This window comes from Pristiophorus japonicus, chromosome 10, assembly GCF_044704955.1.
Source record: "Pristiophorus japonicus isolate sPriJap1 chromosome 10, sPriJap1.hap1, whole genome shotgun sequence".
Taxonomy (NCBI): Eukaryota; Metazoa; Chordata; class Chondrichthyes; family Pristiophoridae; genus Pristiophorus; species Pristiophorus japonicus.
Genome location: NC_091986.1, coordinates 148,470,868 through 148,615,046, shown reverse-complemented (window position 1 = coordinate 148,615,046; position 144,179 = coordinate 148,470,868). Strand labels below are relative to the sequence as shown.

General features: G+C 46.9%; 2 protein-coding genes across 2 annotated transcripts; both read right to left on the bottom strand.

Annotated features, from left to right (window-relative positions):
* Window positions 1-23,678: 23,678 nt before the first annotated feature.
* On the bottom strand, window positions 23,679-104,866 carry LOC139274825 (putative leucine-rich repeat-containing protein DDB_G0290503). The gene is made up of 2 exons (XM_070891519.1): window positions 100,149-104,866; window positions 23,679-23,966 (listed from the first exon to the last, which is right to left on the bottom strand). The coding sequence occupies exons 1-2, from the start codon at window positions 104,615-104,617 to the stop codon at window positions 23,954-23,956; spliced, it is 4,482 nt and encodes a 1,493-aa protein (XP_070747620.1). The 5' UTR covers window positions 104,618-104,866; the 3' UTR covers window positions 23,679-23,953.
* LOC139274633 (uncharacterized protein MCAP_0864-like) lies at window positions 104,718-142,525 on the bottom strand. Its single transcript, XM_070891310.1, has 3 exons — window positions 142,441-142,525; window positions 104,842-105,934; window positions 104,718-104,725 (listed from the first exon to the last, which is right to left on the bottom strand). The coding sequence occupies exons 2-3, from the start codon at window positions 105,902-105,904 to the stop codon at window positions 104,718-104,720; spliced, it is 1,071 nt and encodes a 356-aa protein (XP_070747411.1). The 5' UTR covers window positions 105,905-105,934; window positions 142,441-142,525.
* Between the last annotated feature and the right edge of the window lie 1,654 nt (window positions 142,526-144,179).

Below are 144,179 nucleotides of genomic sequence, written 5' to 3'. Positions count from 1 at the left end.
TGATTCACATAAACCCGGACGCCAGGCCAGTACACCACAAGGCCAGAGCGGTGCCGTACGTGATGCGGGAAAAGATAGACGGCGAATTGTACCGCCAGCTGAGGGAAGGCATCATCTCGCCAGTCGAATTCAGCAACTGGGCGAGCCCGATTGTGCCGGTGCTCAAGGTGGATGGGTCGGTTAGGATATGTGGCGATTACAAGGCCACCATCAATCGGGTGTCACTCCAAGACCAGTACCCGCTATCGAGAGCGGAGGACCTCTTTGCGACGCTATCCGATGGCAAACTTTTTTCAAAATTGGACTTGACCTGAGCTTACATGACCCAGGAGCTGGCGAGTGAGTTGAAGAAGCTGACCACCATCACGACACACAAGGGGTTGTTTGAGTACAACAGATGTCCGTTCGGGATTCGCTCGGCCGCCGCGATCTTCCAACGAAATATGGAAAGCCTCCTCAAGTCGATTGCAGGGACGGTGGTTTTTCAGGACGACATCCTCATTACGGGTTACGATACTGAAGAACACCTCCACAACCTGGAGGAGGTGCTATGCAGACTGGACTGGGTAGAGCTACGACTGAAAAAGGCAAAGTGCGTCTTCCTAGCTCCAGAGGTAGAATTCCTGGGGATGAGGGTAGCAGCAGACGGGATCAGCCCTACTGAGTCCAAGACGGAAGCGATCCAGAGAGCACCCAGACCCCGTAACACGACGGAGCTGCGTTCATTCCTGGGGCTCCTGAACTATTTTGGTAACTTTCTTCCCAAATTGAGCACACTGCTTGAGCTGCTACACGTGCTCCTATGCAAAGGTCACGAATGGGTCTGGGGGGACAGCCAGGAAAGGGCTTTTAATAGAGCACGCAAATTGTTATGTTCCAACAATCTGTTAACGCTATATGACCCATGTAAGAAACTTGTGTTAACGTGCGATGCGTCGTCCTATGGTGTCGGGTGTGTGTTGCAGCATGTCAATGCCAAGGGTCAGTTACAGCCGGTAGCTTATGCCTCCAGAAGTCTGTCCCAGGCAGAAAGGGGCTACGGGATGGTAGAAAAGGAGGCGCTCGCATGTGTATATGCGGTAAAGAAAATGCACCAGTACCTATTTGGCAGGAAATTTGAGCTGGAGACAGATCACAAACCCCTAACATCCCTTTTGGCTGACAACAAGGCCATAAATGCAAACGCATCGGCCCGCATACAGAGGTGGGCACTCACGTTAGCCGCCTATGACTACACAATTCGGCACAGACCGGGCACCGAAAACTGCGCCGATGCACTCAGCAGGCTCCCACTAGCCACCACTGAGGTGGCTACCGAGCATGCTGCTGAGATGGTCATGGCTGTTGAAGCTTTCGGAAGCGAAGGCTCACCCGTGACAGCCCGTCAGATTAAAGCCTGGACAAATAGAGACCCGCTATTGTCTCTAGTCAAGAAATGTGTCCTGAATGGAGACTGGGCAGCCACGTACAGGGCATGTCCTGAGAAATTTAAACCATTTCACAGGCGCAAGGATGAACTCTCGATTCAGGCCGATTGCCTACTGTGGGGAAACCGCGTAGTCATGCCCCAGATGGGCAGAGAGGTGTTCATCAGAGAACTCCACAATGGGCACCCGGGCATTGTCACGATGAAGGCAATTGCCAGGTCACACGTTTGGTGGCCAGGGATAGACGCAAATCTGGAACTTTGTGTTCGCAGGTGCAACACGTGTGCCCAGCTGGGTAATGCGCCCAGGGAAGACCCCCCTTAGCCCCTGGCCATGGCCCGCCAAGCCTTGGTCACGCATCCATGTGGACTACGCAGGTCCTTTCATGGGGAAAATGTTATTGGTTGTAGTAGACGCCTACTCCAAATGGATCGAGTGTGGCATTTTTAATTCAAGCACATCCTCTGCCACGGTGGAAAGCCTATGGGCAACGTTCGCCGCCCACGGTCTACCGGACATCTTGGTCAGCGACAATGGCCCCGTGCTTCACAAGGACTTCCAGGACTTCATGGCAGGCAATGGAATTAACCATGTTAGAACGGCACCGTTCAAGCCGGCCTGAAACGGCCAGGCAGAACGAGCAGTGCAGATAATCAAACAGGGGATGCTCAGAATCCAAGGGGGTTCCCTACAATGCTGCTTATCATGCCTCCTGTTGGCCTACAGATCCCGACCACACTCGCTCACAGGGGTTCCACCTGCAGAGCTGCTAATGAAAAGGACGCTCAAAACCCGGTTATCCCTTATACACCCCACCATGAAAGAAATTGTCGAGAGCAGGCACAAGTCACAATATGACTACCATGACAGGAATGCGAGGGCGCGATGTATTGATGTAAATGACCCTGTTTTTGTCCTCAACTACGCTGCAGGGCCCAAATGGCTCGCAGGCACTGTGATTGCCAAAGAGGGAAATAGGATTCTGGTAGTTAAACTTACCAATGGACAAATCTGCCGCAAACATGTGGATCAAACAAAAAGGAGGTTCAGCAACCCCATAGAAGAAGCAGAGGAAGAACACGATGTAGAGTTCACTCCATGATAGGTGACCGAACACAGGAACCAAAGGGAGGAGAGCCCAGTCACTGTGGGCAGTCCGGACAGGCCTGAGGCACCGCAAACAGCAGACACTCAGGCCAGCGCCCAACAACCGGAGCCCCAACTCAGGCGCTCTACAAGGGAGCGTAAACCACCAGAGAGACTCAACCTGTGATCCCAATAAGACTTTGGGGGGGGAGGTGATGTCATGTATTCAACCAGCATTGTAACCCATGTATAAGCTGACCTAAGTTGTACACTGAGAACAATGACCACTAGATGGTGAACTTGTGGGAGACACTCCTAACCTAGACCTTCAGATATAAAAGGGGAAGCTCCACCCACTTCCAGCACTTGAGTGCTATGAAATAAAGGACAGGTCACAGACTGACCTTCTCTCAACATGGGCCTCGTGTGCATTTATACTGTTATAGTAAGGACGTATCATTCAGCATCACCAGCACTGCAGGAGATTGACTGCACACAGGGGAATAAGAAAGAGTAGAAATGCAGTAGTCATAGGAGATTCGATAGTTAGGGGCATAGACAGGCGTTTCTGAAACCGCAAACGTGATTCCCGAATGGTATGTTTCTTCCCTGGTGCCAGGGTAAAGGATATCACCGAGCAGGTGCAGGATATTCCATGAGGAGAAGGGGCACAGCCAAAAGTCGTGGTCCACGTTGGAACCAATGACATAGGTAGAAAAATGTTGAGGTCCTTCAGGCAGAGTTTCAGGAGCTAGGATAAAGATTTAAAAACAGGACCTCAAAGGTAATAATCTCATGATTACTCCCAGAACCATGTGCTAGTGAGTATAGATACAGGAAGATAGTGCAGGTAAGTGCATGGCTGGAGAAGTGGTGCAGGAGGGAGGGTTTCAGAATCTTGGGGCATTGGGACTGGTCCTGGGGAAAGGGGTACCTGTACAAGATGGATGGATTGCACCTGAACAGAGCCAGGACCAATATTCTCGGTGAGAAGTTAAATAGTACTATTGGGGAAGGTTTAAACTAATTTGGCAGGGGGAGTGGAACCAGAAAATAGCGGAAAGGAACAGCAATGAGATCAGATGACAGAGAGAGATATAAACAGCAGTAAAATTACAAATATCTCAAACGTTGCAGGATCTAGATTGAGGAAAATATCAACATATCAAAAGTGACGAAGATATTAACTTGTATGTATGTCAATGTCAGTTGAGTAACTAATAAGATTGGTGGTGAGCTACAGGTATAGGTTGCCACAAGGGATTATAACGTGGTTGCATTAACAGGGACATGGCTCAAACAAGGCCAGGAATTATTCTTAATATTCCTTGTTACGAAGTATTCAGGACTGATAGAGAAGGAAAAAGAGGAAGGGTAAGGGCAGATTTGATTAAGGATGATGCTACAGTTCTAAATAGAAAGGATATACTAGACCAGGGGTTTTTAACTGGAATTCTGCGAGTTGGTTTGTCCCATCACTATAGCGATCCATCTACTTTCCACTATGAAATGGCGAAAAAAATAGCTGCTGCCGCTCTTTCACCAGCTGGTGCCGGGTCCTGCGGTAGCCGGCATTTTCCTCCTTCTATTTGTGCTGCCGGAAACTGGCAGTGCCCTGGCAAAAAAATAGTGGCATGTTGACGTCAATCGGCATGTAACATCACCACTCCGAACTTCGACCTTAGCGCTGAATCTGGCGTGCAAGCAGGCTGACAGTGACAATGTCAGCACCTCTTAAAGGGGCACACACACATATTTCAGTTAAGTTTGCATTTACGTTTTTGGACTGGGTTTTTTTGATTTTATTGAAGTAGTGGCTTGTTGCAATAGATGTTAAAAGTTTTTCAAGTGTGTAGGGAGTGCTGCTGCAAGGCCTTGTATGGTAAAGGAAGGCCTTTGAGAAAACAGAAAATAAAGCAAATACTCAGCGGGTCAGGCCACATCCGTGGAGAGAGAAACAACATTCACGTCTCAGGTCGAGATCCTGCCTGACCTGTTGAGTATTTCCAGCATTTTATGCTGTCATTTCAGATTGACAGCATCAACTTGAAGAGGGAAGAGGAAGAAGCAGAAGAGGAGGCAGCAGAAGGAAGGATGCAATTCAATCAGCCCATTCTGGCCGGGATATCTGGGATGTAATCCTCCGCCTGCAGTACCAGTGACCACAACCCCAATTCCCCTTTCCACATTTGTCCCACACCTTACCTTCAGTCTGTGACTGACCATCACAGTGTCCACTTGCCCACGATGCTGAAATAAAAGCCACCACACAGCAAACCTTCCAATCCAACTTTATACATCTATTCATCCAATATGACCAAGAAATTAACTCATCGCCCTTATGCATTCTCTTAGTGACTGTCTACTGTGTGCCTTTGCCTATCCTACTGATGTCATGCAGTGCTACCCCAGTGGCTACTGACTTTCAGTGTGGGACACTGCAAATGGCCTTGCAGGTCGAACTTGAGGACTTGGTGGCTGGGAGTGTCAAATCAAGTGAAGGTTTTTTTTTCATCTTCTTCTTCACCTCCTCCTCCTCCTCCTGGTCCTAGTCCTCGTCCTCCTCCTCTTCCTTGTCCTCCTCCTCCTCCCCCACTGGCTGGACAGACTGCATTTCTGGGGTGTGTGAAATGAGGAAGTCACAAGGGTCGCGCTGTGATGATGGGAGGTGTCATGTATGTACATGCTGTTTGTAGCCACCAGATGGTGTCATTGTTGGAGGCCACTGAGCAGCACGCACAGAGTGCTGCTCTGGTATAAAAGGCCAGCCATTTTGTGAGTCAGGCACTTTGGGCCTAAATAAAGCAGAGCCAAGGTTGTACCTTGCTTAGTTAAACAGTATTCAGTTTGAACCTTTATTGCATACATAACAGGAGGGCGAATACAAATTTTGAAGCCCCGATGTTTCTGGCAAAAACATCAGTTGTCTCCTCTGTATATTGAGATGTGGAATAGTCTTAGCTACACAAAGACTGTGCGTGTGCAATCAATTTAGGTTATTACTGTTGGACACCATTTGAATGTTTAGACAAGTCCCTTTGCATGCCACTGACTTTTAGAGCAGTATTTATTTTGGTAATTTTTAAACCAGCCCTAATCGCTTCCATGTTTGTAAACCACTCACCACTTTTAGCTATTAAATAAAATAGTGGAAGTTATAACTTCTCTTCCGGGATATTAAAACCTGAGTTGGAGACGGGGAAATCTGTGAGTTAGTCTGGTGTTATGTGGACCGAGGTATCGCAAGCTTTTGCTTTCAACACTTTTCTTTACCCTCAGGCAGAGCTGCCCTGTGTCGGCTGGAAGCTACTCACGCGTTTGAAAAGAGACCTTTTTTTTTTCCTGATTAAACTGGTGTTTGGGATGGGAAGGAGGTGCTGTCAATGAAGGGAGTGCGTGCGTCACATGGCCTTGGGTGGGGTGGGGGGGGTGCAGGGGGGCAGAGGGGCAGAAAGAAAGAGCCGTTATTGTCTATGGGCCTGCGGCAAGGCCGTAATAATCGGGATCCGGTGAGACTCTCTCCTTCAATGTCTTCAGTCTGAATTAATAAAATAGCTGAAGACGTTATCAGGATTATCTTCATACCTCAGACCCGGAGCTTTATATTCATGGCCATGTGCTTCTCTGGCATATGGATAGGCCTAGTTCTGGCCGTTCGTGTCCTTTGAGATTCCACCGGCTATTTGTGAAAGGGTTGGGGAGGAGGAAAGAGGGGGGCTGTCTTTGTCACTAAAGGATTTATGGCGATGAGGTCTGGTGAGTAAAGTCACTCAGGGCCTTGTTTATTTCTGCATTTCTCTCCTGTGCCATCGACCTCCACCATTACTGGTGCTGTTAATTTAAGTAGCTGGCTTTCACCGCCGTGTTGGGGTTTGGTATCGAAATAAGAGGGAAGTTCTGTTTCCGAAATGGAGGCTGTGGACCTGGAATTTTAGTCCATTCCGAGTGAGTGTGCACAAAACAAGCCTGTAGTGAGCACTGTACTTGTTGCTCCAGGTTCATTTCCTGTTAAGCAAATGATTGATGGGGTGGAGCAGACCTTGGCTGCAAATCAGCACATATAACTTTAGGATAAAAACAGAAAGTGCTGGAAATACTCAGCCGGTCAGACAGCATCTGTGGAGAGAGAAACAGAGTTAATGATTCAGGTTGATGACCTTTGTCAGTCCTGAAATGTTAACTATGTTTTTCTCTCTCCACAGATGATGCCTGACCTGCTGAGTATTTCCAGCATTTTCTCTTTTCCTTTCAGATTTCCAGCATCCATCGTATTTTGCTTATGTAAATTTAGGACTTAATAAATTCTTCTTTATGTAAGGTGCAATACAGCTGTATAATAACCGAATTTTATACAGGAAAAAATACTTATGTTGTGTTACAGGGGATCCATGGAATTTTTATAACACAGGAGGGGCGGGTCGAAAGCAGAAAGGTTGAGAATCCCTGTGCTAGACACCAGCGTTGATTGCCTTCGAGAAAAAGAACATTAAACAGCACGGAATAACAAAATGGTAAGTACTTTTTTATTCATTCCTGAGATATGGGCGTCGCTAGCAAGGCCAACATTTATTGCCCATCCCTAATTGCCCTGGAGAAGATGGTGGAGAGCCACCTTCTTGAACTGCTGCATTCCTTGTGGTGAAGGTACTCCCACAGTGCTGTTAGGGAGGGAGTTCTAGGACTTTAACTCAGTGACAATGAAGGAATGGTGATATATTTCCAAGTCAGGATGGTGTGTGACTTGAAGGGGAACTTGGAGGTGATGGTATTCCCATGCGCTTGCTGCCCTTGTCCTTCTAGGTGGTAGAGGTCGTGGGTTTGGGAGGAGCTGTCGAAGAAGCCTTGGCAAGTTGCTGCAGTGCATCTTGTAGATGGTACGGTACACTAGTGGTGGAGTGAGTGAATGTTTGAGGTGGTGAATATGGTTCCAATCAAGCAGGTTGCTCTGTCCTGGATGCTGTCTGTCATGTATGTAGACCATGTATACTAACTGTATAGTCACATAAGGTGTGCCACCAGAGGGCACTGCAGTGGGAGACCTGAGGGTCATCTGCATAGGTGTGCAGGGCCCAGTATAAAAGGCTGCCCACCATGCTTGTGCCTCACTCTGGAGTTACAATGGGCCCAAGTTTGCCCCCAGGGTTAGAATGGCGCATCTCCGTGTGGTGCGCTGACTTTTTAGAACAGAAACGGCATCTATTCTTTACCTTGGTATACTCCCCGCCGTCCGGTCGATCCAGGCCCTTGGTGCAGTGCAGCAGAACGCGTGCGGGGGGGCGGAGCCAGGTCCCGGTGCTGAAAACAGTGCTGGGATCTCTGCACATGTGTGCTAGAGTGTGCGTGCATGTGTAGTAGCTCCTCGCCCGTGAGGCTGCATGGGAGGGGCCCGAAGCACGCTGTCCCTAGCCCTGGCTGAATGGGCTCCCAGGGCGGCGAAGGTTGGACTCGGGCCCTCCTCCCTCCCTCCCGTTCAGCTCCTGCTCCCCACCTCCCGTTCAGCCATTTTCCCCGCCTCCCCCCTCCTCTCCATCCCTCCACGTCATTGTCGGCGGGGCCTGCCCGCCCGGCCTCTCGCTGGGCCCCGCCCGAAGTCCTCCGTGGGAGCCCGGCGGCGGCAGCAGCAGGGCCCGTTCAACCTCCCTCCCACCACCCCCTCCGCCCTCCCCCCTCCCGCCCCCTCCCCACATCCCTCCTTGCCCCTCCCCTCTCCTCTCCTCTCCCCTCCTCTCTCCCCCATCCCGCCCCCTCCCCTCATCCCTCCTCTCCTCTCCCCCTCCTCTCTCCCCCTCCCCTCTCCTCTCCTCCACCCCTCCTCTCTCCCCCCTCCCGCCCCCCGCCCTCCCTCCCCTCACCCTCCCCCCCCTCACCCCTCCTCTCCCTCCCCTCACCCCTCCTCACCCCTCCCCTCTTCTCTCCTCTCCCTTCCCCCCACTCCTCTCCCCTCCCTCTCCTCTCCCCTCCCTCCCCTCACCCCTCCCCTCTCCCTCCTCCTCTTCCCTCCCTCCTCTCTCCCCTCCCTCCTCTCTCCCCTCCCCACCCCTCCCTCCTCTCCCCCCACCAACCTCTCCTCCCCATCCCTCGCTGTCAGAAACAGAGAGAGACACTGACAGAGAGAGAGAGACACTGAGAGAGAGAGAGAGAGAGACACTGGGGCGGTGGGGGTGGGGGTGGGGACAGGGGGCCATTCCAGCACGCTGTTGGAGGGCTCTTGGTGTTGCAGTCGGTGAGTAGAAATTTAATTTTTTATTTATTGATTGATTTTTTTTTTTAATTTTTAATTTTTAATTTTTTTTGGATTGATTTATTGGTTGATTTGTTGATTTATTTATCATTTATTATTGATGATGGCTCTTGTAAAAGTGAAGTGTTTAATGTTTGTAAACCCCCCTTCCCCCCATCTCGTGTTCCCTACGCCTGATTTATAACTGTAGGCAAGGTTTTTCTGAGGGTACAAAAATCTACACTTACTCCATTCTAAGTTTTCGCTGCCTAAACTTGCAAAACAGGTGTAAGTGGCTGGAAACGCCCCCTTTTGAAAAAAAAATCTGTTCTAAAATGGAACTATTCTAACTCACTAGAACTGAAGCAAACTAAATGCCGAGAATTGCAATTTCTAAGATGCTCCATTCTAAACTAGTTGCTCCAAAAAAATAGGAGCAACTCAGGCCAAAACTTGAGCCCAATAAATGGGACTAAGGTCACAACAGCTCCAGTACAATACCAGACTTCGTGGAGTCATTCATAAGAGTATTAAGGACATAACAACTGGCAACGAGATTACAAACTTTCACACAAAAATGACTAACGTTGCTGCATTAGAAAAGTTCTCAGAGGATGAAGATTGGGAAGCCTTTACGGAGTGGCTCGACCAATATTTCGTAGCAAACGATCTGGTAGACGATGATCCGGCCACGCTGGCAGATAAGCGCAGAGCTATCCTGTTGACCAGTTGTGGGCCCGCGGTCTACGGCCTCGTCAGGGACTTGTTGCACCAGAGAAAACAACCACCAAGTCATACGAGGAGCTGAAAGTGCTAATTTGGGACCGACTCAAACCGAAGGAGAGCATCCTCATGGCCAGGCATCGATTTTATACACACCACCGCCCCGAGGGCCAGGAAATCGCGAAGTACGCTGCCGACCTCAGGAGGCTGGCAGGACAATGTGAATTCAGCGCATCCCTCGCCGATGTGTCGCGGGATGTCTTCGTAATTGGCATCGGTCATGGGGCCCTTCTTCACAGGCTACTGGCTGCCGAAACCACTGTCACTCTGCAGAAGGCCTCAGCATCAGCCAAGCGTTCATGACCTCAAGCTGCAGCTCCAAGCAGATGATGACTCACTCTCAGGACTCAAACCCGGCAAATAAAATGGTGTCTTTCACAGGCAGAACTGTTGAACGTGAATCTGCCCAGGGCAGAGTGTACAGGCCCCCGAGTCCTTTAACTCAGAGTCCGCCGAGGGGTGCAAACTTAAGTCGAGTCGCACCATGCTGGCGTTGCAGAGGTAATCACAGGGCCCATCAGTGTCAGTTCAGAGACTGTGTGCAAAGGCTGCAGCACAAAGGGCCACCTCCAGTGAATGTGCAAAAGAGCTGTGACTCATCACGTGGAAGAGGAGTCAGCAGATGGCTGTGAATCCAGCGCGGATTATGAGGAGATGGCTAGATAGGCAGCTCAATCCCAGGATGAAGTGCATGGAGTATATACCTGCACCACATGGCATTCCAGTCTTCATGGAAGTGGACACAGGGGCAAGTCAGTCAGTAACGAGCCAGGAAGCCTTTGAGAGGCTATGGAACGATCAAGCTGAACGACCCAAGCAGGTCCCAGTCCAGGCAAAGCTGTGCACCTACACCAAGGAACTGATATCAGTTGTTGGTAGTGCGGATGTAAGTGTATCCCATGATGGCGCGGTGCACAATTTACCATTGTGGATTGTTTCAGGTGATGGACCAACGCTACTTGGAAGAAGATGGATGGGGAAGATTCATTGGAACTGGGAAGACTTCATCCCTCCAGCGATCGACATCCCCCGTGCTCAGAGGCAGAGCAAGCCCCCACCGTCGGTTGGACCAGGAACCTGAGAGCAGATCCGCGCAGCCCCCGAGGCACAGACCTCTCATCACGGCTACGTGGCGATGATCCGGCCGAGACAACCCGAACGCACCTTCCCGGTTTCAGTGGCAGGACTCCTGGGGAGGAAGATTGGATCAGAGGGCGCCTTCCCAGCTTCAGTGGCAGAATCCCTGGGAAAGAATATCGCGGCAGTCGACATCATGGACAGGGAATAAATGGCATCCAAACCACGAGGTGCAGCGCTAATGGAGCAACGACATGTGGTTTCATGCAAGGAAGATGATTGAGGTAAAAGTCGTAAGGCCATTTTAAAGAAGACCAGCAACTTGCCATTTTTGAATGAACTGCTTGAAATTGGTAACCAATGTAAAAGTCCAGCTGTAACGAGCAAAATGTTGTTGAGCGATGTCGGGTGCAAATTGTAATCAACCAATGTAGCAGGCGAACACCTAACGGTCGTATACAGGTCCAGCGGGCTACCCAATGCTGTAGCCTGCGTCCCCCGGACCAGAACGACGTATCATAAAGTGTCCTCACAGCTGACAGAAGTAGACAAGCCGCAGAGTAAACGATCCCCGGAGAGCAGAGGCACCGGTAGCGATACCCTGCCTCAGATCGGTTTAACATTGCAGGCACCCGATGGCATGAACCGCCACGGGCCAGAAACAGTAAACTGCGCCTATACTCACAGTCGGCTACCGTCACCCACCACCCGGGTGGAAAAGGTGCAGCCCACAAACCCACTCGCCACCACGGCAATATCCAAGAGCGAAGGGTCACCTGCAACGGCTCCTCCAAACAGGACCTGGACCAACCAGAATGCCAAACAAGAGAGTGCTCACAACGGTGCCCTCAAGGAAAGTGAGTCAGCAGTCCCCTGCGAACTGCTAGACAACACGAGGCAGCCCCACCGTCGCTCAGATGAAACGCTCACTCGCTCAGACCGCTTCCCAGGGAGCAGCAGCAACACTGTGCAAACGGAAAGGACAGGGAAGTCACAGACACATCAGTTGTCTTTGGGCTTGTCCGACACGAGGAGTAACGGCAAGAGCCCTGAGCTCCGGCAACTCGAGCAAAATGAGCTCACCTCGCCCACAGACCCACTAGCATGGGGCACTGCACCGCCACCAGACAACCCGGATCTCAGCCGGCCGTGCTGGAACTAGACTGTCCTTGTGTACCTGTACTGAGATACCTGTACTGATCATGTAAATGTACTACACAAAAATAAACGCAACTGTAATCCACCCAACAAATGTACCAAGATGTAAATGTAAAACCCATGTGATGAACTTGAATGCAACTTGCGTGTAATGGGCCATTAGCATGATCTCTGTGTGGGGGGGAGAATGGAGTAGTCATGGACTCACAACCAGAAGCCATGAGGATCTCCACTGGCAACAAATCTCACTACCAACCCACCCAAGCTAGAAGCGACCCTCCAATGGTCAACCAGGAAGAGCAAAGCCCAGATCACTGTCAATGTACGAGTCAATTTGCATTAAAGACTTGGGGGGAAGTGATGTCATGTATGTAGACCATGTATACTTATTGTAGAGACACATATGGTGTGCCACCAGAGGGCACTGCGGTGGGAGACCTGAGGGTCACCTGCATAGGTGTGCAGGGCCCAGTATAAAAGGCTGCCCACCATGTTTGTGCCTCACTCTGGAGTTACAATAAATGGGACTAAGGTCACAACAGCTCAAGTACAATACTGGGGTCATTCATAAGAGTATTAAAGACATAACAGTGTCGAGCTTCTTGAGTGTTGTTGGAGCTGCACTCATCCAGGCAAGTGGAGAGTATTCCATCACATTCCTGACTTGTGCCTTATAGAGGGTGGAAAGGCTTTGGGGAGTTAAGAGGTGAGACACTCGTCACAGAATACCCAGCCTCTGACCTGCTCTTGTTGCCACAGTATTTATGTGGCTGATCCAATTAAGTTTCTGGTCAACAGCGACTCCAAGGATGTTGATGATGGGGGATTCAGTGAATGTAATGCCTTTGAATATCAAGGGGTGGTGGTTAGACATTCTCTTGTTGGAGATAGTCACTGCCTGGCACTTGTGTGACACGAATGTTACTTGCCACTTATCAGCCCAAGCCTGAATGTCGTTGAGGTGTTGTTGCATACGGGCACGGAGTTGTGAATGGAACTGAACACTGTGCAATCATCAGCGAACATCCCCACTTCCGACCTTATGATGGCGGGAAGGTCATTGATGAAGCAGCTGAAGATGGTTGGGCCTAGGACACTGCTCTGAGGCACTCTAGCAGCGATGTCCAGGGGCTGTGATGTTTGGCCTCCAACAACCACAACCATCTTCCTTTGTGCTAGGTATGACTGCAGCCAGTGGAGAGTTTTCCCCCTGATTCACATTGATTTTAATTTTACTAGGTCTCCTTGATGCTACACTCAGTCAAATAATGCTTTGATGTCAAGGGCAGTCACTCTCACCTCACCTCTGAAATTCAGCTCTTTTGTCCGTGTTTGGACCAAGACGAGGAGCCGAGTGGTCCTGGCTGAACCCAAACTGAGCATCAGTGAGCAGGTTATTGGTGAGTTAACACTGTCAACAAAAAACTTTCATCACTTTGCTGAGATTGAGAGTAGACTGATGGGGCAGTAATTGGTCAGATTGGATTTGTCCTGATTTTTGTTGACAGGACATACCTGGGCAGTTTTCCACATGGCCTGGTAGATGCTAGTGTTGTAGCTGTTCTGGAACAGCTTGGTAGAAGCACGGCTAATTCTGGAGCACAGGTCTTCAGTGTGACAGCCGGGATATTGTCAGGGCCCATAGCCTTTGCAGTATCCAGTGCACTCAGCCATTTTTCGATATCACGTGGAGTGAATCGAATTGGCTGAAGACTGGCTTCTGTGATGGTGGAAACCTCAGGAGGAGGACGAATTGGATCATCCACTCGACACTTCTGAGTTCTACTATTATCATTGGCGCTTCCGATCCTGAGATCTCTGGCCTCAGTCCCGACTCTGAACTCGAGGAACCTCTGATCACCCTCTGACCCAGCCATGACCTTCCAGCCCTCCCGACAAAACTGCAGGCCCCCCTAATCTTACTCCAATCCTGGCGCAGAACTGACTACCTAGCTCCCACGCCTGAGTGCAATGCTGACCCCCCCAACAATACTGCAGCCTCCCATCCCCCCAGCTTCTTCTGACCCTGGCCCTGACCTCTTAGCCCTCACTGACATCACTGATGAACCCCCAACAATACTGCAGCTCCCTCCCCCCCTCAACCCCCAGCTTCCTCCGATTCTGGCCCTGACCTCTTAGCTCTCATTGACATCACGCACGAACCCCTAACAATAGTGCAGGCCCCCTTGATCTTCTTCCAACCCTGCCTCTGACTTCCTAGCCCCCCCCGACATCACTGCTGACCCCTGAATATTGCAGCCACCCCCCCACCCCAATCTTCCTTCGACCCCAGCTCTGAAATCCTAGCCCCCCCCCCGATATCACTACTGACCCCCCAATAATATTGCAGACCCCCCCCAATAATACCCACTGACCTTCTTACCTGACCCCCAGCAGCCTTCCGATCACTGGACTCTGAGGCCCACCCGTTCCTCCTCCAGACCCATGCTATGCAACCCGATCACTTACCTGCAAATTGGACCTTTAACCTGCGCGGGCTCCTTCTGTAACGCCACCTACATGATAATGAGGTCCGAGGAGCAAAATTCAATGTTACTCTGCCCTCCACATTTGAGCACAGGCTGTTAGCACTCTGCAGGTAAGGTGCCCAAAAATGGATATTGAATTTCTCGGCCGTAAAGTGTAAGCAATTAGCTAGGAAAGAATGTAGGCTGTTATGTATGCATGACAATGATGTACTGTAACACTAGACCTGAATGTACCTTCACCCTGTAAATACGACACCTGTACACCAGAGGGTGCTATTGCTGGAGACCTAAGGGTCACCCTGTACACTGCAGGTAACCCAGTATAAAAGGGAGCTCACCTCTTGGTGTCCTCACTCTAGGAGCTGCAATAAAGGACTACAGTCAGTACAGTTCAAGTGCCATACCCCTGCCTCGTGGAGTCATTAACACAGTGCCTACATACATAATAACTGGCGATGATGTTATGAATTCCATGCACAACATGTCTAATCTCAGCAACTTCCAACAATTCACTGATGGGGAAGATTGGGACGCCTTCGTGGAAAGGTTGAACACTTCATCGCCAATGACCTGGATGGGGACACACCGGCCACACTGGTGAACAAGCGCAGGGCCATCCTGCTTAGTAGTTGTGGGCCCACTATCCACGGCCTCATCAGGGACCTGCCAGCTCCAGCGAAGACAACGACCAAGAGCTATGGGGAGCTCGTAACTTTAATACAAGAGCAACTGAAACGCAAAGAGAGCATCCTCACAGCCAGGCACCGGTTTTACACTCACCGGCGACCCGAAGGCCAAGAAATTGTAAAGTACGCTGCAGATTTAAGACGATTGGCTGCACCGTGTGGTTTTGGTGACCACCTCACCGAAGCACTAAGGAACATATTTGTTATTGGAATCGGCCACGAGGGCCTCCTCCACAAACTGCTCTCTGCGGACATCACAGTCACCCTGCAGAAGGCAATCAAAGTGAACCAGACCTTCATGATTTCGGTCTGCAACTCCAAACGAAGGATGACCCACACCCAGGACCCTAAACCGACAAACGCAGTGAACAGAACGGCGACTTTCAAAGGCAGAAATGCTGCCCCGAGTCCCGCAACCCTGAGTCCGCCACATGGAGCCAACCGGCTAGCCCCGTGCTGGTGCTGTGGAGGAAACCACAGGGCCCACCAGTGCCACTACAAAGACTATACCTGCAAAGGCTGCAACGCGAAAGGTCACCTTCAGAGAATGTGCAGAAAAAGCTTTCCTCACCGCGTCACTGAAGAGTTGGTTGATCATCTGGCTCTGACACTGATGAAGACGAAGCTGCTCAACCCTGGAAGAAGAGTACGGAATTTATACCTGCTCCACCGAGAGTTCCCCGTGGAAAATGGAAGTGGACATCAATAGAGTTCCAGTTTCGATGGAGATCAACACGGGGCGAGCCAGTCTTTGATGAGCCAGATGACCTTCGAAAAACTTTGGAACAATCCCGCTGAATGACCAAAACTGTCTCCTATCCAGGTAAAGCTGCTCACCTACACCAAAGGCACTGTCCCAGTCGTTAGCAGCATGGATGTGCAGGTCTCCCAGGGCGGCGCGATGAACAAGCTCCCCTTGTGGATTGTTGCCGGCGATGGTCCAACGCTGCTGGGAAGAAGTTGGATGAAGCAGGTCCAAATCGGTCGGAGCGACGACGGTTTCCGGGCCCCAGCGATCGACATCCTACGCAGCCCCGAACTTGGATCCATCACAGCACCGGGAAATCTGACTGCCCGGCGACGACTGCACAACACCGTGCCGAGATCACCCAACCTGAACATCCAGACCTCACCCTCCGGGCCGTGGCAGGACTCCGAGGGAAGAAGATCAGTGAAAAAGGTGGATTCCCGGCGTCTGTGGCCGAATCTGAGAAGAAAAAGATCACCACAGCCTACCTCGAGGAGAGCAAGAAGATGGCGGCCGCACCACGAGGCGAAGAACCTAGAATCAAAACGGGCGCAACCAGACCACGAGGGGCAGCTTTGGAGGAGCGACACGTGGCACCGAGCGGTGAACCGGATTGGAAGGCCCCCTTAAAATGAGACCGGTAACCCAAGGAAATTAAAGGGACAGTCAAGGACATTAAAGTTAAAAGTGCAGTAAGCGAATGCAGGTATGCAAATGTAACGTTAAATTGTGATGCCGGATTAACTAATGAAAAACATTTAATTAAGCTTGTGAAAGTGACGTTAACAACAAGTTTGTACTGTTAAATGATGATGCTAGAAATTTTCATATGATAAATGTAACCCTGTATAGAGACACCGATGTACAAGAAAGTGTTGTAAGTGCTAAATGTGATAATATGAAGAGAGATAACAGTGTAGAATCGAGTATTTGTGATCGGAGCCAATGTGTCATGTATGCAGAAAGTAGACTGTTGAAGGACACCGGGTTCTACAGGGACAATGTAAATGCCAGAGGAATCCCCTCGTGGGAGACCCCCAGGTCCAGTGGGCTACCTGACCATGTGGCCTGGGCTTTTGGGACAAATGTGATGCCCCAGGAAGGGCTCACACACACCCAGTGGGAGCAGACCCACTGCAGCGACAGCGTTCAATGGGCAGCACAGCCACCGGCACTGGCAACCTGCCCCAGATCGGCCCTACACCCCCTGGCCACCGAGGCCAGCACCGGGAGCGAGAGGCCAGTACCCCCCAGCTTTCCCGGCGGACCCTGGGATGACCAGACTTCCACCACCAATGGAGGACAAGGAGCCCACACAGCCCTGTAGCCCTGCCCACCACCAAACACCACCACTTATCCACTCTGCAGTGTATTGTGTACAGTTTTGGTCTCCTAACCTGAGGAAGGACATTCTTGCTATTGAGGGAGTGCAGCGAAGATTCACCAGACTGATTCCCGGGATGGTGGGACTGACCTATCAAGAAAGACTGGATCAACTGGGCTTGTATTCACTGGAGTTTAGAAGAATGAGAGGGGACCTCATAGAAACGTTTAAAATTCTGACGGGTTTAGACAGGTTAGATGCAGGAAGAATGTTCCCAATGTTGGGGAAGTCCAGAACCAGGGGTCACAGTCTAAGGATAAGTGGTAAGCCATTTAGGACCGAGATAAGGAGAAACTTCTTCACCCAGAGAGTGGTGAACCTGTGGAATTCTCTACCACAGAAAGTAGTTGAGGCCAATTCACTAAATATATTCAAGAGGGAGTTAGATGAAGTCCTTACTACTAGGGGGATCAAGGGGTATGGCGAGAAAGCAAGAATGGGGTACTGAAGTTGCATGTTCAGCCATGAACTCATTGAATGGTGGTGCAGGCTAGAAGGGCCGAATGGCCTACTCCTGCACCTATTTTCTATGTTTCTTTATTTCTATGTACCTTACCCATTGCACTGGCCCCACCACTGAGGAATCCTCCAACAGTGACACCCACATGGTCTGTGTGTGAGTGGGGGCGGGGGAGGGGGGGAAATGAATGAGGGCAGCCTCAAGCACAGGGATCACACCTGGCGCCCACACAACCCTCACCACAACCTCCCACAACCCACTAGTGATCACCTCCCCATGTCGTGGCAATAAGGACTTAGGAAAGGCTTGGGGGGAAGGTTGTTATGGATGCTCGCCAATGATGTACTGATTGGCATGCATACATAACAACACTAGACCTGAATGTACCTTCACCCTGTATATACCTTACCTGTACACCAGAGGGTGCTGCTGCTGGAGAACTAAGGGTCACCTGTACTCTGCAGGTAATCCAATATAAAAGGGAGCTCACCTCTTGGTGTCCTCACTCTAGGAGCTGCAATAAAGGACTACAGTCAGTACAGATCAAGTGCCATACCCCTGCCTCGTGGAGTCATTAACACAGTGCCTACATACACAATAGAGGCAAATTAAGGACCCAAGGGGAAATCTTCATGTAGAGGCAGAGGACATGGCTGAAGTATTAAATTAGTACTTTACATCTGTCTTCACAAAGGAAACAGATGTTGTGACGGTTACACTTAATGAGGAGAGGGAAACTATAGGCAGGATAGTAGTAGATAGAGAAGACATACTAAATGGATTAGCATTACTGAAAGTTGGTAAGTCACCTGGTCCGAATAGACTGCATCCTTGGTTGCTGAAAGAAGCAAAGGTAGAAACAGCAGAGGCATTGATCACAATCTTTTAAACCTCATTTAATACAGGTGTAGTGCCAGAGAACTAGAGGGCTGCTAATGTTATACCACTATTTAAGGAAGGGGATAGGGATAAACCAGGAAATTACAGGCCAGTCAGCCTAATATCAATGGTGGGGAAGTTACTGGAAACCATTATCAGGGACAAAATAAACTTTAATTTGAAAAGTCATGGGTTAATCAAAGAGAGCCAGCATAGATTTGTTAAAGGCAAATCGTGCCTGACTAACTTAATTGAATACTTTGATGGTGTAACAGAGAAGATTGATCAATGTGGTATAGTAGATGTATATATGGACTTTCGGTAGACATTTGACAAGGTGTCACTCAGGAGGCTTATTAAGAAGATGGAAGCCCATGGAATTAAGGGGGAAGTGGCGGATGGATACAGAATTGGCTCAGTGACAGGACTATGAAGGTGGCGGTGGTGGATGTATTTCAGACTGGGAGGTGGTTTGCAGTGGTGATCACAAGGGTCAGGTTTGGGTCCACTACTCTTTTCCATTTTTATAAACGACCAAGACTCGGGTGTAGGGTGCAGCATTATAAAGTTTGCAGATGATACGAGACTTGGCAACATTGTAGATAGAGATAAGGATAGTTGTAGATTTCAGGATGACTTAGACAGGGTGGTGAAATAGGGAGATGCATGGCAGATGGAGTTCAATGCAGAGAAGTGTGAAATGATGCACTTTAGGAGAACAAATATGGAAAGGCGGTATACTGTAAGTGGCACGATTTTGAAAAGTGTAGGTGAGCAGAGAGACCTTGGTGTCTATATACACAAATCCTTATAGTTGGCAGGGCTAGTTGATAAGGTTGTTAAAAAGCATATGGGTTACTTGGGTTTATAATTAGAGACACAGAATATAAAAGCAGAGATCATGCTAGTAATGTATAAATCACTGGTTAGGCCTCAGTTGGAGTATTGCGGACAATTCTCGGCACCGCACTTTGGTAAAGATGTAATGGCTTTAGCAAGGGTACAGAGGAGGTTTACCAGGATGTTACAAGGGTACAGAGGAGATTTACCTGGATGTTACAAGGGTACAGAGGAGGTTTACCAGGATGTTACAAGGGTACAGAGGAGATTTACCTGGATGTTACAAGGGTACAGAGGAGGTTTACCTGGATGTTACAAGGGTACAGAGGAGGTTTACCTGGATGTTACAAGGGTACAGAGGAGGTTTACCTGGATGTTACAAGGGTACAGAGGAGGTTTACCAGGATGTTACCAGGGATGAGGGACTTCAGTTATGAGAAGAGGTTGGAAAATTTAAGACTGTTCTCCTTGGAACAGAGAAGGTTAAGAGGTGACCTAATAGAGGTTTTCAAGATAATGATAGAGTAGATAGAGAAAAACTATTCCCTCTGGTGAGTGGGTGAATAACCAGAGATCATAGATCTAAAATCATTGGAAAAAGATCTAGAGGAGAGACAAGGAGATAATTTTTCACTCAGAGAGTTGTCTGGATCTGGGTCTGGATCTGGAACGCTCTACCTGAAAAGGTGGTGGAAGCTGATTCCATAAATAATTTTAAAAGGGAGTTGGACAGGTACTTGGCGATGAGGAACCTACAGGGTTACAGACAAACAGTGGGGGTATGGGACTAAGCACGACTGCTCTTTCAAAGAGCCAACACAGGCATGATGGGCTAAATGGCCTCCTTCTGTACTGTATGTTTCTTTGGTTCTATAATCACATCCAGGCTCAGTCAAAACATGCTGGAGTCCTCCCTTCTACCTGGGGCCTGTTAGTACCCTCACCCAGCTCTTTCAATTCAATCAAGCTGCTTTTGGTGCTAATTTCCACTACTGCGACAGTCTCTGCCCCTTTAAGGTGCACAGTGGCTCTTAAAATCTGCTCCTGCAACAGATATGCAACTCCCGTGGCCTTCATGGGCCCAGTGTATGGGCCAACCAATGCTAAGAATGTAGAATAATTAATTCAATAATCTCAGAAAACACCTCAAGATCTGCTCCTCACTCAGAAACATAGCATCTTACAGCACAGAAGGAGGCCATTTGGGCCATCAAGTCCGTGCCAGCTCTTTGAAAGAACTGCCCAATTTAGTCCCACTGCCCAGCTTTTTCCCCGTATCCCTGCAAATTAGTCCTCTTCAAGTACATGCCCAATTGCCTTTTGAAAGTTCCTATGGAATCTGATTCCACCACCTTTTCAGGTAGTACGTTCCAAATCTTAACAACCCTCCGTGTGAAAAAATGTCTCGTCATTTCCTCTCTAATTCTTTTGCCAATTACTTTAAATCTATGACTTCCAGTTACGGACTGACTTGTCAGAGGAAATAGTTTCTGTAGTATATGGAGAAAGAGTCAGACTGAACACTGTGAGCTCAAAGTAAAGTGTGACCTTAGTCTTTTATTGCAGGTCTCCAGAGTGCCTCTCCAGCCTGTGAAGCACTCTTAAATACCTGTGCTCCCAAGGGATTATGAGATCCCTTGGGACTCCGGGAATGAGCCCTCTGGTGGCTGTACAGAGTATATACAAGTCCAGATACATAACAGTTTCTTCCTACTTGCTGTATCAAAACCCCTCATAATTCTTAACACCTCTATTAGGTCTCCCCTTAATCCTCCCTGCTCTAAGGAGAACAATCCCAGCTTCTCCAATCACTCCACATAACTGAAATCCCTCATCCCTGGTATCATCCTGGCAAACTTCCTCTATAACCTCTCCAAGGCCTTGACATCCTTCCTAAACTGTAGTGCCCAGAATTGTACACAATACTCCAGCTGAGGCCAAACTAGTGATTTGAAAATGCTTAGTGTGACTTCCTAGTTTTTGGATTCAATTATCCTAATTACAAAGCCAATAACCAATACACTTTTTTCACCACCTTATCAACTTGCCCGCCATTTTCAAAGATTTGTGAATATGCACCCCTACGTCCCTTTGCTCTTGCATCCCCTCAAAATAGTACCAATTAGGTTATACAATACTGCCTCTGCACATTGTTACTCCAAAAGTGCATCACTTCACACTTATTTGCATTAAACTGTATCTGTCATGTCTCTGCCAATTTTACCAGTATATCTATTTCCTCCTTAAGTCCTACTGTCCTGCTCACTATTTACTTGTACTCCCTACATAGAAACATAGAAACAAAGACAATAGGGGAGCAGGGGTAGGCCATTCGGCCCTTCGAGCCTGCACCACCATTCAATAAGATCATGGCTGATCATTCACCTCAGTACCACTTTCCTGTTTCTCTCCATATCCCTTGATCCCTTTAGCCGTTAGGGCCATATCTAACTCCCTCTTGAATATATCCAATGAACTGGCATCAACAACTCTCTGCAGCAGGGAGTTCCACAGGTTAACAACTCTGTGAGTGAAGAAGTTTCTCCTCATCTCAGTCTTAAATGGCTTACCCCTTATCCTAAGACTGTGTCCCCTGGTTCTGGACTTCCTCAACATCGGGAACATTCTACCCGCATCTAACCCATGTCTAGTCCCTTCAGAATTTTATATGTTTCAATGAGATCCCCTCTCATCCTTCTAAACTCCAGTGAATACAGGTTCAGTCGATCCAGTCTCTTCTCATATGTCAGTCCTACCATCCCGGGAATCAGTCTGGTGACCCTTCGCTGCACTCCCTCAATAGCAAGAATATCCTTCCTCAGATTAGGAGACCAAAACTGAACACAATATTCCAGGTGAGGCCTCACCAAGGCCTTGTACAACTGCAGTAAGACCTCCCTGCTCCTATATTCAAAACCCCTAGCTTTGAAGGCCAACATACCATTTGCCTTCTTCACCGCCTGCTGTACCTGCATGCCAACTTTCAATGACTGATGTACCATGACACCCAGGTCTTGTTGCACCTCCCCTTTTCCTAATCTGCCGGCATTCAAATAATATTCTGCCTTCGTGTTTTTGCCGCCAAAGTGGATAACCTCACATTTATCCACATTATACGAACTGGCATCAACAACTCTCTGTGATAGAGAATTCCACAGGTTAACAGCTCTCCGAGTGAAGAAGTTTCTCCTCATCTCAGTCCTAAATGGCTTACCCCTTTGCCCACTCAACCAACCTGTCCAAGTCACCCTGCAGCCTCTTAGCATCCTCCTCACAGTTCACACCGCCACCCAGCTTAGTGTCATTTGCAAACTTGGAGATAGTACACTCACGTCCAGGCCATTTATAGATAACAAGAAAAACAATAGTCCTAATACCGACCCCTGGGGGACCCCACTGTATACTTCTCTCCCGTCAGAAAAACATCAATTTACCATACTCTCTACCTCCTATCCTTGAGCCAAGTTACCACCGTCCCTTTAATACCATGTCCTTCTATTTTTTGAATATGTCTGTTATGTGTTACTTTTGAAAGTCCTTTATGTACAGCATCTACTGCACTAACTTCATCAATCCTCTTTGTTACTACATCAAATAACTCAATCAGGTTAGTCAGTCACGATTTGCCTTTAACAAATCTGTGCTGGCTGTCCCTTATTAACTCATGCTTCTCCAAATGGGTATTAATTTTGTCCTTGACAATGGTTTGACAGCAGTTTTCCCACGATTGACATTAGCCTGATTGGCCCATAGTTACTAGATTTATCGCTCTCCCTGTTTTGAACAAGGGTGTAGGTGTAACATTTGCAAACCTCAAGTCCACTGGCACCTCTCCCCTAGAAGGACTGAAAAACTGTGGTCAGAGCTTCTGCTACCTTCACCCTAACTTTTCTCGGCAATCTAGGATGCATCCCATGGATGATTGCGGGATGGGAATTGATGGTTGAGGTCGTAAAGTGAATGATTTACTGTGAGGCAGAAGGCTGTGCAATCCAGTCCCAGTGTTGCTGGTCACCTAAACCTGCTTGCCTCATTTTGAGGAAGTCCTGTCACTTCTCAGCTCGGCTACCAGATCAAGCATCCCATGGAAAGTGTTCCACTTCAGCGAAGAGACGCAACCCAACTTGCCCTGTTCAAACTGTGGTCTAAAACAAACTAAGATTAGCATCAGTCTCGCAGAAGACTGTGTTTCAGATTATCTTGTCTTCAAGTCTGGAGCAGATTGTGTCATCAGAAAGAGGGAAAGAAAATGGGAGAAATTAGGAGAAATCTAAATAAAAAAATGAACATGTCAAGTTTCATGTAACAAACATTTTTGTTTATATGATGCGAGTTACCAACATTACAGCTGCAAATGTTACAGAAAGTAAACACCCTTCTAAATTGAAATTGATTTCAAATGTCAATTAACATAAGGATAACAAGTAAAAATATGGCTGAATCTTTATAAAAACACAGTAAATTAAACAGATGAAGACATTTATTGGTACACATCTGAATAAATAACCTGTCATGTCAATAGTGTCTTTGTCCTGGGGATTATCTTAAACTATGTTAGTAAGGATTTTGCAGCAGCATCAGAATTTAGCTTTAGAGAATTACTGAATCATGCATTTCATCCACGTGGGTGGGGTAGATCTGTTAGTTTCCTTCTCTTTCATTTCCTGGACAGTTATCTCTTCAGATTTCAGTGAATCCAAACTGTTGCTGTCATCCTCAAGCAGGGCAGCTACAAATACACAAAAACATATTTCAGAAGCTGAACTTACTTTCAAGCTGTCATGATCCTATTCCTTTGGCGAGATATGAATGGTCAGGATCATCAACTCAGCAACAATAACCATAAGTACTTTTCAAAACTGTTGAGACATCCATGCACAAGTTTCTATGTGCAATAATCATATGTATTATTTTCAACTTATTACCATTTTATGGCGATGTAACCAGATTTGGAAACTGTTCAGCATAAGTAATATATGCTTATACTGAGCTGTAAGAGACTGGCTGAGTAAGATACTGACAGTGATGTTTTGCTGAGAGAAGGTAAGAAAACAAGCTTGACCTGAACAGGAATTCGACACTGGGACAGGCCGAGTGGGTCTGAATCTGCAAGACAATTCAGTTCTCCATATTATAGCAAGCAAATGTAAATATTTAAATAGAGTGGTCCAAAGAGAATCCCTTTGAATTGAGATGTGGAATTGCAAGATGATTAGTTACAAGAAGGCAAAGAGTAAGAGAACATGAGTAAAAACATAACGGGATTAAAATACTTTTTATAGGCACATTAGTAGTAAGAGGATCATCAAGATCTTAAGGAATGGAAGAGCCAAGTTTGTAGTGGAAAGTGAGAGACTGGCAGAGATGCTAAATACGTATTTGGGTCAGTTTTCACTGGTATAGTGGAGGTTATTATTCAAAGAGAGATGGTACTAAAGATGTTACTTAAAGTTAAAGTAGACTAATCATTAGGACCTTATATCAGAGGATCCAGAAGGAAGCTGGGGAAATAGCAGTGGTTCTGACTATAATTTTCCAAAATATTGTGGAAAGGATAATTATGCCAAAGGACTGCAGGGTGGTAAATATGACACCCTCTTCAATAGCATCATGATTATCTGCAAATTACTAAAATAGATTGTAATAATTAATTATGAGTACTTATGCTACCAGCAACACAAGTTATATTTGATCTTAACCTTGCCTAAAACATTAGTCTATATGGACTGCACCTCTTACCATTGTCAGGCCTTTAAAAAAGAATTATAATTCACTTTAACATCTATTTACTATTCTTCAGAGATAAATGAACACTATGAACCATCCAAAGTACTCATAATGCATGGACCCTGTTATGTATGTAAACTTTACTAATGTGTAAGACTTGCCACCAGGGGGCGCACCTGTTGGAGACCAAAGGGTCACCTGCACACCCCAGGCAAACAGGTATAAAAGGCAATCTACCATGCTGCTTCCTCACTCTGGAGTTACATTAAAGAGACACAATAGTTTGAGCTTACAGTATACAGTCTCGTGGAGTTATTCTGAACATAACAATTGGCGACAAGTAACAGATCACGAACTTTCACACGGTTATGGCTGCCATTGGTATTCTTGAAAGATTTGTTGAGGGTGATGATCGGGAAGCCTTCGTTGAGCGTCTTAACCAGTACTTTGTGGCCAACGAGCTGGATACGGAAGATACCGTGATCAAGCGCAGGGCGATTCTCCTCACTGTTTGCTGGTCCATGATATATGGCCTCGTCAAAAATCTGCTAGCACCGACGAAACCAATGGACAAGACATATGCAGAGTAGTGCACGCTGGTTCGGGAACACCACAAGCTGAAGGAGAGCATCTTAATGGCCAGGTATCGCTTTTACACACACCATCGTTCTGAGGGCCAGAACGTGGCAAGCTATGTCGCAGACCTAAGATGCTTTGCAGAATCGTGCGAATTTGCTGGATTTTTGGGGGAAATGTTGCGGGGCTTTTTCGTGCTTGGAATTGGCCACGAGGTCATTCTTCGCAAACTGCTGTCTGCCGAATCCCCATATCTGAGCAAGGCCTTCACGATAGCTCAGGCTTTTATGTCCACGAACGATAAAACTAAACAGATATCTTTGCAGCATTGAAGATCACCGGCAAGTACTGTGCATAAAATAACACCTTCAGCAGGCAGAACTGTACATGGCAGGGCCTACACACCTGCAGAGGCCAGACCTAGGATGACTCAGAGTCCGCTGTGGGACGTGAATGCGAATCCATTAACATCATGTTGGTGCTGCAGCGGCAATCATAGAGCCCATCAATGTCGATTCAAACACTACGTGTGCAAGGGCTGTGGAACAATGGGGCACCTCCAGCGAATGTGCAGACGTGCTGCGACTCACCACATGGCAGAGTTGGCAGAAGATGACCGATCTGGTGCGGATCATGCTGAACGAGTAAGAGAGGCAACTCAACCCGAGGCTGAAGAGGAAGTGTATGGGGTACACACCTTCACCATCAAAAGCCCTCCGATAATGTTGAAAGACAAATGGCATTCCAGTTTCCATGGAATTGGGCACGGGGGCATCAGTGAATTATGAGCCAGAAGGCTTTTGAGAAACTGTGGGGCAACAAGGCACAAAGGCCAAAACTAAGCCCGATTCACACAAAGCTGTGCACTTACACCAAAGAGTTCATACCAGTCATTGGCAGTACGGCAGTGAAGATATCGTACGATGGAACTATGCATGATTTATCACTATGGATTGTACCAGGCGATGGCCCAACGCTGTTCGGAGGAAGCTGGCTAGGAAAGTTCCGATGGAACTGGGATGACATCAAAACACTGTCTTTGGTGGATGACGCCTCGTGCGCCCAAGTGCTAAACAAATTCCCGTCATTATTTGAGCCAGCTATCGGCAACTTCACAGGCGCCAAAGTGCAGATCCATCGAGTCCCTGATGCACGGCCCGCTCATCACAAGGCCCGAGAGGTTCCATATATGATGCGAGAGAAAGTCGAGATCGAGCTGGACAGACTTCAACGAGAGGGAAGAATCATATCGCCAGTCGAGTTCAACGAGTGGGCCAGTCTAATTGTTCCGCTGTTGAAAAGCGATGGGGCGGTCAAAATCTGCGGGGACTACAAGGTAACGATCAACCGAGTCTCGTTACAGGACCAGTACCCATTACCCAAAGCGGATGACCTGTTCGCAACGCTAGCAGGGGTGAAATCGTTCACCAAGCTGGATGACACAGGAGCTGGCTGAACCTTCGAAAAAATTGACGTGCATCAACACGCACAGAGGACTGTTCATATACCGCAGATACCCTTTTGGGATTCACTCGGCTGCGGTCATCCTCCAGAGGAACATGGAGAATCTGCTGAAATCGATTCTGCGCACCGTGGTGTTTCAAGACAACATCCTGATCACTGATTGCAACACCACCGAACACTTGCACAACCTGGAAGAGGTTCTAAAGCGACTGAACAGAGTGGGACTTGGGCTGAAACGCTCCATGTGTTTTCCTGGCATGAGAGGTCGAATTTTTGGAGAGAAAGATTGCGGCGGACGGCATCAGACCCACGGACTCCAAGACAGAGGCCATCAAGAAGGCACTCAGACCACAGAGTGTGATGGAGCTGCATTTGTTCCTGGGACTCCTCAACTATTTTGGTAACTTTCTACTGGGGTTGAGCACTTTGCTGGAACCTTTGCATTTATTGCTAAGCAAGGGTGATGACTGGGTTTGGGGTAAATCTCAAGAGACAGCCTTTAATAAGGCCAGAAACCTGCTATGTTCTAACAAGTTATTGTATTGTATGACCCGTGTAAATGTTTAGTACTTGTGATGCATCTTCGTACGGGGTCGGTTGTGTGTTACAGCAAGCCAATGTGTCAGGCAAACTGCAACCTGTTGCATATGCGTCCATAAGCTTATCTAAGGCTGAAAGAGCATACAGTATGGTTGAGAAAGAAGCATTAGCATGCGTATACAGGGTTAAGAAAATGCACCAATACCTATTTGGACTCTGGTTCGAGCTTGAAACCAACCACAAACCGCTCATTTCGCTGTTCTCAGAAAGCAAAGGTATTAACACCAATGTTTCGTCCCGCATCCAAAGATGGGCACTAACATTATCTGCATATGACTATGTAATCCGCCACAGACCAGGCACTGAGAACTGTGCTGGTGCCCTCAGTCGGCTACCACTGCCCACTACTGGGGTGGAAATGGCGCAACCCGCAGAATTGCTTCTTGTAATGGATGTTTTTGAGAGCGAGGGGTCACCCGTCATGGCTCGCCAGATTAGGTCCTGGACTCGCCAGGACCCTGTGCTATCACTAGTAAAAAGCTGCGTCCTTAATGGGAACTGGTTGGCTGTTCCTGGGGAAATACAAGACAAAATTAAGCCGTTTTACCGACGCAAGGATGAAACGTCCATCCATTCGGATTGTCTCCTATGGGGGAATCGCGTGGTTTTGCCAAAAAAAGGCAGGGAAATGTTTATACGCGAACTATACAGTAACCACCCAGGCATAATCATGATGAAGGCTATCGCAGGTTGCACGTTTGATGGCCCGGCATTGAATCGGAATTGGAGTCGTGCGTACACCAATGTAACACTTGTTCACAGTTGAGCAATGCACCAAGGGAGGCCCCACTGAGTCTGTGGTCATGGCCCTCCAAACTGTGATCCAGGGTTCACGTAGATTTCACTGGCCCCTTTCTAGGAAAAATGTTCCTTGTAGCGGTGGATGCTTACTCTAAATGGATTGAATGTATAATAATGTCATCACGTACGTCCACTGCCACCATTGAAAACCTCCGGGCCATGTTCGCCACCCATGGTTTGCTCGACATCCTTGTTAATGACAATGGACCATGTTTCACCAGCTCGGAAGTCAACGAGTTCATGACCTGCAATGGCATCAAGCATGTCAGGTCTGCCCCGTTTAAGCCTGCATCCAATGGTCAAGCGGAGCGGGCAGTCCAAACTATCAAGCAGAGCTTGAAATGCGTGACGGACGGTTTCCTGCAGACCCGGTTATCTTGGGTTCTGCTCAGCTCCGGACGCGGCCCCACTCGCTTACTGGTATTTCCCCAGCATAATTGTTAATGAAGAGAGCACTCAAAACCAGGCTCTCCTTAGTCCACCCAGATCTCAATGATCATGTAGAAACCCGGCGTCACCAGCATAACATGTACCACGATCGCGCGGCTGTATCGCGTGACATTGAGGTTAATGACCCTGTATTTGTTCTTAATTACGGTCATGGTCCCAAATATGTTGCTGGCACTGTTTTAGTCAAGGAGGGGAATAGAGAGTTTGTTGTCAAACTTTTGAATGGACAAACGTGCAGAAAGCATTTGGATCAGACCAAGCTGCGATTCACTGACAATCAAGAACAGTTTGAAGAGGACATTACCATCATTGATCCACCAACACACACCCAACCAGCAATCGACCTCGCTGTCAACCACAAGGATGAACCCACCATGCCCGACAGTCTGATCAGACCAGCCACGCTGCAGTGCAGCAATGATCTGACCAACTCACCCATGCCAGGACTTCATCTCAGGTGATCAACCCGGGAACGTAGAGCCCCAGATCGCCTCAACTTGTAAATAAGTTGAATCTAAGACTTTGTGAGGAGAGTGATATTATGTATGTAAACTTTACTAGTGTGTAAGACTTGCCACCAGGGGGCGCACCTGTTGGAGACCAAAGGGTCACCTGCACACCTCGGGCAAGCAGGTATAAAAGGCAGTCCACCATGCTGCTTCTTCACCCAAGAGTTACATTAAAGAGACCACGGTCACAACAGTTTGAGCTTACAGTATACAGTCTTGTGGAGTTATTCTGAACATAACAGATCCTATGTTGTTACTAATATTAATTTAACTCCTTTACAGTACTGCCTTAGTTTACTCAGTAATGGGGGAAGAATGCTCTGGTGGAATAGGTAACAAAATTGTTAACATGCTGCCAGGTGACTGCCCACCTGGAATGGTTTCCCTACTCACACTGGAATTGAAATTGCGTTCAGGCCTGATGACAGCCTATGACCCCAATTTGCATATTTTTAAAAAGGACCCAATCAGCTTTGAGCGAGTGGCTTAGGTGCCTGTCTACAAGTGGCAGTAAAAATCGGAAACTACGGGATCCAGTCAGTAAATTGGTGGGTAAGTCATAAAATCCACCCTATATACAAAAAGGGACATAGAACAAAACCTGGGAGCGATAGACCAGTCAGCTTAATGTCAGTGGTAGGAAAGATACTGCAATCTATACTAAAAGTAAGTGATAGAAGAGCATCCAGAATCAGAAAATATAATAAAAATAGTCAGCCTGGATTCCGAAAGGCTAACTCATATGAACATAAGAACATAAGAAATAGGAGCAGGAGTAGGCCATAAAGCCCCTCGAGCCTGCTCCGCCATTTAATACGATCATGGCTGATCCGATCATGGACTCAGCTCCACTTCCCTGCCCGCTCTCCATAACCACTTATTCCCTTATCGTTTAAGAAACTGTCTATTTCAGTCTTAAATTTATTCAATGTCCCAGCTTCCACAGCTCTCTGAGACAGCGAATTCCACAGATTTACAACCCTCAGAAAAGAAATTTCTCCTCATCTCAGTTTTAAATGGGCGGCCCCTTATTCTAAGATTATGCCCTCCAGTTCTAGTCTCCCCCATCAATGGAAACATCCTCTCTGCATCCATTTTGTCAAGCCCCCTCATAATCTTATACGTTTCGATAAGATCACCTCTCTTTCTTCTGAATTCCAATGAGTAGAGGCCCAACCTACTCAACCTTTCCTCATAAGTCAACCCCCTCATCTCTGGAATCAACCTGGTGAACCTTCTCTGAACTGCCTCCAAAGCAAGTATATCCTTTCGTAAATATGGAAACTAAAACTACACGCAGTATTCCAGGTGTGGCCTCACCAATACCCTGTATAACTGTAGCAAGACTTCCCTGCTTTTATACTTCATCCCCTTTGCAATAAAGGCCAAGATTCCATTGGCCTTCCTGATCACTTGCTGTACCTGCATACTATCCTTTTGGGTTTCATGCACAAGTACCCCCAGGTCCTGCTGTACTGCAGCGCTTTACAATCTTTCTTCATTTAAATAATAACTTGCTCTTTGATTTTTCTGCAAGAGTGCATGACCTCACACTTTCCAACATTATACTCCATCTGCCAAATTTTTGCCCACTCACCTAGCCTGTCTAAGTCCTTTTGCAGATTTTTTGTGTGCTCCTCACACATTGCTTTTCCTCCCATCTTTGTATCATCAGCAAACTTGGGTACGTTACGCTCGGTCCCTTCTTCCAAGTCGTTAATATAAATTGTAAATAGTTGGGGTCCCAGCACTGATCCCTGGGGCACCCCATGCTTAACTAACCTGATAGTATTCTTTGAAGCGGCAACAGAAAGAGTAGACAAGGGTAATGCAGGAGAGTGGAGTGCACCAGTTCAATCAATCGCAGGACAGAAAGTGCCAATTCTAACAATCGCAGGACAGAAGTGGATCAAGTGTTTAGAATTGTCTACCGGAGAATTGATTTAATGATTTAATGAGACATCTAGAGACTGATTTAACTTTTCAATTACTGAGGTTTTGATTTTAAATTTACTTATAATTATTCTATATTTTAAGAAAATTGATCTTGATTATACTGATTCTACCATTGTAGAATCCCTATTGTAGCATTCACTATGTAAATTGAGTTTTTTTCCCTCGTGTTTATTTGCTTTTGCATTTTGGCTGTTGCTTTGGACCCAAGCCACTCACTTCTATTTCAACTTGCTGCTCCCGCTTTTTATTTTCTCTCTATCTCTCCGTGACCATTCTCTGCTGTCATCATGCCCCCTTACAGCTCTCCTCTCTCGGATACTCTGTCCTCCCAAATCCCGATCCCAACTCATCGACCTTCCTATTCTCCTGACGTCATTCCAGGCTTGACTCCCCTTTAGATAAGCCTGCAGCTTCCCTCTGTGTCTCTCTTGGTATTCCCTGAAGGGTCCACCGTGGCACTTGTCACTGTCTCCTCACGAGCAGCACCCGAACTGTCTAATCCTACTCTCTCACCAACCTTACCACCCAGCTTGCCTGGGGGGCGGGGGTCTAACCTTGTCAATCTCCTCCCCGTCCAACTCATCCCTCCAAACGATGACCCTGTGGATTCTGGCAATGGATCAGCCGTCAGGGATCCTCTCCGCATCTCCTTGCAGAATGTTCGTTTACTTGCGAACAAGGCCCCTGCCATCCATGACCTTATCGTGGATGATTGCATCGACATCATGGCCCTGACGGAAACTTGGCTGAGAGATGATGACACATTGGGGCCGAAATTCAGGTCCACCCGAAACAGGGTGCACCTACTGCTTTTTGGCCGCCATTACCGCCGCAATGGTTGCGGTGGCCATTCGACCAAAATTCAGCGATCTTTCAAAAATAATGGCGTCCAGCAGTATTGGCCGGCAGGAATCGGCACTTTGCAGCGCTGTGGGTGGGAAGCTTGGAGCGGAGTTTGCACGGGGAAATTCACCTTCTCTTGATTTGGTTTTAACGAGCCAGCTTCTCCCTGGCCTTCTTAAAGGCTAGGATTTGCAGCTAAGCCCTGAGGAGGGACGGCATTTGATTGAAGGCCATGGCTGCTGGAGCTGATGCAGGCTGTGGAAGGAAGGAGGTGAGTGCTGTACCCCGACACAGGCAGACCATCTCACGAGGTCTTCATCAATGCCTGGAGAGAGATAGCTGTGGAGGTCTCAGGGACCTCCATTCATGACCGGATCATCACCCAGTGCCAAAAAAGGATGAACGATATCATCCGTCTGATGAAAGTGAGTACCTGTTTCACCAACTGCTGACCTTCGATCTGCGAGCCTGTCCTTCAAACTTCTCTTATTTCCCACCTTCACTATATAGTCACTGAAGCAGCATTTCACTGTTAAGGCCTGTGTCATGTATCTCACATTACTGTATATAACTGTATCTTACCATGCTATTCTTGACTGTAACTGGATATGACCTGTAACAATAAGAATACCTTACCACCAGGGGTGCACTTGCCTGAGACCTCCCTTTATATACCACAGTGGGACAGGTATGGAGTGTCTCCTGCAAGTGCTGGACGGGAGAGCTGGAATTAAAGGTGCAGGTCCTGAGTGACCTTGACTTCAGCATGTGTATCGTGTAAGTCAGTACATTAGAGTCAGGACTTAACAGCCTGTATATATATATGTGTGTGTTCTCACAATGGAAGCTCCCTTTCATGTCACAGTTACAGCTGCATGTCAGGGACAAACATTTGTGCACTCATTTCTGATGCCTCATTGCACTGCTACTCAGCAACCATTCTTTGTTTTGCAGGCCAAGGTTGCGCACAACCGGATGGAGCAAAGGAGGACTGGTGGTGGCGAGCCTGAGATTCAAATCCTGACACCTCTGGAAGAGAGGGTCCAGGCGGAGTGAGCAGACATGCTGCCTTCCCTGTGGCCGATGATACTGCTGATCCCCCTGCAGGCAGCATGGGTAAGTGAGCCCTCCTTTAACGCTATCTCTCCCTGAAAGCGCCAGCGCCTACTGTACCTTTCCTTCTGAAAGTGTGCGAGTTGCAGCCTCCATGCGTCAATCCCCCACCTCCCCCTCACGGCATACCTTGTGCCATTTATGCTTGCAGATGAAAGGTCGAGTGACAGCCAACGAGAGGGTCCTAGCACTGGTGCGAGAGGGAGGGCAATGCAGGAGGACAGCCTTGAAAGTAGTGGCAGCTGAGGCCAGTGAGAGAAGGATGACATGGAGAGTGGGAGGTGAGGCCTGGACGACAGCCTTGAGGGCACTGAAAGCCATGGGGATCCTGACACCCTGGAGAACATTGGGGGCTCGAGCCTAGATGTGACCCTGGAGCCCCTTCCATCCGTTGGTGCCAACTCAGATGAGGCAGAGGTAGAGGAGGACACTGTTGGCAACACCGCGTCACTGCTTTCACTTACACGCGCCAGCTCAGATACTGGGAGGACGTGGTCCAATCTAGTTGATATAGCAGAGGGCTCTGCACTGGATGTTGCACCAGGTCCTAACGGGCTGCAGCATGGTGACGGGCAGAGAGAACCTCGGGTGCAAGCTCTCTGGGGAGGCGAGTCCGCACGGGAGTTCTGCTGAGGAGGACTCAGACGAACCCATCGATGTGGGGCTTATGAAAGAAGGGTGGAGGCCATGCATTTCCAGATGTTGGGGACACTGGCAAGGGTGCCGAACAGGCTGTTGGACATGGTGAGGAGCATGGAGGAGTCCGCCTCCCACATTGTTGACAGTTCTGTGCATACCATGGAGCCTGTCATGTATGTATGCTTTGGGTTACTAGCCACCAGGTGGCGCCACTGTCGGACGTCATTGAGCTGTAGGCATGTGTGTGCGGCCTAAGTATAAAAGGCAAGCCATCATGTAATGTAATCACTTTGGGCCCTAATAAAGCAGAGCCAGGTTTGTACCTGTGTTAGTTTACAGTATTCAGTCTATCGCGTTATTACATACATAACATTTGGTGACGAGGTAACTTAAGAACCTTCGCATGCAAAAATGAGCACAATTGGAATTCTGGAGAGATTCATGGAGGAAGAGGACTGGGAAGACTTTGTAGCTCGCCTGGACCAGTACTTTGTGGCCAACAAAATGGAGGAACCCACTGACGCCGTTAGGCGCAGGGCAGTCTTCCTCACGGTGTGCAGTCCGAAAATCTATGGATTCATAAAGAATCTTCTCTCGGCTGCAAGTCCAACGGACAAGGACTATGAGGAATTGTGTGCTCTGGTACGTGACCATCTCAAACCAGAAGAAGGCATCATCATCCCACAATATCGATTCTACAAGCAAGTTCGTTCTGAGGGCCAGGATGTGTCGGAATTCATTGCCGACTTAAGACGTCTAGCTGGACCGTGTAAGTTCGAAAACACGTTGGGAGATATGCTGCGGGTGTTGTGTATGCATGCCTGTTTACTGCAGGTAACCCAGTATAAAAAGGAACACACAGCTTGATGTCTGCACTCAGGAGCTGAAAATAAAGGACTACAGGTCTACACAGTTTAAGTATCATACCCTGCCTCATGGAGTCATTACTAAAGGTGCCTACATACACCACAACTGGCGACGAGGATATGAGGTCACGAACTACACGCTCAACATGTCTAACCTCAGCAACTTTCAGCAATTTACAGAGGGGGAAGATTGGAACGCTTTTGTGGAAAGATTGGAACACTGCTTTATAGTCATCGACCTGGACGGGGACACACCAGCCACACTACCGAACAAACGCAGGGCCATCCTGCTTAGCAGTTGTGGGCCCACCATCTACGGTCTCGTCAGGGACTTACTAGCCCCGGAAAAGATAACCACCAAGAGCTATGAGCAACTTGTAACAATCATACAGGAACAACTAAAACCGAAAGAAAGCCTCCTCACAGCCAGGCACTGGTTCTACACTTACCGGCGACCTGAGGGCCAAGAAACTATGCTGCACACTTAAGAAGACTAGCTGCACCATGTGATTTGGGCGACCACCTTAATGAAGCACTAAGGGACATATTTGTCATCGGAATCGGCCACGAAGGCCTCCTACATAAATTGCTCTCGGCTGACATCACGGTCACCCTGCTGAAAGCAATCCAAGTGAGCCAGGCCGACATGGTTTCGGCCTGTGACTCCAGGCGAATACTGACCCAGGACTCTAAACCGGCGAGTGCAGTGCATCGCATGGACACTTCTAAAGGCAGAAATGCTGCCTCGAGTCCCGCAACCCTGAGTCCGCCACATGGGGCAAACCGGATGGCCCCATGCTGGCGTTGTGGAGGAAACCACAGGGCCCACCAGTGCCGCTAGTAAGACTATGCATGCAAAGGCTGCAAAGAGAAAGGGCACCTTCAGAGAATGTGCAGAAAAAGGCTGTACTCACCGCGTCTCTGATGAGTTGGCTGATCACCAGGGCTCTGACACAAGAAGATGAAGCTGCTCAAACCCTGGAAGAGGAGTATGGAATCTTTACCTGCTCCACCGGAAGTTCTCCGTGGATGATGGAAGTGGATATCGATAGGGTCCCAGTCTCCATGGAGATCGACACAGGGGCGAGCCAGTCTGTGATGAGCCAAATGACCTTTGAAAAAATTTGGATGAATCCTGCCACTCGACCAAAACTGTCTCCTGTCCAGGCAAAGCTGCTCACCTATATCAAAGGTAAAATCCAAATCATTGGCTGTGTTGACGTCCAGGTCTCCCAGGGCGGCGTGTTGAACAAACTCCCCCTGTGGATTGTAGCCAGCGACTGTCCCACGCTGCTGGGCAGGAATTGGATGAACCGGGTCCACATCAGGCGAAGTGGCCTGTAGAAGAAAAGACCACCACAGCCCTCCTGCAGGAAGGCCAGGAAATGGTTGCAGCACCAGCAGCACAAGAAGAAACACTTGTAATCAAAATGGCCGTCGCCATGCCACCAGTGAGCATGGAGGAGCATCACATGACACCGAGCGGCCAATTGGATTTGAAGGCTCCCTTAAAGGAGACAAGTAACCAAAGAAATTTAAAGGGGAAGTTTCAACTATTTGAGTACGTGGCCTTTAAAGCTAAAGATGCGATTAAAGGGTGCAAGTATGAAAATGTATGCAATGTAACAATGAATTGTGATGCTGGTTTAGCTAATGTGACTAATGATATGAATGCAGGTGTCAGTAAGGTTAAGAACAAGTTTACTATGCTTAATAGTAATGATAGAGATTGTGAAATGTCTAATGTAACTATGTTTGTTGAAACCAGGACACCCAAAAGTGACCCAAAAGTGATGCAAATGCTAGAATGTATAATGCAGGCTCGACTATATGTGATCAGAGCCAAGGTGTCATGTATACTGGTAGGACACTGCCAAAGTACATTGGGTCCTACAGGAACCATGCTGATGCCAATGGAATCCCCCTGTGGGAGACCCCCAGGTCCAGCAGGCTACCTGACCATGTAGCCTGGACCTTTGGAACGAATGTGATGCCCCTTGCAGGACACACACACAGGCAGTGGGAGCAGGCCCACTACAGGGACAGTGGTCAATGGGCAGCCCAGCCACCACCAATGGCAACCTGCACCAGACCAGCCCAACAGCCCCTGGCCACCAGGGCCAACACCAGGAGCATGAGGCCAATACCCTCCAGCTTCCCTGGCAAACCCTGGGATGACCTGACCCTCATCCCAATTGGTGGACAAGGAGCCCACCCAGTCTTGTGGCCCTGTCCACCACCCCACAACTACCCACATCACAGTATATAACACCACCCACTGCTGCCATGGCTACCCCCCCTGAGGTATCCCACAACAGTGACACCCACTTGGTTTGTGTGTGCGAGAGGGGAAACATACGAGGCCAGCCTCAAGCACAGGGGTCACACCTGGCAACCACACAACCCTCACCACAACCTCCCATAGCCCACCACTGATCACCTCCCCTGGTCATGACAATAAGGATATGAAAAATGCTTAGGGGGGGAAGTGTTGTTGTGTATGCATGCCTGTTTACTGTGTGATGTCTGTAACACTGTTATGCAACACTGAATGTACCCTCACACTGTACACACCTTGCCTGTACACCAGAGGTTGCTGCTGCTGGAGGCCTAAGGGTTACCTGCACACTGCAGGTAACCCAGTATAAAAAGGAACACACAGCTTGTTGTCTGCACCCAGGAGCTGCAAATAAAGGTCTACAGGTCTACACAGTTTAAGTATCATACTCTGCCTCATGGAGTCATTACTAAAGGTGCCTACATACACCAAAGCGGTACTTCTTTGTAATTGGCATCAACCACGAGGTGATCCTGCAAAAGCTCCTGGCGGCAGAGACACTGGATTTGAGCAAGGCAATCACGATTTCCCAGGCATGCATGACGATGGACAAAAACTTAAAGCAGATATCATCGAAAACTCAGCAAGTACTGTAAACAAGATTGTATCGTCATTTGGCAGAGCTGCATATGGCAGGGCCTACTCGACTGTGTATGGGAAACCTGTGGCTGCCCAAAGTCCGCCAACGGGAATGAATCCGATTTCACCGTATTGGCATTGTGAGGGCAATCATCGGCCTCATCAGTGTCGGTTTAAACAGTACATTTGTAAAGGCTGTTCAAGACTGGGGCATCTCCAGTGAATGTGTCTGCAACTGAGCAAGAGTGCTGCGACACACCACGTGGAGGTTGATGACCACTATCGAGCGGATCCAGATATGCAATCCGAGATACCAGAGGAGGAAGTGTATGGACTGTATTCGTTCCTAACAAAGAGCCAACCGATAATGATTAATGTGAAACTTAACGGTGTGCTGGTACCGATGGAATTGAACATGGGTGCGAGTCAATCAATAATGAGCCAGAGGACATTCAACAAGCTGTGAGATACTACTAAGGCTGTGAGGCCTAAGCTAGCTGAGTCCAGTCAATGCTAAGTTGCGTACGTACATGAAAGAATCCATAACGATGATTGGAAGTGCAGTAGTCAACGTGTCGTATGATGATGCAGTTCATAATTTACCATTGTGGATTGTTCCAGGCAATGGTCCAACGCTGTTCGGCAGGAATTGACTGGGAAAAATCAAATGGAATTGGAACGATATCAAAGCGTTGTCGTCGGAGGATGATACTCCATGTGCTCAAGTGCTGAGCAAGTTCCCCTTGCTGTTTGAACCAGTCATCGGCAATTTCACGGGAGCCAAGGTGCAGATCCAGGTGGACTTGTGGATATCTGAACGGAATATATGGAATTAAGGACAGTAAAGTAAACGGGATATATGAAAATGTATAAGCCATGGAAGAATAGCTGGGAGAATGTCAGATTGCAAATAGTGCAACATCAGCATAGCTAACAGTCTGTCTCAAGGTTTCAAGTCACTACTCATGCCAATGACATCTAATTGTAACATGAAATAAATCTGCAGAATTGCAAGGTCTCAGTTAATAGTCACACCATTAGATTGAAACATTTAGAGGCAATGCTTGAGCTTTCAAGAAGAACATCTCATATAGATTGACTAATGAGTGGCTGAGTTAGACTGTCAATCCATTTGTATTTTGTTATCTGATTTCAAAACTGTATAACTGTTGACGCTTTACGATGTAACTTCACCTATCCGTAGGGAGTGTGTACGCTCTATCCAGAGAGTATATCTTCTGCCTGACAGGTCTTACTGGCCGGTAATAAAGACTGCTTTGTTCAAAGCACAAGAGGTATTCGACTCAGTAATTTTACTGAACCAGATTGAGGTAAAAGAATCCGGGAATTTACAGACTCGGATGCAAGACCCATCCATCATAAAGCTCGGGCAGTTCCGTACATGATGAGGGAGAAGGTCGAATTTAACGAATGGTCCATTGTTCCTGTGTTGAAGAGTGATGGCACTATCAGGATTTGTGAAGACTACAAGGCTACAATCAAGCGAGTTTCGAAACAGGATCAGTACCCGTTACCGAAGGCTGATGACCTGTTTCCAACGCTAGCCGGAGGGAAGTCGTTCACTAAACTGGATCTGACTTCGGCCGACATGACTCGGGTCAAGACGTCGAAGAAACTTACGTGCATCAACAATCATAAAGGATTGTTTATCTACAACAGATGTCCTTTCGGAATTCGCTCGGCAGCAGCCATATTTCAGAGGAACATGGAGAGTCTACTGAAGTCCGTCCCCAGAACCGTTGTGTTCCAAGATGACCTACTGGTCACAGGTTGTAACTCCGCTGAATATCTGAACAACCTGGAAGAGGTTCTACATCGTCTGGACAAAGTGGGACTCAGACTGAAACGTTTGAAGTGCGTCTTAATGGCACCGGAAGTCGAATTCCTGGGGAGGAAAATTCCTGTTGATGGCATCAGGCTTGCGGACTTGAAAACCAAGGCCATCAAAAATGCACCCAAGCCTCAGAATGTGACGGAGCTGCATTTGTTCCGTGGTCTACTCAATACTTCGGTAATTTCTTACCTAGATTGAGCACTTCATTAGAGCCTCTGCACACGCTGCTCAGAAAAGACGACAACTGGGTTTGGGGTGTGTCTCTTTTGAGAAAGCTACTAATCTGCTTTGCTCTAACAAGCTGCTGGTACATTATAATCCGTGTAAACGTCTAGTATTGGCCTATGATGCTTCATCATATGGAGCTGCCCAAGAAGCTAATGAGTCGGGTAAACTACAACCTGTTGCGTATGCTTCTAAAAGTTTGTCAAAGGCGGAAAGAGCCTACAGCATGGTAGAAAAAGAAGCACTAGCCTGTGTGTATGGGGTTAAAAAGATGCATCAGTACCTGTTTGGTCTTTGGTTTGAACTGGAAACAGCTCACAAGCCACTCATTTCATTTTTTTCAGAAGGTATAAATACCAATACATCGTCCCGCATCCAGAGGTGGGCACTGACATTATCTGCCTATGATTATATCATTCGCCATAGACCTGGCACCGAGAATTGTGCCGATGCACTGAGCCGTCTGCCGTTGCCCACACCGGAGGTGGAGACGCCACAACCTGCAGACCTACTGTTAGTCATGGATGCTTTTGAGAGTGAAGGAACACCTGTCACGGCTCAACAAGTTAAAACCTGGACCAGCCAGGACCCGATATTATCGGTTGTGAAACGTTGTGTCCTTATTGGTGATTGATCTGCCATACCCAAGCAAATGGGTGATGAGACCAAACCTTACAACAGTCGCAAAGACGAGCTATCCATTCAGTCAGATTGTTTACTGTGGGGCAATCGTGTTGTCATGCCTAAGAAAGGCAGAGAGAAATTTGTACATGATCTACATAGCACTCATCCCGGTATTCTCATGATGAAAGCCATTGCCAGTTCTCATGTATGGTGGCCTGGAATTGACTCTGATCTGGAATCATGTGTTCATCAGTGCAACACTTGCATGCAGCTAAGTAAAGCACCAGCGGAATCACTGCTGAGTCTGTGGTCATGGCCATCTAAACCACGGTCCAGGATCCACATCGACTTTGCAGGTCCCTTCGTGGGAAAGATGTTTTTAGTTGTGGTGGATGCATATTCCAAGTGGATAGAGTGTACAATCATGTCATCCAGTACATCCACAGCTACCATTGAGAGCCTTCGTGTCATGTTTGCCACTCATGGTCTGCCTGACATTGTTGTAAGCGACAATGGACCTTGCTTCACTAGTCTGGAGTTTCAAGAGTTCATGAAACTCAATGGTATCAAACATGTGAGGTCAGCACCATTCAAGCCCGCATCTAATGGTCAAGCAGAGCGTGCTGTCCAAACCATCAAGCAGAGTATGAAACGTGTAACTCAAGGTTCACTGCGGACTCACTTGTCGTGCATATTGCTTAGCTACAGGGCAAGACCCCACACGCTTAACGGGGTCCCCCCTGCTGAACTATTGATGAAGAGTGGTCTCAGGACCAAGCTCTCTCTTGTCCACCCTGACTTGAACGATCATGTTGAATACAGGCATCAAAGTCAGCAGTGGTGTCATGATTGCGCTGCTGTGTCACGCGACATTTCTGTTAACGATCCTGTGTATGTACTAAATCATGGTCAAGGTCCCAAGTGGATCGCCGGTACTGTTATGGCCAAGGAGGGTAACAAAGTGTTTATAGTCAAGCTCAAGAATGGGCAAACATGCAGGAAACATGTTGCTCAGATAAAGCTGTGGCACATGGATGAACCGGAACAGTCTGAGGAAGACACAATCAGTGACCAACCAACCTACCCTCAGTCATCAGAGGACTCCGCTGTCATCACTGAATCTGGACTGTCAAACACTGACATGGTCAATGAATCTGGACTTTCAATCCCTGACGTGGTCATTGCCACTCCCATCAGATCGGCTACCCAGTCCCCAGTCATAACAGACTCAGAACGCTCGCCCAAGGCTGGAGTTGAACTGAGACTATCAACTCGGGAACGGAAACCCCCGGACCACCTCAATTTGTAAAAAGACAGTTACTAATATCTTAAAGGGGGATATTGTCATGTATGTATGCTTGGGGTTACTAGCCACCAGGTGGCGCCACTGTCGGAGGTCATTGGGCTATACGCACGTGTGTGCAGCCCAGGTATAAAAGGCAAGTCATCATGTCATGCAAGAGTTTCTATAAGTATATAAAAAGGAAAAGACTGGCTAAAGTAAATGTTGGTCCCTTAGAGGACAAGACCGGGGAATTAGTAATGGGGAACATGGAGATAGCAGAAACTCTAAACAAGTATTTTGTATCAGTTTTTACGGTAGAGGACACTAACACTATTCCAACAGTGGATAGTGGGGGGGGGGGTGGGGAGGAACTTAACACAATCACAATCATTAAGGAGGCGGTGCTCAGTAAGATAGTGGGACTTAAGGCAGGTAAATCCCCTGGACCTGATGGCTTGCATTCTAGGGTCTTAAGAGAAGTAGCGGCAGGGGTTGTGGATGCCTTGGTTATAATTGACCAAAATTCCTTGGATTCTGGGGTCCCAGCAGATTGAAAAACTGCAAATGTAACGCTCCTATTTAAAAAAGGAGGCAGACAAAAAGTAGGAAACTATAGACCAGTTACCCTAACATCTGTGGTTGGGAAAATGTTGGAGTCCATTATTAAAGAAGCCGTAACAGGACATTTGGAAAAGCAAAATTTGGTCAGGCGAAGTCAGCATGGATTTATGAAGGGGAAATCATGTTTGGCAAATTTGCTGGAATTCTTTGAGGATGTAATGAACAGGGTGGATAAAGGGGGACCAGTGTTTGTGGTGTATTTGGACTTCCAGAAGGCATTTGACAAGGTGCCACATAGAAACATAGAAACATAGAAAATAGGTGTAGGAGTAGGCCATTCAGCCCTTCGAGCCTGCACCACCATTCAATATGACCATGGCTGATCATGCAACTTCAGTACCCCGTTCCTGCTTTCTCTGCATACCCCTTGATCCCTTTAGCCGTAAGGGCCACATCTAATTCCCTTTTGAATATATCTAATGAATTGGCCTCAACAACTTTCTAAGGTAGAGAATTCCACAGGTTCACAATTCTCTGAGTGAAGAAGTTTCTCCTCATCTCGGTCCTAAATGGCTTACCCCTTATCCTTAGACTGTGAGCCCTGGTTCTGGACTTCCCCAACATTGGGAACATTCTTCCTGCATCTAACTTGTCCAATCCCATCAGAATTTTCTATGTTTCTATGAGATCCCCTCTAATTCTTCTAAATTCCAGTGAACATAAGCCTAGTCGATCCAGTGTTTCTTCATATGTCAGTCCTGCCATCCCAGGAATCAGTCTGGTGAACCTTCGCTGCACTCCCTCAATAGCAAGAATGTCCTTCCTCAGATTAGGAGACCAAAACTGTACACAATATTCAAGTTGTGGCCACACAAAAGGTTACTGCACAACATAAAAATTCACGGGGTTAGGGGTAGTATATTAACATGGATAGAAGATTGGCTGACAAACAGAAAACAGAGAGTCGGGATAAATGGTTCATTCTCTGGTTGGCAATCAGTAATGAGTGGGGTGCCGCAGGGATCAATGCTGGGACCCCAACTATTTACAATCTATATTAACAACTTGGAAGAGGGGACTGAGTGTAATGTAGCTGTTATGTCTCAAATAAAGCAATGTGACTGAGTACTGTAGACTTGAGTAAGTGTGATGTTAGTCTCTTTATTCTGACTCCAGAATGCTGGCACAGCATGTGAGGCCTGCTTACATGCAGTGCTCTCAAGAGATGCTGGGATCCCTTGGGGCTCCAACAGATGCGCCCTCTGGTGGCGGTAGAATGCTGGTTACAAGGTGCTGCATATATAACATCACTCCCTACCAAAGTCAATGGCACACTTATTTACAGCGTAAGACAATCTGGGGCTTTCCGCTCCCTAGTCGATCATCTCAGTACAAACACAGGTGCAGGTGAGATGATTGGGCTTTCACTGGGCTGCTGCGCAGCTGGCCTTGCTGGGCTGCTGGGGATAATGAGTTCAGCATCATGGTCAACCATGATGTCGGTTGCCACTTGTGTGTGTATCGGAGTGTCGAAGTTGGTGGTGTCCTCTTCAGGTTGCTCGTGGCTGTCTGTGAATCGCAGTTTGGTTTGGTCCAAATGCTTTCTGCAAGTTAGTCCATTTGCAAAATTGACCTCAAACACACTTCTTTGGCTGCGACAGTGCCAGCAAGCCATTTGGGACCATAGCCATTGTTGAGTACAAATACAGGGTCATTGACTTCAATATCGCGTGCCAAATTTGTGCGATCATGGTACATGCTTTGTTGATGCCGTCTGCCCTCGACATAATCATGGAGATCAGGGTGGACTAGAAAGAGTCTTGTTTTGAGTGCCCTTTTCATGAGCAGTTCGTCAAGGGGAACCCCAGTGAGCAAGTGGGGTCTTGTGCGGTAGCTGAGCAGGACTCGGGACAGGCGGGTCTGCAAGGAGCCTTCTGACACGCGTTTCAAGCTTTGCTTGATGGTTTGGACTGCCCGTTTTGCCTGGCCGTTAGATGCGGCTTGAACGGGGCAGATGTGATGTGCTTGATCCCATTGCGGGTCATGAATTCCTTGAATTCAGCGCTGGTGAAGCACGGCCCATTGTTGCTGACAAGGACATCAGGCAGGCTGTGTGTGGCAAACATGGTTCGTAGACTTTCGATGGTGGCAGTGGACGTGCTTACAGACATTATTACACACTCAATCCACTTTGAATAAGCATCCACAACAACCAAAAATATTTTGCCTAGAAACGGGCCAACGAAGCCAACGTGGATCCTAGACCACTGTTTGGAGGGCCATGACCACAAACTTAGTGGTGCCTCCCTGGCTGCATTGCTCAGTTGAGAGCAAGTGTTGCATTGGCGCACGCAAGACTCCAAATCTGAGTCGATGCCGGGCTACCACACATGGGATCTGGCTATAGTTTTCATCATTAATATGCCTGGGTGGGTACTGTGTAGGTCGCATATGAACGTTTCCCTGCCTTTCTTAGGCAAAACCACGCGATTACCCCACAAAAGACAGTCCTCCTGTATGGACATTTCATCTTTGCGCCGCTGGAACGGCTTGATCTCTTCATGCATCTCTGCTGGGACACTGGGCCAGCTCCCATGGAGGACACAGTTTTTTATAAGGGACAGTAAAGGATCCTGGCTGGTCCAGATCCTGATCTGGCGGGCCGTAATGGGTGACTTTTCGTTTTCAAATGCATCCATCCTCAAGAGCAAGTCTACAGGCTGTGTCATTTCCACCCCGGTGGTGGGCAATAGTAGCCGACTGAGAGCATCAGCGCAGTTCTCTGTGCCTGGCCTGTGACGAATTACATAGTTATATGCAGACAGCGTGAGTGCCCATCTTTGGATGCGAGCAGAGGCATTGTTATTAATACCTTTGTTCTCTGAGAATAGTGATATGAGTGGCTTATGGTCAGTTTCTAACTTGAACTTAAGCCCAAACAGATACTGGTGCATTTTTTTCACCCCGTAAACGCATGCCAGAGCTTCTTTTTCAATCATGCTGTAGGCCCTTTCGGCCTTGGACAAACTCCTGGACGCATAAGCGACCGGTTGCAATGTTCCCGATTCGTTTGCTTGTTGTAACACACACCTGACCCCGTACGAAGACGCATCGCAAGCTAACACTAAACATTTACATGGGTAATACAGAACAAGCAGTTTGTTTGCACATAACAGATTTCTGGCTTTCTCAAAAGTGATTTCCCCCATACCCAGTCATCTCCCTTGCATAGCAACACATGTAGAGGTTCTAGCAAGGTGCTTAACCCGGGTAGGAAATTACCACAATAATTGAGGAGTTCCAGGAATGACTGCAGTTCCATCACGTTCTGTGTTCTCGGCGCGTTCTTGATGGCCTCCGTCTTGGTGTCGGTGGGTCTGATGCCGTCTGCCGCGATTCTTCTCCCGAAGTACTCGACCTCTGGCGCCAGGAAAACACACTTCGAGCATTTCAACCTGAGTCCCACGCGATCTAGCCGACTTAGAATCTCTTCCAGGTTCTGCAAGTGTTCGATGGTGTCCCGACCTGTGATCAATATGTCATCCTGGAATACCATGGTGTGCGGAACCGACATTAGCGGACTCTCCATGTTCCTTTGAAAAATAGCCGCAGCTGATCGAATCCCAAACGAGCATCTATTGTAGATGAACAGACCTTTGTGTGTGTTGATGCAGGGGTTAGGCCTTTCGAAGATTCCGCCAGCTCCTGCGTCATGTAGGCTGAGGTCAGGTCCAACTTGGTGAATGTCTTTCCTCCAGTCAGGGTCGCAAATAGGTCGTCTGCCTTGGGTAGCGGGTACTGATCCTGCAGCGAAAAACGGTTAATTGTTACTTTATAGTCCCCGCAAATTCTGACCGTGCCATCGCTCTTGAGAACCGGAACAATTGGACTGGCCCACTCGTTGAGCTCCACCAGTGCGATGATGCCCTCTCGTTGCAGCCTGTCCAGCTCGATCTCCACTTTCTCTCGCATCATGTATGACACCGCATGTGCCTTGTGGTGGATGGGTCATGTACTGGGAATCAAGTGGATCTGCACCTTTGCCAGAGAAATTTCCGATGCCTGGCTCAAACAATGACGGGAACTTGCTCAAAACTGAGCACATGAGGCTTCGTCAACGGTCAAAAGCGCTCGGATGTCGTCCCAGTTCCAGCGGATATTTCCCAGCCAGCTTCTGCCGAACAGTGTGGGGCCATCTCCTGGTACAATCCATAGTGGTAGTTCGTGCACCGCTCCATCGTAGGAGACTTTTACTGCTGCACTGCCAATTACAGGGATCAGCTCTTTAGTGTAAGTTCTCAGCTTGGTAAGAGGGCTCAGCTTGGGCTTTGTGCTTTGTTGCACCACAGCCTCTCGAAGGCCTTTTTGCTCATGATACACTGACTCACACCCATGTCCAATTCCATGGATACTGGAATTCCATTCAGTTCAACTTTTAACATGATCGGTGGACATTTCGTGGTGAAGGTGTGTACCCCGTATACTTCTGCATCCTCGGTTTGAGTCTCTAGTTCAGTTTGATCCGCCATGGATCGGTCTTCCTCTGCAACGTGGTGGTTTGCAGGGTTTGCAGCTCGTCTGCACATTCGCTGGAGGTGTCCCATTGTTCCACAGCATTTGCACGCATAGTGTTTGAAGCGGCATTGATGGGCTCGATGATCACCTCCGCAGCGCATTCACACTTGATAGCGGACTCTGAGTCATCTGAGGACGTGTACGTTCTGCCATATGCATTTCTGCCTGAAAATGACGTTACTTTGTGTACAGTACATGCCGATGCATCTTTATGCTGCGAAATTTGTTTGGTGTTATCGCTGGTCACCATAAATGCCTGGGTTATCGTTATGGCTTTGCTCAGGTTCGGTGTTTCAACAGTCAATAGTTTGCGAAGGATAACCTCATGGCCAGTGCCAAGCACAAAAAGTCTCTGAGCATTTGCTCCAGGAATCCACCGAATTCGCAATGTCCTGCAAGGCACCTTAGTTCGGTGATGTAGCTCGCCACTTCCTGGCCTTCAGACAGCTGACATGTATAAAATCGATACCTTGCCATCAGAGCGCTCTCCTTCAGATTTAGGTGCTCCCGGACCAGCGTACACAGTTCTTCATATGATTTGGTTGTTGGTTTCACCAGAGCAAGAAGATTCTTCATGAGGCCATAGGTTGTTACCCCGCGGACTGTGAGGAGGATCGCCCTTTGTTTGGCAGCGTTCTCATTCCCTTCCAGCATGTTGGCCACGAAGTATTGGTCAAGTCGCTCCATGAAGGCTTCCCAATCGTCACTTTCTGAAAATTTCTCCAGGATACCAACAGGTCTCTGCATTTTCGCGTGATGGTTCGTTATCTATTACTCGTCGCCAGTTGTTATATCTCAAATAAAGCAATGTGACTGAGTACTGTAGACTTGAGTAAGTGTGACCTTAGTCTCTTTATTCTGACTCCAGAGTGCTGCCACAGCATGGGAGGCCTACTTATATGCAGTGCTCCCAAGGAATGCTGGGATCCCTTGGGACTCCAACAGATGCGCCCTCTCGTGGTGGTAGAATGCTGGTTACAAGGTGTTGCATACGTAACAGTAGCCAAGTTTGCTGACGATACAAAGTTGGGAGGAAGGGCAATGTTTGAGGAGGACATAAAGAGGCTGCAGGAGGACATAGACAGGCTAAGTGAATAGGCAAGAATTTGGCAGATGGAGTATAATGTTGGAAAGTGTGAGGTCATGCACTTTGGCAGAAAAAAAATCAAAAATCAAGTTATTATTTAAATGGAGAAAGATTGCAAAGTGCTGCCTGGGGGACCTGGAGGTACTTGTGCATGAAACACAAAAGGATAGTATGCAGGTACAGCAAGTGATCAGGAAGGCCAATGGAATCTTGGTCTTTGTTGCAAAGGGAATGGAGTATAAAAGCAGGTAAGTCTTGTTACAGCTGTACAGGTTATTTGTAAGGCCACACCTGGAATACTGTGTGCAGTTTTGGTTTCCTTATTTACGAAAGGATATACTTGCTGTAGAGGCAGTTTAGAGAAGGTTCACTAGGTTGATCCTGGGTTGACTTATGAGGAAAGGTTGAGTAGGTTGGGCCTCTACTCATTGGAATTCAGAAGAATGAGAGGTGATCTTATAGAAACGTATAAGATTATGAGGGGGACTGACAAGGTGGATGCAGAGAGGATGTTTCCACTGACGGGGAGACTAGAACTAGAGAGGGCATGCCCTTAGAATAAGGGGCCGCCCATTTAGAACTGAGATGAGGAGAAATTTCTTCTCTCAGATGGTTGTGAATCTGTGGAATTCGCTGCTTCAGAAAGCGATGGAAGCTGGGACATTAAATAAATTTAAAACAGAAATAGATAGTTTTTTAAACGATAAGGGGATAAAGGGTTATGGAGAGCGGGTGGGGAAGTGGAGCTGAGTCCATGATCAGATCAGCTATGATCTTATTGAATGGCGGAGCAGGCTCGAGGGGCCTTATGGCCTATTCCTGCTCTTATTTCTTATGTTCTTATCTTCTTATGTAATCACTTTGGGCCTTAATAAAGCAGAGCCAGATTTGTACCTGTGTTAGTTTACAGTATTCAGTCTATCGAGTTATTACATACATAACAGAGCCCATCATTGCCAGCGTGCAGACGACGGTGGACTCCCAGAGAGAACGTGCGGATCCAGCTGTGATGCTGCAACTCTTTGGTGATGTTGCATCTGCCATTATTGTTATGTTCAGAATAAATCCACAGGACTATATCGCAAGCTCAAACTGTTGTGACCTTGGTCTCTTTATTCAGACTCCAGAGTGAGGAAGCAGCATGGTGAATTACCTTTTATACCTGCTTGTTCCAGGGTGCAAAGGTGACCATTAGGTCTCCCACAGGTGTGCCCCCTAGTGGCAAGTCTTACATACATGGTAAGGTCTACATACATACATAACAATTATAACATACACACATAACATCACTCCCCGCCAAAGTCTTATTGTGCAAGTGAAGAGATCGCAAAGTTTCTGTTTAAAGAATGGAATCAGTCGTGAATATTTTGTGGATTTTATGGGATCACCCTGTGGATATATGTGAAAAACGTGGTTTTGTTAAAACTCCAGAGACCGCATGGCAGGTAGCTATGACAAAAGAACTGTCAGTCATCCAGAACGGGTTTGTCCACCAGTCACAGCTAAAGGAAGGGGGCTATAAATATTGACAAAAGAGCTGTCGGCCAGGAAGTCGGGGGGAGCCATTGACAAAGCCACTCTAATATGCAAAAGCACTTCTCACCTCCATCTCAGAAGGAAAAACAGGACAATGAGCCCACTAGCCTGGCCAGCCAAGGAGGAGCCTGGTGTTTCCCAACACAAAGACTCTGAGCGAGGCCCAGATTAAGGGCTATCAGCCCAATCCGTATGGGTTGGATGGCCCATCACTGACTAAGTACCCGTGGTTAGAAACAAAGGGATTTCAAAGATTGGTGGGAAAGATAGGGGTAACAAAACTCCCATAAAGACAGGGTTTTTTCCACTTAGCTTTTAGCTTGAAGCTTGGAGCTTGGAGTGAAGCTTGGAGCTTGCAGCTTGCAGCTTGTATCTAGAGAGAGCCCTCTCTCCCTCTCGCTCTCGCTCCACCAAGACCGATGTACCAGAGGAACGGGCCGCAGTACCGCAGAAGAAGCCACCGAGACTGAAGACCAGGCAGTGACTTCGCATAGCTGAGCTGAGAAAGGAAACTGGCTGTGTGTGGTGGTGAGCATGGTCGCGAGTGTCCCAAGCCAGTAACCAGATATCCCAGGCAAGCTGGGAAAGGGCTCGGGGTTTTCTCAAAAGTGAAGCTTTTCACGGCTATTCTGGGGAGGGTAATTCGTTGGTAGGGATAGAGTTAGAATGCACCAGGGAATTACTGCATGTTATTAGGTCTCATTTCTGTACTGTATGTAACCTGGATTTTATTCTCCACAGAGACAGTAATTTCGTTTAGTAGTGCATGTTTCAGCCAGTGTATGTTAGACCAAATAAATATAAGTACGATTTTTCACCGAAGCATTCCTGTCCGTGACTCATTTCATTTACACTCTGAATAATAATTTCCGTGTCTAGAACTTTTGTAAGGTGGGGGCGATTCGAACCATCCGTCTAGCAATTAGGCTAGGATCAAAACCGCTTACATCTTTGGTGACCGCGGCAGGACACGGGTAAAAGGAGTGTAAATCAGTCATGGACAGCGCTTCTGGCGAAAGGTCCCAAATGGAGGAAGGGATTTCTTCATATGTATTTAAGAAGATTAACATCACTAAGAAGTGAGTGCTAGGTTTGTTGCGTGCTGAGCGTCCAGTGGACGCAGCGGCAGAATGGACGGAGGGCAAGGAGCATAGGCGCAGCATTGAAAAGACGATACGCCTCGTCTGTCTACAATGACAAGTCCAACTGCTAGATGAGCAGGTTGGTAAGTTAGAGGCAGAGCTCAGGGAGTCCGAGGCACAATCAGACGCAGGGGCGGTAGGAGGGAGCAGAGTGCACAAAGTTAAAGAAGAGGTTAGGCAAAAGAAAGAATGGAGACAAGAGGGAGGTAATGCGAGTCAATCCCAAGGGTGTTATAACTGTGGGAATTTGGGACACTGAAGCAGGGATTGTAGGATTCCGAAAGGAGGGAAGCCAGGTTACGAGGGTGCTGAGACAAAACAGAGCCACAAGAAGCCAGCCAACGATCCAGTACAAATTTTAGTGGCCGCATTACAGCAGGTTATGGACACGAGTGGAGGAATGCTGGATTAAAAACCTCTGATGTTTCAGTGTGAATGGTAAAGTTAAAAGGATGTGGATGGTTTGTAACTTGTCTTTAAGCGTGTGTGTGTCTCGTATAGTTTTTTTCAAATGGCACTGGTTAGTTTGAAATTGGTTTGAATTAATTTGAAATTGAGGTTAATTAACCTGGGAAAACCAACCTTTCATTATTGCCATGGTGGCATTTTGGTTGGTTTAAATTGTGTGAAAAACCTCTAGTTCCGGACATGAGGCAATCACATATATTTGGTATTTTAAAATAAAAATTTTCCGACCAATTCAAGAATGTGACCAGTGGAGAAAAGGCTGTGTGCTGCTATTATGTATGAAAGAGAGAACCATTGTAATGTGTAAGCTATTGGTATGCATGGTACCAAGCATTAGTATGCGTGTTTGTCGAACTAAAAAAAAAGGTAACATTCTGTACAAGCAGAAAACAACACCTTGTCAAGAATGAAACGTGATTCTGAGCATTTGTAAAATTTTGAAGTTATATTTTAAGTTATATTTGAGTGGATGTTTTCCCTCAATAACAGTAAGGGAAAATCAGCTTTATGAATTAACCCATCCACAATGGATGTTCTTTTCTTTTTCTTTCAAGCAGGCAATTACCGGAGAGGTGTAATTGATTTATATGGAAATTACCTCAAGGTGTAGCTGAATTTGAACCTGTATGGGACAGTGCTGTGTGAACTCCAGTAATTTAGATCACAAAGGCTGGACATCTGACTTAGCTAAATTGATTTAAAGATGGAAAAAAATGTGAATAACTGGAGAAGGACCTGTAAGGTGGCGGCCCCAACAGAGCAAAAGATTTTTCTTCCATTTTTTGTCGGAGCGACTCGAGCCAAAGATACGAGATTGTGTTGAGAAAAGTGGTGGAAGGAGAAACAATGGATCCATGTCATGTCTTTATTGTCTTGTCTGCATGGTTTTGAGGCCCAGTGTACATTGTTTGTCTGTGTGGTTTGAGTCCCAATGTGATCCCAAATCTCCCGAACACCATCAACGCCAAAGAGCTCATCTCATACACCAGGAAACCCCCGCCCAGAGCCCCGACCGTAAAGATGACTGTAGATAGGTGTCCCACCACCACCAGGGGTCCAGGGACTGGGTTGGTGTTAATCCCTACTGATAAAGTGTTGTTTCAGAACGTGCACTACTCCGTGGCATCCGTGATCCTGAACCTGACTGAAGTCCACCTGCCTGTGTGGTGCCCGAAGACGGAAAAGCTTTATGAAGCTCTGTTAAAACGATGTTTCAGGAATTTTATGAACTGGACTATGGAAATGTAGATAAAGAACAGCTTTATGATCTGAATATTGGGAATAGTGTGGGGTCCAGGAGGCAGAGAAGAGGGACCTGGAACAAAGTAGCCACAGCGTTCAGTACAGGAACGGGTTTTGTTAATAGTATGGATGATGTACAACTCTAGATGCAGATCACTGGGTTAAAGAACCAACTGCGTATGATTCTAGGGGAAGAGAACACAGTGGTGGGTTCAGAGCTTCATGAGGACCAGGTAATGACCGTTCATTTAAAGGAGGTCATTGCAGGGCTGGAGAGGCATGCTAAAACTGTTAATGATTTGATACGAGAGGACAAGAAATGCCTCGGAGCAGGCTGCAGGGAATGAGGTGTGCGTGCTGTATGGAGCATGGTTGCTGGGCGAGGGCCGTAGCAACCTGGAGGACCTGAGGCAAGGTTGCGTCCCTTCCTGGTTAAGCAACAAACATCTCGCCGCGCTGCACCCATATAGCAATTCGTTGAGCCTGTGCCAGCTTCGTTTAGCCTCTGAAGCCTACCCTGTCCCTGCAGATTGCAGGCAGTCCAACCATACAGTGATGGGAATTGTAGTAAGGATGCTGATAATGGGCGGGTCACCCCAGCCAGCATCGGTATACAGGGTTGAGAATATCGGGGTCATTCGTGGAGGAGTGCATGCTCGTTTTAAAGCGGTCCCGCCGTATGTCATAAAGTGGGAGCATGCTATGACAGGCACTGACCTCTGGATGCCAGAGCCGGGGTGCACATGTAATACTGTGCCCCGACCACTTGCATGCTTTTGCTTGATCAGAATGTGGATTTGCTTCTGCAAGCGAGGAACCTATCAATTGCACCATGGAAGTGATGGCACCAGATCATGTACCTCCACACGTAGCATATGTGGGGAGTGGGACATACTGTGTCACCACAAGTGCGCTCCGCTACCGGTACAGCCAGGACATGTGGTGTCCGGTGAGCGACAGCAGTTTTTGTTTCAAACCCAAGGCTAAAGTTCAAGTGGCACAAGAGCGAATTACTCCCATCCCCGAACCTTCGACCATTCACCTCACTGTGAACAACACCTTCATGCATCTCCAGGACTATGTGGAGCATTTCGGATACCCGATCCCTTTTCTGCCGGAACACCTCACTGAGTTAATAATGGCCGTCGAGCTCTCCCAGAAACATTTTTGCACTTTAGAGCAAAAGACAGTAGAACTGGGGGAGGAGATTAAGGAGATTGTCTCGCCAACGTAGTAGGACATCAGTCTGAGTGTCGAGATTCCTCCCTGGATCCGCATCTGTTCCCATGCATTAGTTATCATACAATTATTGCTTGTAGGCTACTTGTTTTACACCAGCTGCAGGCGATGGAGCCGGATGCTCTGAGCACAGTGGCAAGGGGTGTTAGATCGACCCAGAGGGGTGTAATTGATTTATGTTGACGATGGTTTCTCCCTGCTAAAACTTGTAATGTACCAAAGTTCTGTAAGCAAGTGTATTGTATATTCTGGTTAGAGTTTCACACTCTGTATTGCGCGAAGTACGCTGTTGTTATTTTTGTAATGTGAGTAGCACATGTAGCGAGTTGGTCTTACCGCAGGTGAAGGGTCCACAGCCAGCTAGGGAATAAAAGACCAGCAGGAAGAGCAGTGCAAGGAAGGTAGTGCAGGGGTCCCCTGCAGTCATCCCCCTGCAAAACAGATACACCGCTTTGGGTACTGTTGAGGAGGTTGACTCATCAGGGGAGGGCAGCAGCAGCCAGGTTCACGGCACTGTGGGTGGCTCTGCTGCACAGAAGGGTGGGAAAAAGAGTGGGAGAGCTATAGTGATAGGGAACTCTATTGTAAGGGGAATAGATAGGAGTTTCTGCGGCCGCAACTGAGACTCCAGGATGATATGTTGCCTCCCTGGTGCAAGGGCCAAGGATATCTCGGAGCGGCTGCAGAGCATTCTGGAGAGGGAGGGTGAACAGCCAGTTGTCGTGGTACATGTAGGTACCAACGATATAGGTAAGAAGCGGGAAGAGGTCCTACAAGCTGAATTTAGGGAGCTAGGAGTTAAATTAAAAAGTAGGACCTCAAAGGTAGTAATCTCTGGATTGCTACCAGTGCCACGTGCTAATCAGAGTAGAGGGAGCAGGATAGTTAGAATAAATACGTGGCTTGAGCAGTGGTGCAAGAGGGAGGGATTCAAATTCCTGGGACATTGGACCCAGTTCTGGGGGAAGTGGGACCTGTACAAAAGGGACGGTCTGCACTTGGGCAGGACTGGAACTGATGTGCTAGGGGTAACATTTGCTAATGCAGTTCGGGAGTGTTTAAACTAATATGGCAGGGGGATGGGAACCAATGCAGCGAGATAGGGCGAAGTAATATGGAGTCAGAAACAGATGGTAGAAAGGTAAAAAGCAATAGTGGAAGGCCGAGTAAACAAAGGCAAGAAACAAAAAGGGCCACACTACATCATAATTCTAAAAGGACAAAGTGTGTTAAAAAAAACAAGCCTGAAGGCTTTGTGTCTTAATGCAAGGAGTATCCGTAATAAGGTGGATGAATTAACTGTGCAAATAGATGTTAACGGATATGATGTGATTGGGATTACGGAGACGTGGCTCCAGGATGATCAGGGCTGGGAACTCAACATCCATGGGTATTCAATATTCAGGAAGGATAGAATAAAAGAAAAAGGAGGTGGGGTAGCATTGCTGGTTAAAGAGGGGATTAATGCAATAGTTAGGAAGGACATTAGCTTGGATGATGTGGAATCTATATGGGTAGAGCTGCAGAACACCAAAGGGCAAAAAACGTTAGTGGGAGTTGTGTACAGACCTCCAAACAGTAGTAGTGATGTTGGGGAGGGCATCAAACAGGAAATTAGGGGTGCATGCAATAAAGATGCAGCAGTTATAATGGGTGACTTTAATATGCATATAGATTGGGCTAACCAAACTGGAAGCAATACGGTGGAGGAGGATTTCCTGGAGTGCATAAGGGATGGTTTTCTAGACAATATGTCGAGGAACCAACTGTGGGGGAGGCCATCTTAGACTGGGTGTTGTGTAATGAGAGAGGATTAATTAGCAATCTCGTTGTGCAAGGCCCCTTGGGGAAGAGTGACCATAATATGGTGGAATTCTGCATTAGGATGGAGAATGAAACAGTTAATTCAGAGACCATGGTCCAGAACTTAAAGAAGGGTAACTTTGAAGGTATGAGGTGTGAATTGGCTAGGATAGATTGGCGAATGATACTTAAGGGGTTGACTGTGGATGGGCAATGGCAGACATTTAGAGACCGCATGGATGAACTACAACAATTGTACATTCCTGTCTGGCGTAAAAATAAAAAAGGGAAGGTGGCTCAACCGTGGCTATCAAGGGAAATCAGCGATAGTATTAAAGCCAAGGAAGTGGCATACAAATTGGCCAGAAATAGCAGCGAACCTGGGGACTGGGAGAAATTTAGAACTCAGCAGAGGAGGACAAAGGGTTTGATTAGGGCAGGGAAAATGGAGTACGAGAAGAAGCTTGCAGGGAACATTAAGATGGATTGCAAAAGTTTCTGTAGATATGTAAAGAGAAAAAGGTTAGTAAAGACAAACGTAGGTCCCCTGCAGTCAGAATCAGGGGAAGTCATAACGGGGAACAAAGAAATGGCGGACCAATTGAACAAGTACTTTTGTTCGGTATTCACTAAGGAGGGCACAAACAACCTTCCGGATATAAAAGGGGTCGGAGGGTCTAGTAAGGAGGAGGAACTGAGGGAAATCCTTATTAGTCGGGAAATTGTGTTGGGGAAATTGATGGGATTAAAGGCCGATAAATCCCCAGGGCCTGATGGACTGCATCCCAGAGTACTTAAGGAGGTGGCCTTGGAAATAGTGGATGCATTGACAGTCATTTTGCAACATTCCATAGACTCTGGATCAGTTCCTATCGAGTGGAGGGTAGCCAACGTAACCCCACTTTTTAAAAAAGGAGGGAGAGAGAAAATAGGGAATTATAGACCGGCCAGCCTGACCTCAGAAGTGGGTAAAATGATGGAATCAATTATTAAGGATGTCATAGCAGTGCATTTGGAAAGAGGTGACATGATAGGTCCAAGTCAGCATGGATTTGTGAAAGGGAAATCATGCTTGACAAATCTTCTGGAATTTTTTGAGGATGTTTCCAGTAGAGTGGACAAGGGAGAACCAGTTGATGTGGTATATTTGGACTTTCAGAAGGCTTTCGACAAGGTCCCACACAAGAGATTGATGTGCAAAGTTAGTTAGAGCACATGGGATTGGGGGTAGTGTGCTGACATGGATTGAGAACTGGTTGTCAGACAGGAAGCAAAGAGTAGGAGTAAATGGGTACTTTTCAGAATGGCAGGCAGTGACTAGTGGGGTACCGCAAGGTTCTGTGCTGGGGCCCCAGCTGTTTACATTGTACATTAATGATTTAGACGAGGGGATTAAATGTAGTATCTCCAAATTTGCGGATGACACTAAGTTGGGTGGCAGTGTGAGCTGCGAGGAGGATGCTATGAGGCTGTAGAGTGACTTGGATAGGTTAGGTGAGTGGGCAAATGCATGGCAGATGAAGTATAATGTGGATAAATGTGAGGTTATCCACTTTGGTGGTAAAAACAGAGAGACAGACTATTATCTGAATGGTGACAGATTAGGAAAAGGGGAGGTGCAACGAGACCTGGGTGTCATGGTACATCAGTCATTGAAGGTTGACATGCAGGTACAGCAGGCGGTTAAGAAAGCAAATGGCATGTTGGCCTTCATAGCGAGGGGATTTGAGTACAGGGGCAGGGAGGTGTTACTACAGTTGTACAGGGCCTTGGTGAGGCCACACCTGGAGTATTGTGTACAGTTTTGGTCTCCTAAGTTGAGGAAGGACATTCTTGCTATTGAAGGAGTGCAGCGAACGTTCACCAGACTGATTCCCGGGATGTCGGGACTGACATATCAAGAAAGACTGGATCAACTGGGCTTGTATTCACTGGAGTTCAGAAGAATGAGAGGGGATCTCATAGAAACGTTTAAAATTCTGACGGGTTTAGACAGGTTAGATGCAGAAAGAATGTTCCCAATGTTGGGGAAGTCCTGAACCAGGGGTCACAGTCTAAGGATAAGGGGTAAGCCATTTAGGACCGAGATGAGGAGAAACTTCTTCACCCAGAGAGTAGTGAACCTGTGGAATTATCTACCACAGAAAGTTGTTGAGGCCAATTCACTAAATATATTCAAAAAGGAGTTAGATGTAGTCCTTACTACTAGGGGGATCAAGGGATATGGCGAGAAAGCAGGAATGGGGTACTGAAGTTGCATGTTCAGCCATGGACTCATTGAATGGCGGTGCAGGCTAGAAGGGCCGAATGGCCTACTCCTGCACCTATTTTCTATGTTTCTATGTTACCACCTGTCAATGCTGTACAGTGCGATGTGCTTGGTACTTTTTGTAACGTCTCGTGGAGTGGAACCCAACCATTTCTTAAGAAGCCGTTTTCATTGATGCCTTGACTCTGTAGAAGGGAACTGTGACACGCAGTAAGGGGTACAGTTCTGGTGTTTTAAAACGTAAAATCAGGGAACAGCTTCACTTGTGGGAGACTTTTGCCTTTGCTCTCTCGTCGAATGATGCTTTATGGAAAGAAAAAGCATCAAATGGGGGACTGAAGAGATCACAAAGTTTCTATTTAAAGAATGGACTCAGTCGCGAATATTTTGTGGATTTTATGGGATCACCCTGCGCAGATAAATGAAAAAGCTGGTTTTGGTAAAACTGCAGAGACCACATGGCAGTTAGCTGTGACATAAGAACTGTCAGTCATCCAGAACGGGTTTGTCCACCAGTCACAGCTAAAGGAAGGGGGCCACGAATATTGACAAAAGAGCTGTTGGCCAGGAAGGCGGGCGGGGCATTGACAAAGCCACTCTAATATGCAAAAGCACTTCTCACCTCCATCTCAGAAGGAAAAACAGGACAATGAGCCCACTAGCCTGGCCAGCCAAGGAGGAGCCGGGTGTTTCCCAACACAAAGATTCTGAGAGAGGCCCAGATTAAGGGCCATCAGCCCAATCCATATGGGTTGAATGGCCCATCACTGACTAAGTACCCGTGCTTAGAAACAAAGGTGTTTTAAAGATTGGTGGGAAAGATAGGGGTAACAAAACTCCTATAAAGACAGGGTCTTTTTCACTTAGCTTTTAGCTTGAAGCTTGGAGCTTGGAGTGAAGCTTGGAGCTTGCAGCTTGCAGCTTGTATCTAGAGAGAGCCCTCTCTCCCTCTCGCTCCACCAAGACCGATATACCAGAGGAACGGGCCGCAGTACCGCAGAAGAAGCCACCGAGACTGAAGACCAGGCAGTGACTTCCCAAAGCTGAGCTGAGAAAGGAAACCGGCTGCATGTGTTGGTGAGCATGGTCGCAAGTGTCCCAAGCCAGTAACCAGATATCCCAGGCAAGCTGGGTAAGGGCTCAGGGTTTTCTCAAAAGTGAAGCTTTTCAGGGCTATTCTGGGGAGGGTAATTCGTTGGTAGGGATAGAGTTAGAATGCACCAGGGAATTACTGCATGTTATTAGGTCTCAGTTCTGTACTGTATGTATGTTGTTTGTAACCTGGATTTTATTCTCCACAGAGACAGTGATTTTGTTTAGTAGTGCATGTTTCAGCCAGTGTATATTAGACCAAATAAATATAAGTACGATTTTTCACCGAAGCATTCCTGTCCGTGACTCATTTCATTTACACTGTGAATAATAATTCCCGTGTCTAGAACTTTCATAAGGTGGGGGCCAATTCAAACCGTCCATCTAGCAATTAGGCTAGGATCAAAACCGCTTACACAAGCTATTTGCAAGCTGAGGCGATCTGGCGCCCTGCGTCCCCGGGCCGATCGCCTGGGTTGAACTCCTGACATGATGGGTTCATCCTCGTGGTTGACGGCGAAGTTGATCATGTTAGTGGGTCGCTGGGGGCCAGGTCCTTTCACAGTGGTATCTGGTTCTCTGTCATTCACAGTTTGGTCTGGTCCAACTGCTTTACTCGTTAGACCGGTACATCGTTTCACAATCAAACGCTCCGTTTTCACCACATACACTCCATTCCCAATTTGGCTAATGTGGTGCTAACGGCCTGACTGGGACTGTGAACATGGTCGACATCACTTATTCTGATGTCGCGTGAAGGGGCTGTGCAATTATGGTGCATTCTCTGCTGATGGCATACGAAGGGCTCAGTTCTGAGTGATTCCGTCTGGTGACTGCGTAGCACCCAGGATAGCCGGTTCTGTAGGGAATCTACCGTGACACATGTGGTGCTAGGTTTAATGATTTGGACGCTGACCCTGAGATCTGGCAAGCCCAGCAATGGCCTTGAGACTTTCGGTAGTGTCCCCGTGGACCTTGGGCCGTAGTATGGGGGACCCGGACCACCGACTGTGTGTAGCCGCCCTGCCTTGCTTTGCAACGTTGGGCTGGGTCTATCGTCTCTGCGGCGGATAAGTTGCCACATCCCGACTAGCAGTTCACCTTTGTCAGGCAGTAACATGGGATCCTGGCTGGTCCAGGTCCTAAGCTGGGGGGCCGTTACGGTTGACCCCTCGCTTTCCAGCATTTCCACTATGGCGAGTGGGTCTGCAGGCTGCGCCGTTTCCACCCCGGTGGTGGGCAACGGTGTCCAACTGAGAGCATAGGTGCCGCTCTCTGTACCTGGCCCGTGGCGGATCATGTTACAGTGCACAGACAGTGTTAGACATTCTCAAAACAACGCATCGATAATGGTGCCTCTGCTCTCCCAAGCTTGTGGGATGAGCAGCTTGCCTGACTCGAGCACACATTGGGACACTCTTAGGTATGTCTCTTTAGTCCCATGAATACAGGCTGCTGCTTTGTTTAACTTATTTGATACATGTTCAGTCATTTGGGGCTCGCCCACTACTTTTGCTTGCTGCACAATACTCCCGACCCAGTGCGGTAACATCTCACTTGCTACGAATACTTTGTTAGATACATATACAACTGGTTGGGGTTTGCCCGCTACTTTGGCTTGCTGTACAACACACCCAATCCCGTGTAATAACGCATAACTTGTTACAAGTACTTTGTCAGATACATATACGACCGGTTGGTGTTCGCCCGCTACTTTGGCTTGTTGTAAGGTACCCCCAACTTCAAACAATGGTACATCATTGGCCGCGAATGTTCGCTCGCAAGGGTTACATGGTGCACACAATTTATTTGAGCGTAGTGGGTTCCTGGTCTTCACCACGGCCACCCCTTTATCTTTTCCCCAAACCCAGTCGTCTTCCTTGCTTGGCGACACATTCCTCCGTTCCGTTGCGGGGCGACCTTCCGTGGTCTGGATGCTCTCTCATTCCGTGGTCTGGACACTCTCTCATTCCATGGTCTGGACTCTCTCTCGTCCCGTGGCCTGGATGCACTCTCGTCCCATGGTCTGGACGCAGCTTCGTCCTGTGGTCTGGACGCCTTCTAGTCTCGTGGTCTGGACGCCTTGTCATCCCGTGTCCATGATGCCGACTGCCATGATCTTCCTTCTCAGGTATTTTGCCTCTGGCGTCGGGAAGACGCATTCGGATCGTTTCGGCCAGAGTCCCACTCCGCATGGTCGACCTGGAACCTCTTCCATCGTCGCGAAAGGGTCGTCGGCTTCGGGTAGTGGGTACCGCGCCTGTACAGCTGCTTGGTTGAACTTTACCTCCTCGTGGTTGTGATGAGTGGTCTGTGTCTTGAGGATCTGCAAATGGATCTGCACTTCGATGCCTGGTTCAGCTGCAAGTGGGGGTTTGCTCAGCCTTTGAGAAAGGGAGGCCTGGTTCGCCGGAGAACGTACGCAGAGGTCTCCCCAGTTCCATCGAATCTTTCCCATCCACCTCCTACCAAGCAGCGTTGGCCCATCACCTGAAACAATCCACAGTGGTAAATCGTGCACTGCTCCCTCATGGAATACTCTTATGTCCGCACTACCAATAAGTGGTATCAGTTCCTTGGTGTAGGTGTGCAGCTTTGCCTGAATTGGGATCAGCTTGGGTCGCTTGGCTTTGTCACTCCACAGCCTCTCAAAAGCCTTCTGGCTCATAACTGATTGACTCACCCCCGTGTCTAGTTCCATGGAGACTGGAGTGCCGTTAAGTTCAACTTTTAACATTATCGGAGGGCTTTTGGTGGTGAAGGTGTGTATCCCATATACTTCCTCTTCATCCTCAGGTTCAGTTGCCTCTCCTGCTCGTTCAGTGTGATCCTCGCTGGATCAGTTGTCCTCTCCTGACTCTGCCACGTGGTGAGTCAGAGATCATTTGCACATTCATAGAAACATAGAAACATAGAAAATAGGTGCAGGAGTAGGCCATTCGGCCCTTCTAGCCTGCACCGCCATTCAATGAGTTCATGGCTGAACATGCAACTTCAGTACCCCATTCCTGCTTTCTCACCACACCCCTTGATTCCCCTAGTAGTAAGGACTTCATCTAACTCCTTTTTGAATATATTTAGTGAATTGGCCTCAACAACTTTCTGTGGTAGAGAATTCCACAGGTTCACCACTCTCTGGGTGAAGAAATTCCTCCTCATCTCAGTCCTAAATGGCTTCCCCCTTATCCTTAGACTGTGTCCCCTGGTTCTGGATTTCCCCAACATTGGGAACATTCTTCCTGCATCTAACCTGTCTAACCCCGTCAGAATTTTAAACGTTTCTACGAGGTCCCCTCTCATTCTTCTGAACTCCAGTGAATACAAGCCCAGTTGATCCAGTCTTTCTTGATAGGTCAGTCCCGCCATCCCGGGAATCAGTCTGGTGAACCTTCGCTGCACTCCCTCAATAGCAAAAATGTCCTTCCTCAGGTTAGGAGACCAAAACTGTACACAATACTCCAGGTGTGGCCTCACCAAGGCCCTGTACAATTGTAGCAACACCTCCCTGCCCTTGTACTCAAATCCCCTCGCTATGAAGGCCAACATGCCATTTGCTTTCTTAACCCCTGCTGTACCTGCATGCCAACCTTCAATGACTGATGTACCATGACACCCAGGTCTCGTTGCACCTCTCCTTTTCCTAATCTGTCACCATTCAGATAATAGTCTGTCTCTCTGTTTTTACCACCAAAGTGGATAACCTCACATTTATCCACATTATACTTCATCTGCCATGCATTTGCCCACTCACCTAACTTATCCAAGTCGCTCTGCAGCCTCATAGAATCCTCCTTGCAGCTCACACTGCCACCCAACTTAGTGTCATCCGCAAATTTGGAGATACTACATTTAATCCCCTCGTCTAAATCATTAATGTACAATGTAAACAGCTGGGGCCCCAGCACAGAACCTTGCGGTACCCCACTAGTCATTGCCTGCCATTCTGAAAAGTCCCCATTTACTCCTACTCTTTGCTTCCTGTCTGACAACCAGTTCTCAATCCATGTCAGCACACTACCCCTAATCCCATGTGCTTTAACTTTGCACATTAATCTCTTGTGTGGGACCTTGTCGAAAGCCTTCTGAAAGTCCAAATATACCACATCGACTGGTTCTCCCTTGTCCACTCTACTGGAAACATCCTCAAAAAATTCCAGAAGATTTGTCAAGCATGATTTCCCTTTCATAAATCCATGCTGACTTGGACCTATCATATTACCTCTTTCCAAATGCACTGCGATGACATCCTTAATAATTGATTCCATCATTTTACCCACTACCGATGTCAGGCTGACCGGTCTGTAATTCCCTGTTTTCTCTCTCCCTCCTTTTTTAAAAAGTGGGGTTACATTGGCTACCGTCCACTCCATAGGAACTGATCCAGAGTCAATGGAATGTTGGAAAATGACTGTCAATGCATCCACTATTTCCAAGGCCACCTCCTTAAGTACTCTGGGATGCAGTCCATCAGGCCCTGGGGATTTATCGGCCTTCAATCCCATCAATTTCCCCAACACAATTTCCCGACTAATAAGGATTTCCCTCAGTTCTTCCTCCTTACTAGACCCTCCGACCCCTTTTATATCCGGAAGGTTGTTTGTGTCCTCCTCAGTGAATACCGAACCAAAGTACTTGTTCAATTGGTCCGCCATTTCTTTGTTCCCCGTTATGACTTCCCCTGATTCTGACTGCAGGGGACCTACGTTTGTCTTTACTAACCTTTTTCTCTTTACATATCTATAGAAACTTTTGCAATCCGTCTTAATGTTCCCTGCAAGCTTCTTCTCGTACTCCATTTTCCCTGCCCTAATCAAACCCTTTGTCCTCCTCTGCTGAGTTCTAAATTTCTCCCAGTCCCCGGGTTCTCTGCTATTTCTGGCCAATTTGTATGCCACTTCCTTGGCTTTAATGCTATCCCTGATTTCCCTTGATAGCCACGGTTGAGCCACCTTCCCTTTTTTATTTTTACGACAGACAGGAATGTACAATTGTTGTAGTTCATCCATGCGGTCTCTAAATGTCTGCCATTGCCCATCCACAGTCAACCCCTTCAGTATCATTCGCCAATCTATCCTAGCCAATTCACGCCTCATACCTTCAAAGTTACCCTTCTTTAAGTTCTGGACCATGGTCTCTGAATTAACTGTTTCATTCTCCATCCTAATGCAGAATTCCACCATATTATGGTCACTCTTCCCCAAAGGGCCTCGCACAACGAGATTGCTAATTAATCCTCTCTCATTACACAACACCCAGTCTAAGATGGCCTCCCCCCTAGTTGGTTCCTCGACATATTGGTCTAAAAAACCATCCCTTATGCACTCCAGGAAATCCTCCTCTACTGTATTGCTTCCAGTTTGGTTAACCCAATCTATGTGCATATTAAAATCACCCATTATAACTGCTGCACCTTTATTGCACGCACCCCTAATTTCATGTTTGATGCCCTCCCCAACATCACTACTACTGTTTGGAGGTCTGTACACAACTCCCACTAACGTTTTTTGTCCTTTGGTATTCTGCAGCTCTACCCATATAGATTCCACATCATCCAAGCTAATGTCCTTCCGAACTATTGCCTTAATTTGCTCCTTAACCAGCAATGCTACCCCACCTCCTTTTCCTTTTATTCTATCTTTCCTGAATGTTGAATACCCCTGGATGTTGAGTTCCCAGCCCTGATCATCCTGGAGCCACGTCTCCGTAATCCCAATCACATCATATTTGTTAACATCTATTTGCACAGTTAATTCATCCACTTTATTGCGGATACTCCTTGCATTAAGACACAAAGCCTTCAGGCTTGTTCTTTTAACACCCTTTGTCCTTTTAGAATTTTGCTGTACAGTGGCCCTTTTTGTTCTTTGCCTTGGGTTTCTCTGCCCTCCACTTTTCCTCATCTCCTTTCTGTCTTTTGCTTTTGCCTCCTTTTTGTTTCCCTCTGTCTCCCTGCATTGGTTCCCATCCCCCTGCCATATCAGTTTAAATCCTCCCCAACAGCACTAGCAAACACTCCCCCTAGGACATTGGTTCCGGTCCTGCCCAGGTGCAGACCGTCCGGTTTGTACTGGTCCCACCTCCCCCAGAACCGGTTCCAATGCCCCAGGAATTTGAATCCCTCCCTGTTGCACCACTGCTCAAGCCACGTATTCATCTGCGCTATTCTGCGATTCCTACTCTGACTATCACGTGGCACTGGTAGCAATCCCGAGATTACTACTTTTGAGGTCCTACTTTTTAATTTAGCTCCTAGCTCCTTAAATTCATTTCGTAGGACCTCATCCCTCTTTTTACCTATGTCGTTGGTACCAATGTGCACCACGACAACTGGCTGTTCTCCCTCCCTTTTTAGAATGTCCTGCACCCGCTCCGAGACATCCTTGACCCTTGCACCAGGGAGGCAACATACCATCCTGGAGTCTCGGTTGCGGCCGCAGAAACGCCTAGCTATTCCCCTCACCATTGAATCCCCAATCACTATTGCTCTCCCACTCTTTTTCCTGCCCTCCTGTGCAGCAGAGCCAGCCACGGTGCCATGAACTTGGCTGCTGCTGCCCTCCCCTGATGAGTCATCCCCCTCAACAGTACCCAAAGCAGTGTATCTGTTTTGCAGGGGGATGACCACAGGGGACTCCTGCACTACCTTCGTTGCACTGCTCTTCCTGTTGGTCTTCCATTCCCTATCTGGCTGTGGACCCTTTCCCTGTGGTACGACCAACTCGCTACACGTGATACTCACGTCATTCTCAGCATCGTGGATGCTCCAGAGTGAATCCACCCTCAGCTCCAACTCCGCAACGCGGTATGTCAGGAGCTGGAGGCGGATACACTTCCCGCACACGTAATCGTCAGGGACACCGGAAGTGTCCCTGAGTTCCCACATGGCACAGGAGGAGCATAACACCCGACCGAGCTCTCCTGCCATGACTTAACCCTTATATACACTTAAATTGGCAACAACAGTGTTAAAAGTTACTCACTGATATAGAAGAGAAAAAAGAAAAACTACTCACCAATCACCAGCCAATCACTTACCCTCTTGGCTGTGACGTCACCTTTTGATTTCTTTCTACTTCTTTTTTGCCTTCTCCCTGTAGCTGCACAAGTCCCGCCTTTTATAGGCCTCACCACGCACCTCCTCGACGCTGCTCCCGACTGCCGCCGATTCGCTGGAGCTGCCCCATTGTTCCACAGCCCTTGCACACATAGGGCTTGAATCGACATTGATGAGCTCTATGGCTGTCCCCGCAGCACCAACATGGTGCTAATGGATACGTATTCACGCCCCACAGCGGACTCTGAGTCACTCTAGGCCTAGGTCTGGCCTCTGCAATCGGGTGGGCCCTGCCCTGTGCCATTCTGCCTGCTGCAAACATTATTTTGTGCACGGTGCTTGCCGGTGAGCTTCGATTCTGTGAAGATATCTGTTTTGTGTTATCGCTCGTGGATATGAAGGCTTGAGCTATCGTGATGGCCTTGCTCAGATCTAGGGATTCGGCAGACAGCAGTTGCGAAGGATGACCTCGTGGCCAATTCCAAGCATGAAAAAAATCCCGCAACATTTCTCCCAAGGATCCTGCAAATTCGCACTGCCCCGCAAGGCGTCTTAGGTCGGCGACAAAACTCGCCACGTTCTGGCCCTCGGAGCAACGGTGCGTGTAAAAGCGATACCTGGCCATCAGGCTGCTCTCCTTTGGCTTGAGATGTTCCTCAGCCAGCGTACGCAGCTCTGCGTAAGATGTGTCCATTATTTTGACCGGTGCCAGCAAATTTTTAAGGAGGCCATATACCGATGACCCACATACAGTGAGGAGAATCGCCCTGTGCTTGGTCGCCGTCTCAGCCTTATCCAATTCGTTGGCCACAAAGTACTGGCCAAGGTGCTCAATGAAGGCTTCCCAATCATCACCTTCAACAAATCTCTCAACAATACCAACGGCAGCCATTACCGCGTGAAAGTTCGTGGTCCGTTACTCGTTGCCAATTTGTTATGTTGTGAATAAGTTCACAGGACTATATCGCAAGCTCATACTGTTGTGCCCTTGGTCTCTTTATTCAGGCTCCAGAGTGAGGATGTAGCATGGTGAATCACCTTTTATACCTGCTTGCCCCAGGGTGCACAAGTGACCCTTAGTTCTCCCACAGGTGTGCTCCCCAGTGGCAAGTCTTACATTTGGGTAAGGTCTACATACATACACAACAATTACAGCACAGGCGCAAGTGAACGAGCGCATCGGTGCTGGATTGGAGAGGATGGCCTTGGCCCTGGAAGCTCAGCATGCTCTTATGCACTCTGGGCAACAGGCCACGGAGCAATCCTCTCCAACTGCTCTCATCTCTGGTGGCTTTGAGACTGTGGCTGCTCTCATGCAGTCTCAGCTGGATGCCTCTCGACACCTCAGTGTTGCCTTCGCGGCTGGGTCCACCATGGGCCGCAGGGGATCTTCTGGTGTGGCGCCACAGCCCTGACCTGAGCTCCCTCAGATTGGTGGTGGTGTGTCCCCGGGGAGTGACGCAGGTTCCTCGGACCAGGATCCTGATGATGTGCTCTCTCAGGATTACATCATTCCTGACCCCAGACCTGTCAATCCGCCGTTGCCTCCAAGCATGGACTTGCCCGAACCAAGGCCGACTGAACCCTCCCAGGAGGGTGCTGACCAGTCTCCAGCTGGCCATTCCAGGGACAGAGCTGGTCGAGGGCATCCTAGAAAGAAATCTGTAGCTTCCACACAGGAAACACAGCAGCCTTCCCAGAACATGAGGCAGCCACAGGGGAGACACTGCGGCATAGTAGCAGGATAGATTCGCGTAAGAGAGATTCTAAGGAAATGTACAAGGATGAGAAATGATGTTGCGTTTGTTTTTTGCACAGTTGTTTACTATGTAATAAATCTTTATTTTGTGTCCCTATATCTGGGCAGGTGTATAATTCAATGAAGGGACTCATGTGGATGGCCATGGAAAAGCAAAGCTGAAGGGTCATGTGGGCATTAAATTATCTGAAACGCGTAACAATGAGATGGGTCTGTACTTCCATTGCAGTGTTGGTGTTATATATGTAAACTTGTATTTACTTTGTACAGCCATCAGAAGGCTCATCCCCTGGAGTCCCAAAGGATTCCATAATCCCTTGGGAGCACAGGTATTTAAGGAGGCCTCACAGGTTGGAGAGGCACTCTGGAGACCTGCAATAAAAGACTAAGGTCACACTTTACTTTGAGCTCACAGTGTCCAGTCTGACTCTTTCTCCATACATAACAACTGGTGATGAGATACAGATAGCGAACCCAAAGATGCAGCGAACAGTGGGCATTCTGGAGAAATTTTCAGAGGGAGATGATTGGGAAACTTTTGTGGAGCGACTCAACCAATACTTCGTGGCCAACGAGCTAGATGGGGAAGAGAACACTTCCAAATGAAGGGCGATCCTCCTCACCGTCTGTGGGGCACCAACGTATGGCCTCATGAAGAACCTGCTCACTCCAGCGAAACCCACAGAGAAATCATACGATGATTTGTGCACACTGGTCCGAGAGCATTTGGACCCGAAGGAAAGCGTTCTGATGGCGAGGTATCGGTTCTACACCTACAAAAGGTCTGAAGGCCAAGAAGTGGCGAGTTATGTCGCCGAGCTAAGACACCTTACAGGACATTACGAATTTGAAGGACATTTGGAGCACATGCTCAGAGACTTTTTCGTACTTGGCATTGGCCACGAAACCGCAAGCTTTTGACTGTAGAGACCCCAACCTTGAGTAAGCCCAGGCGTTCATTGCCACTAGTGACACTACGAAGGAAATCTCTCAGCACACAAGTGCTGTTACAAGTATTGTGAACAAAGTGATGTTTTTTTCGAATTGCAATGTACAGGGTAGGTCACACATGCCTGCAGCTGCACATCCGTAGATGTCTCAGAGTCCACCATCAAGGGTGATGAATGCAAGGCCATTAACACCTTGTTGGTGCTGCGGGGGTGATCATCGTTTCCATTCATGCCGATTCAAAGAGTACGTTTGCAAGGGCTTTGGAACAATGGGACACCTCCAACGTATGTGCAGGCGAGTTGCTAATCCTGTTAAACCTGCAAACCACCATGTTGCAGAGGAGGACAGATCCACGGAGGATCACGACGAACCAGAGCCTCAGACCGAGGAGGCAGATGTACATGGGGTGCACACATTCACCACGAATTGTCCCCCAATAATGCTGAATGTTCAACTAAATGGACTTCCAGTGTCAATGGTACTGGACATGGGCGCAAGCCGGTCCATCATGGGCAAAAAGACTTTCGAAAGACTGTGGTGCAACAAGGCCTCAAGGCCAGTCTTAACTCTAATTCGTACGAAACTAAGAACTTACATGAAAGAACAGATTCCCGTAATTGGCAGTGCTACCGTAAAGATCTCTTATGATGGAGCGGTGCACAAGCTACCACTCTGGGTGGTACCGGTCGATGGTCCCACGCTGCTTGGCAGGAGCTGGCTGGGAAAGATACGCTGGAACTGGGATGACGTCCGAGCGCTATCGCCCACTGATGACACTTCGTGTGCCCAGGTCTTAAACAATTTCCCTTCGTTGTTCGAACCAGGCATTGAGAAATTCCAAGGAGCAAAAGTGCAGTTCCACCTAATTCCGTGGGCGCGACCCATCCATCACAAGGCGACAGCAATACCATACATGATGAGAGAAAGGGTAGAGATCGAGCTAGATTGGCTGCAACGAGAGGGCATCATTTCATCGATTGAGTTCAACAAGTGGGCCAGCCCGATCGTTCCTGTCCTTAAGGGAGACGGCACCGTCAGAATCTGTGGCGATTACAAAGTAACTATCAATCGTTTCTCCCTGCATGACCAATACCCACTACCAAAGGTCAATGACCTCTTTGCAACGCTGGCGGGAGGAAAGACGTTCACGAAACTGCATCTGACTTCAGCCGACATAACGCAGGAACTGGAGTAATCATCGAAGGGCCTCACCTGCATCAACACGCACAAAGGTCTTTTTATTTATAATAGATGCCCTTTTGGAATTCGATCAGCTGCGGCGACATTTCAGAGAAACATGGCAAGAATGAAGTCGGTCTCGCACACCGTGGTCTTCCAGGACGACATCTTGGTCACAGGTCGGAACACAGTCGAGCATCTGCAGAATCTGGAGGAGGTTCTTAGTCAACTCAACTGCGTGGGGCTCAGGTTAAAACGCTCGAAGTGCATTTTCCTGGTGCCTGAAGTGGAGTTCCTGGGAAGGAGGATTGGGGCGGACGGCATCAGGCCCACCAATGCGAAGATGGAGGCAATCGAGAACGTACCGAGGGCACAGAACGTGAAGGAGCTGCGATCGTTTCTGGGACTCCTGAACTACTCTGGTAATTTCTTGCTGGGTCTTAGCACACTGTTAGAACCACTACATGTCTTATTATGAAAAGGGGCGAATGGGTTTGGGACAAAAGCCAAGAAAATGCCTTTAAAATGTAAAAGCGAGAAAATTGTTATGCTCAAACAAATTGCTTCTGTTGTATGATCCATGTAAGCATTTGGTACAAGCATGTGATGCATCATCATATGGCGTCGGGTGTGTATTCCAACAAGTTAATGATTTCGGGAAACTTCAACCGGTTGCTTATGCATCCAGGAGACTGTCTAAGGCTGAGAGCCTACAGCATGATTGAGAAAGAAGCGGTAGCGTGTGTTTATGGGATAAAGAAAATGCATCAATACCTGTTTAGGCTAAAATTCGAATTGGAAATTGACCATAAGCCACTCATATCCCTGTTTTCCGAGAGTAAAGTGATAAACACCAACGCATTGGCCCGTATCCAGAGATGGGTGCTCACGTTGTCCGCATACAACTACGCCATCCGCCACAGGCCAGGCACAGAAAACTGCGCCGATGCTCTCAGTAGGCTGCCATTGCCCACCACAGGGGTGGAAATGGCGCAGCCCGCAGATTTAGCCATAGTTATGGAAGCATTTGAGAGTAGCAATCACCCGTCACTGCCCGGCAGATCAAAGCCTGGATGAGCCAGGACCCCTTATTATCCTGAGTCAAAAGCTGTGTGCTTCACGGTCCAGTGTCCCAGTGGAAATGCAGGAAGAGATAAAGCCGTTCCAGTGGCGCAAAGATGAAATGTCTATACAGGCAGACTGCCTTCAGTGGGGCAATTGTGTAGTGGTTCCCAAAAAGGGCAGAGACACCTTCATCAATGACCTCCGCAGTACCCACCCAGGCATTGGAATGATGACAGCGATAGCCAGATCCCACGTGTGGTGGCCCGGTATCGATGCGGACTTAGAGTCCTACGTTCACAGATGTAATACATGCTCGCAGGTAAGCAACGTACCCAGGGAGGTGCTGCTACGTTTATGGTCTTGGCCCTCCAAACCGTGATCTAGGGTACACGTCGCCTATGCAGGCCTGTTCTTGGGTAAAATGTTCCTTGTGGTTGTAGAAGTGTACTCCAAGTGGATTGAATGTGAGATAATGTCGGCTAGCACATCCGCTGCCACCACTGAAAGCCTGCGGGCCATGTTTGCCACACACGGTCTACCCGATGTCCTGGTGAGCGACAACGGGCCATGTTTTACCAGTGCTGAGTTCAAAGAATTCATGATCAAACATGTCACATCTGCCCCGTTTAAACCAGCATCCAATGGTCAGGCAGAGAGAGCAGTGCAAACCATCAAGCAGGGTTTGAAGAGGGTAACTAAAGGCTCGCTGCAGACTCACCTATCTCGAGTCCTGCTCAGCTACCGCACGAGACCCCACTCTCTCACTGGGATCCCACCTGCTGAACTGCTCATGAAAAGAGCACTTAAGACAAGGCTCTCGTTAGTTCACCCTGATCTACATGAACAGGTAGAGAGCAGGCGGCTTCAATAAAGTACATACCATGATAGCGCAAATGTGTCATGTGAGATTGAAATCAACGATCCTGTATTTGTATTGAATTATGGACAAGGTCCCAAGTGGCTTCCCAGCACTGTCGTGGCCAAAGAGGGGAGCAGGATGTTTCGGGTCAAACTTTCAAATGGACTCATTCAGCGGAAACACTTGGACCAAATCAAACTCAGATTTACGGACTATCCTGAGCAACCCACCTTGGACCCTACCTTTTTTGATCCCCCAACATGGACACCAGTGGCAACTGGCACCACGGTTGACCACGAAGCAGAACCCATCATCCACAGCAGCCCAGCAGGACCCAACACACCAGGCAGCCCAGCAAGGCCAGCTGCACAGCAGCCCAGCGAGGGCCCAACAAATGATTCAACAACACCAGCTTTCACACCGAGATAATAAACCAGGGCAAGAAGGGCCCCAGATCGACTCACATTGTAAATAGTTACACTATTGACTTTGGGGGGGGGGGGGGAGTGTTATATATGTAAACTTAGATTTACTCTGTACAGCCACCAGAGGACTCATCCCCTGGAGTCCCAAGGGATCCCATAATCCCTTGGAAGCACAGGTATTTAAGGAGGCCTCACAGGTTGGAGAGGCACTCTGGAGACCTGCAATAAAAGACTAAGGTCACACTTTACTTTGAGCTCACAGTGTCCAGTCTGACTCTTTCTCCATACATAACAGTTGGGATGCAACAACACCTGCTGGGTGGCTGGCGATGCGCATCCTGGTCCACCTTCTCTTCCTCCTCCTCCTCCTCCTCCTCTTCCTCCTCCTCATGCTTCTGTGCCTGCTGCTGCGCCTCCCCCTGAGGTGCTACTGCTGGATCGACCTCCAACGGCTGGCCTCTCATGATAGCCAGGTTGTGAAGCATGCAGCAGGCGACTATGAAGATGGAGACCTGCTCAGGCGAGTACTGCAACACTCCACCAGAGCGGTCCAGGCAACGGAACCTCTGATTTAGGATCCCGATGCAATGCTGAATTCTGCAGAATGAGAGTCGTTGTACGCATGTTCTCCAGCAGTCCTGGGGTTATGAAAGGGAGTCAGCAGCCAAGTGGACAGGGAAATCCCTTGTCCCCAAGCAGCCATCCACAATCCCGGTTTGAGCCCGAGAAGACGGTGGGCAGACTGCTCTGGCGCAGGATGAAGGCATCATGGCAGCTGTCTGGATACCTGGAATCATCCGCCACGATCCTGCATTGGTGGTTGCACACCAGCTGGACATGGAGCGAGTGGAATCCCTTTCTATTCACAAACATCTCTGCATGGGTTTGTGGTGCCCTCAGTCCGACGTGTGTGCAGTCGATGGCCCCCTGCACCCTGGGGAACCCGCAATCTGCACAAATCCGGCCTGCCGCTTCACCTGCTTCTCCCTGCTCATCGGTCTGTAGAGAGCATCGGTGGCTTGGTGGATGGAGCGATGGGTGGAGAATTGAGAGATATTAGAAATGTCTGCAGTTGCAGACTGGAAAGAGCGTAGAAGTTCAGTGCAATGGTTACTTTTGTTTCCACACTCAGAGCTGTCCTCAACCTTGTCTGAGGCTGCAGATCTGGTGCAGGAGAGTGCACAGCTCTCTCAGGATGTCCTTCCTGAATCAGAGCCTTCACAGACATTGCTCATCTGTGAGCTCCATGAAGGAAAACTGACATCGGTACATCCTTGCACAGTCGGGCCTCCTGCCCCCAGGTCTACACTGGGCCCCTCCTATGGCAGCTGGCTGATTGCCTTCTCCCTCAGCCTCTTGATGCTCCTCAGCCTCTGCAGGCTGAAGCTGGCAAGCATCTGACACCCCATACTATCCTGATTCTGTGCTCTTTCAGGATCACACCATACCTTCCCCCAGACCCGTCACAGCGCCATTGCCTCCAAGCATGGGTTCGCCCGAGCTAAGGCCGACTGAACCCTCCCAGCAGGGTGCTGACCAGTCTCTAGCCAGTCAGTATACCTGACCCTCATCCTGATGCCTGCTCTTTCCTGCCAACCTCTCTGCCTTGAGGTCTGCGGCCATCTCCACGCCCTTCTCCATGTTGAGCAGCCATTCCTGCTCCCTCCCTTGCCCGCTGTCTCTGGACCTGTTGCTGACGGCATTGCCTTCTCCTGAGTGCCTCCCTGTCTCGCACAATGTGGACAAGGTGTTCCTCTGCTAACATTGAGCCCATTGCATCTGCAGGCTCAAACCATACCATGAGGCCTCTGTGGAGTACAGAATGAGGCCCCCAGACCACTAGTAATCACTGCCGATGTCAAAAGGCCGAGTGAGAAACTTTTCAAAAGTCCGCAAAAGTTTTCATAAGTCCGCAACGGTTTTTGCAACTCCCAACAATTTTTTACAGCCCGGCAAAATTTTACTGCACAAAAATCTCGATTCCACCAAAACTCCTTTCTCCTCCGCTGGCCGTGCTGAGCAGCCCAGTGCTCTGACACAAAAAGCTGTCGGGATCACCGTCAGGCGGCAGGTTGTTATTTTTATGGTGAATTTGGCTTCCGGGGCGGAGAGGCGGCGGTGCGCGCTTTGATAGCGTCATTGCGGCCGCATCCACAATACCGCGGTGGAAGTGAGCACCACAATACCGCGGTGGAAGTGAGCACCACAATACCGCTGCAAAAATGCCCGAGATGAATTTCGCTGGCGGTAGCCATTGACAGAAGTCGGCAGCTGCTCGACTTTGCCGCCTGGTTGGTAAGCGACCTTCTTGGGAAGCTGAATTTCGGCTCCATTACCTTTAAACAAAGCCTCCCCGCCTGGCTATACCTTCCACCTATTCCACCCCTCTCATCTCTCATCTAAAATTCTCGTTCTTTATCACACAGCCAAGCATGATAAAAATATTATCACGGATATATCCTCACTGCTTTCCTCTCTCAGCCTCTGCACCAAGTGACTTCTCATCCTTGGTGATTTCAACCTCCATCTCAATTCATCGTGCTCTCTCTCCTCTGAGTTCATTACCTTCCTGTCCTCCCTTAATCTCCCCCTCCATGTGCATTTCTCAACCCACATTCATGGCTACCCCCTTGACCTTGCCAACTCTCATGGACTCGCTATTCCTATCATGTCAATTACAGATGAGGCCATCACTGACCATTTCCTTATATCGTTCTTCACCCACAACCCCTTCCCCAATTCAACCCTACTTTCTTCTGATCCACCCCTGGAATAAACTCTCTCCAAACTCTCTTACAACTGCGCTTATCAACTCCAAACTGTCCAACCTTTGGCCCTCCATTCACCATGATATTTCTGCAGCCACTGATCTGCTCAACCACACTCTCATCACCACCTTTGATGCCCTAGTCCCTATTAAACCATTACTCACTCTCACCCTGGCCATTCCCCCGGTACAGCCCTCATCTTCACTCCCTCAAGTCCAAAGGGCGCAGATTTGAACGGTTGTGGCGGACAATTGGTTTCTCTTGACCAGCTGTGCCCATCTCTTGAACAGCTGTGGCTTGAAAACATACGCTTTAATGAAGGATCTGTTGGCACCCGAGAAACCAGCAAGCAAGTTGTTTGAAGAATTGAGCACACTGGTAAGAGACCACCTGAAGCCAGCGAGCAGACTACACATGGCCAGACACAGGTTCTACAACTACAGACGCTGTGTGGGCCAGAGCATACCCGACTTCGTGGCGGAACTTCGGAGGTTGGCTAGTTTATGTGAGTTCTCCGATGAACTGAGCAGAGAAATGCTGAGAGACTTTTTCATTGAAGGAATAGGCCACGCAGGCATATTCCGAAAGCTCGTAGAGACCAAGAACCTGACCTTAGAGGCAGCAGCAGTGGTTGCACAGACATTCTTGGCAGGGGAAGAAGAAACGAGGTTGATTTACAATGCAGGTACGACAACTAACGAAATAGCGGAACAAGGAGTTCACAGCGTGAAACAAGCTGCTAACCCCACACACAGACAAAAGCGGGAGAGCAGGCCCTCGACAGCAGGCAGTGGCGCCAGAAGCCATCAAGGGCCACAGGAACGGCTGTTCACACCTCATCAACCCATAATGCGAGCAATCAACTACAAACTGAGAGAAGCTCAAGAGAGATCAGCCAGACGCAGCTCATTCTTTGGAAACAATGGAAGCGGTCTGTGCTGGAGGTGTGGGGGTGGGCACTCGTCAAGGGGATGTCGATTTCAGCAGGCTGTTTGCAGGAACTGTGAATATACAGGGCATCTGGCCCGCATATGCAAAAAAACGGCAGCTCGGCTGGTATATGAATCGGATGGGTCGGAAAGCGGAGCAGAAGACGGTGGGGACAGTACCCGGGACACCGATGTACAGCGGGTCAACACGATCAATGGCCACTGCTCCTACAACAAGACGCCTCCTATAATGATGAGGGTCCTACTCAACAGGATACCTGTCAACATGGAGCTGGATACGGGAGCGAGTCAATCTCTCATGGGCGCTCAACAATTTGAACAACTGTGGCCGCATAAAAGAGACAGACCAAAACTCATAAGGGTCGACACCAAACTAAGGACCTATACCAAAGAAATTGTACCAGTCCTCGGCAGCGCCATGCTCTCTGTTACACACAAAGGGACAGTGAACCGACTTCCCCTGTGGATTGTCCCCGAGACCACCCAGCACTGCTGGGGAGAAGCTGGCTGGCAAAACCAAACTGGAAATGGGATGATGTTCATGCCATGTCATTAGAGGAACGGACCTCCTGCTCAACAGTTATAATGCGATTTGAACATCTCTTTCAGCCAGGTGTGGGCACTTTCAAAGGAGCCAAAGTCAAACTCTACATCACACAGGATGCTAGACCGGTCCATCACAAGGCCAGAGCTGTACCCTATGTGATGAGGGAAAAGATTGAACACAAACTAGACAGGCTTCTGCGGGAAGGCATTATATCACCTGTGGAATTTAGCGACTGGGCAAGTCATCATCCCAGTCATGAAGCCTGATGGATCCGTACGAATCTCTGGGGACTACAAATTTACCATAAACAGTCTCCCTACAGGACCAGTACCTGCTGCGCAGAGCGGAGGACTTATTTGCCACATTTCTCAAGGTAAACTTTTCTCAAAACTAGACCTCACATCTGCGTATATGACGCAAGAATTGACCGAGGAATCCAAGCTACTCACCACCATCCACACACATCGAGGCCTTTTCATGTACAATTGATGCCCATTCGGCATCAGGTCGGCAGCTGCCATATTCCAGCGCAACATGGAGTCTGCTCAAGTCCATCCCGGGGACGGTTGTATTTCAAGACGACATACTTATCACGGGCAGGGACACCTACTCCCATCTCCGTAATTTGGAGGAAGTACTAAAGCGGTTGGATCGGGTAGGCCTACGAGTTAAGAAATCCAAGTGCCTGTTTCTCGCGCCCGAGGTTGAATTTTTGGGCAGAAGGATTGTCACTGATGGAATCCGCCCAACAGAGTCCAAAACAGAAGCAATTCGCCTGGCACCCAGGCCCCGGAATGTCTCAGAACTGCGCGCCTTTCTCGGGCTACTCAATTACTTTGGGAACTTTATGCAGAACTTAAGCACGCTGCTGGAGCCTCTCCACGTGCTACTCAGGAAGGGGTGCAATTGGTTTTGGGGGGACGCCCAGGAACGCCCCTTCAATAAGGCACGCAACCTTCTGTGTCCCAACAGTGTTTTGACTTTCTTTGATCCAGATAAAAAGCTAGTTCTCACATGTGATGCGTCAGCGTATGGGGTCGGGTGCGTTTTACAACATGTCAATAGTGCGGGCAAATTACAACCCATAGCTTATGCCTCCAGGTCACTTTCGCGTGCGGAGCGCGGGTACGGAATGGTAGAGAAGGAGGCGCTCGCGTGCGTGTACGGTGTCAAAAAGATGCACCAATACCTTTTCGGGGCCAAGTTCGCGTTACAAACTGACCACAAGCCCCTCACGTCCTTCCTATCCGAGAGCAAGGCAATAAGCGCCAACGTCTCAGCTCGAATTTAACGGTGGGCACTCATGCTGGCGTCCAACGACTATACCATAAGGTACAGACCAGGCACAGACAACTGTGCCGACGCGCTCAGCAGGCTACCCCTGGCGACCACGGAAGGGTCTGACGAACAGGACTGTGAGATAGTCATGGCAATCAATGCCTTTGAGTCCACAGGTTCGCCCATGACGGCTCGCCAAATCAGAGCCTGGACAGCCAGCGACCCCACGTTATCCTTAGTAAAAAGATGTGTCCTAACCGGTGACTGGGCAGAGGCTCGCGATGCTGGCCCCGAGTAATTAAAACCCTTTCACAGGCGCATGCATGAGCTATCACTACAAGCGGACTGCCTGATGTGGGGCAGCCGAGTAGTCATGCCTCTGCGAGGCAGAGAGGCATTTGTCCGGGAGTTCCACCGCGAGCACCCGGGGATCATTCTCATGAAGGCCATAGCCAGATCCCACGTCAGGGGGCCTGGTATTGACATGGACTTGGAGCTCTGCGTCCGACGGTGCATCATTTGTGCTCAACTCAGCAATGCCCCCAGGGAGGCTTCCCTGAGCCCCTGGCCCTGGCCTACCAAACCGTGGTCGTGGGTGCACGTAGACTATGCGGGCCCATTCATGGCAAAATGTTCCTTGTAGTTGTAGATGCATTTTCAAAGTGGATCGAATGCACCATTTTAAACTCGAGCACAACCTCCACCACTGTGGAGAGCCTCGCAACCATGTTTGCAATGCACAGAATCCCTGACATATTGGTCAGTGACAATGGTCCGTGCTTCACAAGCGCAGAATTCCAAGATTTTATAATTGACCACGGCATAAATCACGTCAAGACGGCACCGTTCAAGCCGGCCTCCAACGGCCAGGCAGAGACAGCAGTGCAAATCATTAAACAAGGCATGCTTAAAATCCAAGGTCCCACGCTGCAGGGTCGCCTGTCGTGACTGCTACTGGCATACAGACCTCGTCCACACTCATTGACAGGGACTCCCCCCGCGCAACTGTTGATGAAAAGGAATTTAAAAACAAGGCTCTCATTAATCCTTCCAGACATGCATGAAATCGTTGAGGCAAAGCGCCGTAAGCTGACTGAGTACCATGACAGAAATTCAAGGGGGAGATGGAATGAGATAAGGGACCAAGTGTTTGTACTAAACTATGGCAGGGGTCCCAAATGGCTTGCAGGGACAGTAACGGGCAAGGAAGGAAACAGGCTACTAGTAGTACAAATGGACAATGGCCAAACCTGCCGGAGGCATGTAGACCAAGTCAAAAGCAGATTTACCAACAACACTGCGGAACCAGAGGCAGACTGCAATGTGGAACTCGCACCACACCTGGTGGACAGAGAGAGGGAACAACCTGAGGGCAATCCCAACAGACAAGCCCAGGCGAGTCAACAACAATCACACTAATCGAAACAGACAGCCCAGGCGAGATACCAGCAACCACACCCAAAGAAAAACAGACACCAAGGCAAACAACTGAACCACAACTCAGACGCTCCACGCGAGAGCGTAGACCACCTGAGAGACTGAACCTATAAAGACAATAAGACCTTGGGGGAGGGTGATGGCATGTATCTTACATTATTATATATAACTGTATCCTAACATGCTATACATGACTGTAATAAGATATGACCTGTAACCACCAGCATACCTTACCACCAGGGGTGCAATTGCAGGAAACACTGGATACCTGTCCCAGACAGGTATATAAGGACAGGTCTCAGGCAAGTGCAGCATTCCAGAGCTGTGTCATAAAGGTGCAGGTCCAGAGTGACCTTGACTTCACTACATGCCTCGTGTGAATCTGTACTGAGGAGACAGGACTTTGCAGTCGACTCCTGCTCCTATTTCTTATGTTTTAATGTTCTTATAAAGCATTGTCGGGTCCTATTCTTGTCTGCCAAAACTACTCACTATTTCAGGATCATTTTGGAATGAAAAACTAACACCCAGCTACTATTCTCTACTATTAACTGTTTTCTTAAACCCCTCTTCCCTGTCTCCACCACAATCACCTCCAACAACAAGTGTGAGGATCTCATGGACTTCTTTGTCTCAAAGATGGAGACCATCAGGGGCAGCTGCCTCTGCCAATTCCCTTCCTTCCCCAAGCCCACTGTGCCAAACTTCCTTTGAGGCCCCCCCCTGCCCTAGCCCTGAACTCGCATCTTTTTCTAGTTTCTCTCTGATCTCCCCTCTTGACCTCTCCAAGCTCATCTTGTCCATGAGACCCACTTTCTGCTCCCTTGACCCTATTCCCACTAAACTGCTGACCACCCAACTTCCTGTTTTGTCTCACATATTAGCCGACATTGTTAATGGTTCTCTCTCCTCAAGTACTGTCCCCCTCTCCTTCAAATTTGCTGTCATCACCCCGCTCCTCAAAAAAACAACCCTTGACCCCGTTGTTCTTGCCAGCTACCACCCCGTCTCCAACCTCCCTTTCCTCTCCAAAGTCCTTGAACGTGTTGGCATCTCCCAAATCCGTGCCCATTTTTCCCAGAACTCCATGTTTGAATCCCTTCTTTTTTTGCTCCTGCCACAGTACTGAAACAGCTCTCATCAAAGTCACAAATGACATACTTTGTGACTGTGACAAAGGTAAACTGTCCTTCCTCATTCTTTTGGATGTGTCTGCAGCCTTTGACACAGTTGACCACTCCATCCTCCTCCAACACCTCTCCACCATTGTCCAGCTGGGTGAGACTGCACTCGCCTGGTTCCATTCTTATCTATCTAATCATAGCCAGAAAATCTCCTGCAATGGCTTCTCTTCCCACTCCTGCATCGTTACATCTGGTGTACCCCAAGGATCTCTTCTTGGCTCCCTCCTATTTCTCATCTATATGCTGCCCCTTAGCGACACCATCCGAAAACACGGAGTCATTTTCCACATGCTGACGACACCCAGCTCTACCTCTCCACCACTTCTCTTGACCCCTCCATGGTCTTTAAATTGTCAATCTCCTTATCCAACATCCAGTACTGGATGAGCAGAAATTTTCTCCAATTAAATATTGGGAAGACCGAAGTCATTGCATTTGGTCCCCGTCAAAAACTGCGTTCCCTAGCCACTGACTCCATCCCTCTCCCTAGCGTCTATCTGAGGCTTAACCATACTGTTCACAACCTTGGTGTCATATTTGACCCCAAATTGAGCTTCCGACCATATATCCGCGGCATAACTAAAACCGCCTATTTCCACTTCCGTAACACTGTCCGCTTCCGCCTCTGCCTTAGCTCTTCTGCTGCTGAAACCCTCATCCATGCCTTTGTTACCTCTAGATTTGATTACTCCAATGCACTCATGGCTGGGCTCCCACATTCTACCCTACATAAATTTGAGGTCATCCAAAACTCGGCAGCCCATGTCCTAACTCACACCAAGTCACGATCACCCATCACCCCTGTGCTCGCTGACCTACATTGGCTCCCGGTTAAGCAACGCCTCAATTTCAAAATTCTCATCCTTGTTTACAAATCCCTCCATGGCAGGCCACACTTAAAGTACTGTGCACAGTTCTGGTCTCTACACTATAAATCGGGCACTATATAAAAAGCACAGAAGAAATTGCAGAAATATTTACCAGGATGGTACCAGAACTGAGATATTACAGCTATTGGGAAGAATTGAACAGGTGGGTGTTTTTTCTTTCGAAAAGAAAAGACTTAAGAGTTAACCTGATAGAGGTTTTTAAAATTATGAATGGATTGGACAGGGTGGCTGTGGAGAGAATGTTTCCATTTGTGGGAGAATCAAAAACCAGGGGCCATTAATACAGGAAAATTACGAATAAATCCAACAGGGGAATAAGGAGAAAGTTATTTACTTCGCGAGTGGGGAACTTATATTCTCTATATTATTAGTTCAAGCCAATCCACTAACATAAACACTACACTACCGTATCCATACCTTTGTCACATCCAGACTTGACTATTCCAATGATCCCCTGGCTAGCCTTCCAATCTCCATCGTCTGTAAACTCAACTCACACAAAATTCCGCTGTCCGCATCCTATTCTGGGTACAGTATCTCGCAGAAAGTCCTGCCTGTGTATCAACCCTGTTTTTGCTGATTTACTTTGGCTTCTGGTCCCCCAGCATCCCAAATTTAAAATTCTCACCTTCTGTTTAAATTACTTCATAGCCTCACCCCTCACTATCTCCCACAACCTCCCTGAACTCTGATTCAGGCTTCGCCTCACCATTTGTACCGATGCCTTCAACCATCTAGACCCCATGGCCTGGAATTCTCTCCCTAAATCCCTTTACTTCTCCAACATCTCCTTCTTTAAGATGCACTTTAAAACATTCCGCTTTGACTAAGATTTTAGTCTCCCCTCCTGATCCTGAGTCTTTGGCTCAGCATACATTTTTTTGATTATGCATCTGTGAAGCACATTTTTCTACATTAAAGTTGCTATGTAATTGCAAATTGTTGTTTTATATTGTAATAAGACAAATGAGATGAATATTGCATATTACTCATCATTTACACCACAAGCATGGCTGAGAGCTTGAAATACTGATGCAGGTTTGCTCAGTTCGTAGAAGACGAATTAAACTTTAGAGGACTATTGAAGTCCATCACAGAGTGATTGATTGCATTCAGCAAGCTTTAAACAATTTAGAACATTTAAAAAATCTTGTTCAGAATTCTACCCAAACTGCCAGCCTCATTACGCTGTGGCAAGTGTGACAGCACTTTCCTTCCTTCCTACCCAATTGACATAACCTGCCTGTGGTGAAATTACTGCTAAAATGATGTTCATTACCATGACCTTGGGAAATCAGCCAGGGGCAGAAGTGCAACCGTGAGGTGAGGAGAGGCTCCCCGCTGCTGAAGTTGTTCTTTATGTTTTCTTTAAAAAAAATTAATTCTTTGAAATATTTTGTATTCAAAAATGATTTAGTAAACTTGTTCCAGAACAATTAGGAATAAGCCTTTGCCACTAACATACAGATATCCAAATGGCTTACTTACGTTTCATCTTGAGTACAAGATCGATATCTTGTTTCTTGACTACTGCCTGATTAGGAATTTTACAAAGAGGAATGAGTTAGAGGGGCAGTAATTGTTTTATTTTACCTATACTAAGTTCTCATACAGCATCATTATTTTTTTTTAGCTGAATTGATCTGGATATTCACCTTGAGCTGGGTTAGTAGGAATTCCTACTCCCATTCTTAGTTTGTGATGTCACCAATGTTTATATGCCCCATTTCAATTATTTCTTTCATCACTGATTTGCTGTAGTGTATACCATTCTCTGACTGAAGGTAAGTGATGTTCCCCTGTCATCACCACTCTGGATCAAGTTGTGTGCCATGATAGAATGGTCCTACAGGTGTGGCCTTCACTTTGGCATATGTGATGGGTCTTGGAATTGTACCACTAAATCTGAGATCAGGAAAACACTGAGAGCTGTGGTATGACCCATTGGGGCAATGACCATTCAAAGACCCCTGAGCTGATATGATATAAGGAATGACTAAAATTATTCAGCATTCCAAGGAGCAATTATGCCAACATGAGCTAATGAAGAAGAAAGACATAAAAACTCTGCCAAATTTACACAACAGCTGAGTCAAATCTATCAATATACTTTATCTTAAAAAAAATCACAACACGCAGTTATTAATGCAGAGATTTAGGGGTAGAAATGTGTCTCGGGCGGGGCGCAAAACAGGTAGTGTCGAAATGGCTGCTCGTTACACAGACCAGCTGATATTCCATTACATTGACTGAAATAGAACTGAATATCAAGCGCTGCGTGTAACAGCGGCCGGTACAGTAATGCCCATTTTGCGCTGCTGCCCGAGACAAATTTCTACCTCTTAGGGTCTTGTTAAGTTACATCAGTAGTGTTCAAACTTTTCTATGGGCTCGGCCTCTGTCTATATTGACAGGACGACCTGTCCAAACCACCACAACAGCTTATCAGATACCGAAAGGATTACAGCAAACATTTTATTAGTATACAGCAACATAAATAAAGTGCAATATGTCAGCAAATACAATCACACAGATGGATTGAAATCTGCTGACCTTCAGGACTCTTTGAGGTCTCAGCAAGGAATCCCTGAGATCCTAGTTTGAAAATCTATAAGTGACACCCCTTTCTGGAGTCACCAAATTAAATACTCACACCCATTATTCATTTGTGTGATTTGAATTTTAATTGGTCCATGCTAGATTGTTAATTGAAAGCTAGACTACCATTTTCAGCCTGGCAGTTAGTTTTCTTCCTCTGTTTCTTGGGTTTCCCTATGGCACATGCCATAGCCCAACTGAGAGGTCAAGTCAGCCACCAATTCCAGGAGGTTCATTATAACAGCTTGAAGTGTCCCACCTGCCAATTGCCCCTTCCTCTTTATTGAGTGGTGATTGGCATTTGCTCAGTGCATTGCCCCTGACAGCATGGTCGAAACTGTGAACTTGGGGACCTGTGGGTGCAAAACCACATCCAATCACTCCCTGGCACAATACATCCAAGTACCAATGATCTGTGCCATCATACCACCTCCTTTATGTTGAGACTTGAAGCTGTATACACATTTCAGCATTTTAATCTGCCAACTGGTGGTTCAGAATTTGGGGGAAATAAACGTGACTGCAGCTGTCCGTTAGTTTCTGCCGGTCCTTGCAACCATCATGAGAATCTCTTGATCACTGTCTCTGCTCCCAGCAGTCTTCATACAAAGCAAACATAAAGTAAATAAAACAAATCACATTTGCATGCATAAAAAGCTACATTCAGCAGAGCTAATGCAAATGATTTGTACAAAATCTGTAATGATCTCACTGTAAAAATTAGACCCTTCACGTAATCTCAAACGGTTGAAAATAATGGTTTCCTATAGTGCTGCCTGGTGCGTACTGATTCTAATTTTACCGTCACTTTTCTGTTGTCTTTCTGGGGTTCAGAATTTTCAGTAAGCTGCTCAGTGTCAGGAGGTGTAGATTCATTAAGCTCACAGAAGACTGGCACTGGATTAACAGATAAACTGCACAAATATTAAAATTGAAATCAACACATTGGTAGAGAACTTACTGCAACCAATTGTACGACAAAGCTTATAGTTCTAATACATTTCCCAAATGTTGTGAAATTCACCATTCAGAATTACATGTAAATAGTAGATCATTTTACATTAATGGGCATTAGGCGCCATGTTGTATTGCATTGGTGAACTGAGGCACTCACCGTAGGTAGCAGACGCCTATCATAAATAATAAATTCTGTGGTTTTGTAAAAATAGTTCTGTAAATAATAATGATTTCAGTGATTCTTCACTTGTGTAGCTTTAAATTTATGTCTAATTGGAGGACTGACCTATATATTCCTTTCGTATTTCTCAAACGATGAATGGATAAGAACATTTTTAATGGTTACAATCATTATTGATGGGTGTGGAGTACAAGTTTTGTAATGTTGCTGCTGGAGAGTGTAATAGAGCTCCACCTCGTGGATTACTGATGTAATAACAACTACTGATATAATAACAATAAAAGGTCATGGGACAAGGTCATGTGATCACAGTTCTGTTGAGGAGCCATCTTGTAGTGTGTGTGCTTCTGTAGTGGTGTCCAAAGATATAACAGATTGGTGACGAGAATAGGATTTTTGGATTCCCTAGCTAATAATTTTGTTGGTGGATAATCCTGCCAACCGATGGATAGACTTTGAGAGGTTCTTTGTTTTTCAGAACAGCTAAAAATCCAAGATCGATTTCAAGCACACTTGGCTGAACTGTCGACGTTGTCAGAGTCCAGATGGTCACGCCTATGGGAATAATAGGGCCCTTGGGTGAATTTCATCATGACCGAGAGACTTTTGGAGTGTATGTGGAGTGGCTAGAAATGTTTTTTACCATAAATAGTATCGTCGATGATGTAAACTGTAACCGGGTGGTTTTAGAAAGCAAACAGGCTATTTTCTAGACTGAAGCAGGCCCCGAGGTGTATGAAACCTAGAAAAATGTGCTTGTTCCTGTCAAGCCAAAGGACAGGCCACTGTTGGAGATTCTAACCAGTTAGAACAACACTACACTCCTGAGCCCCTGGAAATTGCTGAAAGTTATCGTTTTGGAACACAAAATCAATTAATTGATGAGGGTATCAGTGAGTACACTGTAGCTTTAAAAAAGTTCTCCATTCACTGTAATTCCAGAAACTTTCAGGACTGAGCATTGCATGTCCGCTTTGTTTGTGGATTGAAAAATGAAGGAATCAGAAGGAAATTGTTGACAACACCTAACTTGACTTTTGATTTAGCTTGTCAGACAGCTATATCGATGGGTTTGTCTGACCAATACTCCTGAGAATTTCGTGCCATTTCCAGTCGTCAGACAACTGAGGTGAATCGGCTGCAGGCTAAAAGTAAAAGGCAGTTGGGCCCCAAGGGCTCAGCAACCGTCCAAGGTAACAATACATTGAGGTTGTGCTATCGGTGCCTGGGACAACACATCGCTCAAAGCGGTCGCTATGTGAAGGCAGAGTGTTTCTGTTGCAAGACAACTGGGCATCTTGTGAAGGCGTGCCGACAGAAGAGTAAACCGACTTTCAATGCTAGAAGTAGAGATCACCAGACACTACATAGCATTGAAAAGAAGTAATAGGATGAGGAAGTTGTGGAGATACATGTCATCAGGAGCACAAAGGTATCTAACAGCGATTCGCCAAGTATTGTCATCCAAGTAGACATTACTGCTATTTTCCACCTCTGTAATATTGCCCGCCTCCTCCCTTTCCTCAGTTCTTCTGCTGCTCAAACCCTCATCCGTGCCTTTGTTAGCCCTAGACTTGACTACTCCAACTCAATCCTGGATGGCCTCCCACATTCTACACTACATAAACTTGAGATCATCCAAAACTCGGCAGCCCGTGTCCTAACTCACACCAAGTCAGGATCACACATCACCCCTGTGCTTTCTGACCTACATTGGCTCCCGGTCAAACAATGCCTCAATTTCAAAAATCTCATCCTTGTTTACAAATCACTCCATGGCCTTGCCCCTCCCTACCTCTGTCATCTTTTTCAGCCTCATAGCCCCACAAGATGCCTGTGCTCCTCAAATTCTGTCCTCTTGAACATCCCTCATTATAACTGCTGAACCATCGGTGGCCATGCGTTCGGCTGTTTGGGCCCTAAGCTCTGGAACTCCCTTCCTAAACCTCTCCGCCTCTCTACCTCTCTTTCCTCCTTTAAAATGCTCCTTAAAACCTACCTCTTTAACCAAGCTTTAGTCATCTGCCTTAATTTCTGTTTATGTGGCTCAGTGTCAGGAACCAGGATACTCATGGAAATCGACACTGTTGCATCCGTGAGCATAGTACCTGAATCGCTATATCTCGACAAGTTGCATGATTTTTGACTGGAGAAATCGAAGATAGAACTGCGAGGCTACTCAGGAGAGCAAATCCCTCTTGTAGGAGGTATCACCATACCAGTGAAATACAGTTTCAGAGCTTGCCTTTCATAGTAGTGGCAGGAGACAAGTCTGCCTTGATAGCTATAAATTGTTTGGGATCACTGAAGCTGGATTGGAATTAGATTTTTCATGTGGAAACAAAATTTACATCGAAGGATGATGTCATCAAGCAGTATCTGAAGGTGTTCCATGAAACAGGCAGTCCGATGCAAGACTTCAAGCCAAGTGTCAGAGGGCAGAAGGACATGACCAATTTGCTGCAAGCCACGTCCCATACCTTACGCACTCAAGGAGAAAGTTGAGCAAGAACTCAAAAGACTAGATACTGAGAACATTATCTCTAAGATAGATCTAGTTAATTGGGATACATCCATTGTTGTTGTACCTAAGTCAGATGGTAAGGTAAGGTTGTATGGAGATTATAAAGTAACCATAAACCAAATGCAGAGATGGATTTTGATTTAGTCAGCATATACATATGACATTGAATACAGATGATCAGCTGATCACAATAATGTTAATGCTATGTCCAGGTTGCCCTCCCCATCACTAGGGAAGAAGTGTTCTATTTTTCATACATTGATGAGCTGCCAGTCACAGCTGAAGAGATTGGTAGGGCAACCAAACATGACCCAGTTATGTCAAAGGTGTATGATTACATAGCAAATGGATGGCCAAACCAGGTATCAGAGGAAGATGTTCATCCATACTTCGTTCATAGGAATGAATTGTCAGTGGATAAAGATTGTATCATGTGGGGAGCAAGAGTGGTTATCCCAAATAAGTTCAGGTCAAAATTGTTAGGACATCTTCATGACCAACACCTGGGAATGTGTTTGACCAAGAGTTTTGCACGCAGTTACTTATGGTGGCCATGTTTAGATAAAGAGATAGAGTACATTGCTGGTCAGTGTACAACATGTCAATCTGTGAGCAAGAAACCACCATCAGTACTATTATAGCCATGGAAATGCCTCCCAGGGTGTGGCAAAGGTTACATGTAGATTTTGCTGAGCTAGAAGAACAGCAATTGTTCATAGTGAAAGATAGCCATTTGAAGTGGGTGGAGGTGTTTCTGATACAGAAAATAACAATAAGTAAAACACTAGACAATTTGCGAAGATTGTTTTCTTCGTATGGCCTCCCAGAAAAAATTGTGTCTGATAATGGGCCGCAATTTTGTTCAGAAGAATTTGCACAGTTCATGAGCAGAAACGTTGTTAAACATACCAAAGTTCCACCATTCCACTCTGCTTCAAATGGTGCAGCAGAGCGCACAGTACAAATTGTAAAATGTGCCCTCATCAAGCAAATGTTGGATCCAAATCCAAGGAAATGGCAGTTGTCGTTGGACAACAAACTGGCAAATTTTCTGATTATTTATCGGAATACTCCTCATAGCACTACTGGTAGAACACCAGCAGAGTTGTTTCTCAAATGACAGCCACGAACCAGGTTCTCATTGTTAAACCCAAACTTGGCACAGTCAGTAGAAGAGAAACAATCAAGGCAGAAAGAGAGTCATGATAAAGATAGAGTAAGAGAGAGAAGTGTGAAATTGAATCAGAAGGTTAGAGTGAAGAACTATCACCATAAATGGTTAAAGTTCTTACCAGGAAGAGTAGTGAAGATATGTGGCCCTCACACATATTTGGTCAAGATATTTGATCACGGAAAGGTTAGGTTTGTTCGCATTGATCATATTTTACCTACAGATGTGGAAGGAGTTAAAAGTTGGGATGTTTCAATTTATTCTGTTAAGTCAGAGAACCTTGTTACAAGTAGAGTACCAGTAGCAAATCCTACATCAGGTCCTACATCCTACATCATAAAAACAAGTCCAAGAGAATGTCAGAATTTAATTCTGAGTCCAAGTCAATCTGAAGTTGTAGAGAGTCCAAATGTAGATCAAGGTGAGCCCTTGGAGAAAAACTCTCCTCAGGCTCAGCCTAGAATGAGGCTAAGTACTACAACAAGTTTGGGAAGTTCCGTTCCAGAACAAAGGTATACTCTTCAAAACAGAAAACCAGTGGTTAAGTTTGATTTGTAAATATGGAAAAATAAGTTAATGGCCCAGAAATCCCGGTTTTTCCTTCCCGCGGGCGTTCGAATGCATTATAGAAAAAAGATGCGCACCTAATTGAAGCTGCTGCGGCCACATGACATCCCGGTCCAGAGGCCTCTCGTGACTTCACGTCGCAGCGCGTGCACGTCAGGACGTGCGCAGACCTGGAGCTGGAGTCACATGGCTCTGGGCAGCCAATCAGGTATAGTATAATTCTCATTCATAGTAATAGGAGTTTTGTAAGTCCGAAACTCCTATCAATATGAATAAGAAACATCCCCAACACCCAAACACTACATAAAACATTTTTTTAAAAACTCACATAAATACACAATAGAAATTAAAGTTGTTTTTGAAAAAAAAAATTGGCCGATTTTTAAAAGAAGTTTCAATTATGGTTTAAAATAAAATTACTTGAGTGGGCAGGGTTATTAATATAAATATGTATTTAAAAATATTATTTTAATATGTTTTTGATATGTTGTTAAACTCTTACACTCTTAGGCCATACGTAAGAGTTTGAAGGACATTTGCAGGGCAAGAGATGGGCAAATAGCCCAATCTCTGCCGTGGGAATGTCCTCGCTTCCAATATGTGGGAGATCTGTCAAGTCAGAAACTTGACAGATCGGAAAAGCTGGTTTTCAGTACATGCGCATTGCACGCCGAAAACCGGCTTTTCCGATGCCTTCCCGGGTCCGTAGGAACTCCGTATGAACCCAGGGAGGCCACGATTTCTGGGCCCATATCTTTTGTTATGTATACCATGCAAGTTATGTATAATGATTATTTTGTCATGATTAACTTCTTCAATAAGGAAGTAGAAGTGTAATAGAGCTCCACCTAATGGACTACTAATGTGATAACAACTACTGATGTGATGACAATAAAAGGTCCTGTGGCAAGGTTATGTGATTACAGTTCCGTTAAGGAGCCATCTTGTAGTGTGTGTGCTTGTGTAGTGGTGTCTAAAGATATCAGAGAGAATATAGTAACGTTCAAATGAAGGGAAAGTTATCTTTTAACTAGATTTACATACTATGGAGGATAGAAATTACAGATATTTTTACGAGCTGTAAACTTTTCAAATACAAGGGTCAGTTCCCCAATGTTGTGCTTCCCCAATGTTGTGTTTGGGAAGTGGCCCCTTGTACTAAGCATGTGCATGGTGTGGAATCGGATGGATACTCCCGAAGTCAGGTGGCACTAAGCACTTAGTTCCGTGATTGCAGAACTTTGCAGCAATTGAGAGGCTGTGTTGAGAGTGTCAGAGGGCATCAAAATTATGTTCATAATTTCCTCATATTTAGCTACAGTTCTGCTCCTAATTCATAGTGATTTTCTGGGCCTTTTTGTTGCTGGATATTTGTGATATAGGACGCTTGCGCAGACCTCTAACCATAGAACTCTTGCTGTCTCCAGTGGAGCCATACTGCTCAGCATGGGTAATCCCATTGCATCTACCTGTGGCTGTTCTGGATTTATATCATCAGGGGGATTCCTGGCAGAAGGAACAAAGGCAAACACATGCACTACCTGTGTCCATTGGCCATGGTACCAAATTCTGCAAGCCAGGAACACTTACTTCATCATATCAGAGGTAATCTGCCTTTGCTGCTTCCATTTCATGGGAGAAGGGACAAGAGTAGTGCTGTCTATTGAAGCCTATCCTGGAGATGAGATCAGCACTGCCTATTGCAGTAAAAACCAGCAATGCATTGAACTTTTAAGCCACTGGCTCCTTTCAAGTCTCTCGTGGTGACATTTTCCACATCAGTCAGACATTGGTCCACTGATGTATCAAGCAGGTCAGAGAAGCCTTATTTGCTGGGGCAACACTTTGGTCACTTTCCCCATGGAAAGGAGGCAACAATACAAGAGGGTGCAGCCTTTTAGCAAGTGGCAGGCTACCCTACAATGCAAGGCCTCATTGATTGCACACATGGAACCTTCATTGCCCCTAACAACGATCTTGTGGAGTATATCAGCTGATCTCTGACCAAAAGCAAAGAATAATGGAGGTGACAGCAATATATCCCAGCAACAACCACAATGCCTTTGTCTTGTGACAGTCTATCCTCCAGGACTACTTCAAGGAGTAAGCCAACTGGATGGATGGCTGCTAGGGAACGAGATCTACTCTTTGGAGCAATAGCCACCAACACCACTGAGGAAACCTTGAACAGGGCCTAAGATAAAGATAATGAGGCTCTTGCCTCCACCTGAACTCTAGTGGAACATATCATTAGCATCTTAAAGCAGAGATTTCACTGTCTGAACAGGGTCTGGTGGGATATCACAACTCTGGGAAGGTATCCAAAATAATCTGCGTCTGCTGTGCATAATTTTGTCACCAGGTAGAGAACCGAGAAGATGGACCTGCAATCTTGGCGGAGGAGAAGGAGGAAGAGGACGAGTTGGAAGGAGAAATGGATGAAGCTGATACACCAGCAAGAACCACTGGTGCATTAAACATTTAATGACAGTACTTTCACTTGAAAGCTTCTTTTGTGGTGATGCAGTAACAGTCCTATCATCCTCTCTGAGTTACAGTAGATTGCTTCACCAACATGCCGGGTCAACTCTCTATCACCTTTACTCTGATCATTGTAGGTTTCCCCTATCACCAACAGCCATATGTGTTTATTGACAATAAACCTGTACAATAGATTCCAAAGAAGGTACAACCACTTTATTACTCTAAATAAATTCTGCATCTCTGGTTAATGTTTTCTTCTCCAGTGTGTGCTTTTGGTGAGAGTCTAGGCTCTGTATCCTTCAATTGGTGGTAGCATGTTGCTGTTAATCAATAGGACCTGCCTTTACTGCATGCTGAGAGGCATGTTAGGTTGGGCAGATGCACCACCACCTGGGAGATAAATACCTCACCCATCTCTCTGACTATTATGCCTCAGCTGCTGGACACTCCTTGTAGATGACCTGTGATCTGTATGGTTACAGACCCTTGGCCCCCTTAAGGAGCATGAAGCCTGCCATCAAAGTCCTTTCAAGCCAATTACCCCAGTTTCTCGAGGCCAAAAATGACAGCCTGTTGCAAATATCAAGGTTCAAACAGAGCATCAAACACAGTGCTGGCCAACAACATGCAACTGTGCTTGTGTCCTTTGTCCTTGGGTTCTCTTCTGCAGATAACCCAGGAGTTGCCACTCGCTCCATGGTGATTTGCAGAATTCTCAAATCCTCTTGTAGTACCTACAATATATCAGAGCAGCACTGATGAATATTCTTCACCATTCCATCTAGGGAGATTTGAAGGTTCTCAAAGGACTGCAAGAAGTATTTCGACAGATGAATCAATTCTCCACAGCAGGAAACCTTGGTAAGGTCTGAACTGTGGGTCCTGCAGCAGCCGGCTGTCTGCTCCCATCCCTCCCTTCCTCATGTTCATGACCACCTCCACTTGCTCTACCTCACTTGCATGTGGTGCTTCACCTGCTGCTCCCTCCTGACTGTTCCCATCTTATTCCCTCAAAAGTGCCGCCGAGGATGGAGTCAGGTCCATAGAGGGTGAAACAGCTGAAAATAAAAATCATCAGGAAAATATTTAAAAAACTATCAGAAGACCTTCAGGGGACCTCATCCAAGTAAGTTGCTGTGGAAAAAAAAAATGTTCACTAACCTTTTTTTTCAGGATCTTCAGACTTACCGTTGGGGACAGACCAGCCTCCAGCCAGCGGTCCACCCCTGTTCTGGTGCCGAGTCCCGCCCGCATCAATATGGGAGCTCAGCGGACGGGAGCTCAATTGTGCCACTCGGCCGTCCGCTGATGTCAGCAGGTGATTCCCAGCAGTTCTCCCCTCCTGCCCACTCCAGCCCACCTCAAAAGTGGTACTGGGCAGATCTTGCAGAGGAATGTCAGCGGCAGTGGGCGGTAAGTTGATCAATTTCAGGCCCCCACTCTCTGACCTGCTCTAATAGCCATGGCATTTATGTGGCTGGTCCAATTGAGTTTCTGGTCAATGCTGACTTCCAGAATATTGATGAAGGGGGATTTGACGATGGTAATGCCATGGAATGTCATGGGGAGGTGGTTCGAATCTCTCTTGCTGGAGATGGTCATTGCCTGGCACTTGTGTGGCACAAATGTTACTTGCCACTTATTAGCCCAAGCTTGGATGTTGTTCAGGTCTTGCATGTGGGCATGACTGCTTCATGATCTGAGGAATTCCCAATAGAGCTGAACATTGTGCAATCAATCGCAAATATCCCCTCTTCTGAACTTATGATAGCGGGAAGGTCACTGATAAAGCAACTGAAGATAGTAGGGCCTAGGACGCTACCCTGAGAAATTCCTGCAGCGATGTGCTGGGGCTAAGATGATTGACCTCCAACAACCACAACCATCTTCTTTTGCGCCAGGTATGATGCAGCTACTGGAGAGATTTTCCCTGATACCCACTGACTTCAGTTTTACTCGGGCACCGCATGTCCCAGCCAATTAAAGGAAGCGGGTCTGGTGACATCATTTGATGATGCATAATCAGCCGGTTTCCTTAAAGGGACCATGGCCAAATTTATTTTGGCATTTGTGCTGTCAGTTTTTCTACTACAGCATTGAGCTCCTGCAAACACTGACAATCACTGAACAGAGGCAGTGGGCTGCACCCAGGCTCTCCCATGACTCCCTCCATATGCTTATGGAGGGAGTTCATCATCATCATAGGCAGTCCCTCAGAATCGAGGAAGACTTGCTTCCACTCTTAACATGAATTCTTAGGTGGCTGTACAATCCAATACGAAAACCACAGTCTCTATTACAGGTGGGACAGATTGTCGTTGAGGGAAGGGGTGGGTGGGACTGGTTTGCCGCACACTCTTTCTGCTGCCTGCGCTTGATTTCTGCATGCACTTGGCAACGAGACTCGAGGAGCCCAGCGCCCTCCCAGATGCACTTCCTCCACTTAGGGCGGTCTTTGGCCAGGGACTCCCAGGTGTCAGTGGGGATGTCGCACTTTATCAGGGAGGCTTTGAGGGTGTTCTTGTAACATTTACACTGCCCACCTTTGGCTTGTTTGCCGTGAAGAAGTTCCGAGTAGAGCGCTTGCTTTTGGAGTCTCGTGTCTGGCATGCGAACGATGTGGCCTACCCAGCGGAGCTGATCAAGTGTGGTCAGTGCTTCAATGCTGGGGATGTTGGCCTGGATGAGGACGCTAATGTTGGTACGTCTGCCCTCCCAGGGGATTTGTAGGATCTTGCGGAGACATTGTTGGTGGTATTTCTCCAGCGACTTGAGGTGTCTGCTGTACATGGTCCATGTTTCTGAGCCATACAGGAGGGCGGGTATTACTACAGCCCTGTAGACCATGAGCTTGGTGACAGTTTTGAGGGCCTGGTCTTCAAACACTCTTTTCGTCAGGCGGCCGAAGGCTGCACTGGCGCACTGGAGGCGGTGTTGGATCTTGTCGTCAATGCCTGCTCTTGTTGATAGGAGCCACTGGGAAAGTCATCGCTAGAGTCCTCCTCAACCGTCTTCTCCCCGAGGCCGAGGAGCTCCTCGGGGCACAACGGACATGATTTTTGCAGCATGACAGCTGCAGGAAAAACGCAGGGAACCCTTATACATGGCCTTCTTCGACCTTACAAAGGTCTTTGACACTGTCAATTGTGAGGGTCTATGCAGCGTCCTCCTCCGTTTCGGATGCCCTCAAAAGTATGTGACCATCCTCCACCTGCTCCACGACGACATGCAGGCCGTGATCCTTACCAACGGATTCATCACAGACCCCATCCACATCCGGACCGGGGTCAAACAGGGCTGTGTCATTGCCCCAAGCCTCTTCTCAATCTTCCTCGCTGCCATGCTCCACCTCACAGTTGACAAGCTTCCCGCTGAAGTGGAACTAAATTACAGAACTAGTGGGAACCTGTTCAACCTTCGCCAGTCCAGATCCAAGACCACCCCAACCTCTGTCGTCGAACTACAGTACGTGGACGACACCTGCGTCTGTGCACATACAGAGGTTGAACATAAGGACATAGTCGACGTGTTTACTGAGGCTTATGAAAGCATGGGCCTTACGCTAAACATCCATAAGACAAAGGTCCTCCACCAGCTTGTCCTCGCCGCACAGCACTGCTCCCCAGTCATCAAGAACCACGGCACGGCCCTGGACAACGTGGACCACTTCCCTTATCTCGGGAGGATGGAGTTACAGCACACAGGGAGGTACTGTTCCCTTCCGAGTGGTGGAAGATACCTCCCTAGGAGATCAACACAGCCTGGATGCATATTGCAGAGGAGGGCATAAGCAGGGATGTGGTCAGGAGGACTTGGGTGCAGTGTTGCAAAGCTTTCAATAATCTCAGTAGATCACGAAACGTTAGTACAAAGCCACACTCAGTCTCATCCTGCTGTGCCTCTCATCATCTCCCCCATCACTCTACTCCTGCAGACCTTTACTCACACCGACTTATCTTGAACCTCCACCCATCTCTCTCTGTCTATATTATCACATCCCCATCTCACTAGCCACCCTTCATACTCATCATAAGAACATAAGTAATAGGAGCAGGAATTAGCCATTCGGCCTTTCCTCATCTCAATCCTAAACGGCCGACCCCTTATTCTGAGACCATGATCCCTGGTTCTAGACTCCCCAGCCAGGGGAAACATCCTCCCTGCATCTACCCTGTCAAGCCCTATAAGAATGTTGTATGTTTCAATGAGATCCCCTCTCATTCTTCCAAACTCTAGAGAATTTAGGCCTAGTCTACTCAATCTCTCCTCATGGGACAATCTCCCCATCCCAGGAATCAGTCTGGTGAACCTTCGTTGCACTCCCTCTCTGGCAAGTATATCCTTCCTTAGGTAAGGAGACTGAAATTGTACACAATACTCCAAGTGTGGTCTCACCACGGCCCTATATAATTGCAGTAAGACATCTTTAGTCTTATACTCAAATCCTCTTGTAATAAAGGCCAACATACCATTTTCTTTCTTAATTGCTTGCTGTACCTGCTTCCTGTAATTTTCAGTGATTTGTGTACAAGGAAACCCAGGTCCGTCTGAACACCAACATTTCCCAATCTCTCACCATTTAAAAAATACTCTGCCTTTCTATTTTTCCTACCAAAGTGGATAACTTCACATTTCTCCACATTATATTCCATTTGCCATGTTCCTGCCCACTCATTTAGCCTGTCTATATCCCCTTGAAGCCTCTTTGCATCCTCCTCACGACTTACATTCCCACCTAGCTTTGTATCATCAGCAAACTTGGATATATTGGCCCTGAAATTTCGTTCGGAGGCTTCTTACGGACGAACACCTCCGACCGGAGAATTTTTACGAAAGTACCTGGTGGTCCCGGAGGAGCCTACGATTCCGGAGAGGAGGCCTTCTCTTCCCGCACTGCGGAGCGCATTCCCGCCCTCGAGGTTCAGACGCAGGGAATGTAAGTTGCAGCCACGTGTGACTGCACAACCAATCAGGTACAGTGTTCCACAGCTTTCTCATTAATAGCAATGAGAACTCTGTAACCGAGTTCTCATTGCTATTAATGGGAAAAAAACAAACACACTAAACATCATAATAAAAAATAAAAAACACACCTCACATAATTAAAATTAAATAAAATTAAATTTAATAAATGTCTTAGAAAAAAAAAATCAGATTTTTAAAAAAGTTTTTGTAATTATGGTTTAAAATAAACTTACCACAGTGGGCAGGGTATTTAATAATAACATGTGTTTTTAAAAATGTATTTTATTATGTTTTTATGTGTTTTAAAACTCTTACGCCTGTAAAAGTAGGCTCTGCACCTGCTTTTATCAGGCACAAGAGTTTTCAGGACATTTGCCAGGCAAGATATGGGTAAATACTGCAATCTTGCCCATGCAAATGTCCTCGTTCCCGAGATGCGGAGAATCGGTCAAGCTGGAGCTTGACAGATCGCAAAAGCCATTTTTCAATGCATGCGCATTGTGTGCTGAAAACCGGCCTTTGTGATGCCTTCCCGGGTCCGTAGACACTCAGTACAGACCCGGGGAGGCCGTGATTTCTGGGCCATTACATTTGGTCCACTCATCCAAATAATTGATATAGATTGTGAATAGTTGAGGCCCAAGCACTGATCCTTGCAATACCCCACTAGTTACAGTCTGCCAATCTGAAAATGACCTACTCTCTGTTTTCTGTCCGTTAACCAATCCTCAATCCATGCTAGTATATTACCCCCAATCCCATGAGCCCTAATTTTGTTTAATAACCTCTTGTGTGGCACCTTATCGAATGTCTAGTGCAATCATACCAACTAACAACACACAAGGGTAGGCACTTAAGTGTTTTATGCAACGTTCCTGTAAAGTTTCTGTTAATGTAGTGTCAAACATTGAAACCTTTCATTTCTACACTTTGCATTCTTGGACATATTTGTGTGCACCTTTGGAAGTGTCTTAGTGAGTTGCAATGAATGGTGAGACATAACGGTACCCCTCTCAATGGTGATGAATCTGAAAGAAATGGCTTGGGCACTGTAGGGATGCTTAAATGATATTGGTGTGGAGTGGTGCCAACCTGACGCATCATGTGGCAGCCAGGGTGTACAGCGTTGAGTGAAGTAAATCTAGCCATGGTGAGGCCATCCCTGACCTCCCAGGCAGCAATGTGGTCGGGTGCTGATGCCCTGTGTCCTGTGCAGTATCAGTTGATTGCGGAGAAGGTTGGTGTTGTTGTTGGTGCTGCTAGTGTGCCTGCTGATGCTGGTGTTGGGGCTAATCATGTTGGGATTCTGAGGAGCAAGGTGAGAGAGTTTCAAGGGTCCCCATGCTGATGGAATAGATGCAGGTGAAGTAGAGATGACAGAAGTGAGCTGTCAATGGTAGGAGAGGTAATGAGGTCAGACTGGATGGAGACTTGTGTAAAGACTTGCAACATTCTAAATCTGTAGTGAAAGTGCAGTTTAGAGAATTTAGTGGTTAAGGGGACATTTCTTAATCAGCTGGGAGCTTTGACTTGACATTTGAAGCTGTCAACTCATCAGCTGATTCAATGGCCACTGACCTCCTGCCTCCGCTTCACAGATAAGGTCTAGGCACAGCGGGAAACCAGTGTGCGACCTGTCAAATTCAAAAAGCTGGGGAAAAAAACCATTGTTAAGTGGCTGTAAACAAGCCACTAATGATTTTAATTGTCTCCCCCACCGCTGCATGTCGGGTCTGCTCAGTGCTGACTGACCCGACATTTGGGAAAAGTGCATGGCGGTGGGTTCACAGTGGGGTCCCGACTCACTGGGGACATTTTGTTTCCCCACCCGACCCGCCACTGATTGCGCTCACTGACACTTCGCAAAATCCAGCTCATATCAGTTTGGCAACCACCAAGATGCATGTACAACTTCAAAGACAGTAGGCGCAATTTTCACTACAGTAATCCTATGGAGTGGTACTCTTATAGAACCTGTCCAACCTTCATCCCAGGAATGTCAATGCTTTGCTGGCTGCACTGCTTATGTAGTAGCATATTATGGGGCTGAATGCTTGGTGTATGCATAGAAAAGGCAATTCCATTCAGTCCGTAAGCGTGACCCTGAGCTTCCGGTCGCCTGTCACTTTAATTCTCCACTCCACTCCCACTTTGATCTCTCCATCCTCGGCCTCTTACACTCTTCCAACGAAGCTCAACATAAGCTCGAGGAACAGCACCTCATCTTTTGTTTAGGCACTTTACAGCCTTCTGGACTCAACATCGAGTTCAACAATTTCAGACCATAATCCCTGCCCCTATTTTTTTTCTTTTCTCTTTTTTTCTGTTTTTTTCTCTATCCCATGGCAGCTGTTGATGATTCTGCCATTTCCATTTCCACCCTATCTAGACTCATCTTTTGTTTCTTAACTTGCCCCGTTACCATTTCCTTTTGTCTTGCACCATCATCTCTTTTGTCTCTTAATCTCTTCTGCCTTCCACCCTATCACAGACCTTCCCTTTTGTTCTCTCCTCCTCTCTCCCTGCCCCTGCCCCTGCACTTGCTTCAAAATCTGATACATCTGCCACTTTTCCCAGTTCTGACAAAGGGTCATCGACCTGAAACGTTAACTCTGTTTCTCTCTCCACAGATGCTGCTTGATCTGTTGCGTATTTCCAGCATTTTTTGTTTAATGTTTTGATTTGAATGGGCCTCTTTAGTCTCTCCTCAGTCTAGAAAACATTTTTCACATTCGCATAAATGATGCACAGAGGATAGCATCTATTTGATTGGTTATCTTCTGGACTGTTTGCTTTTCATTGGTTCTATTTGGAAGATTTCTTTATTTCCCCCAAAATTGCTACTTTCCTTAAGGACACCTTCTTCAGTAAAAGCTTTAAACCATCCTCATTGAAAGGGGCCGCTCTGGGAACTCATTCAACCATGTTGTGCAGTGATATTCAACCTCCAACAAAAACAGCTGTCTCTCTCCTTTCAATGCATCAACTTTTTAAGTGTTGGTGGACTTTAGATTCCCTTTCCCCATCTTACACACTTTTCCCTCTACTCATGAAAAATGTGCAGGACGCATGTGGAGTTTCTTTAAATGGCCCATCCCTATAAAATTCAGTGGTGTTAAGATGCCCCTCTAGTTATTTAGGCATATGGGGGAGTGCTGAGCGCACAGGCCATTCAAAGTGAGATGCTGTGAGGTTATTTCTCCTGGCTGGAGAGTTTAGAACTAGAGGGCAAAGTCTTAGGATAAGGGGTTGGCCATTTAAGACCAAGATGGGGAGGAATTTCTTCACTCAGAGGGTTGTGAATCTTTGGAATTCTCTGCCCACAAAGGGCTGTGGATGATGAGTCGTTGAGTATATTCAAGGCTGAGCTAGATAGATTTTTGGACTTGAAGGGAATCAAGAGATATGGGGATCAGGCGGGAAAGTGAAGTTGAGGTCAAAGATCAGCCATGATCTTATTGAATGGCGGAGCAAGCTCGAAGGGCCATTTGGCCTACTCCTGCTTCCACTTCTTATGTTCTTATGGAACTATGATCAGGGAATCAGCCCTATTATCTATTTAAAATGTTCTGGTGTATCCACAATCAGTTATAGTTACAGACTAACAGACTTGACAATGCACAAGTAGCACCTTTAAACATTGGTAATTCCTACCTCTGATTAATGTGACTGATATCCTTAAATTCTTCTTCTGAAAGTTCTGTCTCTCGATCAGAGTGAGTTATTTTCTGCAATTCTTTCTCTTCCTGATGATTCAGGGTAATCCCATTTGCTTCCCGAATTCTCTTCAATGGTGTTACAGCTTTTTCTAATTGATCGATGCTCTCAGGATCTATTACTGGAGCCTGATCAGCACAAACTGGTGCTGCTTTTTCAGCATCCCATGGTTCCTCTTCTACTTTCTCCTGTAGCTTGGAGTCTGCAGCCAGCACTGTTTCTTTCTTCATTTTGACAATTTGTATGATTTCCAGATCTTTCATATTGTCAAGTGATTCAGTTGTTCCCTGTAGGTAGTTGTTCCTTACTTCAGTATCAGCACTGTTCCAGAGGATGTCAGACTGAGAGGCAGCTTTACTTGTGCAATGATCTTGCTCATCAATTATGAGAGCAGCAGCTGAAAACTCTTTTTTCTCTTTGACCTGTCGATGCCTGTCAGTGACAATGTCTTGGATGTTATTTATTGCTTCAGTTCTTGTTTTGTGCTGGTGGCTGCTGTCTATGGTGGACCTCTCAGTTCCTTGAGGGTGTAGTTGGTCTTCTGAAATTGGTTTTTCTAGTTTAATTATGGACACTTCTGGAAAACTTATTTCTCCTGAAAGGTTCTCAACTGCCACATCTATTCTTTTCCTCTCTTGTATTGCCCATGTAAAATCTTTCTGGCTATCTGGTTGAAATACATTTTTACTTACGTACAAGTTTTCTTCCTTCGGCTCATTGTTAATTTGAGAGTCTCTGAATTCCAACTTCTCTTCTGCAAGACTTTCAATGAGTAAATGAGGATTTTCTGATGAATTCTTCTTTAATTCTTGTTGAATGCTGTTCTCAGAATAAGCCACCACAGTCTGAGAATTATTTAATAATACAATACTAAGATTGTCCTCTTCTATTACATTATCTTGCAAATTACCAGATGTCTCAATTAGCAGAATGTTATTATGTTCAGTTTTAACAATGGTGTCTTGAAGTTTTGCATTACTGTCCTGAAGTTCTTTACCTGCTTTGTGAATATGGTTGTTCTCTATATCTACTTCTTTCAATTGATAGTTCAGACATTCATTTTTTTTTTCAAAGTTTGAGACTACAACTTCAGGAAGTATTCTATCTCTGCACAATTTTGCAATAGTTGTTTGGAAATTCAGGTTACTGTTCTCAGGCCTCTGCAACTTGCTTTGCAGGTCAATGGGTTTAGGTATATCCTTTTGCACTGCTTTGTCAATGCAGCATTCCTGGTTCATTTTCATTTCATTTTTCAGTTCAGTGATTTTAAACTTCAACAACTTATTTTCTTTCTCAAGATTATCAATTGAAACTTGAAATGTTATATTATCATCCCACAGTTCTGTGATCATTTCCTGGAGATCATTATTCTGATCTGCTAATATCTTGCATTTGTTTTTCAGATAAACCTTTAGCTTATTAGAGGTGTATTGCTCAAAATCTAGCATCTTTTTGAGCTGAGTCACATTTAATTCAAGCATTTTCTTCTCTCTTTCAATGTTCTCCATGGCCTTCTGGATTTGTTCACTACTGTTCTCTAGTTCCTTGATTGTCTCTTGCTGTTGATTTTTTTTTAAATCTAAAGTTTTGCTATCATTCTTTTCTTCAGGTAGCTGAACATGTAACTTTAGATATTTTTTGCTCTCTGGACAATTTTGGGGCTGTTGCCTGGGGTTATCTGGGTTTGTTATGTTACTTGTGTGGTGCTCAGGTCCCATTGGCATTGACTTCCTACATTGTCCCTCTGAGTGACATACACTACTACCGTGAGGAAAAAATATCTCTTCTCCAGACTTATTAATGATCTCCTGAAGTTTTGCATTGTTATGTGTATTTAGCTTTTCTTGAAGTTGTTGTACTTTTATATTAGCTTCCTTTAATTGATTAGTTAGATCTGCCACACTTTCCCGGTAGTATATCAGTTGTTTTTTAAATAGGTTTTTACACTTTGAAAGCGACTCTGCCAGGAACTCTTTTTCTACCCTATACTTCTCAACAATCAACTTATATCGTCTGCTTCTCTCTTCCAGTTCTTTTGTTTCTCCTTGAAGTTTAGTAGTTTCACAGACCTTTCCCGCTGGCTCAACATCATTTTTAGCTTTAAGTTCACTGAAGCAGTGTTGCTCTTTAAGATCACTACCTGTTTCATCTTCTGTGATTTGTAGTAATGATTTATCCACATCAACATCTAGAGTTCCATTTTCATCCAATAGATCATCAACCATATCTTCTAACTGGCACTTCTGGTTTTCAAGTAACATGATTTGGTACTTTTGTTGAGCTTGTATTTCACAGCCATGTAACTGATCCATACAAAGAATGCTCTCTAACTCAACTAGCCTAGTTTCTAATGATTTCTTCTCTTCCTCATGGTTTTTAACTGTCTCTTTTAGTTCTTCATTCTTTTCCTGCACATCTTTAATAATGTTTTGAAGTGACTTGTTTTCTGCAACATATGCCTTCTTTTGGATCTCCATTTGAACTGCAAGTTCACTAGAATGAAATTCTTCTCTTGCAAACTTTTTCTCCTGTTCAGCAACCATGGCATCCTGGAAGTGGTTTTCTTCATCCTGAAACATAAATACATTTTTATGGTCGAATAGTTGTTTGCATTCGCTTTCCTGAGGAATACTAATTGTTGGAATGCCTTCACAAAATGTATTTTTCTTCTGTACCTCATTTTCATCAACGTGTTGTTGTATTTCTCTCACTTTTTTTTCCAATTCAGACACCATGGCTGCCAGCAGGCATTTTTCTTCCATAAGATTCTCAATGTATGCCTGAAGTTGTTTGTTACTCTCCATCAGTTCCGTGGGCATTTCGAACAGGTGAGTATTCTTAAAGACAGCTAATGTAGACTGATTAATCATATCTGGTATTTCATTTCCAATGCAACCTAGCATCTTATCTGTAAGTTCGACTTTTATTTCAGAGTTTACAAGGTCTATCATTGTCTCTGCTTTTTCAATAGTAACCAGAGTCTCACAAGCTTTATTGGTGTTGTCTAGCAGTTTCTCTGTTGTGGTCTCTGGACAATTATTCGCATCACAATCTGTTGTCTTCCATTGGCTTTTCATTTGAGTACTTTTCTCATCACAGCACAAATTTTCTTTGGTGACCTTTGTCTCTAGCTTGTTCACTGTATTCTCGGGAAGCTGTTTACCTACTTCAAGCTTCTCCATGCCCCTTATGAGTTTTATATTATTTTTCTGCATTGTTTTACTTTTCTCTTGCAGACTATTACCAGAACACTTTGCACCAAGCTGGTCATCCTGCTGAATTTCTACATTTAACTTCTCTGATTTTAACTTGGACTGCAGTTCAGATCCCTGTACTGTGGTTTGTAACTGGACCTTCTCCTGGTCAAGAATCTTAATTGTTTCCTTAAGATCTGTATTTTCTGTAAACATTTCTGATAATATACCTTGTAGACTTTCAGCCTGATTGATATATACTTGCCACTGATGGTTTGTCTTGGCTTCTTTTTCACTAAATTGGAACTGTTCTTCTGCAAGAATATTTTTCAGGGTAGCAAGTTTGACACCTAACACTCCATTCCGTTCCAGAGACCAATTAATTGTTTCTTCAAGTTTCATATTACTACTCAGAAGGTCCTTTACTGATTTTTGCAATTTTGAAATTTCAGAGTTAGCTACTCGCTGCTGATTCTGGATTTGAGCTTCTATTTTATTTGAGAACAACTTTTCCTCAACAAGTCGTTTATCCAGTTCAAATACTTTCTGTTTCAGAAGAGCTTTCTCCTCTTCACGCTTCTCAAGTGTGCATTTATATTCCGTCAGCTGCTGAACAAGTTCTTGAAGAGTGCAATCCTCTGTATTTAACAAGCCATCCTTATGTAACTGTATCTTACTGACTTTGCTCTCTAGATCAAAAAACGAAGCCTGAAGATGATTAGTCTCAATCCCAATATTCTCAATGGAGATCTTAATTTCTTGGCTAATCATTATCACTTTAAGGATTACTTGTACAAGAGACCTTCCTCTGGATGGTGGTAACCAAGTAATAGGTGATTCAACCATGGTTTCAAACTCTGGGATAGAGACCCTTTCCTCACTATAATTTTTCTTCTCTTGACAGATCAGTAGGAGATGTTGGTTTTGTGATTTTCTGATGTCAGGTTTATAAATCTTGTCTTGTAATTCTGAAATGTTTAGGCTAAATTGATGGCTGTTTTCCTGTAGTTCCATAACAATCTTGTGAAGACAGTTGATTCTTCCATGTAGCTTCAAAATGTTGACTTGAGCCACAAAAATATTTTCTTGCATCTGTGAGGCTGATATCTGCAGTCTCTCTTTGATGGTACCAGTAACCTCTAATATATGTAATACTGCTTGCAGCTCTGATGAAGACGTTTCAAACGGGTATTTCATTTTTTTAGTTTCCATAATTATAGATTGGGGCCTTGCATTCTCTTGCAAGTCAACATTAGCAATCCAATGATGGGTTACATTCTGCTGCACTTGTGAAAGATATTCTTCTGGACAGTTATTTTTCTTTGCAAGTTGATTAATTTTGATCTTTAACTGTGCATTCTTTTCCTGCAGGTCTGTGACTAGGAGTTGAAGCTCTCTGCTTTGTAATTCAGCACCCTCTAACTTCAATGCCTTACTTTGTAGTTCTGAAACAATTATTAACTGTTCATTTTTATAGTCCTGAAGGTCACTGTAACTTTTTTGTAGATTAATATTTTTGTCTTCGAGTTTGATGATAGTGGTAGTACATTCATTAATTTTGTCCTGAAGTTCTAAGTTCATGAATTGAAGCTTTTTACTGTCAAACTCATCAGCCTCAAGTTTACAGACTTTTTCTTTTAGTGTTGAAAGAGAAGTTTCAAGCTGGTGCTTATTTTTGCAAAGTTGTGATATTGTGGCCTGCAACTCCCAGTTCTCATGTTGAAGCTTCAAATTCTCCTCCCTCATATTATTCTGCACTTCTGAAAATGCAAGAAGCTGACCATTGTGGGGAATAGCTGCCTGCAGTTTGAAATTATTTTCTTGCAATGCTGAAACAAAAACCTCAAGTTGGTATTTTTTCTCATCAAGTTCTGAGATTATGTTTTGCATTTGTTTATTTTCATTGTGTAATTTTTCCATAATATCCTGAACCTGAGTGACATTATCCTGCATTTGTAATTTTAAAGTTCCCTGACAGTCTTGTTTCTTATCTAAGTCCATGATCATGGTTTTTAGCTGATCATTCTGTTCTTGTAATTTTAAGATCCTGAGATTAAGTTCCTGATCCTCAGTTCCAGCAACTGCCAGTTTACAAAGCTTTTCTTGGGCAGATGCTTCCACTGGGCTAATATTGCCTTGCAACTCCACAGTAATAGAGTGAAGTTGTTCATTTTTCAAATGTAATTCAGAAATCATAGATTGTAGTTTGCTATTATCTTCCTTCACCTCATCGACTGCAGTTTTCAGATCGGTAATTGACTCCTGCATTTCAGACACATGGCTCCACATCCTGTAATTTTTTTTAATCAGATCTGCGACTGTAGATTGCATCTTTGCATTCCTTTTCTGAAGGTTAACGTTGTTCGTTTTGAAATCATGCACTTGGGTATCTACATCCAGATTAGTTGTGGAAAACTGATCATTTACCCTCTGAAGCTCTGCAATAGCTGTGTGCAACTGTTCATTTTTCCTGTTTAGTTTGGTTATTTCTGCTTGCATTTTGCTGCTCTTCAACAGGTGATCTTGGAGCTAAATAAATAACATAAGAACAACAAAAGATTTTGGATAAGATAGCACACTGATTAATACTCACATGTGGCTCCTGAACAATCAAGGCTATCGTCTGTGGCCATACTTCATGACACCAGTGCAATATTACAGGACTCTGGCTAAGCACAGTTATAATGAAGTGCTGGCATTCACTTGACTAGATTCCCATCCTCCACCATTCAAAACTTTGTAGCCCATATCTTACCCTGCACCTACACACTCACCCATCACCCTGTGCTCGCTGACCGACTTTGGCTCCGGTTCCCCCAATGCCTCCAATTTAAAATTCTCATCCATGTATTTAAATCCTTTCATGGACTCACCCCTCCCTATCTCCCAAACCTCTTCCAGCCCTACAATCCATCAAAAATTCTGTTTTTCCAACTCTGGCTTCTTGTGCATTCCTCTCTGTGCCCCATTATTGGCTTCCTGCCTTCAGCCATTTAAATCCTATGCTCTGGAATTCCCTCTCTACACCTCTTTGCCTCTCCACCTACCTCTCCTTTTTTAAGAGCCCCCTTAACACCCATCTCTTTGAGCAAACGTTTAATTATTCCTTCCAATATCTCCTTCTTTGGCAATATCCATTTTTGGAACAGGAAGAGAAAAGGAGGATACAATATAGATCGCCTGTTTCTGCCCAGATCAAATAATTCATGAGCGATACCAATAACCTCATCCATACCTCCCCATTATCACAGTCCCATACTCCTTACCTTTCCTCTATCACTGACGGTCACATTGTCCTCTTTCCGACAACACAAAAATAAAAGTCAACAGAAAATGCACATTCCAATCCAAATTTATAAATTAAAACATAACATAAAGCATAGAAAAATAAACAAATCACCCTTGTGCATTTCTTTAGTGCCCTTCAGTGTGCATTTGCTTCTCCTCATGCTCCTACGAGGTGCTTCCGCTGTGGCTGCAGCATGGGTGATGGAAAGCTGCTGACCTTCAATAGAGGAGACTGCAGATGGCCTTGGAGGGTGACCTCGAGCAGCTCTATGCCTAGAAGGCTCAGCATGAGAGTGCACCATCTCAGCTTGGGCTGCAGCAGTCTGGTCTGGCTGGCTGACACGCAACAGCAAGAGCAGTGACGGAGTCACTGGAGAAATACCACCAACGACGTCTCCGCAAGATCCTACAAATCCCCTGGGAGGACAGACGCACCAACGTTAGCGTCCTCGACCTGGCCAACATCCACAGCATTAAAGCACTGACCACACTTGATCAGCTCCGCTGGGCAGGCCACATTGTTCGCATGCCAGACACGAGACTCTCAAAGCAAGCGCTCTACTAGTAACTCCTTCACGGCAAACGAGCCAAAGGTGGGCAGAGGAAACATTACAAGGACACCCTCAAAGCCTCCCTGATAAAGTTCAACATCCCCACTGACACCTGGGAGTCCCTGGCCAAAGACAGCCCTAAGTGGAGGAAGTGCATCCGGGAGGGCGCTGAACACCTCGAGTCTCATCGCCGAGAGCATGCAGAAATCAAGCGCAGGCAGTGGAAGGAGTGTGCAGCAAACCAGACTCCCCACCTACCCTTTCCCTCAACCACTATCTGTCCCCCTGTCACAGGGACTGTGATTCTCGTATTGGACTGTTCAGCCACCTAAGGACTCATTTTTAGAGTGAAAGCAAGTCTTCCTCAATTCCGAGGGACTGCCTATGATGATGATGACGGAGTGGCTGGGGTGGGGGGGGGGGGTGGGGTGGGGAGAGCACAAATGCTATCACCCTGAGAGAGGACAGCAGGTTCATACTCCATGGAGCCACTGCCAGCCCCCAAGGCGACGCCTCAGCAATCATAGTAATCTGTTGGAGGACAGATTGATGGACTACTGTGACACCATGGGAGCCCCTCTGAACACTGTTTTCCAGAGCCATAAGTTTACATAGCAGAAGTCTGAGCTTCCACTGCAGCACTCAGACCTTTGGTGGAAATTGCTTGTGCTGCAATGGAAGCTGAGACATCGGCTGGGTTCCACAGGTGTGCTGATAAAGGAGACCAACTGTTCCCTGTTGGAAAGGATGGGCTCCAAGCTCTGAACAAGGCTCTGTGAACGTTGGTGCTGGACTTCTCCATGCTCCATGACATTGAGCGCAGGCTTTCCGGCAGGATTTCCAGTGCACCAAGTATTTGGGTGAGTACACCCATCATCCGTCTTCTGTAGTCTGACCCATCTGAAGTCCTTATCTGAGTCTTCTGCAGCAGAACTCGTGTGGGAGCTTGCCCTCCTGCAAACTGGCACTGCGCTATCCTTTCCCCCCGCCCTGGCTCTTGTGCATTTGAGTCTCATCACATGCAGATCCCTCTTCCTTCCTAGCCATTAAAATACACGCAGTATCAGTATCTGAGTTGGTGGCTGCGAGTGTAAGATCGAGTGAGAGTGTCTCTTCATCTTCTTCCTCTTCCGCCACTCCTTGGGCAGGTTCCAGATCTTGGGTTTCTGAAATGAAAAAGGGACAAGAATTGGGGTTGCAGTGAGGGGAGAGGCAAAAGTAAGAAGTGTGTGCTTACTCCCTCTGCAGCTTCTCACTCAGAAAAGATTGTGGGATGAGGGAGAAGTAGGTTGAGAGAAGAACGATTAGGTCTGCGGATACCCTCATTGTCAATCGCTTCAGCGCCACCAGTGGCCATGGCCTCAGTTATGTCCCTTCCCATTATGGCCAGTGCTGTCTCCCCCATGCATGTTAAAACATGCAGGTGCGCTTCTCCTCCTCCAATTCTTTCCTGCTGCCTTCTGTAACATGCCACCTTCTCTTGCAAGATAGAGGGAAGTGTGTCAGTGAGTGTCGTGCAATAAATTTGGGTGATGTGGCTGTCATGGTGGAATAGCTGCCAGTGTGTGTGAGCTGTGAGCTGTGATTATGAGGCTTGCAATAGTGCTAAGTGCATGAGGGTGAGGTAAAGCATATTAATGTTAATGTTAAGTCCTCATTGATAGAGATTGCTGGTAGGTGAGTAATGGAACTGAATGAATTGAACAGTGGATTTTAAATTTTTTTAAATTCATTCACGGATGTGAGGGTTGCTGGCAAGGCCAGCATTTATTGCCCATCTCTAAATGTTCTTGAGAATGTGGTGGTGAGCTGCCTTCTTGAACTGCTGTAGTCCGTGTGGTGAAAGTACCCCCACAGTGCTATTTGGGAGAAATGATAATCAGGGACAAAATTAACAGTCACTTGGACGAGTATGGATTAATTAAGGAAAGTCAGCATAGATTTGTTAAAAGCAGATCATGTTTAACCAACTTGATTGAGTTTTTTGATGAAGTAACAGAGAGGGTTGATGAGGGCAATCATCATCATCATAGGCAGTCCCTCGAAACGAGGATGACTTGCTTCCACGCTAAAAAGGGATGAGTTCACAGGTGTTTTAATGAGGGACCTAATATTCCAGGTCCTGAACTACACAGTGTAGGATGGAAGATGCCTGTGCGTGGATTTTGTTAACGTGTGGTGGCCGTTGCATACCACTACCACACGGGCTTGACAGAGCTAGGTCTTGGTCCAGTGGCAAGGATTAACCAAGACGACTGGAGACCAGCTCTGCTGCACGGACCTAATGCACACACATAATCGCACTGTGGGCTGGCCCGTGCAGCCCCTGGACCCTCGCCTCTCCTGTGCCCCAACCTCGCCGCTCCTGCTGTACCTGCCCATGATCCAATCAGCGACCTGGATTTTGGTGACGTCCAATCCAGTCGCCCTCTTCACAGCCGTCGCTCTCCAGAACGCGCTGTGCCTTGAAGTGGTAGGACTGATGTGGTGTACATGGACTTCCAAAAGGCATTTGATAAAGTGTCACGTAAAAGGCTTGCCAGCAAAGTTGAAGCCCACGGAATATCATCATCATCATAGGCAGTCCCTCGAAATCGAGGAAGACTTGCTTCCACTCTAAAAGTGAGTTCTCAGGTGGCTGTACAGTCCAATACGGGAATTACAGTCTCTGTCACAGGTGGGACAGTGTAGGTGGGGAGTCTGGTTTGCCGCATGCTCCTTCCGCTGCCTGCGCTTGTTTTTTGCATGCTCTAGGCGACGAGACTCGAGGTGTTCATCGCCCTCCCGGATGCTCTTCCTCCACTTAGGGCGGTGGGGATGTTGCACTTTATCAAGGAGGTGTGATGTATGTAGCACTCAAATCACTGACTCCACACAGTCTGGTGTTGTAGTAACTTCTGTGACCTTGGTCCTTTATTGTGTAATTCCAGAGTGCCCCTCAGGTGTGGTGGGCAACCTTTTATATTCTGTCTCGCAGGTACTTTTGGGTCTCCCACCACAGTGCCCCTTGTGGCGCACCATTGTAACTATACATTTAATGTACATGGACAATACATAACATCTCACTTCCCCCCCAGTTCCAAAAGCAAATTGCCGGTAACCTCGGCCTTGTTCGTCCTGGTTGATTTGAGTGTGTGAGTCCATGACCATCCACTTCCCTCTTCCCCCCCATGTAGAGATTATGCTTGTGATCCGGTGCAAGCATGTGATGTTTGCAGTCCTTACATGGGTGATACATGTACACAACATAATCTCCAGTAGAAAGCAGGTACACATAGTCAGTACATTTGTATGCGTTGAAGAGTTATATCAAAAGGTTGCAGGTACACTGAACAGTTATTAAATCCCAGCGCCACTGGGTGAGGTGTGGTGACGACATACTGCCCCTTTTTGCCCGAGGTAATGGCCTGCGCTGAGACAGGGTATGGCAACTGGTGCGTTGCCTCTGTTCTCAGAAAATAGTTGCCTTTGCGGCTTGTCTGCAGCTGCTGAACAATTGCATAAATCACATAAAATCAGAAATCGCATTAATCCATCAGTCATGTTAGTCACAGATCCATTAACCCTTTTAACTGTGCATTGTGATATTAACTCTTTTCACCAATCATCTCAATCATTTTATTCACAGTAATCATTTTAGCATCAAAATATTAACTCTTGTCATACAAATCACAGTAATCATTTTGACTCACTCTTGCCCTTACAAAAGTCTCTTTTTGGGGACCTTCAATGGTGTAAGGCCCCTTTAAGACTCCTGGGTACAGTTCCCTTTTAAGACGCCATTTTGATTTTTCCCATGAAGTTTCTACTGGGCGCCGCCATTTTAGGTGCTCTGCTGGTGCCTGCCTGCCACTCTCTGCAGAACTCTGCTGCCACGAGGCTCGCCACCATCTTGAACCCGCTGCGCTGCTGCCTGCTCTCCCTCTCTCTCTCCCTGCAAACAGCTGGCGACCAAAGCGGCCTGGAAGAGCGCTCCGACTCCGGGCGGAGTGAAGAAGCCTCATCGCTACAGACCCAGCACCGTGGCTCTGAGTGAGATCCGCCACTACCAGAAATCACCGAGCTGCTGCCTGCTCTCCCTCTCTCTTTTCCAGCTCGGTCGGCGCCTCTTTCTCACTCCCAGACTTTGCAGGGGAGAGTCGACAGCCGCCGCTGCTCTGCCCAACCCCACACACGCTTCCTTCGCTGCCATCCGATCCGAAGGTGGAGGCCTGCTCTGCCTGTGAACACGGGGGACAGCGGTCTGTGGAGGAATGAAGTCTTCCCAGCTCCCACGGACCTTCGCCATCCATCTCCTGCTGAGTAGCATCGGCCCATCGTCTGCAATGATCCACAAAGGTAAACCATGTGTCTCGCCACCGTGAGATACCTGCACATCCGCTCTGTCAAGAACAGGTATCAGTTCCTTGGTGTAGGTGCGCAGCTTTGCCGTGACTGGGACCAGCTTGGGTCGTGCAGCTGGGTTAATCCACAGTTTATCAAAAGTTTCCTGACTCATCAGCGACTGACCTGATCCCGTGTCCACCACTTCCATACTCACTGGGACTCCGTTAATCTTGACTTCCATAATCACTGGGGCCGAATCGTCGGTACATGTATACAGTCCAAACACATCATCTTCTTCTACCTGGGGCTGGGATGCCCGTCGAGCCAAACTGCAATGCTCCTCGCTGGATAGAAGATCATCTATCATCTCCTCAGCCACACGGTGAGTCATGTTTCTTTTGCACAAATGCTGAAAGTGGCCTTTCGTGTGGCAGGTATTGCACGTATACTCCGCAAACCTGCACCGGTGAGCCCCATGGCTTCCTCCACAGCGCCAGCATGGTGCTACTCGATTAGCCCCCCTCGGCGGACTCTGAGCTCCAGGACCCTGAGGTCCGTGGTCTCTCCCCTGGGCAGAGCCACATTCTGCAGTTTTGTCCGTGACGGGCGCTATCCTGTGAATAGTACCTGCTGGGTTTGAGACCGTGTGGATCATCTGCCTGGTGCTGCAAGTCGAGGTCATAAATGCCCGGCTGATGTTGATGGCTTGCTGCTAGGTTCAGTAGATAGCAGCTTGTGAAGGAGACCCTCATGGCCAATCCCCATAACAAAGATGTCTCGCAATGCCTCGTTAAGGTGTGCGCCAAAATCGCATGACGCCGCAAGTCTCCTGATGTCCGCAGCATATTTTGTGACATCCTGGCCCTCAGGTCTGCAGTGGTGGTAGAATTTGTGCCTGGCCGTGAGGATGCTCTCCTTTGGTTTCAGTTGGTTACGAATGAGTTCAATCAGCTCCTCATATGACTTGTCCTTGGCGCTCGCGGGTGCCAACAAATCCCTGACGAGACGGTAAACCTCCTCGCCACAACTGGACAGCAATATCGCCTTATGCTTCTCTATCAGTGCGTTCGTGTCCCCTGACAGGTCGTTTGCTATAAAATAGTACTCGAGCCTTTCCGTAAAGGCATCCCAGTCATTACCCTCTGTGAAATCCTTTAGCGTGCCCAAAGTAGCCATGGTTGCGTGAAGAGCTCGTCCGTGTCCTTGTCGCCAATTTGTGATTAATGTAGCACTCAAATCACTGACTCCACACAGTCTGGTGTTGTAGTAACTGTTGTGACCTTGGTCCTTTATTGTGTAACTCCAGAGTGCCCTTCCGGTGTGGTGGGCAGCCTTTTATATTCGGTCTCGCAGGTACTTTCGGGTCTCCCACCACAGTGCCCCTTGTGGCGCACCATTGTAACTGTACATTTAATGTACATGGACAATAAATAACAGGAGGCTTTGAGGGTGTCCTTGAAATGTTTCCTCTGCCCACTTGGGGCTCACTTGCCGTGTAGGAGTTCCGAGTAGAGCGCTTGGTTTGGGAGTCTTGTGTCGGGCATGCGGACAATGTGGTTCGCCCAACGGAGCTGGTTGAGTGTAGTCGTAATAAAAGGGACAGTGGCAGCATGGATACGAAATTGGCTAAGTGAGAGTAGTGGTGAACGGTAGTTTTATGGACTGGAAAAATGTATACAGTGGTGTTCCCCAAGGGTCGGTACGAGGACCACTGCTTTTCTTGGTATATATTAATGACTTAGACTTGGGTGTACAGGGCACAATTTCAAAATTTAATGATTACACAAAACTTGGAACTATAGTGACCAGTGAGGAGGATAGTGATAGATTTCAAGATGACATAGACAGGGTAATGGAATAGGCAGACATGTGGCAGATGAAATTTAACACCGAAAAGTATGAAGTGATACATTTTTGTAGGAAGAACGAGGAGAGGGAATACAAACTAAAGGGTACAATTCTAAAGGAGGTGCAGGAAGAGAGGGACCCAGGGGTATATGTGCACAAATCGTTCAAGGTGACAGGACAGGTTGAGAAAGCGGTTAAAAAAGCATACGGGATCATAGGCTTCATAAATAGAGGTATGGGCTGGATGTTCGGCTTTCCTGTTTTCGGGCGATAATGGCGGTGGGCCAGAAATGCTAGCGGCCGGGAATAGTTTGCACTTTAGTTTGTAAGTTTGGGCAGCTGGGCCCTGCGTCAGGGGGTGCAGCGCTAAGGGAGGCATTGTACATCTCCCGTGGCGCAAGGATAGGAAATTCCCGAGCTAAAGAGCCGGGCCGTGAGCCCTCCGAGAGAGGCCTGGGGGAGGGAAAGGAAGAGGGGGGGGGAGGGGAGGGGAGGGGCGGGGGGAAGGGAGGGGAGGGGGGAAGGGAGGGGGGGCAGGGGAGGCAGGGGCGAACCTAAAAAAAACATTCCTAAAACATTGCCCACGCCAACGCAACACAATCACACAAAAAATTAAAACAAAAAACACTCGCACTTATTTTTGTCATACTTTATCTTCCTCTTCACCGCCGGCATGGCTGGACCACTCTGATTTTCCAGGCGGTCATTGCGAGCGCACTTCCGGGCAGACCAGGTCGGGCAGGAGCTCAAACTCGCGCCAGTGTCATAACCAGGGGCGTTGCACACTGACGCAGCTCTTCCCAGCGGTGTTGCTCAGCGCTGCTGCAAAACCCAACTGGAGCATCGCGGCATGGTGCTGGAGACTTCACCGCTGCCTTTCATGTCGCTCCGGGGCGAAACCGGGAGCGAAAAGGACCGGAAAATCCAGCCCATACAGTACAAAAGCAAGGAAGTTATGATGAACCGTTATAAAACACTAGTTCGGCCTCAACTGGAGTATTGTGTCCAATTCTGGGCACCGCACTTTAGGGAGGATATGAAGGCCTTGGAGGGGGTGCAGAGGAGATTGACGAGAATGGTTCCAGGGATGAGGGACTTCAGTTACGTGGATAGACTGGAGAAGCTGTGATTGTTCTTCTTAGAGCAGAGAAGGTTGAGAGGAGATTTGGTAGAGGTGTTCACAAATCATTTGGGGTCTAGACAGAGTAGATAGAGAGAAATTGTTCCTATTGGCAGAAGGGTAGAGAACCAGAGGACACAGATTTAAGGTGATTGGCAGAAGAACCAAAGGCAACATTAGGAAAAATGTTTTTGCACAGCGAGTGGTTATGATCTGGCATTCACTGCCTGAAAGTGTGATGGAAGTAGACTCAGTTGTAGCTTTCAAAAGGGAGTTGGATAAGTACCTGAAATAAATACATTTGCAGGGCTATGGGGAAAGGGCAGGGAGTGGGACTAGCTGAAATGCTCTTGCAGAGAGCCGGCACAGGCTCGACGAGCCGAAGGGCATCCTTCTTGTGCTGTAACCATTCTAGGATTCTAGGGTGGGAGTTAAGGATTTTGACCCAGCAATGATGAAGGAACAGTGATATATTTCCAATCAGGATGGTGTGTGACTTGGAGGTGGTGGTGCTCCTATGCACCTTCTGTCCTTGTCCTTCTAGGTGACAGAGGTCGCTGGTTTGGGAGGTGCTGCCGAAGAATCTTTGGCGAGTTGCTACAGTGCATCTTGTAGATGGTACACTCTGCAGCTACAGTGTGCCAGTGGTCGAGGGAGTGACTGTTTAAGGTGGTGGATGGGGTGCTGACCAAGCGGGCTGCTTTGTCCTGGATGGTGCCAAGCTTCTTGTGTGTTGTTGGAGCTACACTCATTCAGGTGAGTGGAGAGCAATGATCCCTCTAATACTTTTTTTCATGTGTCCTCAGTGTGAAGATGGGATTTTATCTCCAAAAGGAATGTGCAGTAGTCACTCCTACCAATACTGTCATGGACAGATGCATCTGCGACAGGTAGATTGATGAGGATACGGTCTAGTAGGCTTTTCTGTCATGTTGGTTCTCTCAGCACCTGCCACAAGCCCAGTCTGGCGATTATGTCCTTCAGGACTCGGCCAGCTCGGTCAATATTGGTGCTACCGAGCTACTCTTGGTGATGGATATTGAAGTCCCCCACACAGAGTACATTCTGTGCCGTTGCTACCCTTAATGCTTCTAACAAGTGGTGTCCAACATGAAGGAGTACAGATTCATCAGCTGAGGAAGGGTGGTAGGTGGTTCCTTGCCCATGTCTGACCTGATGAGGCAATTGGTACAGTTGGTCAGATATGCCATTTGAAGATGAAGTCATTCACCTTGACTACTTCTGTGAGATGCACTGCAGCGATGTTCAAGGAGCAACACTCCTATTTCTTCCAACTGCCTCCTGAGTATGTGTCTGGATGGCCTTCTGTCCTTCTGCGGATACAGGACATCTCTCCTCTGTTCCACCTTTTCCACTAAGACCTCCAGCGCATTATCAAAAAAACTTGGTGCATGCTCTGTATCATGGTCAGCCATTCTTCAATATTTGACAGCACAGAGTCAGCGCACAAAGTAGTCCCAACATCTATTTGAAAAAAGGAGGGAGAGAGAAAGCAGGGAATTATAGACCGGTGAGCCTGACATCGGTAGTGGGGAAAATGTTGGAATCAATTATTGAAGATGTAATAGCAGCGCATTTGGAAAGCAGTGACAGGATCGGTCCAAGTCAGCATGGATTTATGAAAGGGAAGTCATGCTTGACAAATGTGTTAGAATTTTTTGAGGATGTAACTAGTAGAGTGGATAAGGGAGAACCAGTGGATGTGGTGTATTTGGACTTTCAAAAGGCTTTTGACAAGGTCCTACACAAGCGATTAGTATGCAAAATTAAGGCACATGGTATTGGGGGTAATATATTGACGTGGATAGAGAACTCATTGGCAGACAGGAAGCAAAGAGTGGGAATAAACGGGTCCTTTTCAGAATGGCAGGCAGTGACTAGTGGGGTGCTGCAGGGTTCAGTGCTGGGACCCCAGCTATTTACAATATATATTAATGATTTAGATGAAGGAATTGAATGTAATATCTCCAAAGTTGCAGATGACACTAAGCTGGGTGGCAGTGTGAGCTGCAAGGAGGATGCTAGAAGGCTGCAGGGGGAATTGGACAGGTTAGGTGAATGGGCAAATGCATGGCAGATGCAGTATAATGTGGATAAATGTGAGGTTATCCACTTTGGTGGCAAAAACAGGAAGGCAGATTATTATCTGAATGATGACAGATTAGTAAAAGGGGAGGTGCAACGAGACCTGGGTGTCAAGGTACATCAGTCATTGAAGGTAGGCATGCAGGTACAACAGGCAGTAAAGAAGGCAAATGGCATGCTGGCCTTCATATTGAGGGGATTTGAATATAGGAGCAGGGAGGTCTTACTGCAGTTGTACAGGGCCTTGGTGAGACCACACCTTGAGTATTGTGTGCAGTTTTGGTTTCCTAATCTGAGGAAGGACATTCTTGCTATTGAGGGAGTGCAGCGAAGGTTCACCAGACTGATTCCCGGGATGGCGGGACTGACATATGAATAAAGACTGGATCGACTAGACTTATATTCACTGGAATTTAGAAGAATGAGAGGGGATCTCATAGAAACATAGAAAATTCTGACGGGATTGGACAGGTTAGATGCAGGAAGAATGTTCCCGATGTTGGGGAAGTCCAGAACCAGGGGACACAGTCTAAGGATAAGGGGTAAGCCATTTAGGACCGAGATGAGGAGAAACTTCTTCACTCAGAGAATTGTGAACCTGTGCAATTCTCTACCACAGCAAGTTGTTGATGCCAGTTCGTTAGATATATTCAAAAGGGAGTTAGATGTGGCCCTTACAGCTAAAGAGATCAAGGGGTATGGAGAGAAAGCAGGAATGAGGTACTGAAGTTGCATGATCAGCCATGATCATATTGAATGGTGGTGCAGGCTTGAAGGGCTAAATGGCCTACTCCTGCACCTATTTTCTATGTTTCTATTCCAGGCACAATGTACCTCCCCTTGAAAAGGTGCAGCTGGCTTTAAGTTGTGCTCGGTGTTATGTACTTTAACTGGGTTTTACCTGCCACCGGAGGGCGCGACTGTCGGAGTCCTAATGGTCACAGGCAGACACGTGCAAGCCGTGTATATAATGTTGGCAGCCATGTTGAATCCTCACTTTAAGAATAAATAAACTGGAGTAAGGTCATACCTGAACTAGCTCACCGTACTTAGCCTCATGGAGTTATTCGATACTTAACACTAGGCACTCGTGATATCGGGCCCCCTGCTGATAGTGTAGCCAATGAACAGCATGGGTAGTGCTGGCTGCATAGCAATCATTTAAAACAGCAGGCAGGACAAATTTAACGTGCTGCCTGCATTGCAATGAACGGGCGTGGATTAATCGCGTACTGTGATCCCCACCCACACCCGTTTTCGGGGTTAATCTATTTCTCCCCCATGGATAGGTATAGTATAGTAAGAAGGAGTCAGCATGAATTTATGGAAGGGAGGTCTTGCATAATAAACTTACTGGAGTTTTGACCTTGCTGCTAATGGATCTGTGGATTTGATACATTTAGATTTCAGTCAAGTTTTTGATAGTATACCACATTCGTTCACAAGACAGGAAAGCATGGAATAGCAGGCAGGCTTCTGAGGTGGATTGACATTGTCTAACCAGGATAAGCATAAAGTGATTGTGAATGAAGCTGTGTTGACATAGTAAGAGGATCACTCGTGAAATGCCACAGGGATCAGTTCTGGGGCCATTGCTGTTCACAGTGTATATAAATGATTCAAAGCTAAAGACAAAATTAAAGCTATTTGAGTTTGTGCATAAACCAAAAAGGTTTGTAGTTCAAACAAGTGGCAAGAGACAAAACAAGTACAAAGGAATCTGGGTAGGTTGGGAAGGTGGCTGATCATTGATAAATGATCTTTAGTGTGGTTAATTACAAGGTAATGGGACTCAGGAAGGGGAAAAATGGGTACGTAACCTGAATGGTCCGAGGCACCAGAACACTGCACAGCGGAGGGAAATAGCACAGTTTGTGGCAGCAGTAAGGAACGTTCACTGTACATTGGGATGTATTGCCAGAAGCATAAAGCACGAATCTCAGGAAGTGTTAATAAGTTGTACAAGCACAAGCATGACCATATCTGGAGAACCGAGTACAATTCTAGGGGTAATTTTAACGTAACCCGCCTGGCAAAAAACTGATGGGATCGATAGCCTCCCATATTACACCCTGCCTGACTTTACTTTTCATTGATACTAATGGAAAGTAAAATCAGGTGGCATGTAAAATGGGCAGCCGATCCGATCCTGTCAGTTTCCCGCTGGGCAGGTTAGATTAAAATTGCCGCCCCCTAGTTGCTGTAATATAGCAAAAATATCCAGGTAATGGAGGCACTGCAAAAAAATGCAACCAAATGAAAACCTTATTTAAGGCATCTGATCAAGGAGGAGAGGTTAAAGAGCCTGGAGTTGTTTACTTTAAAGAGAAAAGGCTAAGGGAACATGTTAAACTATTCAAGATTCTTAAAGGAATAGATAGCTTGAATCCCAATAATATGTTTGAGATTGCCACAAACTCTATAAGCAGAGAACATAACTCAAAGTTTAGGAGATAAATGGTGCATAATTTAGATGTAATTACGTTATGGAGGGAATGGTGAATGTGTGGGATGGACTGCTCAGGGATGCAAGTGTAGCAGATAATGTGGAAAGTTTTGAAGGAGAATTGGATAGATATTTGAGGGCAATTGAGAGGGACCTTCTAGATGGACTGCAGAGGTTGTTCTGGACTTGCACCTTTCCTTTCTCCACATACCAATGGGCAGCAACAACCAAAAGGGGAAAATTAGTGTCCCCTCAAAATGTATGGCGATAATCACAAATAGTCTGACTTTCTCCTCGGTCCTTCAGAAAAGGACTATTGCACTGGGAATATTTTTTTACAATAACCTGTAAATGGAAATATTGGGGGGAATTTTATCCTTAAAAAAACAGGTGGATTTGGAGCATGGGGGTAATTAAATTGTTAAAAATCAGATTCCTGACCTGAACCAGCCTCGAACCCGCCCACTTCCGGTTTTAACGGAGGTAAGATGGAAAGCAGGACAAGGCGGGCAGTCAGCCACCACAACCACACCCCCCTCCACCTGATCCTCTTAATGGCCCAGCCCGACCTCCGATCTTCTGACCGATCCCATGATCCTCTTAACGGCCCCCATGCGAACCCTCCCATCTCCTCTGTGTGGCCTAGTGCCACAGGCCTACCTGCCCACAGCCAGCCAGTCTCTCCATCTGGCTAGCTGTAGGCGGAAAACTGAAGCCTCACCAGCAAATCAGGCCCTGCCGTTAAAAGTCGGCCGGGCCTGCGGAAACCCGGCCTCCCACATTTGCTGACCACCTCGGACCCCTGCTGCCCTCAACTCGCCTTCATCCTTAAAATTCAGCCCATTGTTTCTCATAAATGTAGCAAGGTGAGTTGGAGTGTGTGGAGAATAAGTTAATTCAAAGAATAAAAATCTTACCCTCCTGTTGCTGAGTTTATTATGTAGTTTCACCACTATATTAGTACTGCCTAACTTGCAGTGATATCACCCGGTTACCAAGATTAATTTTATTGAAGTAGTGGCTTGCTGCAATAGATGGTAAAATTTTTTTAAGTGTGTCGGGAGTTCTACTGGACACTTGCAAGGCCTTGGATGGTAAAGGAAGGCCTCTGAGAAGACAGAAAATGCTGCAAATACTCAGTAGGTCAGGCAACATCCGTGGAGAGAGATACATCATCATCATCATAGGCAGTCCCTCGGAATCGAGGAAGACTTGCTTCCACTCTTAGAATCATTCCTTACATGGCTGAACAGTCCAATACGAGAGCCACAATCCCTGCCAAGGTGGGACAGACAGTTGTTGTGGGTGGGACAGGTTTGCCGTACGTTCTTTCCGCTGCCTGCGCTTGTTCTCTGCATGCACTCGGCGATGAGACTTGAGGCGCTCAGCGCCCTCCCGGATGCACTTTTTCCACTTAGGGCAGTCTTTAGCCAGGGGGTCCCAGGTGTCGGTGGGGATGTTGCACTTATCAGGAAGGCTTTGAAGGTGTCTTTGAAACGTTTCTTCTGTCCACCTTTGGCTTGTTTTCCATGAAGGGGTTCCAAGTAGAAACATAGAAACATAGAAAATAGGTGCAGGAGTAGGCCATTCGGCCCTTCGAGCCTGCACCACCATTCAATAAGATCATGGCTGATCATTCACCTCAGTGCCCCTTTCCTGCTTTCTCTCCATACCCCTTTATCCCTTTAGCCATAAGGGCCATATCTAACTCCCTCTTGAATATATCCAATGAACTGGCATCAACAACTCTCTACAGTAGGGAACTCCACAGGTTAACAACTCTCTGAGTGAAGAAGTTTCTCCTCATCTCAGTCCTAAAAGACTTACCCCTTATCCTTAGACTGTGTCCCCTGGTTCTGGAATTCCCCAATATCGGGAACATTCTTCCCGCATCTAACCTGTCCGGTCCCGGCAGAATTTTATATGTTTCGATGAGATCCCCTCTCATCCTTCTAAACTCCAGTGAATACAGGCCCAATCGATCCAGTCTCTCCTCATCTTTCAGTCCTGCCATCCCGTGAATCAGTCTGGTGAACCTTCGCTGCACTCCCTCAATAGCAAGAACGTCCTTCCTCAGATTAGGAGACCAAAACTGAACACAATATTCCAGGTGAGGCCTCACCAAGGCCCTGTACAACTGCAGTAAGACCTCCCTGCTCCTATTCTCAAATCCCTAGCTATGAAGGCCAACATACCATTTGGTTTCTTTACCGCTTGCTGTACCTGCATGCCAACTTTCAATGACTGATGCACCATGACACCCAGGTCTCTTTGCACCTCCCCTTTTCCTAATCTGCCGCCATTCAGATAATATCCTGCCTTCATGTTTTTGGCCCCAAAGTGGATAACTTCACATTTATCCACATTATACTGCATCTGCCATGCATTTGCCCACTCACCTAACCTGTCCAAGTCACCCTGCAACCTCTTAGCGTCCTCCTCACAGCTCACACTGCCACCCAGCTTAGTGTCATCTGCAAACGTGGAGATATTACACTCAATTCCTTCATCTAAATCATTAATGTATATTGTAAATAGCTTGGGTCCCAGCACTGAGACCTGCAGCACCCCACTAGTCACTGCCTGCCATTCTGAAAAGGACCAATTTATCCCGACTCTCTGCTTCCTGTCTGCCAACCAGTTCTCTATCCACATTAGTACATCACCCCCAATAATTTTGCACACTAATCTTTTGGGTGGGATCTTGTCAAAAGCTTTTTGAAAGTCCACATACACCACATCCACTGGTTCTTCCTTGTCCACTCTACTAGTTACATCCTCAAAAAATTCCAGAAAATTTGTCAAGCATTGTTTCCCTTTCATAAATCCATGCCAACTTCGACTGATCCTGTCACTGCTTTCCAAATGCACTGCTATTTCATCTTTAATAATTGATTCCAACATTTTCCCCACTACTGGTGTCAGGCTAACCAGTCTATAATTACCTGTTTTCTCTCTCCCTCCTTTCTTAAAAAGTGGTGTTACATTAGCTACCCTCCAGTCCATAGGAACTGATCCAGAGTCGATAGACTGTTGGAAAATGATCACCGATGCATCCACTATTTCTAGAGCCACTTCCTTAAGTTCTCTGGGATGCAGACTATCAGGCCCCGGGGATTTATCGGCCTTCAATCCCACCAATTTCCCTAACACAATTTCCCGCCTAATAAGGATTTCCTTCAGTCCTCCTTCTCACTAGACCCTCGGTCCCCTAGTATTTCCAGAAGGTTATTTGTGTCTTCCTTCGTGAAGACAGAACCAAAGTATTTGTTCAACTGGTCTGCCATTTCTCTGTTCCCCATTATAAATTCACCTGAATCTGACTGCAAGGGACCTACGTTTGTCTTCAGTAATCTTTTTCTCTTCACATATCTAGTAGAGGCTTGCTTTGGGAGTCTCGTGTCTGGCATGCGAACAATGTGGCTTGCCCAGCGGAGCTGATCAAGTGTAGTCAGTGCCTCAATGCTGGGGATGTTGGCTTGGTCGAGGACGCTAATGTTGGTGCATCTGTCCTCCCAGGGGATTTGTAGGATCTTACGGATGCATCGCTGTGAGAGAGATACATAGTTTATGTCTCAGGTCGAAATGCTGCCTGACCAGCTTAGTATTTCCAGCATTTTAAGCTGTAATTTCAGTCACAATAATCGCAGAGGTAAGAGGAAGATGCAGAAACAGAAGAGGAAGAAGCCGAGGAGGAGGAAGGATGTAACCCAGACAGCCCCTTTCTGGCCGGGATATCTGGGATGGAATCATCCACCTGCGGTACCAGTGACCACAACCCCACTTCCCCTTTCAATAATAGTCCCACACCTTCCCTTCCCTCTGTTACCGACCATCACAGCATCCTCTTGGCCACAATGCTGAAATAAAAGCCACCACAAAGCAAACTTTCCAATCCAACTTTATACATCTATCCATCCAATATGACATCAAGAAATCGACTCATTTCCCTTATGCATTCCCATAGCGACTGTCTTGTGTGTGCCTTTGCCTATCCTACTGATGTCACGCAGTGCTACCCCAGAGGCTGGTGCATGGCTGGTGGAAGGCTGCTGACTTTCAGTGGGGAACACTGCAAATGGCCTTGCTGGTTGATCTTGAGGAGCTGGTGGCTGGGAGTGTCAAATCAAGTGTTTCTTCACTCTCCTCTCCCTCTTCTTGGTCAACCACTGGCTAGGCAGACTGCATTTCTTGAGTGTGTGAATTGAGGAAGGCACAAGGATGGTGTTGTGGTGAGGGGAGGGTGGGAAAGCAAAAGGTGTGAGGATACCAGCATCTTGTATCCTTTCAGCCACGTTGCTGGCCAAGGGCTCAGCCATGCCCCTACCAAGAATGGCCAACACTGTCTCCTCCAAGGGGTGAGGTGAAGCTAGGAATGGGAGATGTGCCTCGCGATTGGTACAGATTGTTGCTGGTGAGTGATTGCGGGGGGAGTTGTGCATTGAGCAGTGTGTGAGGTTAGTGACGCAGTTGGTAGGAGACAGCTTTTGAAGATACATTCACTGACCTTGACCAGTGATCTGTGGTCATGAAGCTTCTTTGGGCACTGGAGCCAGCTGTTGGAGGTGGCACTGCTGGCAGTGACGGCCTCGGTGATATAATCCCACATCCTTCTTTCTGGAGGGCCTCTTGGCCCCTATAAGTAGAGGCAGTGTTGCCTCCCTGCGCAAAGCTGGAGTGCTGCTTGCGAGTCCCTGGGTGCTCCTTCCCTGGCTTGCTAAGCCAGTTGTGTTAGTGTTGAAGCACTTTTACCATTTTTTGAGGTTCGGAGGGGAATTCAGCTTTAAGTGCTAAATACTCCTATTTGATATTTCTTTTTAATGTTAATATTTTTTGCTAGGCAGCAAGGGCTGAAAAATGCATTTTTGCACTTGATTTTAATTTTTATTAGTTCATAGAAAACATAGAAAATAGGTGCAGGAGTAGGCCATTCGGCCCTTCTAGCCTGCACCGCCATTCAATGAGTTCATGGCTGAACATTCTGATCGCATTCCCATTTTAATTGCTCACAATTTATTGTGAACTCCACAACCTCATGCCCAGAGACTGTAAAAAGCTGCAACGTCACTTCAGGACGAAACTTCAGCTCCCATGCCTCCACTAACACCACCAGCACACATTACACAGTATGTTAGTGCGGCAAATCTCCAGCCCAAGCGCGAGTCTTTGCCCGGTAGCGCTGCGGCCATTTTCAGCAGCTGTAAACCTGAGGCCGCGGTGACATTGGCAGGTTTCTGTCGCTGTCCCATTTTCCCTCTTCAATTTTTATTAAAATGGATAAAATTGGCACTGCACAAAATCAAAATTAATTTTACATGGCCATAACTTTTGTTGAGCACTCAATACGCTGTTAAAGCCTGTTACACCTGTTCCCTCTGTAGCTAACTTTTAATGGGATATTTAACAGCGTAATTACTGCGTAAGAGCCGAAGTTTTCACCAGTTTCCATGATTTGAGAGATTTCACTGATTGCCGGCTCTGGGGTTTGGAGGTGGGGGGCGGGGGGGGGGGGGGGCGCGGGGGAGCGCAGGCACAATGCAGCCTGTGGAAGAGCATTCAATGACAGACATCAACTTCAGGATTTCCACATTTGGCTGCGCATTTGCTACATCCTGAAATTGCAGTCAGTTTCAATGGCAAAATGGCAGCAAACGCTGCCATTTCGCCGTCATCAAGACCGCAAATTCCGAGCCATGAATTGATAACTGTTAATTGCCTGTGTTGATATGAATATTAATATGTTCTGAACATCACAGGATCTCTGCTCAATACTTTACATGCATATGGTGCAACATGAATGGACAGTGGGCCTGAAATACAGATCCAGACTGTTAAGTATCGAATAACTCCACGAGGCTAACTACAGTGAGCTAGTTCAGGCATGACCTTACTCCAGTTTATTTATTCTCAAATTGAGGATTCAACATGGCTGCCAACATGATATATACAGCTTGCATGTATCTGCCAGTGACCATTAGGACCCCGACAGTTGCGCCCTCCGGTGGCAGGTAAAACCCAGTTAACATACATAACATCATTCCCCCCAAAGTCCTTGGTACAGATTGTATTTACAAGTTGAGATGGTCCGGGGCCGTCCGCTCCCTGGTTGATCTTCTCAGTTCGATCCCAAACTTGGGTGAGTTAGGAGGACCATTGCTGCATTGCGGCGCAGTCGGTCTGACAGGAAACATAGAAACATAGAAAATAGGTGCAGGAGTAGGCCATTCGGCCCTTCGAGCCTGCACCACCATTCAATAAGATCATGGCTGATCATTCACCTCAATACCCCTTTCCTGCTTTCTCTCCATACCCCTTGATCCCTTTAGCCATCAGGGCCATATCTAACTCCCTCTTGAATATATCCAATGAACTAGCATCAACAACTCTCTGCGATAGGGAATTCCACAGGTTAACAGTTAATGAGTGAAGAAGTTTCTCCTCATGTCAGTCCTAAATGGCTTACTCCTTATCCTTCGACTATGTCCCCTGGTTCTGGACTTCCCCAAAATCGGGAGCATTCTTCTTGCATCTAACCTGTCCAGTCCCGTCAGAATTTTATATGTTTCTATGAGATCCCCTCTCATCCTTCTAAACTCCAGTGAATACAGGCCTAGTCGATCCAGTCTCTCCCGGGAATCAGTCTGGTGAACCTTCGCTACACTCCCTGAAGAGCAAGAATGTCCTTCCTCAGATTAGGAGACCAAAACTGAACACAATATTCCAGGTGAGGCCTCACTAAGGCCCTATACAACTGCAGTAAGACCTTCCTGCTCCTATACTCAAATCCCCTAGCTATGAGGGCCAACATACCATTTGCCTTCTTCACCGCCTGCTGTACCTGCATGCCAACTTTCAATGACTGATGTACCTTGACACGCAGGTCTCGCTGCATCTCCCCTTTTCCTAATCTGCCGCCATTCAGATAATATCCTGCCTTCTTGTTTTTGCCACCAAAGTGGATAACCTCACATTTATCCACATTATACTGCATCTGCCACGTGTTTGCCCACTCACCTAACCTGCCCAAGTCACCCTGCAGCCTTTTAGCATCCTCCTCACAGCTCACACCGCCACCCAGACTGTTGGAATGGTAGGTTTGTCTTCGTGAATGACACAAGGATCAACCGATGGTTGGATGTGTGTTTGTTGGTCGATGATGATGTCATCTTCAATTTGTTCTGGGTTGTCTGTGAATCGCAGTTTGGTTTGGTCGATGTGCTTCTTGCACGTTTGGCCATTTAACAGTTTAACTACAAACACCCTGTTTCTCTCCTTGGCCAAAACCGTGCCAGCAACCCACTTTGGACCATGACCATAATTCAGGATAAACACAGGGTCATGAACAGCAATGTCACGTGACACGGCCACGCGATCGTGGTAACATTGTTACCGTTGCCTTCTGGTTTCAACATGATCATTGAGATCCGGGTGTACAAGGGAGAGCCTGGTTTTGAGGCCTCTCTTCATTAACAGCTCGGCAGGAGGGACCCCGGTGAGCAAGTGGGGTCTCGTCCGGTAACTAAGCAGAATGTGGGACAAGCGGGTCTGTAGGGAGCAGGGAGTCACACATTTTAGGCTCTGCTTAATGACTTGGACAGCCCGCTCCGCTTGACCGTTAGACGCGGGTTTGAAAGGGGCAGACCTGACATGCTTGATGCCATTACTCCAAACGGTGAAACATGGTCAGTTGTCGCTGACAAGGATATCGGGCAGGCCATGGGCGGCGAATATGGCCCGGAGGCTTTCAATAGTGGCTGTGGACATGCTGGATGACATGATTATGCATTCAATCCGTTTGGAATAAGCGTCCACTACCACTAAAAACATTTTGCCGAGAAAGGGGCCAGCAAAGTCTATGTGGATCCTTGACCACGGTTTGGATGGCTATGACCACAGACTCAGCGGAGCCTCCACAGGTGCATTACTCAGTTGCATGCAAGTGTTGTACTGATGCATGCATAACTCCAAGTCCGAGTCAATGCCAGGTCACCAAACGTGAGACCTGGCAATGGCCTTCATCATGACAATGCCTGGGTGGGTACTGTGTAAATCTCGCACAAAAGTTTCCCTGCCTTTTTTTTGGCATAACAACACGATAACCCCATAACAGACAATCAGACTGAATAGACAATTCATTTTTGCGGCGGCTATAAGGCTTAATTTCATCCTGTATTTCCCTGGGAATGGCAGACCAATTTCCATTTAGGACACATCTTTTTACGCTTGACAGTACAGGATCCTGGCTGGTCCAGGTTCCATTTTGGCGAGCTGTGACGGGTGACCCCTCGCTCTCGAAGGCATCCATGACCAGCAGCTAGTCTGCGGCATTTCCACCTCGGTTGTGGCCATGGTAGCCGGCTAAGCGCATCAGCAGTTTTCAGTGCCTGGTCTGTGGTGGATGACATAATCATAAGCGGATAATGTCAGTGCCCATCTTTGGATGCGGAACAAGGCATTAGTGTTGATACCTTTGCTCTCAGAAAACATTGAAATGAGCGGCTTGTGGTCTGCTTCAAGCTCAAACCGAAGCCCAAACAGGTATTGGTGCATTTTCCTAACTCCATATACACATGCTAAAGCCTCTTTCTCTATCATACTATAGGCTCTTTCAGCCTTAGACAGACTTCTGGACGCGTCTGTAACTGGTTGGAGTTTTCCTGATACATTGGCTTGCTGGAGCACACAACCGACCCCATATGATGAGGCGTCGCAGGCCAACACTAACCGCTTACATGGGTCATAGTGTACCAGTAATTTATTGGAACATAGCAGGTTCCTGGCCTTGTCAAAGGTTCTGTCTTGAGATTTGCCCCAAACCCAATCGTTACCCTTTCTCAGCAATATGTGCAAGGGCTCTAGCAATGTGCTCAAACTAGGCAGAAAATTACTGAAATAATTGAGAAGACCCAGGAACGAAGGCAGCTCCGCCACACTCTGGGGTCTGGCGGCCTCTTGATGGCCTCTGTCTTCGAGTCCGTAGGCCTGGTGCTATCTGCTGCAATCTTTCTCCCCGGGAATTCGACTTCTGATGCCATGAAAATGCACTTGGAGCGTTTTAGCCTGAGTCCCACTCTGTCCAGACGACATAGAACCTTTTCCAGGTTGTGCAGGTGTTCAGTGGCGTAACGACCGGTGATCAGGATGTCATCTTGGAACACGATGGTTCTCAGGACGGACATCAGCAAACTCTCCAAGTTTCTCTGAAATATGGCTACCACCGAGTGAATTCCGAAAGGGCATCTGTATAGGGTATTGGTGAGGCTGCACCTGGAGTACTGCGTGCAGTTTTGGTCACCTTACTTAAGGAAGGATATACTAGCTTTGGAGGGGGTACAGAGACGATTCACGAGGCTGATTCCGGAGATGAGGGGGTTACCTTATGATGATAGATTGAGTAGACTGGGTCTTTACTCATTGGAGTTCAGAAGGATGAGGGGTGATCTTATAGAAACTTTTAAAATAATGAAAGGGATAGACAAGATAGAGGCAGAGAGGTTGTTTCCACTGGTCGGGGAGACTAGAACTAGGGGGCACAGCCTCAAAATACGGGGGAGCCAATTTAAAACCGAGTTGAGAAGGAATTTCTTCTCCCAGAGGGTTGTGAATCTGTGGAATTCTCTGCCCAGGGAAGCAATTGAGGCTAGCTCATTGAATGTATTCAAATCACAGATAGATAGATTTTTAACCAATAAGGGAGTTAAGGGTTACGGGGAGCGGGCGGGTAAGTGGAGCTGAGTCCACGGCCAGATCAGCCGTGATCTTGCTGAATGTCGGAGCGGGCTCGAGGGGCTAGATGGCCTACTCCTGTTCCTAATTCTTATGTTCCTATGTTCCTATGTATATAAACAGTACTTTGTGTGTGTTGATGTACGTCAGTTTTTTTGAAGATTCGACCAGCTCCTGTGTCATGTAAGCGGAGGTCAGGAAAACGACATCCCCCCCGCTAGCATTGCCAACAGGTCATCAGCCTTGGGTAATGGGTACTGATCCTGTATCGAGACTCGGTTGATCGTTACCTTGTAGTCGCCGCAGATCCTGACCGTTCCATCATTTTTCAACATCGGGACAATTGGACTGGCCCATTCGCTGAACTCGACTGGTGATATGATTCCTTCCCGTTGAAGTCTGTCCAGTTTGATCTCAACCTTCTCCCTCATCATGTACGGAACCGCCCGAGCCTTGTGACGGATGGGTCTTACATCCGGGCCGAGGTGAATCTGCACCTTGGCTCCCGTGAAGTTGCCGATGCCTGGTTCGAACAACGAGGGAAACTTGCTCAGCACTTGAGCACACAAAGTATCATCCACTGATGATAAGGCTTTAATATCATTCCAATTCCATTTAATTTTCTCAAGCCAACTCCTGCCGAACAGCGTTGGGCCATTGCCTGGAATAATCCACAACGATAAATCATGCACAGCTCCATCATACGATACCTTTACTGCCGCGCTGCCAATGACTAGTATGAGCTCTTTGATGTAGGTACGCAGCTTTGCATTGATTGGGCTCAGTTTGGGTCTTTTTGTCTGAGTGTCCCACAGCTTTTCGAAAGCCCTCTGGCTCATTATTGACTGACTCGCACCCGTGTCCAATTCCATGGATACTGGAACCCCATTTAATTTAACGTCCAGCATTATCGGAGGACTTTTGGTAAAAGAATGTACCCCATACACTTCTTCGTCCTGTACCTCGGGTTGAGTTGCCTGTGTCGCTTGATCCACGCTGGATCGATCATCCTCAGCCACGTGGTGTGTCGCAGCACACTTGCTCGGTTGTGGACACATTCGCTGAATGTGCCCCATTGTTGCACAGCCTTTGCACATGTATTGCTTGAATCGGCATTGATGGGCCTGATGTTAGCCCCCGCAACTCCAACAAGGTGAGATTTGGTTCACCCCTGATGGCGGACTTTGAGGAGTTACAGGTCGTATGAACGCGGACGAGTAGGCCCTGCCATGTGCAGCTCTGCCTGCCGACGATATTATTTTATGCACAGTACTTGCCGGTGAGTTTCGATGCTGGGAAGATATCTGTTTCGAGTTTTCGTCCGTGGACATGCATGCCTGGCCGATCGTGATGGCCCTGCTCAGGTCTAGAGATTCAGCAGCCAGCAGCTTTTGAAGGATAACCTCGTGGCCAATGCCAAGCACGAAAAAGTCCCGCAGCATTTCCTCCAATGCAGCTCCGAACTTGCACAGCCCAGCGAGACGTCTCAGGTCGGCAACAAATTCGTCCTGGCCCTCGGAGCGATGGTGCATATAGAAACGATACCTCGCCATGATGATGCTTTCCTTCAGTTTAAAGTGGCTCCAAACCAGCATACACAATTCGTCGTAAGTGTTATCCCTTGGTCGAGTCGGTGAAAATAGATTCTTGATAAGGCCATAAATTTTTGACCCACAAACGATGAGGAGAACCGCCCTGCGCTGAATTGCGTTATTGGTTCCTTCTAATCCGTTGGCTACGAAGTACTGGTCGAGGCGATCAGTGAAATCCTCCCAGTCTTCCCCTTCCACAAATCTCTCCAAAATTCCAACAGACATGGTTGTGTGAAAGTTCGTATTTTTAACTTGTCGCCAATTATTAAGTATCGAATAACTCCACGAGGCTAAGTACGGTGAGCTTGTTCAGGCATGATCTTACTCCAGTTTATTTATTCTCAAAGTGAGGATTCAACATGGCTGCCAACATTATATACATGGCTTGCACGTGTCTGCCAGTGACCTTTAGGACTCCGACAGTCGTGCCGTCCGGTGGCAGGTAAAACCCAGTTAAGTTACATAACATAGACCAAAGACATAGGGGCTGTGGAGGGAGCAGTGTGCAGTGGCCCGGCCTGGAAATCGGCGTGGTCCCAGCCTGCAAGACCATCAGCAGGCCGGGGCCATTGGAGGGAGCAGTGTGCGGCGGCATACCACTTAAGGGAGCAGCGCGTGCTGCTGCAGGAGGGCGACGGCTGCGAAGACAGGTCGTTGATTGCTGTGCGGGCAGGCACAGCAGGAGGGGCGAAGGAGCAGCAAGAGTTTGTAGATGGAGGTGACTGGGGCCCAGGAGAAGCATGAGTTTGGGGCCCAGAAGAGGTGTGGGCCCAGGGGCACCACGGGCCAGCCCACACTGCGATATGTGTGCGCAGTAGGCCTGTGCAGCAGAGCTCGTCTCCAGTCATCTTGGTTAATCTTTGCCACTGGACGAAGACCTAGCTCTGTCAAGCCCGTGTGGTGGCTGGTGTGCAACTGCCACCACACGTTAAAAAAATCCACGCACAGGCATCTTTCCACCCTTCAAGATGTAGTTCAGGATCTGGAATATTACACCTGTGAACTCATCCCTTTTTGGCGTGGAAGCAAATCATCCTCGCTTCGAGGGACTGCCTATGATATGATGAGAGGTTGTGGAGATCAGAATTTGGAGATGAACCCAGTTTCACTGGTATTACGCCTTCGTTCTTCAATTTCATCATTTTCCAGGAAGAGAGCAGCCGCTAAGGTTCTAGCTCTTTTGGCAATCAATGTGACAAGAGCTTTTGTTCAGGTGTGATAATCATCTCATCGGTTGCTAATGCTCAAGCTTTGTGATGCTCATAATTTGCACATGCTTTAGCAATGCACAAAGCCTTTGTCAACAAACTATTGCAGAAACCATTATCTTTGTGAATAATGCAACACTAATACTGTGAAAGTAATTGTGAATATGAATGGGCTGAAAGTTTCCCAGATTCTCAGAGTGAAACTCTACACAGATTGGTGTATCAGTGAATTACGATGAGTCACAGACCTGAAACGTTAACTCTGTTTCTCTCCACAGCTGCTGTTTGACCTGCTGAGATTTCCAGCATTTTCTGTTTTTATTTTGTTGTATCATAGCCTTGGTTAAAGATTTGTTGTGTTGCATTGTAATGTGTATATTGTAATAAAGCAAATGACATAAATACTCTTTCAGTTATTCAGAACAACTGTTGATGATTTTTACAGCACTGTAATTATAATCCTGTATGCATTGCATTGTTAGCTTCCTGGCAAACTTGATGCAATAGTTAAAATGGATAAAAGAAAAGATAAAATGATAAAATGACAAAATCATTATTCATTTCTTCCTAAATCAGAAGAGTTTTCCTCTGCATTTGATAAGATGCAATATGAGGGAATTGTAATGAATATGAATGTATGTGGTATTAGAAACATAGAAGCATAGAAAATAGATGCAGGAGTAGGCCATTCAGCCCTTCGGGCCTGCACCACCATTCAACATGATCATGGCTGATCATGCAACTTCAGTACCCCATTTCTGCTTTCTCTCCATAACCCCTTGATCCCTTTAGCCGTAAGGGCCACATCGAATTCCTTTTTGAATATATCCAACGAACTGGCCTCAACAACTTTCTGTGGTACAGAATTCCATAGGTTCACAATTCTCTGGGTGAAAAAGTTTCTCCTCATCTCGGTCCTATATGGTTTACTCCTTATCCTTAGACTGTGATCCCTGGTTCTGGACTTACCCAACATCGGGAACATTCTTCCTGCATCTAACCTGTCCAATCCCGTCAGAATTTTATATGCTTCTATGAGATCCCCTCTCATTCTTCAAAATTCCAGTCAATATAAGCCGAGTCAATCCAATCTTTCTTCATATGTCAGTCCTGCCATCCCGGGAATCAGTCTGGTGAACCTTCGGTGCACTTCCTCAATAGCAAGAATGTCCTTCCTCAGAGTAGGGGAACAAAACTGCACACAATACTCAAGGTGTGGTCTCACCAAGGCCCTGTACAACTGCAGTAAGACCTCCCTGCTCCTACACTCAAATCCTCTCGCTATGAAGGCCAACATGCCATTTCCTTTTTTAACAGCCTGCTGTACCTGCATACCTACTTTCAATGACTGATGTACCATGACACCCAGGTCTTGTTGCACCTCCCCTTTTACTAATCTGTCACCATTCAGATAATAATCTGCCTTCCTGTTTTTGCCACCAAAGTGGATAACCTCACACTTATCCACATTATACTGCATCTGCCATGCATTTGCCCACTCACCTAACCTGTTCAAGTCACCCTGCAGCCTCTTAGCATCCTCCTCACAGCTCACACTGCCACCCAGCTTAGTGTCATAAGAACATAAGAACATAAGAATTAGGAACAGGAGTAGGCCATCTAGCCCCTCGAGCCTGCTCCACCATTCAATAAGACCATGGCTGATCTGGCCGTGGACTCAGCTCCACTTACCCGCCCGCTCCCCGTAAACCCTTAATTCCCTTATTGGTTAAAAATCTATCTATCTGTGACTTGAATACATTCAATGAGCTAGCCTCAACTGCTTCCTTGGGCAGAGAATTCCACAGATTCACCACATTCTGGGAGAAGAAATTCCTTCTCAACTCGGTTTTAAATTAGCTCCCCCGTATTTTGAGGCTGTGCCCCCTAGTTCTAGTCTCCCCGACCAGTGGAAACAACCTCTCTGCCTCTATCTTGTCTATCCCTTTCATTATTTTAAATGTTTCTATAAGATCACCCCTCATCTTTCTGAACTCCAACGAGTAAAGACCCAGTCTACTCAATCTATTTTCATAACGTAACCCCTTCATCTCCGGAATCAGCCTAGTGAATCGTCTCTGTACCCCCTCCAAAGCCAGTATATCCTTCGTTAAGTAAGGTGACCAAAACTGCATGCAGTACTCCAGGTGCGGCCTTACCAATACCCTATACAGTTGCAGCAGGACCTCCCTGCTTTTGTACTCCATCCCTCTCACAATGAAGGCCAACATTCCATTCGCCTTCCTGATTACCTGCTGTACCTGCAAACTAACTTTTTGGGATTCATGCACAAGGACCCCCAGGTCCCTCTGCACCGCAGCATGTTGTAATTTCTCCCCATTCAAATAATATTCCCTTTTACTGTTTTTTTCCCCAAGGTGGATGACCTCACACTTTCCGACATTGTATTCCATCTGCCAAACCTTAGCCCATTCGCATAACCTATCCAAATCTCTTTGCAGCCTCTCTGTGTCCTCTACACAACCCGCTTTCCCACTAATCTTTGTGTCATCTGCAAATTTTGTTACACTACACTCTGTCCCCTCTTCCAGGTCATCTATGTATATTGTAAACAGTTGTGGTCCCAGCACCGATCCCTGTGGCACACCACTAACCACCGATTTCCAACCTGAAAAGGACCCATTTATCCCGACTCTCTGCTTTCTGTTCGGCAGACAATTCTCTATCCATGCTAATACATTTCCTCTGACACCGTTTACCTCTATCTTTTGCAGTAACCTTTTGTGTGGCACCTTATCGAATGCCTTTTGGAAATCTAAATACACCACATCCATCGGTACATCTCTATCCACCATGCTTTTTATATCCTCAAAGAATTCCAGTAAATTAGTTAAACATGATTTCCCCTTCATGAATCCATGCTGCGTCTGCTTGATTGCACTATTCCTATCTAGATGCCCCGCTATTTCTTCCTTAATGATAGTTTCAAGCATTTTCCCCACTACAGATGTTAAACTAACCGGCCTATAGTTACCTGCCTTTTGTCTTCCCCCTTTTTTAAACAGAGGCGTTACATTAGCTGCTTTCCAATCTGCTGGTACCTCCCCAGAGTCCAGAGAATTTTGGTAGATTATAACGACTGCATCTGCTATAACTTCCGCCATCTCTTTTAATACCCTGGGATGCATTTCATCAGGATTAGTGGACTTGTCTACCTTGAGTCCCATTAGTCTGTCCAGCACTACCCCACTAGTGATAGTGATTGTCTCAAGATCCTCCCTTCCCACATTCCTGTGACCAGCAATTTTTGGCATGGTTTTTGTGTCTTCCACTGTGAAGACCGAAGGAAAATAATTGTTTAAGGTCTCAGCCATTTCCACATTTCCCATTATTAAATCCCCCTTCTCATCTTCTGAGGGACCAACATTTACTTTAGTCACTCTTTTCCGTTTTATATATCTGTAAAAGCTTTTACTATCTGCTTTTATGTTTTGCGCAAGCTTACCTTCGTAATCTATCTTTCCTTTCTTTATTGCTTTCTTAGTCATTCTTTGCTGTTGTTTAAAATTTTCCCAATCTTCCAGTTTCCTACTAAACTTGGCCACCTTATACGCATTGGTCTTTGATTTGATATTCTCCTTTATTTCCTTGGTTATGCACGGCTGGTTATCCCTTCTCTTACCACCCTTCTTTTTCACTGGAATATATTTTTGTTGCGCACTATGAAAGAGCTTCTTAAAAGTTCTCCACTGTTCCTCAATTGTGCCACCGTTTAGTCTGTGTTTCCAGTCTACTTTAGCCAACTCTGCCTCATCCCACTGTAATCCCCTTTGTTTAAGCATAGTACGCTCATTTCTGACACAACTTCCTCACCCTCAATCTGTATTACAAATTCAACCATACTGTGATCACTCATTCCGAGAGGATCTTTTACCAGGAGATCGTTTATTTTTCCTGTCTCATTACACAGGACCAGATCTAAGATGGCTTGCTCCCTTGTAGGTTCTGTAACATACTGTTCAAAGAAACAATCCCATATGCATTCTATGAATTCCTCCTCCAGGCTACCCCATGCAATTTGAGTTGACCAATCGATATGTAGGTTAAAAACCCCCATGACTACTGCCGTTCCTTTTTCACATGCCTCCATTATTCCCTTGATTGTTGCCCGCCCCACCGTGAAGTTATTATTTGGGGGCCTATAAACTACACCACCAGTGACTTTTTCCCCTTACTATCTCTAATCTCCACCCACAATGATTCAACATTTTGTTCATTAGAGCCAATATCGTCTCTCACAACTGCCCTGATATCATCCTTTATTAACAGAGCTACCCCACCTCCTTTCCCTTCTTGTCTATCTTTCTGAATCGTCAGATACCCCTGTATGTTTAATTCCCAGTCTTGGCCACCCTGCAACCATGTTTCTGTAATGGCCACCAAATCATACCCATTTGTAATGATTTGTGCCGTCAACTCATTTACTTTATTTCGAATGCTGCGTGCATTTAGGTAGAGTGTTTTAATCCTAGTTTTTAAACCATGATTTCTAGTTTTGACCCCTCCTGCAGCCCCTTTATTTTCAGTGGCCCTTTTTGTTTTTTGCCTTGGGTTTCTCTGCCCTCCACTTTTACTCATCTCCTTTCTGTCTTTTGCTTTTGTCTCCTTTTTGTTTCCCTCTGTCTCCCTGCATTGGTTCCCATCCCCCTGCCATATTAGTTTAACTCCTCCACAACAGCACTAGCAAACACTCTCCCTAGGACATTGGTTCCGGACTGCCCAGGTGCAAACTTGGAGATATTACATTCAATTCCTTTGTCTAAATCATTATTGTATATTGTACATAGCCGGGGTCCCAGCACTGAAACTTGCGGTACCCCACTAGTCACTGCCTGCCATTCTGAAAAGGAGCCATTTATTCCCATTCTTTGCTTCCTGTCTGCCAACCAGTTCTCTATCCACGTCAATACATTACCTCCAATCCCATGTGCCTTAATGTTGCATACTAATCTCTCTGTGTGGGACCTTGTCAAAAGCCTTTTGAAAGTCCAAATACACCACATCCACTGCTGCTCCCTTATCCACTTTACTAGTTACATCCTCAAAAAATTCTGGCAGATTTGTCACGCAGCCATAAATCCATGCTGACTGGGACTGATCCTGTCACTGCTTTTCAAATGTGCTGCTATTATATCTTTAATAATTGACTCCACTACCAATGTCAGGATAACCGGTATATAATACCTGTTTTCGCTTTCCCTTTTTTTAAAATGGGGTTACATTAGCTACCCTTCAATCCATTGAACCTGATCCAGAGTCCATGGAATGTTGGAAAATGACCATTAATGCATCTACTATTTCTAGGGCCTCTTCCTTAAGTACTCTGGGATGCAGACTATCAGGCCCTGGGGATTTTGTGGCCTTCAATTCCATCAATTTCCCTAACACCATTTCCTGACTAATAAGGATTTCCCTCAGTTCCTCCTTCTCGCTAGACCCTCAGTCCCCTAATATTTTTGGGAGGTTATTTGTGTCTTCCTTAGTCAAGACAGAACCAAAGTATTTGTTCAATTGGTCTGCCATTTCCTTGTTCCCTATTATGAATTCACTTGATTCTGACTGCAAGGGACCTACATTAGTCTTCACTAATCTTTTTCTCTTCACATATCTAGAGAAGCTTTTGCAGTCAGTTTTTTGTTCCCTGCAAGCTTACTCTCGTACTCTATTTCCCCCTCCGAATTAAACCCTTAGTCCTCCTCTGCTGGATTCTAAATTTCTCCCAGTCCTCAGGTTTGTTGCTTTTTCTGAGGAGGTACCATCGGATTGGAAAGCAGCTAATGTAACGCCTCTGTTTAAAAAAGGGGGAAGACAAAAGGCAGGTAACTATAGGCCGGTTGGTTTAACATCTGTAGTGGGGAAAATGCTTGAAGCTATCATTAAGGAAGAAATAGCGGGACATCTAGATAGGAATAGTGCAATCAAGCAGACGCAACATGGATTCATGAAGGGGAAATCATGTTTAACTAATTTACTGGAATTCTTTGAGGATATAACGAGCATGGTGGATAGAGGTATACCGATGGATGTGGTGTATTTGGATTTCCAAAAGGCATTCGATAAAGTGCTACACAAAAGGTTACTGCAGAAGATAAAAGTATGTGGAGTCAGAGGAAATGGATGAGCATGGATAGAGAATTGGCTAACTAACAGAAAGCAGAGAGTCGGGATAAATGGGTCCTTTTCAGGTTGGCAATCGGTGGTTAGTAGTGTGCCAAAGGGATCGGTGCTGGGACCACAACTGTTTACAATATACATAGATGACCTGGAAGAGGGGACAGAGTGTATTGTAACAAAATTTGCAGATGACACAAAGATTAGTGGGAAAGCGGGTTGTGTAGAAGACACAGAGAGGCTGCAAAGAGATTTAGATAAGTTAAGCGAATGGGCTAAGGTTTGGCAGATGGAATACAATGTCAGAAAATGTGAGGTCATCCACCTTGGGAAAAAAAACAGTAAAAGGGAATATTATTTGAATGGGGAGAAATTACAACGTGCTGAGGTGCAGAGGGACCTGGGGGTCCTTGTGCATGAATCTCAAAAAATTAGTTTGCAGGTGCAGCAGCTAATCAGGAAGGCGAATGGAATGTTGGCCTTCATTGCGAGAGGGATGGAGTACAAAAGCAGGGAGATCCTGCTGCAACTGTACAGGGTATTGGTGAGGCCGCACCTGGAGTACTGCGTGTAGTTTTGGTCACCTTACTTAAGGAAGGATATACTAGCTTTGGAGGGGGTACAGAGACAATTCACTAGGCTGATTCCGGAGATGAGGGGGTTACCTTATGATGATAGATTGAGTAGACTGGGTCTTTACTCGTTGGAGTTCAGAAGGATGAGGGGTGATCTTATAGAAACATTTAAAATAATGAAAGGGATAGACAAAATAGAGGCAGAGAGGTTGTTTCCACTGGTCGGGGAGACTAGAACTAGGGGGCACAGCCTCAAAATATGGGGGAATCAATTTAAAACCGAGCTGAGAAGGAATTTCTTCTCCCAGAGGGTTGTGAATCTGTGGAATTCTCTGCCCAAGGAAGCAGTTGAGGCTAGCTCATTGAATGTATTCAAATCACAGATAGATAGATTTTTAACCAATAAGGGAATTAAGGGTTATGGGGAGCAGGCGGGTAAGTGGAGCTGAGTCCACGGCCAGATCAGCCATGATATTGTTGAATGGCAGAGCAGGTTCGAGGGACTAGATGGCCTACTCCTGTTCCTAATTCTTATGTTCTTATGTTCTTATGTTCTGGACAATTTATATGCCTCTTCCTTGGGTTTAACACTATCCATAATTTCCCTTGTTAGCCACGGTTGAGCCACCTTCCCCGTTTTAATTTTACTCCAGACAGGGATGTACAATTGTTGTAGTTCATCCATGTGATCTTTAAATGTCTGCCATTGCTTATCCACCGTCAACCCTTTAAGTATCATTCGCCAGTCTATCCTCGCCAATTCACGTCTCATACCATCGAAGTTAGCTTTTTTTAAGTTCAGGACCCGAGTTTCTGAATTAACTGTGTCACTCTCCATCTTAATGAAGAATTCTACCATATTATGGTCACTCTTCCCAAGGGGCCTCGCACGACAAGATTGCTAATTAATCCCCTCTTGTTACACAAGACGCAGTCTAGAATGGCCTGCTCTCTGGTTGGTTCCTCGACATATTGCTCTGGAAAACCATCCCTTATATACTCCAGGAAATCCTCCTCCACAGTATTGCTACCAGTTTGGTTAGCCCAATCTATATGTAGATTAAAGTCACCCATGATAACTGCTGTACCTTTATTGCACGCATCCCTAATTTCCTGTTTAATGCCATCCCCAACCTCACTACTACTGTTGGTGGTCTGTACACAACTCCCACTAACATTTTCCGCAGCTCTATCCATATAGATTCCACATCATCCAAGCTAATTCCTTCCTTACTATTGCGTTAATCTCCTCTTTAACCACTAATGCTACCCCGCCTCCTTTTCCTTTCTGTCCATCCTTCTTGAATATTGAATACCCCTGGATGTTGAATTCCCAGCCTTGGTCACCATGGAGCCATGTCTCCCTAATCCCTAATTCCGTTAACAGCTATCTGCGCAGTTAATTCATCCACCTTATTACGAATGCTCCTCGCATTGAGGCACAGAGCCTTCAGGCTTGTTTTGTTAGCACTCTTTGTCGTTTTAGAATTATGTTGAAACGTGGCACTTTTTGATTTTTGCCCTTGATTTCTCTGCCCTCCACTCTTACATTTCTCCTTGCTACCTTTTGCGTCTGCCCCCTTTTTACTTCCCTCTGCCTCCCTGCATAGATTCCCATCCTCCTGCCGTATTAGTTTAAACCCTCACCAACAGCACTAGCAAACACTCCACCTAGGACATCGGTTCCGGTCCTGTCCAGGTGCAGACCGTCCGGTTTGTACTGGTCCCATCGCCCCCAGAACCGGTTCCAATATCCCAGGAATTTGAATCCCTCCCCCTTGCACCGTTCCTCAAGCCACGTATTCATCTGAACTATCCTGCTTTTCCTACTCTGACTAGCACATGGCACTGGTAGCAATCCTGAGATTATTACCTTTGAGGTTCTACTTTTTAATTTAACTCCTAGCTCCCTAAGTTCAGCTTGTAGGACCACATCCCGTTTTTTTACCTATATGGTTGGGTTTTTGGGCACTAAAATCACCTTTTTTCCCCAGTGCCCCCTATAAAAGGGAAGGGGACACTAAAAGCACCGGCAATTAAAACAAATTAAACTTTAAAATGTAAAATCAAATTAAAATTTGGTTGCCGGGCGTGATGATGCACTCCAGTCCCTCCGGTGCCCACCTCTCGCGGAAGGCCGCGAGCGTACCGGTGGACACCGCGTGCTCCATCTCCAAGGACACCCTGGACCGGATGTAAGAGCGGAAGAGAGGCAGTCAGTCAGGTTGAACGACCCCCTCGACCGCCCGCTGCCTGGACCGGCTGATGGCACCCTTGGCCGTGCCCAGGAGCAGTCCTACGAGGAGGCCCTCGGCCTATATGGTTGGTACCTTTGTGTACAACGACAGCTGGTAGATGGGTAGAGCTGCGAAACACCAAAGGGCAGAAAACATTAGTGGGAGTTGTGTACAGAACACCACAGAGTATTGAAGGGAATGTAGCCACTTTAGTAGAAATATGTGGCTGGGGACAGAAAGCAAAGAGTCGGGATAAATTAATATTTCTCAGTTTGGCAGGATGTGGGTAGCATTCTACTCGAGGGATCCTTCTTGAGACTTTGTGATACGCAGTCATCTAGGTGATACAGACCAATGCATAGTTTATGTTGGGCTCTTTCACATGGGCATTGCCCAATCTAAACTATTTCTATTGTCTCCATGGGTCCGAACTATGCCTGTCTTTTTGTGGCATATGTGGAATATTCTTTGTTCCAGTCCTACTCGGGTCCCCTCCCTCACCTCTTTTTCCAGTATATTGACGACTGTATTGGTGCCGTTTCCTGCTCTCACCCTGAACTTGAAAAATGTACTTCATTTTGCATCCAATTTCCACCCTTCCCTCACCTTCACATGGTCCATCTGACTCTTCCCTTCCCTTCCTCGACTTCTCAATCTCCATCTATGGGAATAGGCTTTCGATCAGTATCGACTATAAACCCACTGACTCCCACAGCTACCTAGACTACACTTCCTTCCACCCCACACCCTGTAAGGACTCCATTCCATGCTCCCAGTTTCTCTGTCTCCATTGCATCTGCTCTGACGACGCCATCTTTCACACTGGTGCCTCTGACATGTCTTCCTTTTTCTTCAACAGAGGATTCCCCTCCGCCTTGGTTAACATCCGGCGACCATCAACAGGCCGGGGCCATTAGAGGGAGCAACGTGCGGCGGCATGCCACTGAGGGAGCAGTGCGTGCTGCTGCAGGAGGGCGACAGCTGTGAAGAGGGCGACTGGATTTGATGTCACCCAAATCCAGGTCGCTGATTGGAGTGTGGGCAGATACAGCTGGAGCGGCAAGGTCAGGGTGAAGGAGCGGCGAGAGGTCGTAGAGAAATGCGATTGGGGCCCAGGAGAGGTGAGGGCCCAGGAGAAGCACGGGCCAGCCCACATTGCGCTACATGTGCGCACTAAGTCCGTGCAGCAGAGCTGGTCTCCAGTCGTCTTGGTTAATCCTTGCCACTGGACCAAGACCTAGCTCTGTCAAGCCTGTGTAATGGCTGGTGTGCAAAGGCCACGGCACGCTAAAAAATCCATGCACAGGCATCTTCCACCCTTCAAGATGTAGTTCGGGACCTGGAATATTAGGTCCTACTTTGAAATACTTGTGATCTCGTCCCTTTTTGGCGTGGAAGCAAGTCATCCTCGTTTCGAGGGACCGCCTATGATGATGATGATGATGAAGACAAATGCACAAGAAGAATGAGAGGGAAGTATGTTGATGAAAATGAATTAATTTGCATAGCAAACTGTAAGGTAAATGCAGGAGGACATAAACAGGTCAGCAGAGAGTTAAGATAGCGGTAGATGCAGTTTAATGCAGAGAAATATGAAATAGTACATTTAGGGGGAAAAACTGAAAGGAAGTACAGGCGCAGCGTCGAAAATATGGAGTTCCGGAATACAGAATGTTGTGGAATCCAGAATGTTCCAGAATCCGGAATGTTCCAGAATCCAGATTCCAGGACGATCCATGGCAGGGTCATCCAGAATCCGCATAATGTTCTGGAATCCGGACACCCTGCCAAACCGTTACTGCCACCAGCCAGGCCCAGGGAAAAGTCAAAAAATGAAATCCAACTAACAAAAATTGCAAGAATAAAAACTTCAATCCTACCTGTTCCAGGCCGGGTCTTCACAGTCACCACACCGCTGCTCCTGGGTCCGCACGCAAGTCCCTTCAGCCAGAACCAACCAAGCTCTGTGCACAAGTCCCCGGCCAGAACCAACCAAACTCCGTGCACAAGTCCCTTCAGCCAGAACCAACCAAACTCCGTGCACAAGTCCCCGGCCAGAACCAACCAAACTCCGTGCACAAGTCCCTTCAGCCAGAACCAACCAAACTCCGTGCACAAGTCCCCGGCCAGAACCAACCAAACTCCGTGCACAAGTCCCCGGCCAGAACCAACCAAACTCCGTGCACAAGTCCCTTCAGCCAGAACCAACCAAACTCCATGCACAAGTCCCTTCAGCCAGAACCAACCAAACTCCGTGCACAAGTCCCCGGCCAGAACCAACCAAACTCCGTGCACAAGTCCCCGGCCAGAACCAACCAAACTCCGTGCACAAGTCCCTTCAGCCAGAACCAACCAAACTCCGTGCACAAGTCCCCGGCCAGAACCAACCAAACTCCGTGCACAAGTCCCCGGCCAGAACCAACCAAACTCCGTGCACAAGTCCCCGGCCAGAACCAACCAAACTCCGTGCACAAGTCCCTTCAGCCAGAACCAACCAAACTCCATGCACAAGTCCCTTCAGCCAGAACCAACCAAACTCCGTGCACAAGTCCCCGGCCAGAACCAACCAAACTCCGTGCACAAGTCCCCGGCCAGAACCAACCAAACTCCGTGCACAAGTCCCTTCAGCCAGAACCAACCAAACTCCGTGCACAAGTCCCCGGCCAGAACCAACCAAACTCCGTGCACAAGTCCCCGGCCAGAACCAACCAAACTCCGTGCACAAGTCCCCGGCCAGAACCAACCAAGCTCCGTGCACAAGTCCCCGGCCAGAACCAACCAAACTCCGTGCACAAGTCCCTTCAGCCAGAACCAACCAAACTCCATGCACAAGTCCCTTCAGCCAGAACCAACCAAACTCCGTGCACAAGTCCCCGGCCAGAACCAACCAAACTCCGTGCACAAGTCCCTTCAGCCAGAACCAACCAAACTCCGTGCACAAGTCCCTTCAGCCAGAACCAACCAAACTCCGTGCACAAGTCCCCGGCCAGAACCAACCAAACTCCGTGCACAGGTCCCCGGCCAGAACCAACCAAGCTCCGTGCACAAGTCCCCGGCCAGAACCAACCAAACTCTGTGCACAAGTCCCCGGCCAGAACCAACCAAGCTCCGTGCTCAAGTCCCCGGCCAGAACCAACCAAACTCCGTGCACATGTCCCCGGCCAGAACCAACTCTGCACAGCACAGAAGCCCCTTCAGCCAGAACCAACCAAACTCCGTGCACAAGTCCCCGGCCAGAACCTACTCTGCACAGCACAGACGTCCCTTCGGCCAGAACCAACCAAGCTGCGCGCGCAAGTTCCTTGTACCGGCTTGTACAGATACGGTGTACAGGGCATCAGACTTCCTTCCAAAACATACAGGTACAAAAACAAGAGAGGGAGGCTTACGATGCGTTGTGAAGAAGCGGGGCCTACAAGGCCTGTGAAGAGAAGAACTACAAAATGACGTCCAAAAACTGGAAATATCGGAACCTGGGCCCAGGCATTTCTGAACTCGGAACCAGCTTCTGGTGTTCCAAAATCCGGAAATATCTGAACCTGAGCGTAGGCGTTTCTGGACTTTGGACATCAGAAATACGTTCGAAAGTCAAGAAAAACACGAAGTCCGGAACGGCCTC

Coding starts and splice junctions, on each gene's coding strand:
- LOC139274825 (XM_070891519.1), bottom strand. CDS start 104,617: ATGGAAACTAAAAAAATGAAATACCCGTTTGAAACGTCTTCATCAGAG.
- LOC139274633 (XM_070891310.1), bottom strand. CDS start 105,904: ATGCAAGCAGAAATAACCAAACTAAACAGGAAAAATGAACAGTTGCAC.